Source organism: Adiantum capillus-veneris, chromosome 12, assembly GCF_014529385.1.
Source record: "Adiantum capillus-veneris isolate H3 chromosome 12, ASM1452938v2, whole genome shotgun sequence".
NCBI lineage: Eukaryota > Viridiplantae > Streptophyta > Polypodiopsida > Polypodiales > Pteridaceae > Adiantum > Adiantum capillus-veneris.
In genome coordinates this window covers 75,901,034-76,045,212 of record NC_140942.1, presented here as the reverse complement: position 1 = coordinate 76,045,212, position 144,179 = coordinate 75,901,034, and the positions used below count along the sequence as shown (strand labels likewise).

Genomic DNA, 144,179 nt, shown 5'->3' with positions numbered 1-144,179 from the left:
TACACGTGGAAAAGTATGCCTTGCCACGCGTATTTCCACGCGCATATCAACGGATATTCCGACGCATATATCGACGGGATGAAAGTACATCGGCCGTCGATATATACTGCGTCGATATCTTGATGTTATGTTGTAGAATTCTCTTTTCTAACTTCTTTTTGTGTGTTGTGTCAGACTCATGTGGTGCAGTTGTGTGTAGTTCTTTTACTCTCACCATAGAGTTGGCTTGCAGGTTATAAGCCACTTCGTGGTGTGTAGCCATCCGGCTTACTCCAAAAGTGTGTAGAAATAAGTCACTTTTCTCGTTATGTGCAGCCACTTGGCTCACTGCAAAGAAGGGTTTTAGGACAGACTTAGATTCTCACTCGTGTGGTGCAGTTGTCTATCTCTCACCACAGGGCTGAGTTTAGGGTTTAGTAGTCGACTCGTGGTGTGCAGTAGGCATGATGCTACACCTCTCACTCCAGAGTGGCATATAGGTTGCTCAATTTTAGATCAGCTCAAATTATCGTTTGTTTCACGTACACACAAGAGTTTATGTTTGTCAAACAAAGAGTGGAGAGATGCATAGTTTATGCCTTCTTCATCTTTGTGTAATGCACTAGTTACTCTTGTGTTTCAAACTCCAAAGACACGTCATTTTTCATCACTAGATGACTTGGTGTTGTCTTGGATGTAGATACATACAATATTTGGCCTGCATCTAAGATTGTTAAGTTGCATTGATGTTTGTGTTGTGAGTTCCACACACTTCATTAGAGATTGGATTAAGTCACATCATCATTCTTACGATATAGAAATATGAGGGATACGTTTATCTACCTAAGAGTGGAGAGATTCATACCTATACCCTCTTCATCTTAGCATGACACGCCTTGTATTTTCTTATCCATAGATACGCCACTTATTAGTAGATGACTTGGTGTTGTCTTGGATGTAAATATGTACGATGTTTGACCACAATCGGAGATTTGTAAATTGTCCAATGATGGTTGTGTTGTGCATTCACACACTTCATCAGGGATTAAATTGATTAAACTATCAATCAACATTACAACAACGTCCAGGACTTGTGTTGAGTGTACCTCACACCACGTGGATTATTCACATTCACTCTCCGATTGTTTACGTGTATTATGTAGCGCACATAACAGGGTTCAGTTCTTGTGATGAACGTACCTCACACTCCTGGCCTGTTCACCTCTCTCCATCTCTCTCTTTGTGTATTCTCCTCTCTGTTGTACAATATATGTATTGCAATCGTAATATATCATTGTTTGCTATGAATTAAGTCAAATTATGTATGAATTTTGGATTAACAAAGATGACATGAATTTGATATTTTTTCCTCTTCTCTGAGAATATTTATGTTATAGAATTATATCTTGCAGATATGGCGGATATTAAGCTGGCAAAACATCACCAAAAATTTGTCTTTGAAGTGATAATATGTCACTTTCATCGCATGTTAGAGCTTGAGCTTTGTCATTGCCTAAACCCCTCAGCTCCGGAACAGTATTACCAGTTCACAAAGGCTTTATCGAAGTCTGTCTTTGAGCAGCTTCAGCACGCACTTACGTCTCAGAATGCATTTGACATATCTTTAATGACCTCAGGTTCATTATCGAACATGGTCAAGCTGTCTATTGGACAGATTGCGAAGATTTTTCAGGATCTTAAAAAACCTAAAATAATTACTTTGCCAGGCATACACTATGAAAATCTCCAAGTGTTTACCACGTTGTTTTACCGCGTTTTGTCGAGAGAAGGTGCAAACTCAGGTAGAGAAAGAAGAGAGAGGAGGATGGGGGGTTTTTTTGTGTTTAAAATATTGCCGCGATAATTTTTGCGTTTATTACCGTCATTATTACTGCGTATATTACCACGTTTATTTCCAACTACAAAATTAGCGCCTAAACTTTCAAATTCTGGCTTAAACATCCCCCCCCCCCCCCTCTTTAAATTTTGGTGTTTCCCTCCTCTCAATAAAAATTAAAGAATATTGTATAAAATTTTCAAATTTGAAAAAGAAGAGAAAGAAAGAGAAAGAGAGAGAGAGAGAAAGGGGGGGGGGGGGCGATAATAAGATTACACTTGGTTACAGCTAAAATAATCACTATCAATTGATTAATATAATTGATCATGTTACCAAATCTAGAGAGAGGAAGAGGGGGGGAGAGAGATGAATGGATTACACAACCAAAAAATTTCATAACTGCAAAATGTTTATGAATCATCTTCCAAAAGGTCTCTACATGAGGTATCATCCAATTCTAATCCCATGGCTCCTAAATCAATAAAGAGTGAAATGGAATTGTCATCTGTGGATGCATTGGCTTCATCATCTTCGAGTTTGCCATCCTCCATCTCATCATCTTCATCATCATGACAATCATCCTCGCTAAGACTTGCTGCCTTCGGACTTGATTCATCGACCTCCCTCTCCTCTGTTTCGACCTCATCCAAGTCGGAGGTGGAAGAGGGTCAAAGATGGTCTCCACTTCATTAGTGGAAACAATGGTTCTCCCCCGAGGTGTTACGGGAATCACTAACCAAAGTTTTGGTTGGTGGATTGCTGGGATATAGATGACCTATAAAAGAGAAGCTCAAAGTGAGTAACATTGGTATAATTAATGCTACAAGCAAATAAGAATAAAAAAGGTACATGTCACTCACCTGCTCACAATTACACGGTAAAACTAAATTGTCATTCCTGCCAGTGTGATGCACACTAGAGTCCATCATGTAGAGGCCATTCTCATGTCGTCTAGACACATTTGCAAACCACTTGCACTCAAAGATGTGTTGGAATTAGGGTTGCAAGGAAACGCACACAACTTGGAGAAGACGAAAGAAGCTCAAGGCACACAATATAGAGTGTATTCCTTAGAATGCAATGCAAAGATAGATAGCCCTAGAGTGATGGGCATATATACAATGCATGGGGGAAAAAACCTCCTAAAGAGGGAAAAAATTCCCCGACGGTCCTAGTGTGTTCACACACATCACTACCACATGTATATGGTAACAAATCCCCCCTAGATTGATGCGATGAATGAGAGTTGGCACATGAGTAAAGGGAAGTGGATCATTCCACAAAGGGGAGTAAGCCCAAAGCTTTGTGGAAAGCTTCGAGCTTCTCACAAGACAATGCCTTTGTGAAAAGATCTGCAAGGTTGTCCTGTGTTGGCACATGAGCCAAGTTGATCTCTCTTGTTGAGAGCCTCTCCCTGACATAGTGGTAATGCACCTCAATGTGCTTTGTGCGAGCATGAAAAACTGGGTTCCTCGCAACTGCCGATGTGCTCTGACTGTCACTGTAGATAGTGTTGGCAATGTCCTGTCCAACACCCAAATCAGCCATAAGGCGTCTGAGCCATACACACTCAATCGTAGCTATGAAGACTGCCCTGTACTCAGCCTCACAACTAGAAGTGTCCATAGTAGGTTGCTTCTTGCTCACCATGATATACATGAACTACCAAGCATGAAACAAAAACCACTTGTGGACACTCTCGTGTCAAAACAACCAGCCTAATCTGAGTCTGAAAAAGCATGTAAGTCTGGCGGCAATGATTTCCCCTTGGGATAAAACAAGCCAAGATGTAAAGTGACACTAAGGTAGTAGAAAATCCTCTTGACAGCCTGCCAATGCTTAGACCCTGGGCTATGCATAAATTTTCTGACCTGTGAGACTGCAAATTGAATATCTAGCCTTGTGTTGCATACATAAATGAGGCATCCAACAGTAGTTTGGTAAAGAGTGACATCAGCAGGATCACCAGCGTCATGAAGACTCAATTTCAAACTTGTTTCCATGGGAGTGGCAATAGGTTTGCAATCCTCAGGTCCAAACTTACATAGTAATGTCTCTATGTAACTTTTTTGACATAAGGCAATACGACCATCACACTGCTTAAACTGTTTGCCCAAGTAATGATGCAATAGCCCCAAATCTTTCATCTTGAAAGTAGCATTCAAATCAGCCTTAATTTCAACAATATGTCTCTCATTTGGTCCAATGATCAGCAAATCATCTACATAAAGAACCACAATGAGAAGTACATCACCCTCACGCTTTACATACAATGTGCTTTCTGTTGGACTGTTGTGAAAGCCCTTGTTTGAACAAATGAGTGTCAGCTTTCTCATACCAAGCACAAGGAGATTGCTTCAACCCATACAAAGCCTTCTTACATCTGCACACTTTGTCCTCTTGTCCTTTCTTGACAAAACCGTGAGGCTGCATTACATAAACTTCATCAAATATGTCACCATTCAAGAAAGCAGTAACAATGTCCTATGCCTTTTTGTTGTGCATAGCCCTTTGCAACAAGTCGTGCCTTATGGCAATCAATCTCACCATCCGGCTTGCATTTCAACTTGTAAACCCACTTTGTACCAATGGCCTTTTTGCCAGGAGGCAAATCACATAAAGTCCATGTGTCATTTTCTATAAGTGCATCATATTGTGATTGCATGGCAGCCATCCAATTTTCTGAATTTTGTGCTTCATCAAAAGGCAGAGGTTCCTCAACATCATGTAAGCTAGACACAGCCAAAGCATAACAATCTGATGCATAAGATGCATGGCAAGAGCCTGAACGAGTACGACTAGACAAAGGTGCATCCAATTTATTGTCACGCAATGTATGCACCAGCCATTTTGGCATACCTCTAGCGTGCTCATTTTCAGCCCTTTCTTCATCAAGTACATCATGTACATCTGCATCAGTAATAGGCTGATCTGTAACATTTTCAGAAACCCCCATAGGCTATACATTTGCTTCATTGGAATTTACATTCAAACTTCCACCACTGAAAAGAGGCAACAAAGTGTCATAAATGTCATGTGAGCTTACATTACTGTCTCTAGTACATGACAGCAAGGGCTGAATTGAATCTTCCACAAATACTACATCCCGTGAAATCAGAATACACTTTGTTTGCGGATGATACAACCTGTAACCTTTGCTTTCAGCACTATAACCAACAAAAATACATTTGACAGCTTTATCATCCAATCTTTTGCGTTGTGTTTGTGGCACCAAAGCATATGCCAAACAGCCAATAACACGCATGTGCTCAATAGAAGGCTTTCTACCATGCCATGCTTCGTATGGAGTAATAGACTGCAAAGCTTTGATAGGACACCTGTTTAGTACATAAGTGGCACACATGATGGCCTCAAGCCAAAAAGAATGAGGCAAAGCTTGACTTTTGACCATACATCGTGCAATTTTCGTAAGTGACCTATTTTTCCTCTCAGCATTAACACCATTTTGCTGAGGTGTGTAAGGCACTGTATGTTGGTGTTTTATCCCACGACTAGCCAGAAATGCATTAAATTCATGATACATATACTCCCCCCTTCGATCGAAACGGAGGGTGCCCATAGTACATTCCGAGACATTTTTAGCCATAGCCAAAAATTGTTTGAAGCACATAAAAACTTCGAGCTTCGCTTTAAGCGGAAATACCCATGCATGCCTAGACTAATCATCAATGAAAGTCACAAAGTATAGGTAATTGCCCAAGGACGGAGTTTCCATGGGCCCACAAAGATCACTATGCATAAGATGCAACTTGCATGTGGCCCTAGCTGAACCATCCTTTGGAAACTTAGAACGTTGTATTCTACCTAGAATACAGCCTTCACAAACATGTTTGACAGGTGCTTCAAGAGACGGCAAAGAAGCTACCATATCAGATTTTTGCAAGCGCAACAAACTGGCAAAATTCAGATGACCAAAACGTGCATGCCAAAGTTTTGCTTCGAAATAGCCCTTGAATTTGCAACTGCATTTGCAAAATGTTTTCCACACTTGTCATACAAAGTGAGCTTATACAGCCCACGGCACAAAAGCCCAGATGCAACAATTTCATCACCAAAACTGAGATCATGAAATGTACATCTGTCATCCACAAATTTGACTACAAGTCCAAGTCTAGCAAGTGCAGATACAGACAAAAGATTCTTCTTGATCCCAGGTACATAAAGTGCATCAACAAGTGTGAAAGAACTGCCATTTGCAGCAGTAAGCACAATCTTTCCAACTCCTGAACCGGATAAGAGGCATTGTTGGCACAAGTGACTAAATTCCCATGAGGGACAGACTCGAGAGAGGTGAACAATTCACGATGTGAGGTAATGTGCTTTGTAGCACCACTGTCAAAATACCACACATGTGAATCTGCAGCACAACTGACATGCATGCATCATGGACAATAGGATTTTAAGTGCACTCTGCACTAAAAGCCCATTCTGCATCAACATCAGCAACTCAGTCTCCTTTCACAGAAGACTTAACATTGGCTGCATTCGTAGTGGAACCAGCATTTGCATTGGAACCACCCTCTTTCTTCTTAGCCTCTTTGGCCTTCAACTTAGGACACTGCTTGATCAAGCGATCATTAGCTTTACAATAATGGCAACACATCTTCTTTTTGCCCTTATCACCAGAATTTCTAGACAAATTGCTACCAACAGAAGCATTAGGAACAGAAGTTTTGCCACTCGCAGCAGAATCATAAGAAGTGGTTGCATTGCTATTACCACCCTTTCTTTGAGAAGCAATAAAAGCCTGTTCAATTTCACACTGCCTAGTCCTAGTTTTTTTAGAAAGTGACTCTTGCAACAACAATGTGCATAATGCATCAAACTTAACAACTTCAGGATTTCCTTGGGTCATAAGTCTCCAAGTACTAGCAAAAGTCTTGTAAGAATCTGGTAAGGCATCAAGAACAGTCTGCACAAGGGAACTATCTGAAATGACTTCACCTGTAGAAATAAATTGCTCATTGATATCCTTGACACAAGCAAGGAAAGTGTCCATATCATCTTCCTCATGCATAATCTTTGATTCCAGCTCTTTACGCAACAAGGCAATTCTAGCCTCATTGCGACTTGCATAAAAACCAGCCAAAATATCCCAAGCTTGTTTTGCAGATTTTGTTGAACGAACGTGAGGAACAATGGTGCACTTCACAGACAATCAATGCATGAGCCTATGCAGCCTTTACATCCCAACGAGATTGTTCTTCCGTAGGCAAAACAACTCTAATAGTAGCAATCCTTGCAGCAACACTTGCAACATCCTCAACATCACCTGCATCCTCAGAACCACGATGTACATTAATGCCCTGCACAATATTCCAGACGCCCTTTGACACAAGAACATGTTGCATCATATAAGCCCACATAGGGTAATTGTCCCCATCCAACCTGTCCTTAGCAGCAAACATCTTGAACACATCTGTGTTGTTGTTGTCAGCCATGGTAAATGTTGCACCTGATGTGAAAACTGCCCAAAAATAGGTGAAACAAAGCGGGAATAACACGTGCTATATAGCACAAACCGTAGAAGTTGTAAGGCACCTATTATGCAGAAAACGAAACTGACGAAATTCTGCACAAAATGACAAAATAGCATGTGAAGTACTGCCTGTAGTGGAAACGGAGGCCGAATGAGCCCGAATCAAAAATTTGAGTAGACTAAGCTCTACGAGCTTGCCCAAAATTTTGTCGACCTGTGAAGACTCGCCTAAGCTCACAGAAATCAGAGAAAGTGAGCAGGCGTGTGCTGGAGCTGTTGGCGACTGTGCCCGGGAGGATGCAACCTGCTCTGATACCAATTGTTGGAATTAGGGTTGCAAGGAAATGCACACAGCTTGGAGAAGACAAAGGAAGCTCAAGGCACACAACAGATAGTGTATTACTTAGTGTGCAATGGAAAGATAGATAGCCATAGAATGATGGGTGTATATACAATGCACGAGGGAAAAAACCTCCTAAAGAGGGAAAAACTGCCCCAGCGGTCCTAGTGTGTTCACACACATCACTAGCACATGTATATGGTAACAAGATGAAGGTGTGAAAGGTTCTAAAATTAACCTTTAGTATCCTTTCAATAATTCCCGAGTACCTGGCTTCATCACCATATGTGTCAAAGTTACCCATGATCGCACAATCCATGGTGGTTCTACGCTTGTCAATGTGTGGCGCGTACGAAAGTGACGACCCTTTGACCACATAGAGTTAAAGGAAAGGCACTACAAAATAGAAAAATATATTTTATCAAATACATATTAAAGGTAATTTCAAGAAAATTTACAATATGGTTTAGGTATATGAGTACTCTACCTTTGGTACCCAGCCTCGTGCATACTCCTATTCTTTGTTGGTGATGTCTTCTCTGCGTGCTTTTGCCTCGGTCATTCTCTCATGAATCCACTATGCACTAATGAGATCTTGGAAACATGCAAGGTGTCTAGGCACTGAAGGTGCCCTCCTTTTTCCATTTGCTTGTTTTCATGCTTCTCTCTCTTGCAACGCCTTGCCTTTGCCACTGTCCACAAGTCCACCCACTTGGTCATAATCTTTGCATTGAGGATACAAAAGTTATTGACCACTTGGGATAGATTCATATCCATGTTAAGTAGTTTCCCCTTTCCACTTGGCAAGTGTGAAGTCATCCTTGCATCTTCCTCGTCTGACCACATGCGAGGCATTGAAGGATCAACTTGTGCCAAATACTCTGATATGTAAACAAATGCCTCTTGAACGATCCACACTTTGGCCATACATGCCTCTAGTTGAGACCATAGCCGCACAAAGTCTTTGAGAGTCTTTAAAAACCTCTCTAAGAAGAACATCCATCGTGCGTGCACTACTCCACATATAGCGATCTCCTCCACCGCGTGAAGCAAGAGTTGAATTTGACTAAGAAGGACCGATCAAGGAAATGCATCTTCAATGGCACACACATTTTCTGTTGCAAGTGTTTGAGAAACAGGGATATAGCATCTATTTCGATTTCCTTGGAGCTCACAAATCTGCAAGAAAAGACACAAGGATACACTAAGTGCTAGTTGAAATTATTGTGTACATAAAAAAGGTGTAGTTGAGTGAAGTCTTGTTGTGTACCTTACTAGCTCTCCTAGTTTGAAAATAGCGTCCCTTACTTTCTTGTCCCGACACATACACATACTCACCGGCTGAATGAACTACAACGTAAATCAGGGGAAGGGAAAGTAAGTGAAAGTTATACACACAAACTATAGATAGAATAGGGAGTATGCAAATTACCTGAAGCATATTGTGCCAATCATGGGACTTCAACCCATGCAATTGAACGCTTCCACCCTTCTTCGCTTTTGTGAAAGCTCCCTTTAGCGACCTCATGTATCCTGTTGGTGTGCGAATAGAGGCAATGGTTACCCTTCACCTTGTCTAATTCTTCTTTGGCTAGCATCCATGGTGCTTTAGGAAGCACAATCTTTCCATTTGGGACACGACGTGGAGTAGCAGAGGTGGGGAGACATTTTAAAAGCCTCAAATCCTCCCTCGCACCCAAAGAGTCCTTCTTGCCAATAATGTGGTCCCATAGTGTTTGGGCTACATTCTTGAATATGGGATCCAAGAGGTGTTGTATTTTTAAGTCCTTCCAATATGGAAGCCTTAAAAATATGGAATACCTTGACATACCTTTTGGTGGAGGACACGGAGCCAGATTGTTGTTGTGGTGTTCTTCCCAAATGGTTGCCCAATCTGCCATCATGAGCTTTCGAGGGGTCTTCCCATTTGTTAGAGCCTTGTGCTTGTTATGTTCTTTGGGTAAGAAACGATGGTTGTTTTGATACATTACCTTGCTCAAGGAATCAGGCCTCTCCGTCACCAACGATGGCCCGCAAGTAGGACATGCATTGTGCCCCAATGTGTACAACCCTGCATACATATCATACCATTAAAGAGATGAGCAAACTAAAGGGAGAGAGGGAAAGATAGAGAGAGAGAGAGAGAGAGAGAGGAAAGGAGGTTCCAAAAATCTCCAAGCCCAGGATAGTAGTGCATAGTCCACATAAGGATTCCCCTCACATTGGCCTCTCTCCCCCCTTTGCAAGTGAAACATCGACAACAGGAATGCCTCTCCATAAGTCCTCCAATTCCTCAATGAGGGGCTCAAGGTAGACGTCAATATTGGACACTTTGTACTTCCCTGGCACAAGCAAGGAAAGAAGTATATTGCCCTTCTTGGTTGTCTCCCATGGTGGAATATTGTAGTTGACAATGACCACAGGCCAAGTGCTCCATGAAGTAGACATAGTGCCGAAGGGGTTGACACCATCACTTGCTAACCCAAGCCTCAAGTGTCAAGGCTCCAACCCAAACTCTGGCCATTGAGTTTCGATGTGCCTCCATGCAGGTGAATCAGCAGGGACACACATCATTCCACCATTTGAGCGGTGGTTGGCGTGCCATGCGAGAAGCTTCACAGTAGACCTGATTTTAAACATGTGTTGCATGCGAGAAATTAATGGAAAATGTCTCAATACCTTGGGGGGTAGGTGCGCCCGCTCACTCCGATCTTGTATTGTGCCTCCCCGCACATGGGACATGAGCTAGCATGTGCGTGTTCATTGCGGTATAGCATGCAATCGTTGACGCACACATGGATGCGCTCATACTCCATTCCAAGTGCAATGACATACGATCTAGCTCGTCGATGATCTGGAGGCATGTGGTGATCTTCTGGCAACATTTTTCCCATCAAACTACAACAATTGCAAACAAGCGTATTATCCCAATCATTGAGGAACCCTCAACTTCAAGCTATAATGAACATCACCGAATGAATGTGAATACACTAAGGTTCATGGCCAATGGTGAGGCTAGATGTCTAGAGGAACACCAATCGAAACCTCTATAGCAAAAAATGAAGACTTGTGCTTTATGCCAAGGCAACCATGACTTGGTGGATTTTGTCTAGTCAGGATACAAGGAGGTTTTTGCAATGAATGTGTTATTACGCACCTGTTTGCGGATTGTCCTAGAAACCTTGAGCATCAAGTTAAATCTATTAAATCAGTCCTAGAAACAATTGTGCTATTACGCACTTGTTTGCGGATTGTCCTAGAAACCGCAAGCATCAAGTTAAATCAGTGGGAGTTAACACATCATTGAGCTCCTTTGAACATGAGGAAAAGGTGCCAGTGAATGTTGTAACTCAGGAACACACTCTCAAATGAGCCAAAAATAAGAACGAAAGCGAGGACAAATCACAAGAAGGTGCGAGTCAGGTAAGCAAGAGCAAATGAAACTCTTGGAAATCTAGGAAAGCAAGGCGCAAAGCCCACATTCAATGGAAAAGGAGGCGGCTGATACTACAAATAAAATGTCAGAGGCAACCCTCTCCGCAAGAGAATCACTTGAGCTACAAAGCAAAACATCAAGCGTCTCAGTCCTTGTGGACAAGGTTTTTGAACCTTTAAATGCAATGCTTGAAGCATTCGAGGTGAGAGGCCAAACACAAGATGAAAGATGGAGGGCATATCCTGATCCTGCCCTTGAGAAACAAAGGTTGGAGATGTACATTCCCTTAATGAAAGTTTTCCTTTGATAGAGAAGTCATTTGTACACCCAACACAAGAGCCAATTCAAGGCAAGAATCTGGTTGAAGAACAACGCAACGTACAAGCTATGAGTGATGACGAGCTTGCCTAAAGAGGCACCACCGCTTATTGTTAGAAACAAAGATCTTGGAGACCCATTCATAGTGCCAGAAGTGAATGCACAATGGCTAGAAGAGCTATGGAATGAAGTTTGTGAGGCAAAGGACAAAACTCAGATGCTTGACTCTGCACCTTTTCATGAGTTCATGCAAGTGAACAGAACGTTGATGTGGAATTAGCGTCTAGATATGGTGATATGGATTCAAGAAGAGCTGAGAGCTCAAAAGCTGCCACGCTAAGGACCCTATCCTCATATCCAGGTGACTATGAAAATGCATCGATCATTAGCAAACTCCCCGCACAATGGAGAGCAATGCCACCTATACAAAATGCTAATAATGTTCAAGAACTGCTAGAGATGCCGGTCAAATGTAGTTTTAAACTAGCAGAACTCTTGAAGGTTAAACCAAAATTTTGGCATCAAGTGGGGAGAAGCTTCAAGGAAATGGAGATTGAATGTGATATCCCTTCTTTGGCAAAAGAAGTGGAATCCCAAGAAACAAAAAATATTAAACTAATTCCATAAACAAGGTGGGAGAGTACTGTGAAGGTGAAGATGGAAACACTTTGCTACCTGTTGAGTATAAAACCATGGCTATACTTGATAGCGGGGCAGGGGTAGCCATGGCAAAAAAGCAGAGATGGGAGAAATGGGATAAACCTGCCATCTGAAAAATGAAGTTGCAATTGTAAGATGGCTATATTTAGGAGCTGCTAGGATTGCTCAAACAAATTGTTGTGATCTTATGTGGCATAGAATATGAACATATCTTTGTCGTAGTAGATTTTAGCAAAAGATCTGCATATGACATCATCTTGGATCGGTCATTCATGCAAAAACTCAAACTGATCCAAGATTGGGGATATAACTACATCTACTTAAGGCAAGATGGAGCAATTACGCGTGTAAATTTGAGTAATCCTTCCTATAGGTATGTGGCCAAAACACTTGTGGAAGATTTCGAATGAGCGACCACTGTAGACTCAAAAATACCCACAAAGGTAGATGCAGATACACATCTTTGGATGTATGGAGCTATAGATCAGGGTAGTCTACATGAAGAAGATTGCGTTGTTAATTGTCCCATCATGGATGATGGGCACATACCTAAACCATTTCCTGAGCATGAATTTGAACCATTGGAATTGAGTCGAATTCTAGCTACTTTGGATGTATGCATGAATGAGGAAACTCCAACCAAATATTGCGATGAAAATGCAAATCATGATGATCAATTCTTTCCATGAGCCAAGTCAAACGCTTGAAGATGAAATTGAACATATTAGAACTCCAGGGTGTTCAATACTAGATTAAATTCAAGGCACATAAATGCCCGTTCTATGGATCTGATGATATATCCATACGTGATAAGGAGGAGAGCATTGAAATAGATGAGGAAATTATTTGCACGCATGAACCCCCTAAGAATAGTCATGGCAATGATGAGAGAAGTGGAAAATTTGTTGACGAAGCTGTTGAAACTGAAATGGTGCGAAAATTCTTGTTGACAAGAGATGGTGAGGAAAAGTTTTTTGACTTTCCAAATCAAAAGACATATATATCACAAGAAAAAACACAAGCAAAAACATGAGCAGAATGAGCCAACAAAACAAGAACAATCCAGATAAGAATCTCCTAATTTTGAGGATAAACCACACAACCTGATGACATCAACGTTGATGACTACATCAAGGATAAGATTTTGCGAAGGTACTCAGCAAAGAAGAACACTCCTGAGGATGATCGCATTTGCGACAATTCTTTGTAAAGCTACTCAAAAAATGGTCCCTAATACGAAGAGCCTTGGCTGATTTTGAGGTGAAGCATAATTTACATTGCCACTTCATATATCAACCGCATATATTATGAGCAAACTCCCACTCTTTGTCGGGGGCTTTTTTTCCTTTCCTGACTGCGTACCACTTGTGCTGAGATTTTGGTCCATTGATTGTATTAAAAACTAAAGGCACAAGAACTACATATTCATTTATAAAAACAATTCTCTAGTTTTCATTATATATCAAGACTAAAAACTTAGTTAAGAAAGCAATCAAATTTACACATTGTTCAATTTCCAATGCATGCTCTATCTGATATCATGCATTAAGAAAAACTATGAATTTTTCATTGCAATTATACACTTGAGGATTACTTTTACACACTCTACAATTTGCAAACAACAAAACACATTTAAAAACATCACAATGTCTATGTATGGTGGTTTATATTTCTTTATTTGTTCAATTATTTTCACATGCAACATGGAATAATCAACTTAGACATTAGAACGATAACAATTATTTGCAAAACACAAACAAAAGTAACAATATGTAATCATTTCAACCTTATGCACCAACAATCTTTCACAATACACAATGCACTCTCTATCTAACATTATGTATAAAACAAAACTATGAAATCTTTAATACAATTATACACTGCAAAACTAATTTTACCCAATCAAGAATTGTAGTCCCCTTATACATTTGATTGAATATATAAAAGCTAATTTCACCCAATTAAGGATTGTATCTCTCATACTGTGCAATGACAAACAATATACATAAATTAAAACCTATGATGGTGTGAAATGTAAGATTTTGAGGATCTTTATATACCCAGTACACTAGTACAGGGCATCCAATCCTTGACTAACAACTCATTTTTTAAATATGCTCATGTTTTGAAAGTCTAAGACTGAAACCAACTTCAATCCCTTTATGGACCAGTGGCTTCGTCGCAATGAACACGACTCTTAAGAGATTCAATTTTTTTGGCTCTATACCTTTGACTTAGGTCAAGGATTTTAATTTTGTAAGAAGTGGTTACCATATTAAGAATCACATTCAGCCCAAAAATAGGACATGTGACTCTATAACCTTAGGCCATTTCATAAGGCGAAAAATTTGTACTTGATGCTAGGATACACTCCCAAGGGATTTGCTTAGTCAAAATGCAAAAGATGACAGAGTTTTTGCTTTATACAAATTGGTCCGTCAGGGTTTTTTGATACAAAATTAAAAAAGCCCGATGGTCTTATCGGCTCAAGTGGTTTCTCTAGGTTACTAGGAGGGTTATGTTTATATTGAATGTAATTACGTGTTTTTCATTTGTAATCACTCAACGTTATTAACGTGTTCATGTGTTCATAATCATTTTAGTGAAATCTCTCCTCGGCATCTCTGATGGGCTTTGCTACAAATGTAATCTTCAAGAGGAATCTCTTGCTCGTTTGTTTATCAATTGTCCTCACAACTTTCACTTCACAAGGGAATTACAAATAGTCTATGAAGATGGCCTATTTTAGATTTCTTGAGAGTCTATTCAGCTAGGGAAATGTAAACACATGGTGTCCCTCATTGAACTTGTCTCGAAAGTGCATGCATCTAGCATGTAATGAAATGAGAGAAATAAGGCTCTCTTTGGAAGACCCCATAATTATAATCCCATCATCCAATTAAGGATCAACTTCCTATGCATCATGATGATCAAATCTCATATATAAAGTATGCCTCTTATTTAAGTACAGCCATTGAGATTTAAAAGTCTATATGTTAGCAAAAATGGATAAAGTATACTTTGGTTTTATACGAGTCTTCCAAATTGTATAGGATCCATGACACTATAAGAGGAAAACTCGAGAACTGCCACTATTGTCGCAAAATAACAAATAGAAGAAGAGAGAGAAAAAATTTCGTAGGCAGTAATATCATAGGCAATACTCGCAGCAATGGTATGGCAGCAACACATACGATAATAGATGTGGGTATATACCCATGCATATTACCGCGTATGTTTCCTCGTGTATTATCGCTATTATTACCACTCTTATTGCCACTACTATTACTGCTATCATTACTGCGATGCGCCTACTCAAAAATAAAGGTGCTCATTTAGGCCACCCAAAATTGGGTGGCCCAAATGAGCACCTTTATTTTTTACCTGCATAAAACATATAAAGCATCAAAATTTTTAAAGAAAACTAAACATAAAAAATTAAATAGTAGAGTTTACATAAACCTTACCTCGACAATTTGACATGCAAAAGACAAATAATTTAAACGATTATAAATAAGATGGAAATTTCAATTCATTTGCATATACATATGGTCATGGAGTTCCAGTTATACATATTGTGCCACATTGGGACTTTAACAGAGGACTACAAATATTTTTCTATATGTCCAAGTCCTCCTTTTCCTCCTCTTCATCCGTAGGTTCATAGGTTTGATCTCCCTGACTCTACATTAACCATTTTATTCAGACTTACCACATGTAGAGATCCGACAGTTGAGTCAAACTACTCGCGAGATATGTGATGGCTCTCCAACAACCATTACCAAGTATCAAATTTGGTGTGACGCTCTCGATACTTGACCATCTCTCTGGTTGGGCGACTTAGCGTGATATTTTTCTAAGTTAGCAACAACAAAAGAAATTCATAATCTAAAACCGTTTTTTAAGCAGTTCAGGGCCCAATTTACAAAAAAACTTACATATTTATCCTTCCAAGCTGCTTTGCCTCCCAAACCATAGTGTGTGGGAGTTTGTCTGGCTCGAGCGTAGTGTTGTCGTCTATAGGATGAGCCCATTACAGCTTGTTCGCCCTTTTCTTGCATGGCCCACTCCCACTTCGCATCTATCATGTTGCCTCTGTGATAGCTCCTGTCTAGATTTACATCCTGGTTGGCCGCTGCACACTGTCCACTCAATGGCTTGTTTTTCAAAAAAAAATGTAGCCCTCCAACCACTGTGTTGAAAAACGCTCATTTGGGGCATTCGGGAACCAAGCATGCAACTCTTCCTTGATGTAGCGTGCATGATTGGGCTGTTGGTCTTTGAAATTTTTTAAAAAATTATTATGCATTGAATCTAAAAGAATCTAAAGATGGTGTCAAAACGCCTTGCCTTGTGCATTATTAAAGTCCACTTATCCCCCATACTTTACTTTGTAGTAGCGTCCCTGAGTGTCGGGTGCGTCAGTATCCTCTTCCTCTGCATCTAGGGTGACACACTCTAAATAGGGGACTCTGTCCCCCCCACTACCAAAACAATCAAAGCCACAAGATCCCCCGCCGTTGTGCATCTCACGACGCTCACTACCCTAAGACAAACGTCCGAGTGCGCTACCAGGAGAAGTGCGTCGAGCATTTGTGGATTGTCGATGATGCTCGAGTGAAATAAGAGTGGAATGTAGTGGCATGGGACCCTGTGACAGAAGGGGAGAGGGGCCCTGTGATTGAAGGTGAGGCGATTGGTAAGAAGGGACCGTAGAAGGAGGTGTCGTCGGTGCCAGGCATTGGATGTAGGGAGTTCCTCCCTAGCTCCCACATGGTGTAGACTGTTGAAAGTGTAGGAGCCAAACAAACCCTACGTCGAACGGTGGTACTCGTCTCGCTAAGAGAGTGCACGTTGAAGGTCTAGATCTACCACCCAACGGAGGAACCTAGGTAGATGGATTGTCACCTCCGTATGTGTAGAAGGGCCAAACCTAAAAATAACAAAGAGAAACCTACACTCCATGCTCACAAAAAACTAGCTACCTACAAGCTTAATTTCAATGCTTGGATTGACCACCTCAAGACTCGGGTCCACTGGAGGCGACATCCTCTCTGGATGGGAGCCCATCTGGATGTGAACCAACCAAAAGAAGGATGTGATGGCTACTCCCCACTAGATGGTCTCGTATGACATCTACATTAAAGGTTGATAAGCATTACGACCTAGAATTATATATAATTTTTTTCCCTCTACATGCCTACATCCAATCCTCTCTACACCTAAACATACATGTACCTAAACCTTAACATACGAATTCATCTACCCCTTCCTATCTCTCTATATATCTACCCCTTTCTTGTATCTCTCTCTCTCTCTCTCTCTCTCTCTCTCTCTCTATATATATATATATATATATATATATATATATATATATATATATATACATATATATATATATATAATGGTAGAGATAGATAGAGATTAGAGATTCGATTAATACTTCAATGCACTCAAGTAACTACACCCGTGGTTTAGAATATTGTTTATTGCACAGAGTAGTGGAGTGGGTTAAATAGTGCTAAACTGGCACCAGCTCCTATCAAGCTTGCTAATAGTTCAATAATGATTAAGCAGTAGGCAAGTCCAAAAAGACTCCATTATTAAGACCATAGTTCTTGATGGTGTCCCCCAAACCCTGTAAATAGGCATGCCAACTGAGATAATAAATCCTAGTTCCACTTAACTTATTGCAATGAACAACTCCAACCTTTCATAGATTAGAGGAGTGCATCTCTTCTTAGTAGAGAAGAAAGTACCTAAGCTCTAATCACTAACTATGTATCTCTACACTCTACATTGTTGGTCACCACAACATGGACAGGAATAAAAACTATCTTCTTGACACCTCTGTAAGCCAAATGCATAGGCTTGTAGCTCATTGGCTCATGTCAAACCTAGCCAATCACAAGCTTAGGTCATTTCAAGCAATAGAGGTAGCCTTTAAACAAGTGTCCTCCTTTCCAAAGAGTTTTTGCCGTAATACATTGGCGTTGTAGAAAAGCTTCACTCACTTGGGAGTCAATTGAAGCATCATGTAGCAAGTGTAATGCATCTCATCTCCCAAACCACTTCTTTATGTCTTGCATCCATCCCGTGCTCAAGATCTTGCTTTTATGGTTCTTTTGAACTTTTTTACTTGTTTCCCATGCAATTGTAGGAAGTCGATGTGTGAGGGATCTTGAGCATCTTTATCATGTACTCCACAATCCTCTTCACAGTTGTAATTGTAGGAAGTCGATGTGTGAGGGGTCTTGACGCATCTTTATCATGTACTCCACAATCCTCTTCACAGTTGTAATTTCAAGGAAAGGCATTTAACATCTACCAAGGGGTAGGTTCCTTCCAAACTCTCACCCAGGGATTTGGATTGCTTGAAATTTTGGAGGATACCAGCAATTTACCCAAAGCACAGCAATATGTCACGCGACCTGGTCTCCAAAAGTTTGATGATCAATTTCAAAAATTGTTCATCCAAGTACAATTGCTCACCACTCAGGTGGAGCAAATTACGAAGTCGATCACCTCTTTTATCTCAAAGGATGCACAACCTACCCAAGGTAAAAAGGTCTCAGTCAAAGTGGCCAAGAGGAGACTTTCAGCTATAGATTTTAAGCGAGCAAAATTGTAAAAGTTATGCTTTAATTGCATGGACTAACATAAGAAAAAACATTGTCCCCATGAATTGGATTCGTAGAACTTTAACAGATGTTCTTAATAAGTTGTCAACTATCTTTTACATGCCATCAAGTAGATATCTGATCTCTCAATTATCTGTATAGGATGCAATAGAGTGATAGATTTTGCATATGTAGTTAAGAAATTGCAAATGCTACTTTTCTGCTTTGATTCTCTGAAGGGATTTGTACTACATCTATACAGTGAATCTCTTCATGCTATTTGGATTTCATTATTAACAATTTCCTTTATACCAATAGGATATGGTATACATGTTCTTTCGCGGGCAAGGCCCATTGAACAAGGGACATTTTCTTTAACACATTGCATGATAGGTTGACAGTTTGCAAATGCAAAATATAGCTAAGAGCACAATAATTTTGTGAAGTATTTGAGGTGAAGCAAGGCTTCAACTTTATAGATCTTGCTTAGAAGCTTCCAAAGTTTGGAATATGCTATCAGCATATGAACTTCGGGAACCTTGGCAACATGACTGAATACTTTTTCACTCACAATCTATATAAACGAGGCCATGAAGGTGTGCATGGTTTGTACAAGAGCTCTCTACTTCTGAGTATACATGGCTATGAGCCATCCTCAGGCAGGGGTTTACTTCTGAATTTCAGGACAATTTACCACAGTCAAGCAACAACTACTCTGTAGGATATATGTGAAGCAAGGATTCTAGTCCCATACCGAGGTATTGATCATTGTCGTGGGAACAAGAGTAGCTACAGATAGGGCTAGGGCATTGCAATAAGAGAATAAAATCTCAAAGTTTATGTTGGGTAACATTAAAATGGGATGTATCCATGCCAATACAAATTGTGGAAGGCACGTAGGGCATTGTTGTGACCATCCTTGAAGCCAATCATCATCACAGTGCATTAAACTGGCAATAATCTCCACATGCACGAGACTCGCACAATTTTTACAACAAGGTAAGATCACATTTATTTATAAAACTTTTCCTATTAATGTTGTTGCAGGGGTTACCTATAGTTGTTAACCATTTTCTTGATACCGGTTGATACAGGTATAGTGCTTGTGATTGTTGTATATCATTACAATGGCATGCATTTTAAATTATTGGCCATATGCACAAGGTTTAGCCAATACAGATGATGTGTTGGTGAGTAGCAAGTTGGCATGGCCTTGCTATCCAACAACTAATTCATGGGATGACATGAATACACTAGGAGAACCTCAAAGTAGGTTATCTCTTGTTTGAACACCCAATAAAATCTAGTATGACTACCTGCTTTGGGGTGTTGGGAATCTTTCTCTTCTGTTCATCAAGATCCAATTGCGAATAAGTTCCAACTTGGCAGGAGTCTGTTGTTTACTTTATAGCATTGACTGTGCCTATAGGAGTGGCATTTCTAGGTCTATGACCTAGATAGTGCCAAATCACTCCATGAGTATTGATGGTCATTGATTGATCTCTTCACAATTATACTTTCTAGGAATCCTCAATTTTTCGAGGGGTAGTGGACACGTTCAACTTCACAAGTTGAATACACTCATTATTGCATATGGTACATTATGTTGATTACTTTTAACTGCTAGTTTAAGAAGTTTTCATATAGAATCTAACCAAGGAGGTTAGTAATTGGACCATCTTCCCAATGGGTTTGGATTTCCACGACAACACCCACGGTTACCAGTTAAATATTTGTTACTTTTCACTAATTCTTTATTTAGTGTTTAATAGGTCACAAACATACTTAGTCTTTTCATATTGGATTTTTTGGTGATGTATGTTCCAGGTGTACCTTTCAGGTTTGAGTAGTGCACTTGACTATGTGTAAGTGGACATAAAGTTCAACCACCAGGTATGCATGTGATTTGATTTGATTTCATTATGAGTATGCTTTGATTGAGTTTTTCGAGTAGGATGTATATGCTAGAGTGCTTTCGTCCATTTTGCTCTTCAAATAAATGACAAGGTCATGTAGGAGCAAATAATTTTGGGATAGTAGTGTACCAGATACATTTTTGTACCTTGTAGGTATGCACCTACATGCTACTTTTCGTTTGACACATGTTATCACAAGGGATACAACATAGTCTAGGAACTCATAGAGTTCGATTTAGCCAATGTGGAACAAGACTAATGAGGGTCCCTCTCACTCATGTCACTGAGTGTTTATAGTTACCTCCACACACAAGTACATCTCGTACTTGAAGGATGTCATTTTTTTGGACATCCTTATATGAGACATATTCCACATGTGGAGAATATGAATCTTTATGACTGACATTGACGCTTGTTTTTCAATTACATGTCACGAGACAAAGTCCCCAGGTGCTAGTCAAATCCATTTATTAGACCATTTTGAGCATGTCGTATCAAGAACAATTTTAGTGGCCAGAAATTATCAGATACCTAGTAAGGCTTGTTAAGGTTACAAGTACGGTTAAACAAATTTAATGGATGATTGTTTACACATGTAGCAAAGCTATGTTTTGTAAATGAACAAGTTCTGTTGGTACCTACATGTGTTTGATTTTCACATTCTATTATGATCCAAATATGTTAGCACATCTTTCATGTGGGAAATATTTAATTCTTTCCCATTGGACTCTGAGTTATTTCTCTACTTTGGGGTTTGCTTATAATAACGACAAGCATATGATGACTGGTTCAGGTCTATTCATGTAGTGTATAGTTTTCAACCTAGATCACCAGTTATGGTGAGGTTGGAAAATGAGAAACTTCAGCAGACCAAGGAATTCCTCCAAGACCACATGCAGATGTTGACTATTGCTTAACAAGCATGAGATCAATACAAAAAGTATGCTAATGAGAAACGTCGGCAAGTTACCTTCATGGAAGGGGAGGAGATATTATATGTGTGTCAGGTCATTCAGGAAGTACTTTGAAGATTGGGTCAACACCTAAAATATCTCCGAGTTTTTGTAGGCCCTTAAAATACTCTAGTGAGTGGGAAGAATGGCTTACAAACTCTCATTATCTGTGCACTCTCGCATTCATTGGTATTTCATTTAAGTTATTTACATAAATGCTTGCATAGGGACAAAATGTCATCAATCGATAGATTTGGGTTGATCTCATTGGACCTCCAACCTAACCTCATGAACTTGAGCGTATTCTCAACTAATCTATGTCCACGTTATCATGTGTGCTGACCAGCATAAGTCAAGTAAAACGACAACCTAAAGAAGGTGCCACTTAGGAAAACATTAGTGTTTTTGCGAAGCAATCTCCCACTTTTGTTTTTGAGGACGAAAAAAACTCTCCAAGGGGGGAGTAATGTCAGGCCAAGGACCAAGATGGCTAGTATGGACGGCTCGGTAGTGCCTATATAAAGGCAATGGATGTATGGAGAGTGTAGGCTCAGACTTCTCTTGGTCTCACATCCAAGTTCCTGATATGCATGCATGGCATGCTAGTTGGATTCATTCCACCGAATCCTTGTTTATGCTTCCACTATAACATCAACTACTGTGTTCTAGAAGAATTGAGGTTGGTAGATTGGCTTATGATCGTTGTATATGTCTATAGCGGTGGGCACTTTATGCCATCGGCTCTATGCACAAGGTGCAACCAATATAGATAACGCTTTCTGTGGTAGCAAGTAGGCATGGCCTAGCTATCAAGCAACTAGTTCATGAGACAACATGAAAAGCCTAAGAGAGCCTCAAAGTAGGGAATCTCTTACTTGAACACCCAAGAAAATTCAGTATAACTATCTTCTTTGGGATGTTCAACATCTTTCTCTTCAATTCTTCTTTCACGATCCAATTGTGAATAAGATTCCAACTTGAGAAGATCTGTTGCTTACTTGCAACACTACTTGTGTAATATGAGACTAGGGGATGTCTGAACCTACCCATCCATTTCCTTTACATAGGCACCCCTGAGCCATTCAGACTGGCCTTCCTGGCCTCTGGCCCTTGGCTTGAAACATAAAAAGCCTTGCTATAGGCATTGTATGCAGACACATATGCGTGCACACATGTACGTACACACATGTAAAAAATTGATTGTGTGCTTTCAACTAGCCTCTTGCAATGAAGGATTATCAGCTTTAATGGAGGTTGTGGTTGACATCAAGTTTTAAAAGTCATAGTTGTGAAATTCTGAAATTCCTTGTGAAGTTTATTAGCCTCAACTATATCTTACACGGGCATGGAAGGGGATGGGATCTATGATGGGATGATTGAGCATCGTAAATCTCTAGCAAAGTAAAGTCAGGTGAGATATAATTGAGGGTCTACTAGAGGTTAGAGATCATTGCTTATATGGATATGAAAGATCACTACGCTGCCTTCCTCATTTGTAATGTGGTGATGGTGGATGCTTCATTGATGAGGAATTATGAAGGCTTTCACACTTGCTCAACAAATTTACACGTGGGATTACAAGTGCAATCAATGCCATTTGGTAAATCTTGAAAATTTAGAAGGTGGAATTGCACTAAACCAAAGTTTTTCTCTAGCATTGGTGAGGAGGTAAATAAAGGGAGAGAGAGGGATAGAGTCTATTGGATGTGCACCATTACTAGGCAAGCCTATTGATTTTTTTAGATTTTTTTTGTAGGAGATCGCACTTTCTTGAGTGAGGTGATACAATGGAGCGTCCGTGAGTGCTACCAAATTTTGCATAGCTGCACTCAAATGATCCATGACCCGAGATGGAGAATGAGTACTCAACCAACCAAGTTGGCTCCTTTGGACAGGAAGGCCTATTGATTTTATCACTTGTTTATACATTTACACATATAAATACTATGAATCGGCCATGGGTGAAATTTGTAGTCTTCCCAGCTAATCCTAGCTCTCCAAGGCTGCCAAAGAATACCTCTCCACAATTTTTTTTGCGAAGGAAGATTGGTGGTGGCAAAAGATGGTCTTCCTCCCAGGAAGGCTTGAATATTAAATTTGCGAAGGAAGACCTTAATTGATTAAGGTATTCCTAAAATATTTGGCTCTTTTATAAAAATAGAGGCACAACAAAGTTTGAACACTTTGAGCATAGAAGTTACTAGAGCTTTGAAAATGCAAGCTACATAGTTTGTAGCCTATGGTTTACTTTACAAATTTTATAGCATGTGCATGGAGAGCGCATGAGATTGCTTGACTGGTCGGACTTCGGAGATGAATATCCGAATATATATACTTGAGGGCCGGTGCTCACTACCCACAAGCGGCCCAATTTCTAAGCCTAAAGTGAAACCTACTCTTGGAAATTGTTTTAGAGAGATTTTTCTTTCCAGAAACCATTCTTTGCACATTCTATAAGCTCCTACATAGTGCTCTATAGATCACCCAATCCCCTTTACATTTTGATGGCTCTGCCTCCTTCCTCGCCTACACACTTGTGTTGAAGCTTAGGTCCTTGGAAGACCTCTCCAAGCTCAAAAGAAAGCTCAACCTTGGAGTCCGACCTTTTCTTGTAAGTGCATAACTCTACGATGTGCTAGTATTTAGAAATCATTGCTAGGTGGATTGTTTACAATTTTCTGTATAAATCCTTGCCTTTAGACAATGGCAAAAGCTCACTTTGCCACCAAAGCTATGGGAAGGCCCTAGAAGGATCCATGACAAAAGTCGACTGCATATGCGTTGGGAGTCAAAAGGAGGAACCTTATTCTAAATGATGAAGCTCCAAGTGCAAGTAGTGTCAAGAAGAAGGTGCATACATTCAAACCATCGATTGCATATGCCTTGGGAGTCAAAAGAAGGAACCTTATTCTAAATGATGAAGCTCCAAGTGCAAGTAGTGTCAAGAAGAAGGTGCATACATTCAAACCATCTTGGAAATCGATACATAAATGAACACGTCCATTTTTTGATGCAATGGTAGAGAGAGAGTCCGATGTATTTGGTGTGTGGAATTTGGCACAAATAATCTTGAAGCGAAAGAGGGCTCAACTACAATCCAACTACCTACTCTTGATAAGCACGCTTTGTCGGAACCACATAAGCTTGCGGCATAAAAAGCCATAAAGATTTCATGCCCATTGAGAAGCATGTAGAGCTTATAGTTGACAATGAGAAGCAGCGAATCATAAGTGTTATGCAAACAATGTACTTCATTGCAGTCAAAGAATTGCCATTATATTTCTTTAACTCGCAATGTAAATATTTGAGGTACATGTGCACACCAAGGATGCCTATAAACGATGAGTACTCTGCCTATACCAATAGGACCTTAGGCATGTAGTTTCTCAAAGTTATTGGGGAGAACTCAAGGAATGCATTCACAAGAGTCCATTTTTCTTGGTTTTAATTGATGGTAGTACCGACCTTACCTTCGACAAACACATGATTTTCTACATGACATACCTCAAAGAGGAGGGTGATGGACCTAGTGTTTGCAAGTTTGTGGGACTTCTTCCTTTGGAAGATGGAAAAGTACGAGCAAAGTTCTATGCTTTGATGAAATTGTTGAATGACATGGGTTTAGATCTCAACGAATTGATTGCATCTGCTTCAGATGGTGCATCTTGCATGCATGGTGTCAACAATGGTGTGTTGACTAAGTTAAGGCAGAAAGTTCCCCATGTGATTGGAGTGCATTGTGTGGCCCATCGTGAGGCACTTGTGGTTTTGTATGCTTGTGATAAATTTGTGGAGTTTTCATATATGGATGTGTTTGCTAATCAAGTGCATGCATGGGAGGGGAGATCCACACAATGCCCTCAAACTTTGGACAGGTTAATGAAGGCATTTAATCTCAAACCATTGGAAGGCTTATGATACATAGTGTGCATTGGCTACCTAGAGGCAAAGTTATGAAGAGGCTGGTGGAGATGATGCCCGATTTACTTAGTGACTTTAGACTCATGCCACATTGTATAGCATTGCAACAATGTTCCAAGTGCAATTTTTGATTCATTTTTTGGTAGATGTGCTATTTGAATTGAATGAACTTAGTAAGAAGGTTCAAAAGGATCATGTGGACATTTAGATGTTGCAAATACACTAGATGTTGTTGTTGAGCTCTTTAAAAAGTGATATTTAGGCGAGCCATCTGGTTATGGATCCAAAAATTATAAAGAGTTCATGGAAAATTGAAAGTTATGCAAATTAACTATGTGAGGGATAATGGTTGCGTAGAAGTTCATACTTTACATTTTTCTTCTTTCTGGTCAAAATCTTGTAATGGAAGCTCTCTAGATACTTGTATTATCCTTGCAAGGGCTTTTGTGCAAGAGCTTATAAATGGCATCAATGAGAGGTTTCAAGATCTTCCTCTTTTTAACCTTGCAAAATTGTTTGCTCCATGTAGTTAAGAGAGAGATGTTCGAAGGCTACTTGGAGCGTTTATGTACTCGGTTTGGTGTTGGAGAGAAGAAAATTGTGGATGCCACACAATGTAATTTGAGGTTGATCGGTTTTCTCTCTCGTTGTTTAAGTAAAATCAAAGCTATAAATTTCATGATGCACGGGGGAAATATTGTCATGGAGAAGTGGAGTGGGTTGAGTTGTACCCAGATCTTATTAAGCTTTGGCAAGCCTTGCTTGTAATACCTATTAGTCGTGCTTGTTGTGAGAGAGGGTTTTCAAAGCAAAATCATATTAAAGACAATGATTGTAGTAGTCTCACCTTGAAGACATTGGATGTGTTGATGCTTTTGTCTTTATCAACACCACATGAGATGGAAGATGTTGAGTGGGAAAAAACTTATGATATGTGGGTTGCTATGAATTTTAGAAGGTCTCAACCCTCGTGCGCTTGATCTTGCATTTAAAGTGAAGAATGCTCCTCATGATATTTGGTTTTGCTTAAATTTGAAATGTGGATTAATCTACATTTCGTATGAGTTTAGTGTTCAAAGCATTTGGATTGCTTGTCTACTTTTTATTTTCGTCAACATTTAGTTCTTTTCATATGATGTTTTGGGATACAATTGACCGTGCTTATCTAAAATCTTTAGTTTGAGGTTTAAACTGGTTATTTAAATTCGAAGAATAATAAGTAAGAGGGTATTTTATATTTTTGATATTTTCTTTAGTATTTATGCTTAGCTTTGTCTCAAAAATATTTTTGTGTTTCATTTTTATCATTGCGGATGTACGCAAGACAATGGTCCTGAGTGACGATTTTTGAGGGAGCATCCTTAGTTACATCACGTAGCACTCTTGAAGAGGGAACAACTACATAATAAGGTATGCTCTTTACATTCTGTATATTTTTGAATCTTTTACAATGGATCTTCCTACATCTTTATGTATGCAAAGTTATTTTAGTAAACTAGTTAGTACATATCGCTTTGATAACTATGGATTGTTGTTTAGGACCATACAAGTGGAAGGTTTTATGGGAAGCCATGCCGACTGGGGTGAAGGCTCTCACTAGGGGAATTGGTCCGGATAGATGCTCGTAATTCTGAACGGCTAGTGAAGGCCTCCCTCACCTTTTCAAGGAGTGCTTGAGTGACCTAGCAGGGAAGATTTGTAATGGGTTCAAAAGACCTACAAAATAGGATTCTTCAAGGAAGATCTCTTCTAGGTGTTTAAGAGCCAAGCATTGCTCATCGCAATGCAAATCGTGAGATTTTGTTACTTCAAACAACTTTGGAAGGCAAGGAATTGTCGGATCTTCAAGAAAACCATAGAAACACCTTATTCATTCCATATAACCAAAGAATAAGGGTTAGTAGTTAGTGATGGGACAACCAAATGCTTGTGACAAAAGGTTGAAGACCTACCTGACACGAACTTAAGGTAAACTTAAATTGTGTGTGTTAAACCTCTTTTTAATCCTTTTTATCGCCAATCTTGCTTGAAAGCTAGCTTACTTGATGACTTTCGACATAATTAGAATTGAAACAACGGTATACTTGCTAGCACTTTCGTTTCATACACTTCGTTCGATAGATGCTCTACGTCATCCTTCCACTTGAATATTGTTCAGTTGATAGGAGAGCCACCCAACGACAATGGATGAGTCCACACTTTTACCCATGCAAGTCAGTCATTGCAGTGCCCATGACCCTGTTCCACTCATAAGAGTTTATTTGTTTCCCAATGGCGATGATCACCCCCTACTTTCTTGAATTATCTCAGTGAACTTAGCTATGTATCTATGACTCTTTGAAGCTGCCATGGCTCATCATGAGCGTGACAGGAATTTGTAATGTTTTGATTATGCTAATATAATCTACTCACCATTGTGAGTTTTGAAAAAAAAAAGTACCATCACAAGTTGCCACAAACACTATCATTACATTTTCTACTTTTTAATGGGAAGACCCCATTAAATTTTAGGTTTTAATGTGAAGACCAAGCTTTATTTGAAAGCTTCCATAGGGAAGACCACTTTCGGGTTCGGTCTTCCCAAAAAAAAAACCAAGGGGGATTTTAACTCCTCGGGACCAAGTGACACGAACATGGGAGGATGGGATCTACGATGAGGCGATTGTGGACCATAGATCTTAACGACGACTTGAAAGTAATCCAAGGTGCCCTAGATTACTGGGTACCCTAAATTACTTTTGGTGTCATTGCCTTGCACACGTGTTTAAGTAAATTGGGAGCCGCATCCTTTAGAAACCATGCAAGGTGAAGTGGTTAGGACATGTGTCTCGCATGGGTGAGTCATATGTTCAAACCTCACGGTCGCATAATGGGGTACCTAGATTATTTTCGAAATGCGGATACTTTAGATTACTTTTTGTAATTGAGGATACAATAGATTACAAAAAGTAATTGAGGGTATCCGTTTTCCAGATCTACTGCCCACAATCTTTCAAATTTCAGCCTTGACTAGGTATGACATCACAGAGTCTCCTGCCCATGTCTGCGACACGCTCCTCCGCAAACCAAGAAGGGCTTTGGTCATCTCCGTCGCCACCACCGTCGTCATCAGTAGAAGAGTGGTTTCGGCAGCTCTCTGGAAATTTTCAAGAATCCATCACATCTATTCCTCAGTTTCACGAAGGCATTACCCTGAAGCCTCTCAAAGTTGAAGTCACCGAGCCTGGACGTTTTGTCTGTTCATTTCGCGTCCCCACCCACCTCACAGTATGCACTCCTAATCATGTTCTTCTGCCCTCTTTTTTCCCTTTTTGTGGCTCTTGGAAATGCGTACTCTATATTTCGTCGCAGTTGGAGTTTTGACGTTTCTGTAGCTCTCTTTACATTGCTTTGTGATCTTTTGAGGAGGGAGAGCACACAAATTTAACAAGACAAAACTCACAACAGACTGCCTGCATGTGGCTGCATGTGCGTACGTGTGTGTGAGAGAGAGAGAGAGAGAGAGAGAGAGAGAGAGAGAGAGGTACCAAGCATTGTCTGTGTATTCAATTGCCCTTAGAGGAACGGGTGCAACAAAAGAGAGAGAGAGAGAGAGAGAGAGAGAGAGAGAGAGAGAGAGTTTTAAGGGGAAAAGAGAGAAGCAATCACATTTATGAAAATCTGTATGCCATCTCGAATTGATGTGAAGTCTCCTTGAAAGGGGGAAAAATGATACTATTTGCCAAATCGCCTTGCTCCAAGTCCAAACTTCCAAGAGCTCTACAACTTCTTTCTGTAGAAGTCTTGAAGATCCCACTATGAATCTTTTCGAATAGTTATGGTAATTCATAAACTTTTCAATAGATTCATCCAATCTCTTTTTGAATCTTCCAAATCAAGTAGCTCACTACCTATACTTGTATTGTTAGGTGCAACGGAAGGGTTTAAGGATTTTCACTCAGATCTAGATGTTGTCAATTCCTCCTCCAAGGGCTTCCCTCTCTATGGCGAGAGAGGTCTATGCTATTGATTGTACAAATCTGGTACAATGGTCTAGATGCAATGGACTTGCCCACGATGTCGACGACAATGATGATGGCGACGAGACTGGCTAAAATCTGAAATCGCTAGAGATTGAATTTTGGAAATTTGCTATCTGCTGAATTTTGACTCTATGTCGGCGAGGACGGCGATGGCGACGACGATGCGCTGAAAACGTAGATGTTGAAATCTGCGAATAGCGGACTGAAACTGAAAACGTTGAAGTGCTTGGGCTGATTTGTCACCAGGAACTGCAAAACGCTAGGTAGTGCTGCAAACTGGAAATGCTAGGTGGCTGTAGCAAAAACACTATGTTGATTTGCAATCTGCAATCTGAAAACGCTAGCTGTTGCAGTCTGAAAACGCTGGGTGATCTGGGAACTCTACAAACGCCAGGACGGTCTTGATGACTGAAAACGCTAGGGAGTTCTGTCAATCTTGCTGAGAAGGTGCACTGCAAGTATAGGTACTTCTTCTGTCAGAAAGTGCTAGCGCTAGCTTTCTTATAAAATGCCTTACCCAGTTTCCCAACAAAGTTACTTATTAATACTAAGTGAAAAATGGCTAAAATAGGTAAATGGGTTCTGTGCACTGTAAAATGTTGATGATGGCTACTGACTATAATGTAGATGATCATGCTGTGTGCAACCGGAGGATATGCAACTACTCTAAGTGCTCGGACATGCACGGCTTGCGCACAGGCTCACAAAGGTGTCAGAACACTTCCTAAGCTGACTTGAATCCTTGACTTGAAGTAGCTTGTCCACATGCACATAGGGCTAGATATGCATGTGACATCCCCTCCTTTTTTAAAGTGAGGTGTTGGTACCGATCTGCATGGCTTCCTTGTAGGCTGCCAATAATTTGGGATAATCTTTGAAAAACTCTTCATCGACCCACACTGCCTCGTTGGTTCCTAGATCCTTGAACTTCAAAAAGTATTGTCTGACTTGCTTCTTTGAACCACGGCGAAACCGATGCATAGAAACAGGGGATGGGGGAACGCAGCCCTTATTTGCGGGGATGAGGCGAGGGACGGGATGCGTTTTCAGGACGGAAGGACATTCATCACGGGGGACGGGGCGGGACGTGTCTCGAGACGCACGTCCTCGGTGACAAATCCAGATGGGACGCGGACAGGTGACACATGGGTAGCTGTCACGTGACACATCAAACCCTATGTGTCCGTGGACAAGCTACAGCATGACCATGGATTCAATTCAATCAAGTCAGTCTAGAATAGAAAGTGATATGGCACTTTGTGAGTCTGTTCGCAGACCGTGCATGTTCAGACACTTAGAATAGATACATATCCTCTGGTTGCATACAGCATGATCATCAGATTTCCATCAGAACCTATCAGTAGCATTTTTACAATGCATAGACGTATTTTTGACAATTTCACTTATTATTTTTAAGTGACTTTTGTTGGAAACTAGGTAGGGTAATTTTGCTAAGTTTGTATATAAAGAAACCTAGCGCTAGCACTTTTTGGCAGAAGAGACAGCAAGAGCACCTTGCTCAACAGACACCTTCTCAGCAAGATCCCACAAGACAGCAGACCTAGCGTTTTCTTCATCAGCATTGACCTAGCGTTTTGCTCCCAGATCAGCCAGCGTTTTTGCATTGCAGCAGCTTGGCGACAGTACGACTTCAGGCCCTAGCGTTAGCGGATTCCCTCGCAGATAGTAGATCAACCCTAGCGTTAACAGACCAACAACGATAGCAGAATTCAGCCCTAGCGTTTTTGGAGCAGCAGGACATTCAGCGTTTTGCAATTCCATCGCGACAGATTCAACCCTAAACTCAGCGTTTTCAGTTTTCAGCAGTTAGACGTCGCAAAAGAAGTCCCGAACCTCGCAGATCTCACCTTTCCGCAACAATTCCTCGCTGCACGGTGGGATCCATCGAGTTTGCAGATTTAGCCTCGAAAACACAGATTTTAGCATCTGCGTTTTAGTGCGTCGTCGTCGCATCGTCGTCATCGACATCGTCATCGACATAGAGTCAGAATTCAGTAGATAAAGATTTGCAGATTTCAGCCCTTAGCATTTTTCAAATTTCAGCCCGTCTCATCGTCGTCCTCATCGTCGTTGACATCGTCGGCAAGTCCAAGCATTGTAGAGATTTGTGCAATCAATAGTAGACCGCTCTCGCCATAGAGAGTGGGGCCTTCGGAGGAGGGTTTGACAACATTCTGGTGTCGTATTCTTCTCTCTCTCTCTCTCTCTCTCAGTCTCAGCACCTTCATTTATAGTGTCGTTCACTTTGTTTGTGGTCATTTGCACTTTCTCACTAAAGGAACGGAATGCTCTCCCTTCCGTAAGTAAATGAAACCTTGAGCACAGTTCGGAGCACTCATCTTGAGCAAAGTTCAACATTCACTCCCGTTGCACCTTACATTGGTATTAGAGCTTTGGCAGTGTTCTATATCACTCAAGGAAAGAACCACATAATTTTTTTTGCTTGTTGCTGTCGCACGTAACCCAAGTTCACTTGGGCCTGTCGATTCCTAATCGTATTTTTGAAGAGTGACAGGAAACCCAAGAAAGAAGGGCTTGTCCGGCCTTCCTTTGTGCCTCTTTTCACTCATTGCGAGCGGACCGTGCACTTAGCGGCCGGCCAATCGACATGAGGTGGGAAAACGTAACCTTGGTGCGAGCGCAAGGCCGCCAAGGGGTGTGCCCGCGGAAAAGAGCAGAACTCGAGTGAAGAGAAGATCCTTCTCTAACACAGATTGCAAGCGAAAGAAGAACCGCAAGAACCTCAAGAACCCGAAGACCCCCAAGAACCCAAGACCCTCAAGAACCCAAGACCCTCAAGAACCCAAGACTTCAGTGGATGGTCATCACCCGAAGCGGAATGGATACTTCGCAAGAAGGTGGTGAGCATGGGAGTGGCGAAGAAGAGTTTTCCCCACCAGAAGGTTTTTCCGACCCTCCCCCTTCCCGATCTACGCAAAGGATTGCACTAACTCTTATGGAGGCTTTCGACAAGATGATGATGGACAGGGAGTTAGAACGCTAAGCAAGAAAAGTAGAAAGAATGGCAGCCATAGATCGTGAATCCGTAGAAAGAAGGGCAGCCATAGATCGTGAATACGAAGAAAGAATGGCAGCCATAGAGCGTGAGTACGAGCGCGAGAACAAAGAAAGAGAAGCAGAATTTTATCGCGAGAACAAAGAAAGACAAACAGAATTTGATCGCAAGAACAAAGCAAGACAAGCAATGAACAACCGACACATGAAAGAGATGTTGCGACTCTTTTCTCAAATGCAGGCACAGATGCAAGAGATTCGGGAAAAGGAGACTCTCTCAGTCTCTTCTTCTCCAAAGCAAGACACACAGGCTTTGCATGATAATGACAAGCATGATGAATTGCATGATAATGATGAGCATGATGATTTGTTTGATCAAGATGTGATTTCTGACAAGCATGATGATTTGCAGGAAGATGATGTGAATTAAGAAGGACGATGGTTTAGTTGATACTTTTTCTAGTGAAGCTAATCTCATTGCAGATTCAATCAATCAAGAAGAACCGATCTTGGTTTTTGAGTCGAGGTCCAAAGAACCCCCTCAGGAAGAACCAATCTTGGCTGTCGAGCCTAGGTCCAAAGAACGCCCTCAGGAAGAACCGATCTTGGCTCTCGAGCCTAGGTCCACAGAACCCCCACAGGAAATATTATGTGTTCGAATGATTAGTCAGTACGCATTGTTCGAGTGTTTCATTCGTGATGCTTTCCTGTATTTTAGTCACCGTCCTTATGTGATCCCTTTTCCTAGGCATGCCATATTGTACGTTGAGCATGATTCACTCATGAATGAGCACGGATGTATGCGGATGATTCATGAAAAGAAAAAAATGTTTGCATTCAAGGAATTCACACTCCATATCTCTTCCTTGGCATGACACAGTACCCGATAGAGCACAAGAAGGATTCAGCATCAAGCATGGGCATTTCCATTGTGATTTGCCACAGTTGATTGATTTAGATCAGAAACACAAGATTCGATCTCATTGTTTGCGTGTGTTTGATGAACGGGTTAACACTCTGTCTCTACGGTCATCTACATTGCATACACAGGCTCTACAGAGGAATAATATTTTTCTAGTCACTCTACATGGAATGTGTATGTTCATGTTTTTGTGTTGGAAGTGGTTTCAACAATTTTCAGCCTCGGAGATTCTTGAAGAAGCCAGACGCATGACTCTAGAAGAAGTTGAGGTATTGAAGGAGCCACAAAATACTGTCGCTTTCGGTGCGGCCCAAAGAAGCAAGTGTTGCAGACCTTTATGAAGTTCAAGTATCGCATGACCCACGCATCAGAGTGGGCTGGCGAAGAGTCCTTTCCAGGATTCCAGGCACTGTTGGCGACGCCATACAGTTCGGTACCAGTACCTCACTTTGAAAAGGAGGGGAGATGTCACGTGACACACCCAACCCTATGTGTCCGTGAACAAGCTACAGCATGACCAGGATTCAGTTCAGTCAAGTCAGTCTAGAATAGGAAGTTGATCTGGCACTTTTGTGAGTTTGTTCGCAGAGCACACAACATGATGATCATCAGAACCCAGCAGTAGCATTTTACAATGCATAGACCTATTTTCCTATTTTTGACAATTTTCACTTATTATTTTTAAGTGACTTTTGTCGGAATTTAGGTAGGGCAATTTTGCTAAGTTTGTATATATAAAAACCTAGCGCTAGCACTTTCTGACAGAAGAGGCAGCAGGAGCACCTTGCTCAACAGACACCTTCTCAGCAATACCCCACAAGACAGCAGACCTAGCGTTTTTTGCATCAGCATTGACCTAGCGTTTTGCTCCCAGATCAGCTAGTGTTTTTGCATTGCAGCAGCCTGACGACAATACGACCTCAGATCAGCCCTAGCGTTAGCAGATTCCCCCGTAGATAGCAGATCAGCCTTAGTGTTAGCAGATCAATAGCGAAGGCAGAATTCAACCTTAGCGTTTTTGGAGCAGCAGGACATTCAGCGTTTTGCAATTCCATCGCGACAGATTCAGCCCTAGAATCAACGTTTTCAGTTTTCAGCAGTCAGACATCGCAGAAGAAGTTTCGAACCTCGCAAATCTCACCTTTCCGCAACAGTTCCTCGCTGCACGGTGGGATCCATCGAAGTTTGCAGATTCAGCCCGGAAAACGCAGATTTCAACATTTGCCTTTTCAGCACGTCATCGTCGTCGCATCGTTGTCATTGATATAGAGTTAGAATTTAGCATATAAAGATTTGCAGATTTCAGCCCTTAGCATTTTTCAGATTTCAGCCCGTCTCTTCATTGTCCTCATCATTGTCGACATCGTCGGCAAGTCCAAGCATTGTAGAGATTTGTGTAATCAATAGTAGACTGCTCTCGCCATAGAGAGTGGGGCCTTCGGACAAGGGTTGGATAACATTCTGGTGTCGTATTCTCTCTATCCTTGAGTCTCAGCACCTTCATTCACAGTGTCGTTCACTTTGTTTGTGGTCATTTGCACTTTCTCACTAAAGGAACGGAAGGCCCTCCCTTTCGTAAGTAAAGGAAACTTTGAGCACAATTCGGAGCACTCATCTTGAGCAAAGTTCAACATTCACTTCCGTTGCACCTTACAGCAGCAGTGGGAAATTTGAATTTTGAAATTCAAACTTCATGAGGCCGTTTCATTTTGGGGGGGGGGGGGGGGCTTTCTATTTAAGAGCACCCAAGTCTCAAGTGGCTCAAAGCCTCAACTTCAAACCTCATACCCAAGCCTTGCAAGTGCCAAGTTGCCCTCCCCTCTTGAGTCTCCTTCTCCTCTCTCTCTCTCTCTCTCTCTCTCTCTCTCTCTCTCTCCCATCTATGCTCCTCTCCAAGTCAAAACTTTGGAGCCTTGAGGCTTGATTCCTTGAAGGCTCGAGCCTTGAAGCCTACCCCTCTTTCCTTCTCTTCGAGCTTTCTCTAATATCTATCATTTGTGGTATCTCAAGATGGATCCGAAGCTTCTCTAAGCCCTCCTCCTCCTTCCTCCGGCCCCGCCGCCACTTCTCAATCCCCTTCCTCCGCCGACTTCACATGAACATGGTGGAATAAGGTGATTGCTCCCAAGTGCGGTGTTGGAGGTGGAGGTAAGCCATGGAAGTGCCGTCGTGGTGGTTACGAGCATAATGGTTCCGTGAGGAAGGTTCACGTCCACTTCCTTCACGGAAAGGACATCAAGTTCAATTATGCCCGCAAACCAGCTCGGAAGAGAAGCAAAAGCTCCTGAACCTTGAGAAGAGTCTTGAGGATATCAAAGAAGCCAAGAAGAATTGCACCAAGCGTCGCACGGTGAATCCCAGGGAGATGGCCACGACGGCTTTCATCCAAGCATCGGTGGAATTGGAGCTGATCTCTTCAGATAGCTGATGCCAGTGTTAGAATTTAAGGCTACTAGTAAGTCGTCAGTTTAGTTAGTGAAACTGGAATAGAGAACGAAGACTGGACTGAAATAGTTATCTGAACTGAAATAGTATACTGAAATGAGAGACATATTGGACAACTGGAAAAGTGTTTGCAGTTTCAGATTCATAGTTCAGGGACAACCAGTACAAGGTGTAACGGGTTGAGGCTTAAATGTCACAACAGTAATGATTACAAGGTGAAGTTAAAGGCGAAGATATTGTAGCTCGGAAACACTTGAAAGCTAAAGCCAAAAGATAAGTGCTAGGCCAAGAGAACTAAGAAGCAAGAAGCCCGATTACAATGTAATGGGTCCTATTTATAGCCTTCTAGAAGTTACTGTAGTAACTGCCGTGGTAATTGCTGACGTGTGACTGATCCACTGTTCGGCTTGCTAGGAGACAGTTCCCGTCTGCTGGAACTGTCTTCGCCTTCTGTATCCTTTCCTTCTTTCTTGAATTTTGGTATAAGTCCAAAATTTTTGAAAAAAAATCCACCACCTGAATCTGAGTTGGTGTTAAGGAATCTTTCTGGGTTTCTGGTTTTGGCCCAAACCCTAAACCCTAAACTCGTCTGTCTGTTGACTGAGGTGGCCTATGTTCCTCATAATAGTGCTACTTCGGATTTGCTAGCTCTTCTGATATTGCTAGCTTTATACCATATTTCATGCTTGTTGAGTGCTTAACACCCTATAGTTGTAATTTCAAGGGCGCCGAGCTAAAGAAATTCTAGTGCCTTACTGGGAAAATCCACTGTCTGATTCTGAGATGGAATTACCCAATATCCTTCCACTGAACCCGCTTCCTCTTGCCCTTCTTTGGTGTTGGTGCCTCAGAAGTCCCAGTGCCAATATTGTCCTTCTGGATAATTCTGTAGATGGCCTCCTGCTCAAGCTGATCCCGCCTTTCAGTAGTCATCTCCAATTCATAAGGCGTGAGAGGATTATAGGTTTTGGTGTCAGGATCATACAGAGTGCGTCTACCCTTTGTCAGAGGGGTTCTGGCCAATTTATGACAATACGAAGCTGTGTGGATCCATCCTTCCGGAAGAGGCTGATTTTTTTAAATCCTGGCCTCAAAGAGGATCTCAACCATTTCTTTGTACTGTGGCTCCAGTCCTGGTTTAGCCGTAATATCCTTTTCAGGTTCCAACAACTGGATGCTACTGGGATGCGCAGGTAGTTGACACAACTCTTGATCATGGAAAGCGACTGATTTTCAATGTTGGATCGTTTATCTGGCGCCGACATATAGTCTTTGAAAGCGTTCCAGATTAGAAAGAAGAGCATCATCCTCCAGATACATCCTCGTAATAGGAGCTTGTTGATGTCTTAGCCTCTTGTTCAGTGTGATGAGCTGTAATGAATGTTGCTCATCACCCTTCAAAGTCTCAGTCACAGCTTTAGCTTTTCCTTTCACATTTGAACTGTGCTGTGACTGGTGTACTAGGGAGTCTTGAGTGTTACCTGGTTGCTGATCATCAGCCCCCTGGTCTCCCGACTGTTGATCCTTGCACTGGTCTGGCTGTTCTGTGTTGGGCTGACTGCCGCCTGTGGCAGGTGATCCACCAACACCAGACCCTGAAGGTGAAGATGGAGGAGTCATTATCATCATCATGTTTATCTGCTGGTTCGTCCTCCCTCTCTTCATCCTTCTCTTTTGCTTTCTTAGAATCCTCATCGAGGTTATTCTGCTTATCAATGTAGTCCAGAATAGCTTGATTTGCCAAAGCACTGTTATATTCAGAAAGCTTATCCTGTAAATCACTCTGCATAGTTTCCATAAGTGCCTTCAGATTATCCATATTGAAAATGGCGTTGCCTTCTGGATTCAGAATATCAGCCAAGTTATTGTATATGTATCTTTCTGTTAAAGAGGCTTTTAATGCAGTGTGGCTAGTCAGCAATGTGTTGAAATCAACCCTCTTCATCCTCAGCATAGTCTCAAATTTGTCAGAAACTCTCTCAGTCTTTGCCTTGTCTTCAGTTAACTGCCTATTCTCAAATTCAAGCTTTAACAGCTTACTTTCCATTGTCTGAATTGTCCTGGCTGATTGATTTTCAAGAACACTATGTTGCAAGGATTGTGCCTCTATATTCTGTTTCAACTTCTGAACTTGCTGCTCACTGATCCTCAGTTCTTCTTTTAACTTGTTCACTTCATGAGTGGACGTTGAGGCATCCATCATTTGTCCAAAGCATTGACAATTGTATTCTAGGATAATTGGATAAGCACTGAGCAACCATCCATTACTATCGTTGGGTCAGAGGCAACTGGCTCGTAAACTGTAACAGGGGCCATATATGGTAATGTGGTAGAGTCAGGTTTCTGTAGAACTAATCGTCCTGTGAGGAGGTGATTTTGTAGCTGTTGTAATCTGTCCTTTTTGGTTAAAGCTAAAGCCAATTCGCTGAAAGGGATACTGGTTGGACTAGCAGGTTCTGGACCTTTTCCTTTATCAGTATGAACTGCCAGTTTCTCAGCACTGGTTCTTTCTGGTTGGTCTTTTTCAGCAATCGTGTTTGCTGGATTTTGCTCTGCTTGTTGACTGGTCCCAACAGTAATCCGTGCTGGAGCTTGTTCTTCAGATGTTGCTAAAGTCTTAGCTACTGAAGTCTGGTCAGTTGAAAATTTTGCAGTAGGCAAAGTCTTAACCTGACTTTCTAATTGCTTCAAGAAAGCGCTGCTCTTGGCCAATGTAGTTTTTGGTTTCTTTGAACTACCAACTTCCACCTGTGTGGCCTTTCTCTTCTGTCCAGTGAGAGCCAACTGAGTACCTGGGGCTTCTTCATCTGAAGATAAGTCAACATTGTTAGTCGTTGGGATGGGTTTCTGACTCCAAGCCATCCGTACCTGGTCATGAGCATCAGGAGAAGTTGCCCAGTGAAGAAACTATTAGACATACCAGGCTTTAAAAACAGTGTGAGACTTTAACTCGGAAGTCATTTGGGCACATTATGAGACAAAATCTGACATAAGTTGATCGAAGCTGTGGCATCTAGTCTCTTTGCAAGCAACATAGCAAACAGTTTTTCTAAGACATATGTGGGATTATTTTTCAGACTCACAGCTTCAGCCACAAACCGGTAAGCAACGGGGATGTCCAGACCTGCTACTGGAACTCCTTGTGCACTTGCCTTGCATTTTTTCTTGGCCGCGTCATCTTCCTTAAGAGCTGCACTTATCTGTTCTGCAGTTGCAATGGTCGGCTTCGGCTCATTTGGTATCTTGAAAGCATGAGCAATGTCGCCCGAAATTGTTGACACTTTCCTATCATACAATAGCGCTGCCTTCATCAACATTGAAGGAATCGTTGCCTTCATCAACATTGAAGGAATCAAGAGCCTGCTTGATTATAGCCGTGTCAAACTCGATTCTTGTGGCTTGTACAACCACATGCAAATCCCACAGTCGCAGCAACGCTTCTGCTTGCTCGGTAAACACATACCAATGTATCTTACTATGGGGAATAAGTGGTAGAGAAGCTTTGATAGAGGTGATAAGTGCCAAAGTTTCGTCTATAGTGTCCTGCATCTTCTCCGACATTTTTCTTTTGCCCATACACGGTGAGGACGATGAATCTGTAGAAGAAGAAGACTTACTTGAATATTCAAATCCGTATCTAGGTGTGTTTGGTAAAGACAGACAACAATCGACGGATGCTTCGGATGAAGAAGTTTATGGTTGTGAAGAAGCTTCACAGCTTGGCGATGGCGAATGTGTAACAGCAGGCAGACGTCGTGCAGGAGGCTTATGAGGAAAAATGCATGCTCGCCCGCCGCCTTACTGTTATACGTGTTCGCGTCATAAAAGCTCCACTACTTACTGTTCCTAGAGTTCTGTGCACCGCCAATGACGTGGCATGCATGCATTGGCTAATACTCTCCATGTTCCTTGAAATGATATTACAGACAGTCCCACTAACCCTTTTTTCCATAAAAATTGATACTGGCTATGACACTTTACTGATTCTGCTATTGACATTGTTTTGTCGTGCTAAGACCTTTCTGACCCTTTGATTGGCTCTGGTACTGGTTGTACGTGGAAAAGGCTTAAAATAGCTGATTTTGAATTTTTCTGGCTTTAAGTTCCCAGAATACCAGTATCATTATCCCTGGAAGTCTCTTTGTCATTCGATTAATATAGCTTGACTTTGGCCCCATTATAAATATTTGGCAGCAGTAATCCAGATAAATCTTTCAACCTTACTATGCCATTGAAAAACACCCAATCGACTTCATATGGACCAGCCCAAGCTATCTTTAAGTTTGGTTTCTTAGGACCCAGTTTAGATTGATAGAGCAATACCAAATCTCCTTTGTGAAACTCCCTAACTTTGATTCGTCTATCATGCCTCCTCCTTTGCTGAACAATTTCCTGTTCCAGCATAGCCCTCTGTCTTAACTCATCCAACTCTGTTAGCTCCTCCAGTCTTTAAGATTGTGATTAAAATCCAATCCATACTCTAGTGCCATCCTGAGACTGGAATTACAAATTCCATAGGCACGACAACTTCAGAGCCATACACCATTCTAAATGGTGTTAGTCCAATGGTGAACTTATAAGCTGTCCTATATGCCCAGAGAGTAGTCTGGAGCTTCAGATCCCACTGGTGTGGCTCCTTCTGTACAATCTTAGTGAGAATAGTCTTGACAGTTTTGTTACTGCTCTCTGCTTGCCCATTGTACTTAGGATAATATGGTGTTGATTACCGATGCTTTACTAAGAGTATTTCCATTAGAATGTCCACAGTATCATTTATAAAGTGTGTTCTTTGATCAAACACAATCTCCACAGGACATCCATATCGACAGATAATATTTTCAAATAAGAATACAACAGTGGACTTCGCGGTGTTGTCGGGAAGAGCCTTAGCTTCCACCCATTTGGTGACATAACAAGTGGCTATCAATTTATACCGATTCTTGCTTGGAGTAATTTTCTTGAATGGACCCATGAAATCCATACCCCATTTCATAAATAGTCCTAGTGGCTAGAGTTAGAGAAGTCATATCTGCTGCTGTGGGTCTGCCCATCCTCTGGCATATATCACATGTTTTACAAAAGCTTCTAACATCAGATATTAAAGTTTGCCACCACAATCCAACCTGCAAAATCTTCTTGTAAGTAATATCAGTGGAGAAATGTCCTCCAGAATCCCCATCATGTGTCTCCAAAATAACTTGCATTCTCCCTTCCATAGGTACACATCTTCGAAGAACCCTATCTACTCCTAGTTTGTAAAGTAATCCGTCAATGATGGTGAACTTCAGACTCTTAATAATCAGAGCATTCTTTTGATTCTGAGTCCAGTTTTCTGGGAATCTCCTCTTAGAAAGGAACTGATATACATCATAAAACTCTGGATCAGTTGTTTCCTCAGCTGTCATTTGAAACAGTTCGGCATCCACTGGCTCATCTCTTAAGGATGCCTCAGAGTAGCCATCTGTACTCCTGGACAGGAAATCAATACCACAATGGGTTTTATCGGGCTTATGAAAAATGCGAAATTCAAATTCCATCAGGAACAGCGTCCATATTATCAGTCTGCCTTGAATAATGACTTTGTTGATAAAAAATAATAATGTCTGATGATCCACATAAAAATGAAATAGCTTGCCCAGCAACTAGTGTCGAAATTTAGTAGCACTAAAAACCATTCCTAGGGCTTCTCTTTCAGTAGTTTGTATATCCTTGTTGAGTTTGATTGAATCTCTGGCTGGCAAAATACACTAGATAATCAGTCTTCCCTTCTGGCTGAGCTAATATTACTCCCATCGCCAGTCCTGAAGCGCCTACATGTACATGAAAAATGACCTCCCAATTCGGTTGTCGAAGTATTGGCTTACTGATAATAGCATTCTTCAAACTCTGAAAGCTTTCCTCACATTCAACAGTCCAAATGAACTTGCTATTCATTGGAAACATGATCTTTAGATTTACACTTTGAACACCAGGTTTCCATTCTTCTAACTGGTTGTCTGGTCTGGCTGATTTCATCTGTCGGGCCATCTCATCAATTTCTGGATCAAGACCCTTTCTTGGCCTTGTCTTTGCTCTTTTCATCTGAGCTGCTTTCAGAGCTACTGAAGGTCTTATTGGGATCAGAATTCTCAGTGGAAGAACTGCTACTACTAGACCTCCTTTTCTTGTGACTCCTCTCCTTCTTTGTTTACTGTTCAAGCTTCAGGTCTCGCTGCACCAAATCATTGAGTTTCTTTGTTGGTACGGGCACGTCCTGTTCTCTAAGCTTTTCACTACGGAACCCATTTAAAAACCATGCTAGCAACCTCTTTTTTGATGTTGGCTCCTGCAGCTGCCTGGTTAGCTCCTTGATTTTCTCAACATAACTTCTGATTGATAATTTCCCTTGCTTTATCTTATCCAGTTCGCAGAGGATGTCCTCATCATCTCTGTTGTCTGAATATTCTAGTCTGAAAGCCTTGAGCAATTTGTTGTATGATTGTGAGTTGGCAAACTGGATAATGGTAGTACCATTTCCTTGTTGCATCCTTTAGTGTTTGAGGAAAGTATTCCCTCCAATCATCTTCATTAATATTCTTCAACTCAACATACTGTTCAAAAGCTTGGATATGAACATTTGGATCATCTTTCTTCCCACCTTTGAACACTGGGAAAGAAATTTTCAATGAAGAGGTATAATCATGCCGGTCAGCATCGTCTCTGCCTCTTCTGACCTTAGGAACTTGACTCCGTCTTGAAGACTTCTTGTAATGGTCTGTATCAGCATCCCAATCAATTTCTTCGTCAGTTTCAGTTTCAGTTTATGTCTCTTCTCTAGCTTTTCTACTGGAAATGTGACGACTACCCTTGCTGCCTTTGGCTCCAACATCCCTATGTGTGGTCCGAGAACTCCTGGCCTTGCGTTCTTCCTGCTCAGCCCTTCTCCTTCTTGACTGACTGGAGTGCTGAGAGTCCTTGGCCTCATTAGCATGACTGTGCTCCTCCTGAGCCTCAGTCTCAGTCACCGGGTCCTTCTTAGGATCAGAGTCTCTTTCTGATTCCTCAGGAACAGGGTCAACACGATGTGACTAACTAGAGTGCTGAGAGTCCTTGGCCTCATTAGCATGACTGTGCTCCTCCTGAGCCTCAGTCTCAGTCACCGGGTCCTTCTTAGGATCAGAGTCTCTTTCTGATTCCTCAGGAACAGGGTCAACACGATGTGACGGTTTACGACCACAACTGGTTTTGGGCGCCATCACTACAACGGAAAATTCTAACTGGGAGATAAGAGTTTTTTGGTCAACGAGCAAACAGCTCTAACCACCGTGATCGCCAAAATGGAATTGGAGCTGATCTTTTCAGATAGCTGATTCTAGTGTTAAAATTTAAGGCTACTGGTAAGTCGTTAGTTCAATTAGTGAAACTGGAATAGAGAACGGAGACTGGACTAAAATAGTTATATGAACTGAAATAGCATATTGAAATGAGAGACATATTGGACAACTGGAAAAGTGTTTGCAATTTCAGATTCATAGTTCAGGGACAACCAGTACAAGGTGTAACGGGTTGAAGCTCAAATAATTACAACAGTAATGATTACAAGGTGAAGTTAAAGGCGAAGAGATTGTAGCTCGGAAACACTTGAAAGCTAAGCCAAAAGATAAATGCTAAGCCAAGAGAACTAAGAAGTAAGAAGCCCGATTACAATGTAATGGGTCCTATTTATAGCCTTCCAAAAGTTACTGTAGTAACTGTCGCGATAATTATTTGTGACTGATCCACTGTTCGGCTTCCCAAGAGATAGTTCCCGCTTGTTGGAATTTGTCTTCGCCTTCTACAATCGGCATCCCCTTCTTCGGCATCATTTTGTGGATCAACCGGCACGACGGCACCGACAGCGACCGCCCACCTCCACTCTCTACCAACCCTTCATCGTCATCTTTCCCTCATTCTCATCCACCCAAGCGGCAACCAACTCTTGGAGATAGTTGGAAACCGGTCTTGATAGAGGAGGTATATGTCGCCGTAGCAAGATTTTTCTACCACGACCATATTGCTTTCAATGCAGCACGGTAAGCTCTATAGACTCTAACTTATAAGGCTTAAGCTTTAATCTTTAGTTTGTACAATGTTTATCATTCATGTACACTTTTTTTCTTTTGACACAAAAGATCTCCATATTTCAAAGAAATGGCACAGAAGATTGGAGAGTTTGGACCCAGATATATCCCTCCCTCTTCAAAGAGCTTGCGCACCACTCTTCTTGACAGGGAGAAAATCATGGTGGGCGGCATGTGCATCCACAAGGGCTTCATGGAAGAAGAATGGGGTATCCCTCATTGTGGATGGGTGGAGTGATACCCGTCGCCGGTCCATTCATGGCGTGGTGGCATATTCTCGGGGGAAGATGTATTCCATTGACTCCCATGATGCATCAGGGACCGGGAAGAGTGCGCAAGTACTTGCATCGGAGTGGGTGCTTACCATTGAGAAGGTGGGAAAGCATGATGTCATTGCCATCGTCACTGACGGAGAAAATAATAGTCGGAGAAAATAATAATCGTGCCACAGGAGCCATCATCGAATCCCTTTATCCAAAAACCATGGTCACATATTGCATGGCTCATTGCCTCAACAATCTTCTCAAAGATATAGGCGCTTTGGAATGGATTTCCCTCGTCATTGAGCATGCGAATTCAATGGTGGCTTTTGTCAATAATCATCAAAAGGTAACCATTAAGTGTTAACCAATCTGATTTCAATTCGAATCTAATTTCAATATGGAAGGCCAATTCTCGTTTTGATTGTTGAAACTTGATTTTTCTAAATAAGTGAGGGCTGAATTTTCAAAGAGGTCAAAGCTAGCTCTTCTCAAATACTCAGAGACTCGCTTCGCCTTCAACTTCATTATGCTCCATCGCTTGAGTTCATCTAGTGGGGCATTGAGGGGACTCTTCGTTAGTGATGAGTTCTTGGCAATGCCCGAGTCAAAAAGTGTCAACGGAGTGGCATGCCGAGCACGGGCCAACATGCCGGAATGGTGGGAGGAAGCAAAGACAATCTCCAAAATGGTGAAGCCTATCATCCACTGTCACAAAGTGATGACGTGGCTACCGACAACAGAAACCCTAATTTTCAAAAACCCTAATTTCTGGAAACCCTAACCCTAACTGCTGGCTGAAACCCTAAAATGGCTGGAAACCCTAAAAGCAGGCGGCCATGCCATGTGATAGCAGTGTACGGATTTTCGGAAATCACGGAGGTGGCTTTCCCTTTTCTAGGGACGCAACTTGCAGCTTTTTGCTACGCAAGAGAAAGTGGAGAGAGGGAGAGAGAGAATTTGCTTTATTTATTTTACACTCTTGAGAAAGAGAGAGAAACTGCCTTTGAACTGAAAGCTTTTGGGGCTCTGCTTTTGGGCATCCCTTGTAACATTTAAAGACACGGATTAGGGCTCACTTCTTAGAGCATCTAGACGTAGAGTCTGAGAGTGAAATCCTAACCGCTCTTTGTACTTTGACGATTTAATACAAAAAGAAATAGCGAAAGGGGCGCCAATCTTTGGGGCCAATATCTCTAGGCACAGAACTCCGCCGGGCCAGTGCAAATGTATTGTGATCTGTGAATTGTTTTGAAGTGGTTATTTGGTGCTGTCGCGATTGATTCTTGACTTGGAGTGTCCAAGTCTGTTACAGTGGTATCAGAGCACGGGCGATTTCTCTGCTACGGGAAATCTTATCCCTAAATTTTTTTTCCGCAGCACCTATGGCTTCACGCAAGGATCGGTCGACTCCCTCTGCATCTGGAGATGCGGGTAGGGATCACAACAAAGATTCCGACAGAGAGTATGGCCCGCCTTGGCCTACTCAGGCGGAGCAAAGAGAGATGAAGCGTCGTCAATTGATCAGCGATACAACAAAGATGATGCTCAATTTTGCGAAGGATCCGAAATTGGCAAAATATACGAGCGAGACTTCTTTTCAAGAAGTGCATGCGCAGTGGCAGAAAACCGCTACACCACTGCTGAAACCCGCTCTCAAGAAACCTTTTGATCACAAACAGTATTCAGAGAAGGAATTACAAGAGGTGCTTGATGCACGGATTGCTTAGCTTTATGCTACGCAAGAGAGAGCCAAAAAGCACGGCAAAAAGCAGAAGAAAAGCACTGACTTCTCGGGTTATTTGGGTCATCAGTCGACATTTGACAAAGCAAAGAAACAGAAGAAGCGTGTTCACTTTGAAGGAGTACCCAATTCTTCTTCTTCTTCTTCTTCTTCTTCTTCTTCTGACAATTCTTCTAGCTCTTCAGATTCGAGCGAAGAAGACAGAAAGGTAAAAAGCAAAGCAAGAAACAACGCTTCGGAAAGGGGAAGAAAAAGGCAAGGCTAAATCTCGCTCAGAGACTGACAATTCTACTGAGGACTCGTCTACTGACAGCTCAGATTCCGATGACGGAAACTTTTATGCGAACAAGAAGAATTTTTACAAAGCCAACGAGTTTGACTTTCTCAGAGATAAAAGCAAGAAAGTCTGAGAGTTTAAGGAAGGTGGCCACTCGATCAAGTTTGATACATTTTCAGGATACTCAGATGCTTCGAAGGCTTCGTCTTTTATACAGCAGTTTGACATCGCTTACACGGGATGACGCTACTCAGAGCACTCCAAGATTCGGAGAGCTGCCTCTTACTTTAAGGGGAATGCTCGCACTTGGTAGTCCACGCTTCTTTTAAACAAGACTGCGCCAGTTAAATGGCTGAAATTTAAGAAGCTTTTTATTTCTTCTTGGTTGATGCAAGAGTATGAACGAGATATACGAGCTGCTTGGAACCATCTTCGGATGACCAAGAAAGATACAATTAATGCTTACTGTGAGAGATTCTGGAGCTCTTTTCTACCCGCCTCTTCATTCAAGAAGATCTTGTTCAGAGAATAGATTGAGCGGTTCACCTTGGGTCTACCTATAGAGATCCTAGATCACTGCTTGGAGCAGAAGTCAACTTCTATTTAGGAGTTGATGAGTCATGCGAAGCGGGGCTTTGCCATTCACTCTGGCAGTCTTACCTACCCCATAGATGAGGCCATGACACAACGAGCCGAAGAGACTTCTGGGAATGAAAGTAGAAAGAAAAAGAGCAACTCAGAGAAAAAGAATGCACGACCCAAGCTTACTCCTCTGGAGCGAGCTCGATTCATCAAGGAGGGGAAGTGCTTTGGATGCGGGGAACATGGACATATCTCCGGGAAGTGCCCTTAAAAGGCACAAAAAGAACAGAATGATAAGGACGACGACAGGCCTGAGAGTTCGAGAGCAGCTGAGGAACGTGGACGAAAGGCAAGATGAAAACAGCACTGGTTCCAGATTGTGTGGGTACCGATCTCGACACCATGGACGAGAGTACAGAGAACTTTGCCGAGCTTGGGGCAAAGTGAAAGATCAAGAGGCCCCGATCTTCTTTGATGGAGGAGCCAAGGCAAACTTCATTTCACCGAAATTGGCGGCACGGCTCGAGATCACTCCCGATCGGATGGGAGTCAGGGACCACTTGCAGAGGCAGTTCTAGCGGCACCCGGCAGGGACGTAGCCATTACATCTGTCATTGGCAAACTTCGGTTGCATTGTCAGGGGTATTTGGGGCATGAGTTCTTCATAATGCCTTTGGAGTGTTGTGATGTTCTCTTAGGGATTCCTTGGTACCACAAGAACAACGCTGTGGTCGATTATCGGGAGAGAGAAGCGACTTTGACTACAGAAAAGGGCAGAACAATTGTACTTGATATTAAAAGGGCGAGTCTGTCCCTATTGTATCGACTTCGGCCATTTTAAATTTAATGAAATCCAGTCTGTTTGTTTACTCGATCTTTATGAAAGAATTGAGCGATAAGGATAGGACAAATATGTCTAAACTTGATAAAGAACGCCAAAATTTTCTCCACTCTCACATCGATTGCTTCTCAGAGGGCCTACCAAGCGAGTTACCACCTGCTCGTCCTGAAGATCATATCATTGATCTGATACCTGGAAGCACACCACCGAACCGGTTACCTTATCGTGTGAGCTGAGCACAGAATGAAGAGATTATGTACCAAGTGAAAGACCTCTTGGAAAAGGGTCTTGTCCAGCCTAGTACTTCACCGTATTGCTCTCCAGTGTTGTTGGTTTTGAAGGAAGACGGATCTTGGAGAATGTGCATTGATTATAGAGCTCTCAACAAAGTCACCATCAAGAACAGATTTCTGATTCCTAGGATCGATGATATACTCGACAGGTTACAGGGATCCTTGTGCTTTTAGCAGGATTGACCTGAAGAGTGGATATCATCAGATCCGAATCGCGTCGGGAGACGTCTACAAGACAGCCTTTCGGACTACTTTTGGCTTAACCAATGCTCCTGCGACATTTAACCGAATGATGGACATGATTTTTCGAGAGTACAGGCTATTTGTTGGCACTTTCTTTGACAACATCATTGTTTTCTCCAAGAATGAGGCAGAACATAGAGATCATCTGCTTCAGGTCTTTCAGGCATTACGAGATCACAAGTTAGTGATTAATGCAAAGAAAAGTGAATTTTTCCTACCAGAGATACACATTTTTGGGACACATTGTCTCAGCAGCAGGAGTGCAAATGGATCCGACCAAGATAGAGACTATACGTGATTGGCCCGATTTGAAGAATGTCCATGAAGTTAGAAGCTTCTTGGGACTGTGTTGTACTACAGGTGGTTCATACGAAAGTTTGCTGAGGTTGCTTCTCCTTTGCATATCTTAACACAGAAAGGAGTCCCTTTCTTGTGGGGATCCACAGAGGTGACTGCCTTTCAGACATTGAAAGAGAATTTGACTACAGGACAAGTTTTGACTTTGCCGGACTTGGAGAAGTCATTTGAAGTATATTGTGATGCTTGTGGTTGTAGTCTGGGTGCGGTCTTGATACAAGAAGGCCATGTCATTGCTTACGAGAGGCGATTGTTCTCTAGGCCGGAGATGGCAGCGGTTATCCATGCTCTTACTCAGTGGCGGCATTACCTACTCGGAGCGGATTTTATTGTCTTTACAGACCATCAGAGTTTGCGCTACTTCTTGTCACTGAAGCAGCTTTCGGAAAAGCAGATGCGGTGGGCGAACATCTTATCACAGTTTCACTTCCATATTGTCCATGTGCAGGGACAAAAGAATGTGGTGGCAGATGCTTTGTCTCGGAAGCGGTTGGTTTTGGCTATTTCCGCGATACATCATAGGAGCTTGCTTCGAGGATAGGGTCGATTAGTATGCCACATACAGATTTTGCAGATATTTTCACATGGATACGGGATGGGGAGACAGTAGCAGGATACTCCATTCGGGAAGGCTACTTGATGAGAAAAACCATGTTGTGCGTTACACAGCCGTTGAGGGAAAAGGTTATGACTGAATGCCGCTGTCCACCTTTTACAGGTCACCGAGGCATTGCTACCACCATGAAGGGGGTAGAGAGATACATCTTTTGGCCGAGACTCAAAAAGGATGTGGAAGAGTTTGTGCGCAGTTGCTTAGTATGCAAGAAGGTCAAGTTTGACAGGCATAAAGCATAGGGATTGTTACAGCCTTTACCGATACCCACCCGCCCCTGGGAAAGTATTGCAATGGATTTCATTTTTGATCTCCCGAGAACACAGAGTGGTCACGATGGTATCTGGACTGTTATTGACAGATTTAGCAAACAGGCTCATTTCATTCCAGTGAAGAAAACAGTCAAGCCGGATCACTTAGCGAGACTGTTTGTGGCCCACATCTTCAGATTACATGGCATGCCTGAGACAATTGTCTCCAACAGAGACCCTAGATTTACGAGTTTATTTTGAAGGCAATTTGGGAGAACATTGCCACGCGGTTGCAGTTCTCGTCATCGTTCCACCCGCAGACTGATGGGCAATCTGAGAATGCAAATTCAGTGGTTCTAGATTTATTGAAGTCTTTTATCTCTAATCAGAAGACTCAATGGGAAAAGTACTTACCTTTGGTGGAATTTGCCGACAATAACACGATACACTCTTTGACGGGGAAGGCGCCATTTGAGATTGTTGAAGGTGCTGTGAAGGTTCCACCCTTCCTAAACAAGAAAGATAAGATCTTTGAAGCGGATGAATACGCGAGATTTGGATACGGCTTTTGCCAAGGTTCGCGAGACTTTGCAGAAGTCTCGAGAACGATAGAAAAAAGCAGCGAATCGCTATCATCGCGACTTGAAATTGAAGGAGGATGATTGCGTGCTCTTACGTTGTGAGAAAGCACGCCTAAGAAAGAGAAAGGGAAAGGAGAGGCTTTTTCCAAAGCTTAGTATGCGATACTACGGACCTTTCCAGATCACTGAAAAGATAAATGATGTCTCCTTCCGATTGAAACTGCCAGATACTTGGAGGATTCACAATGCATTCCATGTGAGTCTCTTGAAACCTTTTAAGGGTGATGTGTCGGATGATGGGGAGCTTGATGAGCAACCCGAAGTGGAAGAAAACAAGGAGATCCTTGTTCCTGAACAGATTTTGGCACATAAGGATACGAAGAATAAAGGTAAAGTCTGAAGGCGGTTCTTGGTTAAGTTCAAGAACTATCCTGCATTGGATGCGAAGTGGATGGAGGAGGAGGACCTAGCAGATACTCCTCAGATTGTGAAACTTTACCTCAATGCTTTTGGTTTAGCATAGTCTATTCCAAACGAAACCCAGAACTCAGCTTGGCCGGAGATCTGGTGCAGTGGGATGCACAAGAGGGGAGTCACTCCGCTCCTTTGTCAACAGATGCCTTGATTTAGATACTAGAGTCATTGATGTCTCTTTGAGCTTCAGGGATACTGAAAGTTGGCAGTATTCTACTGTATGGCTTTAATGAAATGGAATTCTTGATTATGATACTGATTTTTTCTTGACTTCTTTTAAGTGCAGGAACTGATAGACAAAATGACTGCAGCATTTTGGTCTAATTGATCTCGAATAGACATGGTTGCAATAGGTGTTAGTCAATCGGACATCGATGAGGTCCTGATTAGACCTAGATGCGATTGCTAGCTACGTTGCCGATAAATCGTGGTCTAAGATCCGAATGAATGTTGAATGTCTTGTGATGTCCTGTGATGTCGTGTGATGTGACTGTCGATTTGGTACATGTGCTAGATGTGTGTTCCTAGTACGTAGGTACTAACAGTCAGTGTCTGCTAAGACGGTTTATGGCTTTTGTCGGTTTTGCAGGCGTAATTGTGGTCGATTACAATGCTTCCAAGAGAGGGGTATGTCACAAAGTGATGATGTGGCTACCGACAGCAAAAACCCTAATTTCTGCCAGAAACCCTAATTTCCTGCAAAGTCCTAATTTCTGCCAAAAACCCTAATTTCTGAAAACCCTAACCCTAACTGCTGGCTGAAACCCTAAATGGCTGGAAACCCTAAAAGCAGACGGCCATGCCACGTGGCAGCAGTGTACGGATTTTTGGAAATCACGGAGGTGGCTTTTCCCCTTTCTAGCGACGCAACTTGCAACTTTTTGCTACGCAAGAGAAAGTGGAGAGAGGGAGAGAGAGAATTTGCTTTATTTATTTTGCTCTCTTGAGAAAGAGAGAGAAACTGCTTTTGAACCGAAAGCTTTTGGGGCTCTGCTTTTGGGCATCCCCTTGTAACCTTTAAATACACGGATTAGGGCTCACTTTTCAGAGCATCTGGACGCAGAGTCTGAGAGTGAAACCCTAACCGCTCTTTGTACTTTGACATTGATTTAATACAAAAAGAAATACCGAAAGGGGCGCCAGTCTTTGGGGCCAATATCTCTAGGCACGGAACTCCGCCGGGCCAGTGCAAATCTATTGTGATCTACGAATTGTTTTGAAGTGGTTATTTGGTGCTGTCGCGATTGATTCTTGACTTGGAGTGTCCAAGTCTGTTACATCCACCTCCTGCGGGTGTTGGATTCCATGAAACCTTGCATCGGCAAGATATATGAGGCCATGGACACCATGATTGACTCTCCTGAAAACTTGTGACTGACCCCGATAGGTATTCATGTCGCACGAGTCACTTTTAAGTTTGCCCTATGCTTTACAAGTTTACTCTCTTGAGTTTGTAACTTTGTTTTGAATCTTGATAACGTAGGTGCGAGGAGATCCAAGAATTGTGAGTGTCAAGGTGGAATGCCTACCATTCTCTTCATGCAGCTGCTTATGTAGTGGATACATAATTCCAAGCATTGAACCAATGGAAGGACAAAGAGGTGATGAATGGTTGGCAAACCATCCTTGTGCACCTTGTGCCGGACCCAAAGGAAAGGACCGAGATTCGGAGGCAGCGATGATTTCGCGGAGTGGGCACTTGCAGAGGATGATCCTATCCCAGAGACACAGATTGATGCAGAGGGAGAGATTGAGACAACACCACTTAAGGATGATTTTTTGGATCAAATGGACTATGCAGAGCCAGTTGACATTCAGTCGGCACCATGGGCCAACATGTAGAGTCTAGAATCCCCAGTCTAGACCTCTTGAGTCTTTAGTCTTGACTCTTGACTCGAGTCCTTCCCTCTTTGACTTTCATTTATGCTAAAACTCTACTTATCCACTCTTCACTTGTACATCATTATGTTTTGCCCTTTGGCGAGGATGATTGATGCTTGAGCCTTGATCACCACACCAACGGTGTACCGTGTCGCGATACCGCACGCCCTTTGTTGTTATATTTTGGTATTATGTAATATGATTGCAAAACCCACTTTTTCTTTGCAATCTTGTGCTCTTAGTGTTCACTGTTGTCTCATTATGAAATTTGCAAAGAACTAGTGTTTTTTAAAGCGCGTCCCCTGTCGCGTCCCTCGTCCCCTGTTTTGCCACGTCCCCGTCCCCGGGACCCGCCACGTCCTCGAGACCCGTCTCCGTCCCCATGTGACTATGAACCGATGCAACAACACTTGCTCCGCCTCCATGACTTCAGCTTCATCGATGATCTCGGGCTGCTCTTCTTCGGAAATGTCCTTCGCAGTTGTTCCCTGAAACACTTTCAACCAAGAAACATGGAAAACGTCGTGCATTGATTATGAGTTAGGCAATTGCAAGTTCATAGAAACCTCATTTATCTTTTTAATGACATGAATTGGACGATACATTTTGAAAGACAACTTAGGACATTTCTTTCCAACTTGCTTAAGACGTTGCTTCATGATTCTCAAATAAACCCAATCCCCTTCCTTGATCAAAACATCTTGACGATGCTTGTTAGCGTGCCGTGAATAAGACTCCTGAGCCTTGCTTGGGTTTTCCAGGCACATACTCATTCAAACCTCCAAATTGCTCAAAAAATTGTGACCACCGTGCTTTGCGATCATTCCAATGTGCACTAGGCATATGTTGGAGCCACTTGAGGGCTTGGTGATTTGTGCGAACTGTGAACTCTTTACCATACAGAAAATGCTTCCAATGCTTAAGAGAGTGAATGACAGACAAAAGTTCTTTATCATAAACTGAATAGTTCTTTTCTACACTATCAAGCTTCCGACTAAGGAATGCATCTGGACGGCCATGTTGTTGAAGCAGAGCGCCTATGGCGACATTGCTCGCATCCATCCATACCTCAAAGGGATCATCCCAAGAGGCAAGGATAAGACACGGCGCTTCTGTCACCGCAACCATGAGAGCTGCGAAAGCCTCAATGGTTGCTTCGGCCAAATCTACGCGCTGTCGACGAGTCTTTATCCCTTTCATGAGTGTGGAGAAAAATTTTGGCGTTCTTTGTTCAGGTCAAAACATATTCGACCTTCATTTATCGTTTAGTTCTCTTCCCAAAAAAGTGAATAAAGAAACTGAAGTTCATCAACTACAATCTCTGAGCCCTTCTTTTGTCAAAGTCGTTTTCTCGGCCCGGTAGTCAACCACAGTGTTGTTCTTGTGGTACCAAGGGATTTCGAGTAGGACGTCACAATCTCCCAAGGAAATTACGTAGAAATCCCCGTGTCCTAAGCACCCCTTTCATTGCAAACGAAGTTTGCCAATGATCCGTGTAATGGCCACATCCCGTCCAAGTGCCACTTAAACTACCTCAGCCTGCGGGCGTAATATCAAATCGAGCCGCCAATTCCAAAAGAAGTTGGCCTTGGCTCCTTCATCAAAGAAAAAGAGGGCTTCCTGATCCTTCACTTTGCCCTAAAAGCGGCAAAGTTTGTACTTTCATTCATTGATTCTGTTCGGGCCCCACGCAATGTGGTACTAGTTCTGTTTTCGTTCGCCTTTCTGCCACATACCTTTGCTGTTCTAAAACTCTTTGGCCTATCTTCAATCTGTTCTTGCTGTGCCTTTGTGGGGCACTTTGCGGAGATATGCCCATGTTCTTCGCATCCAAAACATTTCCCCTCTTTGAGATAGATAACCCTTTCTCTAAGAGTGTCGGGGAGGTGTATCATGCTTTTCTTTGTTCTGGGAACTCTTTCTCTTTCTACATTCATTTTGAGAGGTCTATTGGGTTCTCTGAGTCAAGATCTCATCAGTGGAGTGTGATAGTGTATCGCAAAACCCCGACTCGCATGACCCATCAATTCTTGAATAGAATTCAACTTTTGTTCCAAGCAATAGTCTTGGATCTCTGTAGGAAAATCGCTCAATTTGTTCAACAAGACCTTCGTAGATAAAGAGGCTGGTATAAAAGAGTTTCAAAATCTGTCGCAATAAGCGTCCAAAGAATCTTTCTTAGTCATCCGAGGATGATTCCAAGCAGTTCGTATATCTTGTTCGTACTCCCGAGTCAGCCAAGAATAAAAAGCCTTTCAACCATTCAATCGGAGCTTCCTTTCTCAATAGAAGAGTGAACCACCATGTTCGAGTATCTTGCGAAGGATTCAAATCGAGTGTCCACTTTCTTTAAAATTCTTTTACTTTCTTGCTTTTATCTTCGAGGAAGTCATACTGGTTGGCTTTATAGAAATTCTTCTTCTTTGCATAAAATCTGTGATCGTGGGAGTCCGAACTATCCGAAGACGAGTCCTCTGTAGAACTGTCAGAAACTGGGTGAAACTTACTTTTTCTTGCCCTTTCCGAAGCTTGGCTTTTTTCTTCGCTTGTCCATGTCTTTTCTGCGAGTACAGGTTCTGCTTTTCTGCATTCGTCTGTCTTTTCGGCTTTACTCCCTACCTGAGAGGAGAAGCAATGGCCACACGCCATCTCGAGTAAATCGTATCAATTGGGCAATTCTTCAGGTGTATTACCAATCTCGGGTTCCTGGAGTACGTAATCAATCTGTTCACACGTATGCCAATTTGCAGTTGATGTTTGAACTCCTTTTCTTGCGATTTTTTTTGTGCCCAAAATCTTCATTCTTTTCTTCAGTTCCCGCGCCGCATCTTCAACCTTTCTTTGCCTTCCCATTGAGAAGTGTCATCTCTCTCAAATTCTTCACCAGAACCCATGTGTAATCTTGGATTTTTAATGGCTTTATGCCCTGTAAGACAGAGCGATGAAGATGGGAGCGCGCCGGATGCGTGATGTATGAAGGGTGGGAGTGGCTAATAAGTCCGAGGTCGGGACACGAGGATTCTTGCCCAAAAGCTGTGCGCGCTGTAAAAAGGGATCGGATTTTCGGTGGAAGAAGAATCTGTCTGCGCTATGGTACCATTGTAACAGACTTGGACAACACAACACAAATTCACTTCAAAACAGTTCACAAAGACTGATGCCGCTTTCAGTATTTCTTTGTGTATTAATCTGTGTTCCAAGTACAAGAGTGCGGGCAGGCGCTCACACTCAGACTCCGCGTCCAGATGCTCTGAGTTATGAGGCCCTGCCTGCTTATTTAAAGAATACAAGGGATACCAAAAGCAGAGCCCCAAAAGCTAAAAATCAAAAGCCTAAAAATAAAGCAAAGGTTCTTTCTCTCACAAGCTCTCTTGAGCCAAAAGAAAATAAAGCAAAAGCTTCTCTCTCTCAGTTCTTGCGTGGAAAAAAAACATCGCCCAAAAGCTGTCCCAAATTTCCGCAATCAACGCCGCTTTTTGCGGGCGTTCGTACTACTGCCACGTGGCAGGTTTTCTGCGAATGTCAGAACTACCGTACGGCCAGCCACGTCAGCTTTTCCAATCTTTTCCATTTCAGCCTGCTTTTCCTTGGGACTAAAGTGTGTGGGTGTACACTGGCTGCCACATCACCAATTTGTGACAAGAAATCTGAGTTTTTTCTCATTGAAGTTACTAACCTAGGTTATATCATTTCTGCAAAAGGCATCAAGCTAGATCCGGCGAAGGTGGAACAGGTACGTAATTGGGATTTGCCCAAAACTGCATAGCATATAGTTCGCACATAGAAAATTTTGCACGCATTGCCGGCCCCGAGAGGCGAGTTACCACCTGCTCGTCTTGAAGATCATACTATTGATCTGATACTTGGAAGCACACCACCAAACCGGCCACCTTATCGTGTGAGCCGAGCCCAGAATGAAGAAATTATGAACCAAGTGAAAGACCTCTTGGAAAAGGGTCTTGTCCAGCCTAGTACTTCACCGTATTGCTCTCCTGTGCTATTGGTTTTGAAGAAAGACGGATCTTGGAGAATGTGCATCGATTACAGTGCTCTCAACAAAATCACCATTAAGAACTGATTGCCGATTCCTAGAATCGATGGTATACTTGACCGACTTCAGGGATCCTCGTGCTTTAGCAAGATCGACTTGAAAAGTAGATATCATCAGATCCGATTCGCGCCGGGAAACGTCTGCAAGACTGTCTTTCGGACATTATTTGAGGTTTTGGTGATGCCTTTTGACTTAACCAATGCTCCTGTGACATTTAATCGGATGATGGACAATATTTTTTGAGAGTACAAGCTATTTGTTGGCACTTTCTTTGACGATATCATTGTTTTCTTCAAGGATGAGGTAGAACATAGTGATCATCTGCTTCAAGTCTTTCAGGCATTACGAGATCACAAGTTAGTGAGTAATGCAAAGAAAAGTGAATTTTTCTTACCAAATACACACTTTTTGGGACACATTGTGTCAGCAGCAGGAGTGCAGATGGATCCGGCCAAGATAGAGACTATCCCTGATTGGCTCGAGTTGAAGAATGTCCATGAAGTTAGAAGCTTCTTGGGATTGTGTTCGTACTATAGGCGGTTCATTCGAAAGTTTACAGAGGTTGCTTCCCCTTTGCATATCTTGAGTCTTGACACATAAAGGAGTCCCTTTCTTGTGGGGACCCACAGAGGTGACTGCCTTTCAGACATTGAAAGAGAAATTGACTAGGGACTAGTTTTGACTTTGCCGGACTTGCACAAGTCATTTGAAGTATATTGTGATGCTTGTGGTCGTAGTCTAGGTGCGGTCTTAATGCAAGAAGGCCATGTCATTGCTTACGAGAGCCAATTGTTCTCAAGGCCGGAATTTTTTTTCCGAGAAAAAGATCCTTCTATTAGTTACTGAAACTGCCCATAGGGCTACAACCACCTCTTCAAGAGAGGGCTACAACAACCATGGTGGGAGACTCTCCCAATGAAAAAACTAGCATATGTACAATGGGGCTAAATCAAGAAATGGGGGGAGGGGAAAGACACACATGTGGTCGGTAGTGCCATCGGAGTACACCCTGGACCATGGTGTAGAAAGGCCCAGGACGCTAGAGTCGAAGGAAAGCCTCTCTGCGGCCCTGCATGCGATCGGAGCTGCCATGTAGTCCCTCGAGCTGTCCTCTGAGAGTGTGGATCAGCTCTAGCCAAAAATCGCGAACAGTCTCTGCTGGTGGCACAGGGGAGCCTCAAAGATGCAGAAGCAATGGGCCCGCTAGATGAACCAGAGTGTCAGGCCACTGATGAGCTCCCAACACTCCTCTCTCTCACTGCACCACTCCTGTGGAGTAAGCTTTGTAGCAGGCTGGAGTGTAGGTCGCCCCTCTTGCATCACTATCATCCTGCTGGTGGTGGAAGATAGCTCAAACTGAAGTGCCGGACCCGTGAGGGTGGACCAAGCCGCTGCTCCCCAAGTGTACTGTCGAGCCGTGGAGAGAGCAGGCATAATCGAAGAACTCGAAGCCACACCTGTTGGGCCGAAGGATAGTCCCAAAGACAATGACGTTGACTCTCCACAAGATGGTCACAAGCGGCACATGCGGCCAAGAGACCACTATGCACTAGCCAGCTCCCAACTGTTGTAGCTCTGTGTGCGACCAGCCACTGAAACAAGGTGACTCGCCTCGGCTGTCTGGAGTCCCACAACCTCTCCCAAAAGGCTACCAAGAACTCAGCTGTGAAAGAACGGGACACCTGGGTGGTCTGCAGAAGAGAAGGGGTCCCTTGAGAGACACTCGCCAGGATCCCACTGTACTCGTGCCAGTGGACAGCACTCCCAAGCCCACAGTCTCCAGTGTCCAGTCTCAAGAGCTGGTGGGTCACGCTCGATGACACAAATCCTCCCTCAGATGCCCACTACTCTGATTCTCTGAAAACAGCACTTTGCCACCTGCGGGGCCTCTACTGCAACTCGCTGTAAGCGTCCCCCACCCTGAAGCTCGAAGAAAAGGGATGGAATAGTCTCTGAGCAGGCCCTGACTGAGATGAGAACCTCCAGTCGTGTGAAGGCTCCCATCCACCTGGGTGCTACTGGCTCGAGATGCGTAAGCCACTCAACTAGAACTGCCTCTGAGATGTCGTGGCACATGCTCTGCACCCCTCTCATGCCCTGTAGCTGGAAGCCATGCACCTCCTCTGACAAGCCTGTGAACTCTAACCAGTCACCTAAAGAGCGCATTGGACCCGTTGCCATGGGACCCCAGGAAACATGAGGCCAACTGCCAACCAAGTGGCCTCTCTGAGTGCTAACCATGGGGTTCCAGACAAGGGGCTTCCGTAGGCGCTCCTCCGTGCAAGTAGGCTGTCTCTGCTCCAAGCCTCGCCGCAAGAGCTCCCAAGATCGAAGCGAGCTCACAGCGAAGCGATCCTCCAGTCTCCTGGTCAAACCAACTCTGCGCATCTCTGTGAAGATCCATCTGGTCGAAGGTCGCCAAGGGCCTTTAGCCTGAGGCACCCTAGCACGAAGCCACTGTAGCAAGAACTCCTTCCAAGGCTCCTCACCTGGAAGAAGTCCTCTGACTATGAACTTCCCAAGAAGGGCTCTACTCTGTTGTGCTGGGTCAATGATCCCAAGCCCTCCCTGTGAACAAGGAAGAGTGATGACCTGCCAAGCCACCTTGGCTCGGGCTATCTGGGTGTCACGTCCTGACCAAAGGAAGTTCCTGATCAGCCTCTCTACCTGGCTGATACAAGAACTCGAGAAGATCCAGCAAGAAGTGATGTACCACATAGTCGCCAACAACACCTGGTTGGCCACTACTACTCTGCCAGCCAAAGAAAGTCGTGCCGAGCTCCATTGTAACAACTTCCTCCTGATAGACAGGAGGAGGGGAGCAATCTGCTACTCGGGAGACAAGTCCTTGGGGGAATCCACCTAAAACCCTCTCCTGGCGTCCAATCGGGCACAGGAGCACTACCAACCGAGAAAGCCACTGTCTTTCTCCAGTTGATCAGTGCGTCTGATGCACAACAGATGGTCTCCATAGCCTGCTCACACTTGTGAAGGTTGGCCTCTTGACCATCTAAGTACAAGGCTGAGTCGTCGGCAAACTCATCGTCCAATAGCTCATCTCCCCGAGTAGGGAGTGCTAAGCCCCGTAGACCAACCTGCTGCGACACCAAAAACCTGCTCATCGCCTCCGCATAGAACAGAAAGAGGAAGGGGGCAAGAGGACAGCCCTGTCTGACCAAACGTGTGACCATGAAGCGATCACCTCTGCCTCTTGCCAAAAGTACCTGACTGTGAGCCTGTCTGTACAAAGCTGACACCCCTCTGATCCAAGCATCTGAGAAGCCCATCCTGCATAGAGTGCCCTCTAGAAAGCCCCAAGTCAACTCTGTCGTATGCCTTCTCAAAATCGAGAAGAAGAATCACTAGGTCCTCACCACGGAGCCGTGCTAGGGCAGAAGCCTCCCAAAAAGTAAAGATGTTGTCAAGGATACTGCGTTCCTTGACAAAACCTGTATGAGTCCCATGTATAAGGCTCTCTAGAAGTGGCTGAATCCTCAAACTCGGACCCTTGGCTGAGTTGAGGATGGTGATGGTGCGCCACTGTCGAATCTCATCCAAGGAGCCACCCTTCTTGGGAATGAGGTAGATCAAGCCCTCACTCATGCTGTCAGGCATCACTCTTGTGTGCAAAATGTACTGAAAAGCACTACAGAGATTTGGGCCAAGCAGGTCCCAGTACTCTAAAAAAAAACTGGGAGTCAGCCCATCCTCACTGGGACAGCTACCACGGGGGAGGGCCCTACCCTCCTCAACAGATTGACCTTGGCATGCGAGTGCCGAGGTCCCACTGCGTCAAAGAAAGCACCAGTCACTCTGTCGCCCACCCGTGTCCATTGAGATGCCTGTCGGTGGAAAGCAAACTCATGATCCCTCTCCTCTGTGCTAACAAGCTCCTGTCGAGCCTGCTGTAGTTGCTCCTCTAACCAAGGATTGTCTGGATGCTGCTCCTACATCCTCTGTAACGAAGCAATGCCCCGTCTGAGACGCTGCTCCTCCTCTCTCGCTGCAACCCGGCGAGCCAAAGACTCATGGAGAAAGAAACGGCTAATCTGAGCTAGTCCTGAGGCCACTCTGTCAGCAGGAGAATCCTGCCTGTCCAAGCTCTTTGTCCAGAGAGCGGCTACTCGCTCTCTGAGTGCAGAGTCCAACAAGACCCTCTCTGGGATGCGAAGCATCGTGCTCCCTCTCCTCTGCCCGTCTGTCACTCTGAGGATCACTGGTGCATAGTCCGAGAAGGAGGTCCCTATTAGAATGCCAACTGTCCCTCCCAAGTCACTGAAATGGTCACTAGTGTAGAAGCGATCCATCCGCGATAGATTCACTCCTCCCACTCTGTGGTCCGAACGAGAGAAGGCAAGGCTGTCTGGGGGCCTCACAAAACTAGAGTGCTACCAAACATCCAAGACCCTCAGAGTCATACAAAACCTCTCCCAAGCTGCCAACTCAACTCCATGCACAGTAGCATGGCCACCACCAATCTTGTCAGAAGGGTCCTCCAACATGTTGAAGTCCCCTCCTATGCACCAGTGTTCTGCCTGCGGCAGAGACTCAACTATCTGTGACCAAAACTCTGCTCGAGCACTCGCCACATTGGGCGCATAGATGTTTAGGAAGCCCACTAGGCAACCCTGAACCTGCATAGTAATCCACTGAGCCTTGCCTGGCACAATAATCCCTCTGCCCACAATGGCCTGCTGCAAAGAGTCCGCAATAGTCATACATACCCCACCCTGGATGCCTCCAAGTCCAAAAGCAGCTGACCAAAAAAGTATCATATCGTCCACGCAAGAGCTGACCACAACGTCTAATGCGGCTCTCACACAGATGGTGCTCCTGAAGCATAAGGAGATCAATCTCTCCTCCCACAAGGCAGCGTTGAAGCTCCTGATGCAGTCGGCCCTGCTGACGCTGAAACTGGGGCCCACCTAGTCCCTGCACGTTCCATGAGACGATCCTCATGGGGAGCGAGAGAGAACAGATGCTGCCGTAGCAGCTAGACAGGCTATCTTCGAGGCTGGCTTGGATGGTGAGTAATCCGCATCCGAGCGTCCTCTAGATAGGCGTGACTGCAACGAGTGCCTGGCCCAAGCCCAAGCAGAGCAGGCCGTACGTAAAGCAACCTCCTCTGTCGAGGAGTCCTCATGAATGTGTACATAGCATAGCAAGCACTGTGTATCGGCAAAGAAGTAAACCACAATGTGTCTACATCCTGCTATATCTAGAGGTGTCATCGCAAACTTGGCCAATGGCCACAAAGTCTCAAGCATGTTTGTAACTCCTAGTTCTTCCATGTAGTGAGAGAACTCTAGGACCTGTGTGTGCAACCGTCCCAACACTGAGTCGAGAGTCCACTCAGTCTGGTCCCTGCCGCAAAGGGAAAAGGAGAAGCCAACTGCTGACTCCAAGGCCTCTGTCCCCCTAGCTGCAAGGAACAGAACATGGACCCTGAAGCAAGCTGCCTCATGGTCTGCTGAGGGGTCGCTGAGAAAACGAGTAAAGTCGTAGTCGAAGAAGTCCCATTGACGTCGGATGTAGCTGCTCGTTAGACCACGAGGGATAGCTGCAAGGGGGGACGTCTGTACGTGTAGAGGGGGTCGTAAGAAAGGCTGTCCCTCTCTCGCCAAGCGACTCATGGCAAAGGCGCTGCCAAGAGATCTCCTAGCAGCCGAAGAAGGCCTTGCCCCTTGGGTCGACTGTGGAACTGAAGCGGGAGGGGGGGGAGTAGGAGCAGGGAGGAGCGGTGGAGAAGAGGGGCGGGGGGGAGCGGCAGAGGTAGAGGGGCGGGGAGAAGAGGCGGCAGGGGGGAGGATGATGAGGAGGGGAGGAACTCTGGGGGGGAAGGAGCTGTCGAGGACCTCATCCTGCTCAAGAGGGGATCGAACCGGTTCCCTGCGGGAACCCACTGCTGCTGAGTAGGTGCTTGAGGACCACTCTGAGTGCCAGGCTATCGCTGTGGCCCTTGTCGTCGTCGACCACGGAATTGACAGCATAGATTTATGAGAAAGAGCTTTTCGCGGTTATCCATGCTCTTACTCAGTGGCGGCATTACCTATTCGGAGCGGATTTTACTGTCTTTACAGACCATTAGAGTTTACGCTACTTCTTGTCACAGAAGCAGCTATCGGGAAAGCAGATGCTGTGGGCGAACATCTTGTCACAGCTTCACTTCCAGATTGTCCATATTCAAGGACAGAAGAATTTGGTGGCAGATGCTTTGTCTCGGATGTCGTGGGATCTGGCTATTTCCGCAATTCACCATAGGAGCTTCGAGGATATGGTCGACCAGTATGCCACAGATACGGATTCTACAGACGTTTTCACACGGATACAGGATGGGGAGAGAGTAGCAGGATATTCCATTCGGGATGGCTACTTGATGAGGAAAACCATGTTGTGCGTTACATAGCCGTTGAGGGAAAAGGTTATGACCGAATGCCACTGTCCGCCTTTTACGTGTCATAGCGGCATTGCTACCACCATGAAAGGGGTAGAGAGATACTTCTTTTGGCCGAGACTCGAGAAGGATGTGGACGAGTTTGTGCGCAGTTGCTTGGTATGCCAGAAGGTCAAGTTTGACAAGCATAAAGCACAGGGATTGTTACAGCCTTTGCCCATACCCACCCGCCCTTGGGAAAGTATTGCAATGGATTTTATTTTTGATCTCCCGAGAACACAGAGTGGTCACGATGGTATCTGGACAAGCAGGCTCATTTCATTCTAGTGAAGAAAACAGTCAAGCCGGATCACTTAGCAAGACTGTTTGTGGCCCAATTTTCAGATTACATTGCATGCCTGAGACGATTGTCTCTGACAGGGATGCCAGATTTACGAGTTTGTTTTGGAAGGCAATTTGCGAGAACATTGGCACGCGCTTGCAGTTCTCATCTTCTTTCCACCCGCAGACTGACGGGCAATCTGAGATTGCCAATTTAGTGGTTTTAGATTTATTGAAGTCTTATATCTCGGATTAAAAAACTTAATGGGAAAAGTATCTACCTTTGGTGATACACTCTTCGACGGGAAAGGCGCCATTTGACATTATTGAAGGTGTTGCGAAGGTTCCACCTTTCCTAAGCACGAAGGGTAAGATTTTTGAAGCCGATGAGTACACACGCGACTTGGACACGCTTTTGCCAAGGTCCGCGAGGCTTTGCAGAAATCTCAAGAAAGACAAAAAAAGGCAGCGAATCACCATCGTCGCGATTTGATATTGAAGGAGGATGAACGTTTTGAGAAGGCACGCCTGCGAAAGAAGAAGGGAAAGGAGAGGCTTTTCTCCAAAGCTTAGTATGAGATTCTATGGACCTTTCCAGATCTCCAAAAAGATCAATTATGTCTCCTTCCGACTGAAACTGCTTGACACTTGAAGGATTCACAATGCATTTCATGTGAGTCTCTTGAAACCTTTTAAAGGAGATGTGCCTGAAGAAGGGGAGCCGGATGAGCAACCAGAATTGGAAGAAAACGAGGAGGTCCTTGTTCGTGAACAGATTTTGGCACATAAAGACAGAAAGATTAAGGGTAAAGTACGAAGGCGGTTCTTGGTTAAATTCAAGAATTATCCTGCATTGGATGCGAAGTGGATGGAGGAGGAGGACCTAGCAGATACTCCTCAGATTGTGAACCTTTACCTTGAAGCTTTTGGTTTAGCATAGTCTACTCCATATGGAACCTTGAATTCAGCTTGGCCGGAGATCTGGTGCACTGGGTTGCACAAGAGGGGCGTTACTCCGCTCCTTTGTCAACAGATGCCTTGATTTTTGAATACTAGAGTAACTGATGTCTCTTTGAGCTTCAGGGATACTAAGAGCTGACAGTATTCTGCTGTATGACTTTATGAAATGGAATCCCGGAATATGAAACTGATGTGTTCCTGACTTGTTTTTAAGTGCGAAATGACTGTAGCATTTTGGTCTGAATGATCTCGAATAGACATGGTTGCAATAGGTGTTAATCAGGCATCTATGAGGTCCTGAGTGGATCTAGATGCGATTGTTAACTGCATTGCCGATAAATCATGGTCTTAGATTCGAATGAATGTTGAATGTGATTTGTCATGTGATGTCTAGTGATGTGACTGTCCATTGGTACATGTGCTAGTTGTGTGTTCCTAGTGTGTCGGTACTAACAGTCAGTGTCTGCTAAGGCAGTTTATGGCCTCTGTCTGTTTTGCAGGCGTAATCGAGGGCGATTACAATGCTTTCAAGAGGGGGTAATGTCACAAATTGGTGACGTGGCAGCCAGTGTACACCTATACACTTTAGTCTCGGGGAAAAGTAGGCTAAAATGGAAAAGACTGGAAAAGCTGACGTAGCTGGCCGTACGGCAGTTCCGACATTTGCGGAAAACCTTCCACGTGGCATTAGTACAAACGCCCGCAAAAAGCGGCGCTGATTGTGGAAAATTGGGACAGCTTTTGGGCGACGTTTTTTCCCACGCAAGAACTGAGAGAGAGAAGCTTTTGCTTTATTTTTCTATTGGCTCAAGAGAGCTTGTAAGAGAAAGAGCCTTTGCTTTATTTTTAGGCTTTTGATTTTCAGCTTTTGGGGCTCTGCTTTTGGCATCCCTTGTATTCTTTAAATAAGCAGGCAAGGCCTCATAACTCAGAGCATCTGGATGCAGAGTCTGAGTGTGAGCGCCTGCCTACACTCTTGTACTTTGAACACAGATTAATACAAAAAGAAATACCGAACGCGGCGCCAGTCTTTGTGAACTGTTTTGTTGTCTTGTCCTAGTCTGTTACATTTCTTAGCTGCAATGTACAAGTGGCACTCATCCAAACGAGCTAATACCCTTTCGACATCCTTTTCATGTTGTTCCCACGATGCAAAAAAAATGAGAATATCATCAAGAAAGATGAACACACATACATTAACCATATCGCCAAAACAGCCTACCATGAGACGGTTAAATGTACCCACAACACTTGTCAATCCCAAAGGCATAACCACATACTTCCATTGCCCTCGCTCCGTGCGAAAAGAGGTCTTGTAGATGTCGCCTTTGAATACCCTTACCTGATGGTATCCACTTTTGAGATCGACCTTACTAAAAATCTTTGCCCCATTGAGCCTATCGAGAATATACTCAATGCGAGTCATCGGAAACTTGTTCTTGACGGTCATTTTGTTCAATGCCCTGTAATCAACACACAAACGAGACGAACCATCCTTCTTGCGGAAAAACAAAAGAGGAGCAACAAAAGGACTTACACTAGGACGTATGAATCCTCTGGCCACCAACTCCGTGAGTTGCCGCTCTGACTCGTCTTCCTAAGTCTTGTTCAAACGGTAGGGAGCCTTACTGACTGGCTGTGTCTCCTCTGTAAGTTCGATGTGATGGTCCTTTGGCCGCTCGGGTGGGAGATGGGGTGGAAGATCATCCTACAAAAAGAGATGCTTTAACTTGGTAAACAAAGCTGAATACCTGTCCGGAACCTGAATGCTCTGGGTAACTGGAGAGGCATAGATGTATGCCACTTGTGCTCCTCTTCTCCTGCACATAAGAAATGAGAGGCAAAGAATGCAGACCCTCCTCACTACGAATGATCATGGGAGAGTCACTTTTGGCATTTAGAGTGAGTATTGTTCGCCCAATCAATGAGAGGGTTATGCTCACGAAACCATCTAATGCGCAAAAGCATATCACATTTGAGAGAGGAGACACAACAAATTTTCTATCGAGCAGCTTAGTGAACCGTAAATAACACATCAAGGCACTCTTACGTAATGAGAGAGTCCATACTGGAAGCAAAGCCCGACACCTCGAGAGGAGATGTTTGACTAACCTCTAGGCGGACTCTCTCTACAAGAGAGGCACTTATCACATCATGCATATTGCCTGAAGCAAACAATTTGACAAAACACTGACTCTTCACATGACCATAACACTTAAAGAGAGACTCATCAATGTGTGTGTCAGAAACATGTGAAGATTCAGATTGGTTCATTAAAGTGCTTGTGGTAGCTGTTGGTGCTTTGGGTTCTTTACGTGGGGTTGTCTTAGGACAAGTCGCTTTAATGTGACCCTTTACGTGACATTGATTACAACAACCTTCCTTAGCATAAATGACTTGTTCTTTTGTTGTTATGTATCCTCCTATAATTCCTTTTGCGGCTTTTTCATCTAGGTTAGCTGAGGTTTAGCGTGTTTTAGCTTTGCCCTTAGATTCATTTTGTGAGTTCTTTTGTGAAGGATTAGAGGAAGATTGGCTAGAAGAGTTTGACTTCGAGGTGAGTACCTGTAGGACCAACTCTTGCATGTGTTGGTCTCTCTGTGCCTCACGCTCTAACTCCAAGGCCGCTCGTTTGTCTTCGGCCACAAAGCATGCTTGCTCGCGCTCACACTTCAAGGATAACCTTTCTTTCTTTGCGCTCGCGATCCAAGATTGCCTTTTTTTCCTCGGCCACCAAGTGCGCTTGCTCACGCTCGCGATCCAAGGCTCCCTTTCTTTCTTCGCGCATATATTGTGATGCTTGTGGTCGTAGTCTGGGTGCGGTCTTAATGCAAGAAGGCCATGTCATTGCCTACGAGAGTTCTCAAGACTGGAATTGACAGCACATATTTATGAAAAAGAGCTTTTGGCGGTTATCCATGCTCTTACTCAATGGCGGCATTACCTACTCGGAGCGGATTTTACTGTCTTTACAGACCATTAGAGTTTACGCTACTTCTTGTCACAGAAGCAGCTATTGGAAAAGCAGATGCGGTGGGCGAACATCTTGTCACAGTTTCACTTCCGGATTGTCCATGTGCAAGGACAGAAGAATTTGGTGGCAGATGCTTTGTCTCGGAAGACGTTGGTTCTGGCTATTTCCGCGATACATCATAGGAGCTTCGAGGATATGGTCGATCAGTATGCCATAGATATGGAGTTTGTAGCTATTTTCACACGGATAAGGGATGGGGAGACAATAGCGGGATATTCCATTCGGGATGGCTACTTGATGAGGAAAACCATGTTGTGTGTTACACAGCCGTTGAGGGAAAAGGTTATGACCGAATGCCATTGTCCACCTTTTACGGGTCATTGTGGCATTGCTACCACCTTGAAAGGGGTAGAGAGATACTTCTTTTGGCCGAGACTGAAGAAGGATGTGGACGAGTATGTGCGCAATTGCTTGGTATGCCAGAAGGTCAAGTTTGACAAGCATAAGACACAGGGATTGTTACAGCCTTTGCCCATACCCACCCGCCCCTAGGAAAGTATTGCAATGGAATTCATTTTTGATCTCCTGAGAACACAGAGTGGTCACGATGGTATCTGGACTGTTATTGACAGATTTAGCAAGCAGGCTCATTTCATTCCAATGAAGAAAGCAGTCAAGCCGGATCACTTAGCGAGACTCTTTGTGACCCAGATCTTCAGATTACATAGCATTCCCGGGACGATTGTCTCCGATAGGGACCCCAGATTCACGAGTTTGTTTTGGAAGGCAATTTGGGAGAACATTGACACGCGGTTGCAGTTTTCGTCATCTTTCCACCCGTAGACTGACGGGCAATCTGAGATTGCTAATTCAGTGGTACTAGATTTATTGAAGTCTTACATCTCGGGTCAGAAGACTCAATGGGAAAAGTACTTACCTTTGGTGGAATTTGCCTACTCTTTGACGTGGAAGGCGCTATTTGAGATTATTGAAGGTGCTCCGAAGGTTCCACCCTTCCTAAGCATGAAAGATCTTATTTTGAAGCCGATGAGTACACGTGCGACTTGGACACGGCTTTTGCCAAGGTCTGCGAGGCTTTGTAGAAATCTCAAGAAAGACAGAAAAAGGTAGCTGATTGTCATCGTCACAATTTGAAATTGAAGGAGAATGATTGTGTGCTCTTACGTTTTGAGAAGGCATGCCTGAGAAAGAAAAAGAGAAAGGAGAGGCTTTTTCCAAAGCTTAGTATGCGATACTACAAACCTTTCCAAACCTCCAAAAAGATCAATGATGTCTCCTTCCGACTGAGGCTGCCCGATACTTAGAGGATTCACAATGCATTTTACGTGAATCTCTAAAAGCCTTTTAAAGGTGATGCGCGTGAAGACGGGGAGCTTGATGAGCAACCCGAAGTGGAAGAAACGAGGAGATCCTTGCTCTAGAACAGATATTGGCACATAAGGACAGAAAGATTAAGGGTAAATTGAGAAGGTGGTTCTTGGTTAAATTCAAGAACTATCCTACATTGGATGCGAAGTGGATGTAGGAGGAGGACCTAGCAGATACTTCTCAGATTGTGAAACTTTACCTTGAAGCTTTTGGTTTAGCATAGTCTATTCCAAATGGATACCCAAATTCAGCTTGGCCGGATATCTGGTGCACTGGGTATGCACAAGAGGGGAATTACTCCACTCCTTGTCAACAGCTGCCTCGATTTTTGCATACTAGAGTCACCGATGTCTCTTTGAGCTTCAGGGATACTGAGAGCTGACAGTATTCTGCTGTATGACTTTATGAAATGGAATTCCGGAAAATATAAAACTGATTTGTTCTTGACTTGTTTAAGTGCAGGAACTGAAAGACGAAATGACTACAACATTTTGGTATGAATGATCTCGATAGACATGGTTGCAATAGGGATTAGTCAATCGGGCATCTATGAGGTCCTGAGTGGATCTTGATGCGATTGCTTATTGCATTGCCAATAAATCATGTTCTAAGATCCGAATGAATGTTGAATGTGATTTGTCATGTTATGTCCTGTGATGTCAAGTGATGTCCTGTGATGTCGTGTGATGTGACTGTCTATTGGTACATGTGCTAGATGTGCGTTCCTAGTGCGTCGGCACTAATAGTCAGTGTCTGCTAAGACAATTTATGACCTCTGTCTGTTTTGCAGGCGTAATCGAGGGCGATTACAATGCTTTCAAGAGGGGGGTATGTCACAAACTGGTGACGTGGCTGCCCAGTACACACACACACCCACCCTCCTGTTGAAAACAGCCTGTAGTGTACGGACTCCCGCTGAAATGCTGACGTGGCAAGCCCGCAAATTGCAACGGAAAACATGGAAAATTGCTGATGTGGCATGCTGTACGGAATTCCGCGTTTTGCGCTGGAGAAAAACAGCAGCTTAGTTCTACGCTAAAGCATGAGAGAAAAGCTTTAGATAAATTGCTTTAATTGTTAAGCAAGGCTGGAAGAGAAATTGCTTTATTTTAGAAGCTTTTGAAAGCTCTGCTTTATTTTTAAATGCTTTTAATTGGCAGCTTTTGGGGCTCTGCTTTTGGCATCCCTTGTAATCTCTTTATAAGTGTTGTTGGGCTCTCACTTCTCAAAGCATCTGGATGCAGAGTCTGAGAGTGAGTCCCAAACACTCAGTGTACTTTGTGCAACAGATTAATACAAAAAGAAATACTAAAAGGGCTGCCGGTCTTTGGGGGCAATATCTCTAGGCACGGAACTCCGTCGGGCCAGTGTCAAATCAAATTGTAAACTGTTTTGAAGTGAATTCATGTTGTGTCGTGGTAGATTCTTGACTTGGGGTGTCCAAGTCTGTTACACTGCGCTCCATTTTGAGCTGGCCTCCACCAACAGGATGATAGTGATCCAGGGGGGTCGACCTACACTTCAGCTGGCCACAGAGCTTACCCCCAAGGAGTGGTGTAGTGAGAGGAAGGTGTGTTGGGAGCTCGTCTGTGGCTTGACACTCTGGTTCATTTGGCGGGCCCACTGCTTCCACATCTTTGAGGCTCGCCCTGTCCCACCGGCAGAGACTGTTCATGATTTCTTGTTGGAGCTGATTGACACTGTGAGGGGTCAGTTTGAGAGACTCCAAGGCAACTCCGATCGCATGCAGGAGCGCAGAGAGGCTTTCTTGCGACTCTGGCACCCAGTGCCTTTCTTCACCATGGTCGAGGGTGTATTCAGATGACACTACCGTCCACCTGTGTGGCTCTTTCCTTCTTCCATCTCGTAATTTTGTCACAAGACAGGCACCACGTGCCAATAGAAAAGAACAGACTGAATAGACTTTTAGCACTTCAATAAAAACTGAAACTGAAAGAGAGAGAGTACACGCGACATGGAGTAGTGGAATTCTATCCCAGAGAGTATTGGCCCCAAACCTTGGAGCCCCTTTCGGTATTTCTTTATATTACTTGAACTCAATACAATGCCAGTACTCAGGCTCTGCACCTTCTCATCGAAGCGTGCTAGAGACCGAGCCTTCTGCACTTATTTAAAGGCCCTTGGCCTTGAAAAGCAGTTTACATGAAAAGCTTGAAACTAAAATGCAATTGGCCCAAAAGTTGGCATTGAAAATCAGCCAACGTAAATCACGAAAATTCGTACAGGCTGCTACACAGCATAGTCAGTGTGAAACTCTGAAATCCGTACAGACTGCAACGTCAGCAAGTCAACATAAAAAATACGGGCGTCCGTACAGCCTCCTGCCACGTTATCAGCTGAATACGCAAGTCCTCCTGTGCGTGTGGGTTGTGCTTTATTTATTCTCTTTTGATCACTTGGGCCCCATCGAATGGGGTCCCATAAGTTGGCGGTAACTTCTATAAGAATAGAACCACTCGGCGAAGATCTGTAAGTTGATGAGAACTTCAACTTCTTCTGTTGCTTCTAGGGTTTAGGCCCCTTGGCTGGGACCTGCAAGTTGGTTCCGTTCTTCAGTGGCTTTGACACGTCAGCAGTTTGTGACAGATTTAGCCCCATTGTACATATTTTGTTTTCTCATTGGGAGAGTCTTCCCTTGTTGTTGATGTTGCCCTCTCTAGTAGAGGTGGTTGTAGCCCTATGGACAATTTTATCAACTTATGGAAGGATCTTTTTCTCGAGAAAAAATGTACATGAAGTTCGAAGCTTTTTGGGTTTGTGATCTTATTATCGACTGTTCATTCGAAAGTTTGAGGAGATAGCTTCTCCATTGCACGTGTTGACTCACAAAGGAGTTCCTTTTTCTTGGAGACCGTCAAAAATTGCAGCCTTTCGAACTCTCAAGGAAAAGTTGACAACGGGTCCCGTGTTGGTTTTTCCAGACTCACAATAGCCCTTTGAGGTTTACCGTGATGCTTGTAGTCGTAGTTTGGGAGTAGTCTTGATGTAGGAGGGCCATGTTATAGCTTACGAGAGCAGGATGTTCTCACGTCCTACGAGTTGCACAGATTTATGAGAAAGAGATTTTGGCAGTTATTCATGCTCTTACACGATGGCGACATTTTCTGCTCGGAGCGGATTTTACTGTGTTCACCGATCGTCAGAGTTTGCACTACTTCTTATCTCAGAAGCAACTTTTGGAAAAGGAGATGCGGTGGGCTAATATTCTATCATAGTTTTACCTCCAGATTGTCCATGTTCAGGGACAAAAGAATTTGGTGGCAGACGCGTTGTCTCGCAAGCCATTGGTTTTGGCTATTTCTTATTCATCATAGAAGCTTTGCGGATATCATAGGTCAGTACGCCACGGATCTTGATTTTGCAAACATCTTTGGTCGATTATAGAGTGGGGAGACAGTTCCAAGCTATTCTATACGGGAAGCCTCTATGATTTAGAAAACGATATTGTGTGTTACACAACCGTTGAGGGAAAAGGTTATGACAAAGTGCCACTGCCCACCTTTCTTGAGTCACCGCGGCATAGACACCACCTTGAAGGGTGTGGAGTGTTACTTCTATTGGCCGAGGCTCAAAAAGGATGTGGACGAGTTTGTTCGCAGCTGTTTAGTATGCCAAAAGGTCTTCTACGGCCTCTACCCATACCTACCCGACCATGGGAAAGCATAGCAATGGACTTATTTTTTACTTACCCAAGACTCAGAGTGGGCATGATGGCATTTGGACGGTCATCGACAAATTTAGTAAGCAAGCTCACTTCATTCTGGTAAAGAAGACAGTTAGGCCCGATCATTTGGCGAAACTGTTTGTCTCGCAGATTTTTTGATTACATCGTATGTCTCACTCGATTGTTTCAGAAAGAGATCCCCAATTCATGAGTTTGTTTTGGAGGGCAAACATTGGCACACGGTTACAGTTCTCATTCTCATTCCACCCACAGACTGACGGGCAATCTGAGATAGCCAATCCAGTCGTTTTGGACTTATTGAAATCATATATTTTGGACCAAAAGGTTCAATGGGAAAAGGATTTGCCCTTGGTGGAGATTACCTACAACAACACTGTTCATACGTCTACGGGGAAGGCACGATATGAGGTAATCGAGGGTGCTGAGCAGGTTTCATCTTTTCTAAGAACCAAAAATAAGATTTTTGAAGCAGATCAGTACACTCGGGATTTGGTTATTGCTTTTGCTAAGGTGCGCGAGGCTGTTGAGAAGTCTCAAGCACGGCATAAGAAGACAACGAACAAGCATCGACGTGACTTGCAGTTGAAGGAGAATGATTGGGTGCGTTTACGGTTTGAGAAGGCACGCCTACAGAAACGAAAGGGTAAGGAGCGGCTTTTTTAAAAGCTAAGTATGTGATACTATGGCCCTTTCTAGATTAAAGAGAAGATCAATGATGTATCCTTCAAATTAAAGTTGCTGGATACTTGGAAGATTCACAATGCATTTCATCTGAGTCTGTTGAAACCTTTCATAGGTGAGGTGCCAGTGGACAAGGGAGCCTGAGGAGCAACTTGAAGTGGAAGAGACCAAGGAGATTCTCTGTTAGGTGTAGCGGAATGAATGTTTGCGCTTTGCTCAAGATGAGTGCTCCGAACTGTGCTCAAGGCTCCTTTTGTTCTTATGGAAGGTAGAGCCTTTCGTTCTTAATGAGAGCATGCTATGATCACAAACAAAGTGAATGGACATTGTGCGTGCAAGTGTATGAGACTGAGAGATAGAGAGAGAAGAGAGAGACACCAGAGACGTTGTAAAACCCTCCTCCGAAGGCCCCACTCTCGTCGGCGAGAGTGATCTACTTATGATTGCACAAACTGATACAAACGGTATGCATGAGACTGATGCAAGTCTAGGCTATGTCGGTGATGACGACGAGACCGACCTAAGGGCTGAAATCTGCAATCTTTTATCTGCTGTCCAAAAACGCTATGGGCTGAAATCTACAAATCTTCTATCTGCTGAATTCTGACTCTATGTCGATGACGACGGTACGACGACGCGCTGAAAACGCAGATGCTGAAAGCTGCGTTTTCCGGGCTAAAACTATAAACCTTGTGGAAACTGACCATGCGGTGAGGAATTGCTGCGGGAAGGTGAGATCTGCGAGGTTTGGGACTTGATCTGCGAGTGCTAAAGGCTGAAAACTGAAAACTGAAAACGCTGAGTCTATGGCTGATTCCGTCGCGAAGATTTGCAAAAACGCTGAGGGTGGTCTGCAAATAAAAAACGCTAGGGCTGAATTCTGGGGGTCTTTGACGCTGAAAATCAGCAGGTTTAGGGCTGAAAACTGAGGTTTCTTTAGGCTGAAACTGAGGTTCTTTAAGGCTGAATCTGCTACCCCTTTAGGGCTGATCTTGCTGCTCTTCTAATGCTGAAAATCGCTGCATGCTGAATCTGCAAAGGCTGAAATTGGGACCAAAAACGCTAGAGGCTGAAGTTCCCAAAAACGCTAGGGAAGCTGGTCCAAAAACGGTAGCTGTTGTACTTCTAAAACACTAGGTGCTGTGATTTGCTTGCGGGAGGATCTGATGCCAAAAACGCTAATGGAGGGAAGGTGTATGGCGATGGTTCTTGTTGAAAACGCTAGGCAATGGGGGGGAATCTGCTGCTTGGAGGAAAGGTCCACCAAGGCTTGGTCTTGCTGAGAAGTTGCATGCTGAGCTTGCCTCCTGTTGCCTCTTCTGCCATTTAGTGCTAGCTTTGGTTTGCTTATATATTTTCTTACCCAAATTGCCCTACCTACTTTTGTTGGAAAGTCACTTAAAGTAATAAGTGAAAAATGCCAAAAATAGGTAAAATAGGCTAAATGCATTGGAAAATTCCCCTGATGGATTCTTATGGGAATACTGATGATCATGCTGTGTGCAACCAGAGGATATGCATCTACACTAAGTGACTGGGCATGCACAGTCTACGAATAGACTCACAAAAGTGCCAGATCACCTCTAATCTAGACTGACTGGACTGAACTGAACCCTGATCATGTTGTAGCTTGTCCACGGACACTGAAACCGGCCTGTTCAATCCAAAAAGGGCGGTAGACTTTACTTCAAACCTTGATTTAGCTTTCACCCATTATTAGTCGTCTATTTTACCTGTACTTTCAAGACACAACAAAGGGGAGAGGGATACAGGCTGCTAGATTGCACCTGTATGAGTAGACCGACACAAGATTGGCCCCTAACTTAGGCGCCCCTTTCGGTATTTCTTTATTGTTCAAAAGAGGGAATAAACGCTGTGGTTCCCTACAAGCTGCCCCGCACAAACTCGGCTGAATTTCCACTGTTCCAGCCCGATTTCGGCAGCATAACTGTACTAGAACCCTTCACAGTCAGTATTCCCACGCATTGACTGACTTTCCCGACGCATACGGGCACTTTGCAAAACCTGGCGAGGATCTGCAGCACGCTGAATTCTCTGTTTTCAGCCCTGAAAATGTGCCAGATCACCTGTACAGCGGTCCCCTTGCGTCCCCGAACCTCCTGGGGGTATTAGGGTCCGTTTAGGGCCAAAACCCTAAACCTGCAAAAATACACAGCAGGCTGTAATTCACTGTTTCAGGCTCCGTTTCACGTGCCGGTCGCATCCGTAGCAAGCCCTCGAGCTCCCGCACCTGCAGGGCTACTTGCCCTTTGAATCGAACGAGATTTCTGGCGTGAAACCTCTCCGAATTCACGTGTACCTGCGGGGGGGGATTAGCCGCTAGCTAATCCAGTACCTGTGCAAGAGGCTCTTGCCTCGGCAATCGCGCATGAACCCACACAACTGTACATTGGTCAAATGAAGAGCCCACTAGAGGGGCATAACATACTGCCAAAGGGGAGAGAGAGGGCAATGCGTAGCGTGCAGGGCATCACTCCTGGCACCGCACTGTACATAGGAGGGAAAGCAAGCACTCCATAGCTCTTAACCTGTGACAAAATCTGAAAATGAGGCTCTCTCTCCTTCAAATTCAGCGCCACTTCTTGTTGCATGAGGCAAGTGCACCAGAAGGTGCCACTTGGCACATTTACAAGCATTTTCCCGTTTCGGGGTTGCCGCCTAAAAATATCCCAACCGGTTGCCCAGTTGACTTCACGGTAGAGTAAGAAAATGTTCCCCTTGTCATTCCGGAGGTAATGACGTCAACACATTTTCAGGTCCCAAAATAGCAGTTCCCTAAATTTTAGGAGATGTTGCCATTGTATCTTTCTAGGTCATCCGACCCTCTTTGTACACTGCGGCCACATCCAGAACTGAAATGTAGCCTCTGTACCAAAGGATTCCACTTTGGCTAGTCAATGACCCCACTTGGCTAACCATAGTCCTTGTCCAACCTTAGTGCTCTCTTGCTCTCAGGCCTGGACTCCCTCTGGACAGTTCCACACTAGCTATGCAATGCAGGGCAGTTAGATTTCCCGAGGGGTGTTTCCAAAAAGTGAAAGTAAATAGATAATAAGAAAGAAATCAACAAAAAGGATAGATAGTAGTCACACACTGGTGACATACCCCCCTCTTGAAATCTCAAACGTCCTCGTTTGCATCTATGTCGTTCATGCTCCTAGTCAACACTGATGTATTCAACACCTGTCGACACATGTACGACACATACATGCTCATTGTCAACCCTCGTGTATTCAACACCTTGTCGACTCATGTATTGCCTGCGTGTGAACCCTGTCCCAATGACATAGTGGTAGCTACGCACTCTGCCATTGCTTTGAGTCACTAACTTTCCAATGACAAAATGGTAGCTGCACATTTTGCCACTGTGTTATAGTACACGTTGGATCCCGTAACACTTTCGAGCATACCCAAACTGACAGTTTAAGAATGCAGTTACACATGTACTCTTCAATAGAAGCAATCACTGTATCCTTGACAAACTGACAAGAAATACTCACTTCTATAGCACTAACCAAACTTTTGGACATTCCATAAGAGCAATTGCCAAACTGACAATCTGTACAGCTCTAACATTCATGTAACAGGTATTTCATTTGAGCTCACTTTAAATACCATGTACATCATTTGTTTCAGAAGCCATTGTCACACTGACAATCCATGTAGCTTTGAAACTCAAGGGGTCAAGGTAGGTTGCAAACCGAAGGCTTCAAGGTAAAGTGATAACAGAGTTGGTGACTCTACAAGTTCACCTTCTTCCATCCACTTAGCATCCATTGGTGGATAGTTTCTGAACTTTACCAAGTAACGCCTAGCAACCTTGCCTTTCACTTTCCTTTCTTTGTGTGCCAAAATCTGTTCAGGGACCAAGATCTCGTCAAGTTCCTCGACTTCCGGCTGATCTTCAGCTGGCATATCTTCTGGCACATCACCCACATAGGGTCTGAGAAGACTCACATGAAATGCATTGTGAATCTTCCAACTGTCAGGCAATTTCAGCCTATATGCAACATCACTGATTATGTCGGACACTTGAAAAGGCCCATAGTAACGCATGTTGAGCTTTGGAAACAGTCTTTCCTTGCCCTTCATCTTCTTTAACCTTGCCTTTTCAAAGCGTAAAAGCACCCAATCACCAAGTGAATATACCACTTCACGACGGTGACGATCAGCTGCTTTCTTTTGCTTTGCCTGAGTCTTTTCTAAGGCCACTTTGACCTTCTTGTACATTTCATCCATGTCCTGAACATACTTATCTGCTTCAAATATCTTGTCCTTTGTATGCAGTATGGGAGGAACTTTCTTGCCACCTTCAACTATCTCAAAGGGTGCTTTGCCAGTTGATGAATGCACTGTATTATTGTATACATACTCCACCAATGGCAAATACTGCTCCCACTTTCCTTTATGCTCTGACACATAACACTTCAGCAGATCTAGGACAGTAGAATTTGCCTCTTCTGGCTGCCCATCTGTTTGAGGATGAAATGACGAAGAGAATTTGAGCGTGGTGCCCATATTCTCAAACAAACCTCTCCAGAACAAACTTGTCATGCGTGGATCACGGTCGCTAACAATCGACTATGGCATGCCATGATACTTGAAAATATTGCTCATAAACAAGCGTGCCATCTGATCTGGCTTTATCTTCTTCCTGACAAGAATAAAATGAGCCTGTTTGTTGAATTTGCAAATAATGGTCCAAATACCATCGTTTCCTGTCTGCGTTCTCGGAAGATCAAAGATAAAATCCATAGCAATACTTTCCCATGGTTTATCTGGAATAGGTAGTGGTTGCAATAACCCTGGTGCCTTTTGCCTGTCAAACTTGACCTTTTGGCAAATTAGTCATTCTCGCACAAAGGCATCCACATCCCTTCTCAATGTAGGCCAATAGAAGAATGTCTCAACCGCTTTAACTGTAGCATCGATACCACGATGCCCTGCATACGGTGGGACATGACTCTCTTCCATAACTTTGCGTCGCAATGGCTTTGTGACACACAATCTGCCATGCATCATCATGAATCCGTCTTTAAGAAGATAGTGTTCATGACGTTGTCCATCCATTAGTTGCTCGAAGACCCTTGCAAAATTTTCATCATTTGCATACTGTTCTCTCATATCATCAAGTTCATGATGATAAGGAATCGACACAGCTGAAATTTGTGGCTTCCTTGACAAGGCATCAGCCACAACGTTCTTCTTGCCTTCCACATGCACAATCTGAAAATGGAACATGGACAAGATATTTGCCCATCGCATATGCTTCTCAGATAACTTTGTTTGTGTCAAGAAGTATCGCAAGGTCTGATGATCCGTTTGGACAACGAAATCTGCACCTAGCAAGTAGTGTTTCCAACTTAAGAGCGCATGAATCACAGCCAGTAACTCTTTCTCATAGACCTGCATGGTCATCTCTGGCCCTTGCAAAATTCTGCTCTCATAGGCTACTACCCTGCCATCTTGCATTAGCACTGCACCAATGCTACTACCGCAGGCGTCACACTGGACCACAAATGACTTCCTAAGATCTAGCAACACAATGACTGGATCTGAAGTCATCTTTTCCTTTAAGAGATTAAAAGCTGAAATCTCTTTCTGTGTCCATCTAAAGGTGACTGCCTTCTTTTGAAGAGCATGTAAAGGTGAAGCAATCTCAACGAAATTTCGGATAAACCTTCTGTAATAGGAGCATAGTCCCAAAAAGCTTCGGACATCATGCACCGTCTTCAAATTTGGCCATGACTTGATCGCTTCAACTTTTGCAGGATCCATTCTGACACCATCCTTTGAGACAATGTGTCCCAGAAAGTGAATCTCTTCCAGAAAAAACTCACTTTTCTTTGCATTGATGAGCAACCTATGACTGCGTAGGTCTTTGAACACAATGGCCAAGTGATGCCTATGCTCCTCTTCATTCTTTGAGTAGACTATCATGTCATCAAAGAATGTACCAACAAACTGCTGGTGTGGATGGAAAATTCTGTCCATCATCCTATTGAACGTAGCAGGAGCATTTGTGAGACCAAAGGGCATCACTAAAAATTCGTAAAGGCCAAACGTCGTTCTAAAAGCAGTCTTGTGCACATCCTCTGATCTAATGCGGATCTGATGGTACCCACTCTTTAGATCTATCCTGCTAAACATAGCTGCTCCTTCTAATTTGTCCATAATATCATCAATTCTAGGTATAGGGAACCTATTCTTGATGGTATTCTTGTTCAGTGCACGGTAGTCGATGCACATACGCCATGAGCCATCCTTTTTCTGCACCAACAACACTGGAGAACAGAATGGAGATGAACTGGGCTGAATCAGCCCCTTTTCTAACAACTCCTATACTTGGCCCATTATCTCTTTCTGCTGAGCCGCACTAACCCTGTACAGAGGCTTATTTGGTGGGCTACTGCCTGGCACCAAATCTATCGCATGGTCCTCGGGTCTCTCTGGCGGTAATTGAGACGGTAATGAATCGGAAAAACAGTCACTGTACTGTTGTAAAAACATTGACCTTTCTTTATCTAGCACAGATAAATTTGATTCATCACAATCTGACACTTCACGTGCAAAAACCAAGTACGCAGAAAGATGCTTTTTCATTACAGAAGTAATAGCAGAAGCTGATACAGTAGGAATAGACTCCCCTTTAAGCTTTACATCCAGAATGTGAGTCTTTCCCCTGCTCTGTACAGTGATCTTTTTGTTGTAGGCATCCATGATTCCCTGTACACGAAATAACCAAGGAATACCTAGCAACACATCACATCCGTCCAGTGGCATGATGTAAAATTCTTCAGCATCTACATAGGACTGGATATGTAGACGCAACTTTCCAATGATGGGTGTCACAGCCTCTGTATGGCCAGGACATGCCAAACCTGCCTCTGCTGTATACCCCATCTCTTCAGGTCTGGCTCCCAACTTTGAAGCCAATTCTGGGGAAATAAAGTTGGCTTTGGCACCTGGATCAAAGAAGATAAGCAGTGTTTTATCCCTGACCTTTCCCCATGCTCTGCAAAGCTCACTTGCATCTGAATTCGGCTTGTCACCCACCATATCTGGCACTAGACCAGCCATGGGCTTCTTTCCTTTCTTGTCTTCCTTGTCATCAGAATTAGCTGGCCTTTTCTTTGTAGGATAATTGTAAGCAATGTGGCCAGGCTGCTCACATATAAAACATTTGTTCTTTGTGCTCAGGACCTTCTTTTGCTCTTCTGACTTGCGAGGAAAACGTCTTTTCCATTTCTTTGCTGGTCCTTTTTCTGATTCAGCCGTAGCTTTATCTTTCCCTGCGTTGGCTGACTCCTGAGTCCCTTTAGGAGCCTCATTGGGAACGTGCTTCTTGGCTGAATTTTTCTTGCCTGATCCTGCCTTGACGCCAGTGTTAAATTCACAATCTTCTCCCTTGAGCAAACCATTGCCAGTGTTTGCTACCTCGATGAGCTGCGTCAAAGTAGTGACTTTAGTCTTTGTACAGTACTTTCTCAATCCTTTAGGTAGGCCACAACAGTATTTTTCAATCTGTTCTGTCAATGGCACAAACCTATAGGAAGTTACTGGAAGTAGAGCTTTCCAAAACTTCTGATTGTAATCATCCAGATTTGTGCAAGTGGCAGCATTTAGCTGGTGCCATTCTGTCATGACATCTGCTTCAAAGTCATGAGATAACCATGTTGCTGCAAAAATCTGCTTAAAGTAAATCCATGTGGACGGAGCTTGCCCTTGAAGCAATAAAGTTGTCCACCATTGTCCTGCATTCCCTATCAAGAAAGTGGCTGCCTTGCGGACCTTTGAAGCCTCTGTAAAGTTTCCCCCTGCATAGGCCTTGTCAAACTGCTAGAGGAATGAGAGAGCCTTTTTCCTGTCATCAAACCCTGTAAAGGTCGTGAATGACACACCTTTGCCACCTTCTTTGTACGGAGTTGGCCTCTCCAGCGGCGTTAAATTGTCATATGGAAGTGACTGAAACATGGGAACACTATTAGGGTTCATCTGTGTTCCTTGGCCGCTATTAACTTGACCTGGAAATGCCATATTTGGCTGCTGATTTGTAATTCCAGCCATACCAAAATTTGCCTGTGGCATCCCGAATTGGCCCTGAGTGCTTTGAAACCCTGGTTGCATACCCATGACACTGTACATGGGGTTAGGCATCATCGTTTGAGCACCCCCAAACACTGTTCCTGGCGTGTAAAACTGATTTCCAGGTGCATGACCAGCCATGCTCTGGAATACGGATCCACCTCCAAAATAGCCAAGGTGTACTGAAGGTGGTGGGAAGACCTGTTGCATAGCCTGTAGGTTGCTTCCCTGCCCATTAGAACCAGCTATAGGTTGCTGAAAGGTGGCGGGCTGAACTGGTACAGCCTGAAAGACTGGCATCTCAGCCACCTGTTCTTGCACCTTAGGCATAGGTTGTGGAGACTGCATGTTCTCCGTCAAGTGTACAGGTGTTTCCATTGACTGTGCGGTATGAATCACATGTGCTCGAGCCTTAACAGGCTTTTGAATATGATCCAGTGACCCAACTTGCTGAGACGGAACAAGAGGTTGCAGAAAGGCTAAAAACCTCGGGTTCTGCATTACTTGTGTGAACATAGCCAGAGCAGTAGCTAACTGGGTCCTGAATATATCGTCATCTGTCTGTGGTGGTCTTGACGACTCACCCACTTCATGTGTCTGTTGACCCTGTGAAGAGGAAACCTCTTCAGTCACATCATCTGGTCTGTCAGCCATAATTGCAATTCCCTGTGTCTGGTCTATGATCCCCTGTGTCTTCAAGCCCAAAACTGACCAAGGCTCACTTCTATGGGAAAAAGTGATTTAATCCCGTCGATGGAACCATGAAACCGGCCTGTTCAATCCAAAAAGCGCGGTAGACTTTACTTCAAACCTTGATTTAGCTTTCACCCATTATTAGTCGTCTATTTTACCTGTACTTTCAAGACACAACAAAGGAGAGGGATACAGGCTGCTACATTGCACCTGTATGAGTAGACCGACACCAGATTGGCCCCTAACTTAGGCGCCCCTTTCGGTATTTCTTTATTGTTCAAAAGAGGGAATAAACGTTGTGGTTCCCTACAAGCTGCCCCGCATAAACTCGGCTGAATTTCCACTGTTCCAGCCCGATTTCGGCAGCATAACTGTACTAGAACCCTTCACAGTCAGTATTCCCACGCATTGACTGACTTTCCCGACGCATACGGGCACTTTGCAAAACCTGGCGAGGATCTGCAGCATGCTGAATTCTCTGTTTTCAGCCCTGAAAATGCGCCAGATCACCTGTACAGCGGTCCCCTTGCGTCCCCGAACCTCCTGGGGGTATTAGGGTCCGTTTAGGGCCAAAACCCTAAACCTGCAAAAATACACAGCAGGCTGTAATTCACTGTTTCGGGCTCCGTTTCACGTGCCGGTCGCATCCGTAGCAAGCCCTCGAGCTCCCGCACCTGTAGGGCTACTTGCCCTTTGAATCGGACGAGATTTCTGGCGTGAAACCTCTCCGAATTCACCTGTACCTGCGGGGGGGGATTAGCCGCTAGCTAATCCAGTACCTGTGCAAGAGGTTCTTGCCTCGGCAATCGCGCATGAACCCACACAACTGTACATTGGTCAAATGAAGAGCCCACTAGAGGGGCATAACATACTGCCAAAGGGGAGAGAGAGGGCAGTGCGTAGCGTGCAGGGCATCACTCCTGGCACCGCACTGTACATAGGAGGGAAAGCAAGCACTCCATAGCTCTTAACCTGTGACAAAATCTGAAAATGAGGCTCTCTCTCCTTCAAATTCAGCGCCACTTCTTGTTTCATGAGGCAAGTGCACCAGAAGGTGCCACTTGGCATATTTACAAGCATTTTCCCGTTTCGGGGTTGCCGCCTAAAAATATCCCAACCGGTTGCCCAGTTGACTTCACGGCAGAGTAAGAAAATGTTCCCCTTGTCATTCCGGAGGTAATGACGTCAACACATTTTCAGGTCCCAAAATAGCAGTTCCCTAAATTTTAGGAGATGCTGCCATTGTATCTTTCTAGGTCATCCGACCCTCTTTGTACACTGCGGCCACATCCAGAATTGAAATGTAGCCTCTGTACCAAAGGATTCCACTTTGGCTAGTCAATGACCCCACTTGGCTAACCATAGTCCTTGTCCAACCTTAGTGCTCTCTTGCCCTCAGGCCTGGACTCCCTCTGGACAGTTCCACACTAGCTATGCAATGCAGGGCAGTTAGATTTCCCGAGGGGTGTTTCCAAAAAGTGAAAGTAAATAAATTCAACAAAAAGGATAGATAGTAGTCACATGCTGGTGACAGACACATAGGGTTGGATGTGTCACGTGACATTCTCGTTCCAGAACAGATAATGGCTCACAAGGAAAGGAAAATAAAACGTAAAGTGATATGCCGGTATTTAGTCAAGTTTAAGAACTATCTGGCATTGGATGCAAAATGGATGGAGGAGGAGGGCCTGGCAGATATTCCTCATATTTTTGAACTACCGCACACTCCAAGGACTTGGCAAGCTTTCAAGAAAATTTTTGCACAAAGTTATATGCCTTTTGATATCTTCGTTCGGAGTGCAGCTTGTGGCAAAGTGGGATATTTTGAAATGCTTGCCATAAAAACCCTAGCTGATCACAACTTGTAATCTTTGGTCATCTTTCAATAGGTGTCTCTTCTCGAGTTGATAACCTTGGAGGCCGAGTGTGATTGCTATTACCGCTACAAGCACAATGTCTGTCCAAGAGCTCATGGACCATGCCACGATCAGCTACAACCTTATTTTGGTGTACATTTTAGGATGGAAAGCCAATCGTCTTTTCGAGCTCTGTTGATGTTGGGAATGCTTTTTCAGTTAGCTTATGCTGTTTTTTTTTTTTTTTGTTGAGAACCTATCTGGTGATCCTGTTTGAAATGGATGGTATCTATTTTAAACTTGTCTTGGTGCCGATTTGAATTGTTTGATTGTGGTTTTAATACTGGTTTCAATGTTTGGTGATTTACTCCAAGGAGGAGTATTGAAGAAAATTGATGTTTAAGAATGCTTGCACATACTCATGGCCCGGACCCCTGTGGTTATTTGCGGGGGGAGTATTGAATGTTTGAAAAGTGTTGTTTTTACTCATGGCTCGGACCCTTGTGGTTATTTACGGGGGGATTATTAAGAAGTCTGAGTAGTGGTACGACACAGGCTGCGATCTGGGGTGTGTTTGGTTGTAAAAGCCTCTATATCTCATGGCCCGGACTTTTTTAGGTTTTTTTGTGGGAGGGAGTCGTTGAATAGCTTATGGCTCGGACCTGGATGGTTATTTGCGGGGGGAGTGTTCATCGACGACTTTATGTTTCTATGTCTTGTAACATGCATATGTGAGCATTTGTGTTGCATTGTGATGTGCCAACCACTGAATATTTTTAATTGCGTGTGATTGCTTGGGTATGTAATCTTAGTGCCCTTGAGACATCCATTAGAGATTAGTGTAGTCTCGGTGTTGGGGGCGCTGACTTTTGTATTTGATGCCTTTATTCACAGAGTGACTTCCCGGAAGCTGTACTCCGTGGAGTATTTAATATAAAATTAAGTACCAAAAGGGTGCTAGACTTTGGGGCCAATGCTTTTGGGAGTGGAACTCCGGCACTCCGTGTCTCTCGTCTACTATGAGGTGTTTCTCTCTTTCAAGTTCGAGTGTTTGTTGTTTCAGATCAGTTCAGTGATTGTTGCAGTGATTTTACCTCCTTGCCAATGGCTTGCTGGTTAAAGACAGCTGTTCAATGTTGGGCAAAAGCCCACTACCTGCACCATCTGGACTCGTGGAACTGTGAAACCATAGAAGAGGGGTATCTATGGATGACGAAGATGAGAGATAAGAATCACTATCATCACCAAGAAATCTCTCGATGGAGATGATGAGGAAAAACCGGCGAGTACACAAAACTGGAGCTGCCAAGTAAGAGCTATCAATGCAGAAGACAGTCCACTTGATAAAGGTGTCTCGTGTAAATCAAAACTGTTGAAGCTAGTGTCAAGGAATCCATAAAGGAAATCTTAAGGCCCTTCTGAAAATGTCCAGCAGCGGAAGTCCTGGTAGAGACAGTAGAGCACCAATCCCAGCATAGATGCCGAAAACAAAAAAATGAACAAAGACAAAAAACAAGGAGAAAACCAAAACCAACCCAGAACAAGATGAGTCAAAGCCAAACTGTCAAGACAAGCTTCACAAACCCACCGACGCAAGTCAGATAAAACAAACCCACCCATGCACATGCGCCCAACCACATACACCATGTACCAAGGAAGAAGCACGTGAAAACAAGCAACAAACAACCAACCGAGGATAATAAAAAATGAAGATACAAACCAAATAATTGGAAACTAAAACAATTGAGAGGAAACACACTCCAGCCTGCGTCTAATGATGCGGGCAAGCAGAGGTTGATGTGGTCTGATCAGGTCGGCAGGTCACATCACTGAGAGCACACGACATTAGGCTTGGCCTCCTCCCTCTTGAATAACAGGTCTTGAGTTCAACTCTCCTCGTCGGATAGATCTTCAAGGTTTCCTGCGACGTTAAAATACTCTTCTTCTTCCTCTCTCTCTCTCTCTCTCTCTCTCTCTCTCTCTCTCTCTCTCTCTCTCTCTAGTGAGTTTTATTGGACATATATTATTATCGATTTTGTTGTCCCTTCTTGCTTTGTGACCAGAAATTTGGGGGGGGGGGGGAAGTAAGCTCCAAGATGCTCTAGGGCTTGGCCATATCCTTGTTTTTCCAGTTCCAAAACGAATGTCAGATCAAGGCTTAGGTAGATGGCTAGTAGTGCATAAGAGTTGGGATAGCTTTGGACCTTTGATTTAGAGCTTTTTCAGTATTTGTCTGTTTTCATAAACATGTTGATCCTTTGGCCCTTGGCAGAACTCATTGCAAGTGCTGCATCAGGGCGTCATTTCAAGTCTCGTCGATAATGTAGGGGCAGCTGCCTTGGTTACTGTGGATGGCAGGGTTCGGGTCTCTGTAGATTTGAACGTATCCTACACCTCCTCTGCTCATATAGATGTAAGTCATTTTATATGAAATTGATTGCCTTTTTTTTTGTGTCTATTTTGTAGTCTGTCAAGGTAACTTTAACGGCGGTGCTGATCAATCTCTCTAGTGATGACTTGCTGAAGAGTTTGTTTACTCTTGAGATTGGTTTGTTCAGGATGAAATTGAGGTTGATGCCATGGTCTCAAAATATACGACATCAATTGGAGTTGTGATTGTAAAGCTTACAAATAAAAGGACAGGTGAATTGGTTGCCGAAGGTCGGCACACAATGTATTTCCCTGCAAGCAAGCTATAAACCTTGACATGAAATATCGAGCTTCATAAATATAACACAGCCCTCCAGGAACCATTTGATATGAAAGCTCCTATCTGTGTTCAATAGAATTGTCAATTATCCAAAGAGTTTATGTTACAAATGATGGTTTTAAGTTGTTTTAAGAAAATCAGGTAGCTCAAATGACAAAACTGGTCCTTAGAGAAGGGAAATAGTCTTGATCATGCATAAAATATAGATGCAATAGAATTCACGTGGACAATTGAATAAATCTCAAGCTTGTTGTGATAAGAAATGGATAGCAATTCAATTTTAATTTTATGCAGAAGAACATTTCATTGGTATTTTTCTTGGGAATGAGATTTTGTTAGCCATTTAAAGGTTTCCAAATATTTCACAAATGTGACTCCTGCTTTACTTATAACCTTTTAATAGGCCAATCTGGTAGAGAATTGTTATTGGGCAGCTAAATACAGAGCTTCCTGTGCTCAACATTTACATCAGCATTTTGGTAACAAATTTGAGCAATGGTTGTTCCATTACTTCTTGATGGTGAGACATTGAATGACGTATCTCAATTCAAGTGGATAAACCTGACCTGGCGATAAATCTTGTGAGCAAACCTGTGATTGTGTAGATACTCATATTTGTATACAGTACAAAGAAATGGGAAACATGATTTTAATGGCAGTGTTACTCTCTTTTTGAACCCAAATTTAGCATATTATGAGCTGCAAAAGGAGGTGAAGGTAGAGCTCCACCGTGTTCTTTTTTCGACTTGTCAATTCATCTCCATACAATGCAAAACTCACATGTTAATTAAAAGTTGGCATTGTATGGGGCGTTTTGGTCTGTAGTAGAATTGCATGAATTTAAGTGAGGTGAATAAGTGGGATGGAAGGAAGAAGAATTTTAAGACAAATGGAATGAGGAGGCATAAGAGAGAATGGTGCCAGTGCATAACCTTTCAAGAGTTTGTCAAGGAGAAACAAAGTTAGGAGATTCAATAAAGATGTGACTGGAGGACTTGATAAAGCTGTGGAGAAGACATGAAGTCGTATCGGCTAGCTGTAAATGACATTGTTCATCTAGTGTGGATTAATGATTTGGCTACCAAACCGTAGTGCTTAATGACCCTCAAGGCCAATCAACTTTCAATTATAAGCTATGCAAGTTTCCATGCTCTCCCCTTTTTTATTGTCCATGCAAGAGCTTTTACGTCGCAACATTGCCGAATGCCAAGGAAGTTGAGAAGGAAAGAAGAAGATCTAGGAAGAGCTAAATGTCACGACATTTCCAAATGCCAAGGAAGTCCAGAAGGAAAGAACACGATCTAGGAGGAGCTAAATGGATTAGAACAGGATAAACAAAGTCCCAAGTTTCATAGTCTTTAGCAATCTTGTTTTTGCTTTTTCTCCCAAACAAAAATCCTAGGAGTCTTGTGAAATGTTATGATGGCCCATTGGTTGGCAACAGAAGGCTAACATTTGTGACTATAGAGGAGCATAGGTGCAACAAGGTGAAACAACCTCAAGATTATTATCACGAAGTGTCCTTTATCTCGAGGTTCTAGATTATAATGAAGGCATTGCTGGGAACAAATTTGTCCTATGAAAATATTAAGCAAACAACTTCCATGTACTAAATTTGTCAATTATATTCAATTTATGCAAGCAAAAAAAATTATAAACTGAAGAAGTAAATATATCTAACATTCTTAAGCAAGCAACACATCACATGTAATGGTACACATCGTTGTATGGGGCCTCATGTTGAGGGGAGTGTAGGTGAGCACTTATAAATACATGCAAAGAAGTACAAATAATAGTGGCTTCAACTCCATCGACTCTCTATGTATGAATATGTCATTAGTCACCATGAGGATAAGTACTTGTGATCTCTATGCAATATAGCCTTTGCTTACCATCCCGTCAAAATTAACATAGATTGTTGGTCCGTAAGATGGTCAATGTAAGTTCTTTTCACAATGGAAAAATCTTTCCTTTGCCCTAAAATAAGTTGTTCACACGTCTTGCAACCTACCATCTCTACATCCATTAGTAGGTATTGCCAAAGTAGAATGTGTTACCATATACATGTGGTAGTGATGTGTGTGAACACACTAGGACCATTGGGGCATTTTTTCCCTCTTAGGAGGTTTTTCCCCCCGTGCATTGTATATACACCCATCACTCTAGGGCTATCTATCTTTCAATTGCACACTAAGTAATACACTCTCTGTTGTGTGCCTTGAGCTTCCTTCGTCTTCTCCAAGCTGTGTGCGTTTCCCTGCAACCCTAGTTCCAACAATTGGTATCAAAGCAGGTCACGACCTCCTAGGTTTAGTCGCCAACGTCGCCAGAACACCCTTGTTTGTTTTCTCAGATTTCAACGAGCTTTGGCAAGCATCAACAGGTCAACAAAAAATTTGGGAACACTCGTAGAGGTTGGTCTGCTTAGAATTCCTTTTCGGGCTCATTTCCACCTCCGTTTCCACTACAGCCAGGTTTGCACAAGAAATTTTGTCATTTTGTGCAAATTTTTTGTCAGTGCCAATTACTGCATAACAGGTCCCATACACTCTACTGCGGGTTGTGCTATATAGCACGTGCTAGTCTCACTCAGTTTGTCCTCATTTCGGCAGTTTTCACATAGGTGCACGCATTTTCCATGGCTGACAACAACACAGATGTGTTCAAGATGTTTGTTGCTGAGGACAGATTGGATGGGGACAATTACTCTATGTGGGCTTACCTGATGCAACATGTTCTTGTATCAAAGGGAGTTTGAAACATTGTGCAGGGCATTGATGTACGTCACGGTACTGTGGATGCAAGCATGTTAAGGATGCTCCAGGTTTTGTTGCCAGGGTTGTTGTTGTTAAAGTTGTTTTGCCTACGACTGAGCAGGCTCGTTGGGATGTAAGAGATGCGCAGGCTCATGCATTGATTGCATTGTCTATAAAGCGCACTATCACTCCTCGCATCCGTTCAGCAAAATCTGCAAAACAGGCTTGGAATATTCTAGAAGGTCTTTATGCAAGCCGCAATGAGGCTAAAATTGCTTTGCTACGTATAGAGTTGGAATCGAAGATTATGTATGAGGAAGATGAAATGGACACTTTCCTTGCTGGTGTCAAGGATATTAATGAGCAACTAATTTCTGCGGGAGAAGTGATTTCTGACAGTTCACTTGTGTAGACTGTTCTTGATGCTTGCCAGATTCTTACCAGACTTTTGCTAGTACTTGGAGACTTATGACCCAAGGAAATCCTGAAGTTGTCAAGTTTGATGCATTATGCACATTGCTATTGCAAGAGTCGCTTTCCAAAAAAAACAGGACTAGGCAATGTGCAGTTGAACATGCTTTTATTGCAGCTCAACAAGGTGGGAACAACAATGTAACCACTTCTTATGGTCCTGCTGCGAGTGGCAAAACTTCCATTCCTAATGCTTCTACTGGCAGCACTTCGTCTGTAAATTCTGGTGATAAGGGCAAAAAGAAGATGCGTTGCCATTATTGTAAAGGTACTAGTGATCACCTGATCAAGCAGTGTCTGAAATTGAAGGCAAAAGAGGCTAAGAAGAAATTGGCTGGATCCACTACAGGGTCCAATACAAGTGTAGCAATTGTAGAGTCTTCTATCAAAGGAGATTGTGATGTTGATGTTGATGCAGCATGGGTATTTAGTGCAGAGTGCACTTGTGATCCTATTGTCCATGATGCATATCAGTTTTACTGCAGATTCACATGTAGTATTTTGCCAATGGTGCTACAAAGCACATTACCTTACATCATGATTTGTTTATCTCTATTGAGTCAGTCCCTCATGGGAATACGGTGACTTGTGCCAACAATGCCTCTTATCCTATTCAAGGAGTTGGAAAGATTGTGCTTACTGCTGCAAATGGCAGTTCTTTCATACTTGTTGATGCATTGTATATACCTGTGATAAAAAAGAACCTTTTGTCTGTATCTTCACTTGCTAGACTTGGTCTCGTAGTCAAATTTGTGGATGACAAATGTACAGTTCGTTTGGACATCTGAAGTTTGTCAGTTTCCTGCGTTTGCAGAAATCTGATATGGTTGCTTATTTGCCACCTCTTGAAGCACCTGTCAAACATGTTTGTGATGGGTGCATTTTGGGTAAAAAAGGATGGGTCAGTTCGTGCTACATGCAGATTGCAGCTTGTGCATAGTGATGTTTGTGGGTCTATGCAAACTGCGTCCTTGGAAAATTACATGTACTTTGTGACTTTCATTGATGACTACTTCAGGCATGCATGGGTATATCCGTTGAAAGCTAAGTCCGAAGTGTTTATGGCTTCAAGCAATTTCTTGCTATGGCTGAAAATGTCTCCATATATACTATGGGCACCCTCCGTTCTGATCGAGGGGGGGCGTAAATGTCTCAAGAATTTAATGCATTTCTGGCTAGTCATGGGATAAAACACCAATGTACATTGTCGTATACGCCTCACAAAATGGTGTTGCTGAGAGGAAAAGTAGGTCTCTTACGGAAATGGCACGATGTATGGTCAAGAGTCAAGCTTTACCACATTCGATCTGCTGTCATGTGTGCCACTTATGTACTCAACAGGTGTCCTAGGAAAGCGTTGCAGTCTATGACTCCATATGAAGGATGGCATGATAGAAAGCCATCTATTGAGCACATGCGTGTTTTGGTTGTTTGGCTTATGGTTTAGTGCCATAAGCACAGCGCAAAAAATTGGATGATAAGGCTGTCAAATGTATTTTTGTTGGTTCTATATAGTGCTGAAAGCAAAGATTACAGGTTGTACCATCACAAACAAAGCGTATTTTGGTCTCACGTGATGTTGTGTTTGTGGAATATTCTGTTCAGCCTTTGTTGTCATGTACTAGAGATAGTAATGTAAGCTCACAGGACATTTATGACAGATTATTGCCTCTTTTCAGTGGTGGAATTGTAAATTCAAATGAGGAAAATGTACAGTCTATGGGGGTTTCTAAAAATGTTACAAATCAACCTATTACTGATGCAGATGTACATGATGTACTTGATGAGGAAAGGGTTGAAAATGAGCAGGCTAGAGGTATGCCAAAATGGCTGGTGCACACTTTGCGTGACTGTAAATTGGATACACCTTTGTCTAGTCATATTCATTCAGGTTCTTGCCATGCCTCTTATGCATCAGATTGTTATGCTTTGGTTGTGTCTAACTTATGTGATAAAGAGGAACTCCTGTCTTTGGATGAAGCACATAATTCAAAAAATTGGATGGCTGCCATGCAATCAGAATATGATACACTTATAGAAAATGACACATGGACTTTATGTGATTTGACTCCTGGCAAAAAGGCCATTGGTACAAAGTGGGTTTACAAGTTGAAACGCAAGCCGGATGGTGAGGTTGATCACCGTAAAGCTCGACTTGTTGCAAAAGGCTATTCACAACATAAAGGCATAGATTATGAGAAAATTTTACTCCCACTTGTCATAGGACTACTATTTGTTTTCTATGTGCATTGGCAGCTCATTTTGGCTGGGATGTACATCAATTGGATATTGTTACTGCTTTCTTGAATGGTGACATTTTTTAGGAAGTCTATGTAACGCAGCCTCACGGTTTTGTCAAGAAAGGACAAGAGGAAAAAGTGTGCAAATCTAAGAAGGCTTTGTATGGATTGAAGCAATCTCCTCATGCTTGGTATGAGAAAGTTGACACTAATTGGTCAAACGAGGCTTTTGTAATAGTCCAACAGAAAGCACATTGTATGTCAAGCGTGAGGGCGATGTACTTTTCATTGTTGTTCTTTATGTGGATGATTTGCTGATCACTGGTCCCAATGAGGCACATATTGCTGAATTTAAGGCTGACTTGAATGCTACTTTCAAGATGAAAGATTTGGGGTTGTTGCATCATTACTTGGGGATACAGTTTAAGCAGTGTGATGGTGGTATTGCCTTGTGTCAGAAAAGTTACATAGAGACATTGCTATGTAAGTTTGGACTTGAGGATTGCAAACCTATTGCCACTCCCATGGAAACAAGTTTGAAGTTGAGTCTACATGTGATCCTGTTGATGTCACTCGCTATTGGCTGCCTCATGTATGTATGCAACACGAGGCCAGATATTCAGTTTGTAGTCTCACAGGTAAGCAGATTTATGCATAGCCCAGGGTCGAAGCATTGGCAAGCATTCAAGAGGATTTTACTTGAGTGGCACTTTGCATCTTGGCTTGTTTTATCCCAAGGGGAGATCATTGCTGCCAGATTTTACATGCTTTTTTAGACTCAAATTGGGCTGGTTGTTATGGCATGCGAGTGTCCATAAGTGGTTTTTGTTTCATGCTTGGCAATTCATGTATTTCATGGTTGAGCAAGAAGCAACCTACTGTGGCCACTTCCAGCTGTGAGGCTGAGTACAGGGTAGTCTTCACAGCTATGGTTGAGTGTGTATGTCTCAGACGCCTGATGGTTGATTTGGGTGTTGGACAATACATTGCCAACATCATCTATTGCTGCCAGATTTTACATGCTTTTTAAGACTCAAATTGGGCTGGTTGTTATGGCATGCGAGTATCCATAAGTGGTTTTTGTTTCATGCTTGGCAATTCATGTATTTCATGGTTGAGCAAGAAGCAACCTATTGTGGCCACTTCCAGCTGTGAGGCTGAGAACAGGGTAGTCTTCACAGCTATGGTTGAGTGTGTATGTCTCAGACGCCTTATGGTTGATTTGGGTGTTGGACAATACATTGCCAACATCATCTACACTGACAGTCAGAGCGCATTGATAGTTGCGAGGAACCCAGTCTTTCATGCTCGCACAAAGCACATTGAGGTGCATTACCACTATGTGAGGGAGAGGCTCTCAGTAGGAGAGATCAACTTGGCTTGTGTGCCAACACAAGACAACCTTGCAGATCTTTTCACAAAGGCATTGTCTCGTGAGAATTTTGAATCTTTCCTCAAAGCTTTGGGCTTGCTCTCCTTTGTGAACTGATCCTGTCCTCAGGACATGGCACTTCTCTTTACTCTTCGTGCCAGCCCTCGTTCACCGCATCACTCCCAGGGGGGATTTGTTACCATATACATGTGGTAGTGACATGTGTGAACACACTAGGACTGTCAGGGCGTTTTTTTCCTCTTAAGGAGTTTTTTCCCCCCGTGCATTGTATATATGCCCATCACTCTAGGGCTATCTATCTTTCCATTGCACACTAAGTAATACACTCTCTATTGTGTGCCTTGAGCTTCCTTCGTCTTCTCCAAGCTGTGTGTGTTTCCCTACAACCCTAATTCCAACAACATGTAGGTAACATGATGTGATACTAGATATGGGGGGAGGGGAGAAGAATAAAAAGGATAGGATATTGTCTAAAAATAAGCACTAAAAAGGAATACCAACTCCATTGGATAGATTTATAGTAGTATGAGCCATGCCTTGAATTATGGAACCCAGGTATGCTTGCATCAACAAGGCATTACCTTCATCATATTTGAGATGTTAGATATAATATTGTGGAAAGAGCACACAAGTGATCACTTAAAAATGCCTCAAATTTTCTTCATGTGAACTTTTTAGCCAATACCTGGAAGATGACACCAAGGTGTTGAACATTAACTTTGCTTCAATGAAACCATGCAATTGGTGAGCTCTGACATGTCCTTGGAAACAAGTCTTTAACCTAGTATTTGACTTGTAACTACTATTCGACCCCTTTGTGGAGGATCCTTAGTATAAGCTCAAACGAGAGGCGATGGCTAATGATAGCTATGGCTTGAAATGTGAAGATGGTGTTGTTCGACTTGCAAGACCTAAATGAAGTCCAAGGTGGTCACAATATTGTGGCCAATAAAGGAATGATGAGCCATGCATGCTTGATTGAGTTATTCATTTTAGTTAGTAGGAGAATAGTGAGGCATGCAAACAAAAGAAAGTACTTGTGGATGGCTTTAAGGATTTTTTCAAGACCTTGCAAATTGCAACTCTAATGGTTTTGTTGATTGAAACTTGATGACTTTTAGTTGTAGACAATTATTAGAAATCTTACTAAGTGCCAACTTCAAATGCAATCTAGTTTGTGTGTGTAATATGATTATGCTTGAATACTGAAGAATTGTTACATGCTAACGGTTCCTGTATCATAAAAGAGAGTGGTTTACATTTTCCTAGAGAGCACATATGTTCATCTTTAGTGTATTCATTGAGGAATCATACGTCCCACACAAATACATATCTCATGCACTATCGCTCACTAACCTGATCTCATTCTTTGTTATTGATAATATATAACAATAAGGAGCTCACACATAGTGTGAGAAGCAACTCCACCAAAACCTCTCTCTCTCTCTCTCTCTCTCTCTCTCTCTCTCTCTCTCTCTCTCTCTCTCTCTCTCTCTCTCTCTCTCTCTAACCCTAATGTATCATTCCATGTATCCCTTTCGCATTGCGTACTCGTCAATAATTGGTGTTAGAACCGGAGTGAATGCCTTGCATCGTTGCAATGTCATGGTGGAGTACAGAGGCCGCGAAGTTTCTAGCTTTGTTTTGCATTAGAGATATGATTGAGTAAAAAGGTGATTTTGGGCTGGGTTCCATATGTCCTCACCAGAAACGTTGTGTTCTACAACTTTCATGTCGGATATTTTTCAAATTCCGTACTAATTTTGTTGCACATTTGATAGACTGCCTGCAAGTCATGGATAGACAGTTACATATTTTGACATATATGTTTTCAACTATAAAAACAACCCATTTTAATATGCTTGTTTCCACATGTTTGATTGAATTTTTGTGTTCTACGACTTTGCAAAAGGAAATTCTATACGGTTTGGCAGATATCAATTGACAGATTGAAGGGTGTTCTGGAAGTTGTGGATGCTTTTGTGAAGAGTTGTTGGAAGTGGGATGCTTATTGCATACTTCGCTTGCTCAATGTTTGGTTGGTTTGTTCAAGGATTTTGAGCATACATGACAGAATTTTATGTGTGGCTCGTGAAGAAAGCATACACGCTCGAATTATATTTATCAAGTAGATTTATGGTTGATAGGGCATCTTACGATTTTATGCTTGCTTATACGCATTGTTGATTATATTGATGCAAGGTCTTATGGATACTACCTATGAATACATTTGTGGAGCCATCTTGGCTAGTACAAAAGTCCTGACCATTTCTGAGACTTGGTCTGAAAGATAGTCATTTTTGAGACTTGACTATAGTTGTGTCATCGCTTAGACTTTTTTGAGGGTCATACGTGAGGTTTTTTGAAGCTAAACACTGGGGACCAGGTTACCCAATGCAAGGTGGATTAGGTCGCTGTAGTTTCCCTTATCATAGCCTCGCCATAGGACATGTAAATGGACATAGGTGCTCGACATATGTGTTCATGATTTGTATGCATTGAGAGATGTTGTGATTCTTGACTCTCTTTGCTGAGATACTAGTAGATACTGCCTCTTATGACATTTGGGATTTGAGATTCATTCCTCGTACAAGGGAACTTTTGAGATTCATTCCTCGTACAGGAGAACTTTTGCCATAATTCTCCCATGAATTTCATGATTGTGATTGTTCAAACATCTCTTTATCTTGCCATTCATTCTCTTTAGTTTCTATTCGGTTTGTTGATTGGAATTTTACTCAACTTATAGTTGAAACTCAATTTGGTCAAAGATTATTCTTGCCATTTAGTGGCATTATGGCTTCTTCTTCTTTGGATGGTGCTTTGTTTAACGTTGAAAACTTGATGGAAATAACTTTTCTTATTGAACGAAGTTTTGGTTCAAAAGAAGCAGGTTAAAGCCCATAAAGTTTCAAGGTGTCAAACTCAAGAACATGGATGTGGAAGAATGGGAAGAGCTAGATAAGTTAGCTATGGCTAACAAGCAAAATGGTATTGGTTTTGATGGAATATTTTCACTAGTTGTGAAGATGACCACTCTTCTCTTAGTGTTTGTATTGGTAGCCATTGAGGATTTGAAACTTCTTCAAATGGATGTCAAAACGGCATTCTTACATGGCGATCTTCATAAAGACGTTTACATGCAACAACCACAAGGGTGTGTTATTAAAGGCAAAGAAAAGATGGCCTGCAAACTTAGAAAGGCTCTATATGGGACAAAACAAGGATCCCATCACTAATGGTATCATAAGTTTAATGCTTATATGAGGTCTCAAGGTTTCAAAAGGAGTGACAAAGATCATTGCCTCTACACTAAAAAGGCTATTGATGGTAGTCTTTTGATATTGATCTTGCATTTAGACGACATGCTTATCACCAAGAAAAGTACTAGCGAGAGAGATGCATTAAAATCAAATTTGCACAAGAACTTTGATATGAAGGATTGGGGAGAAGCCAATCACTTTCTTGGCATGAGGATTGTGAGAGATAGGAGCAATAAAATGCTTTACTTATCTTAGGCTGAGTACACTTCCAAGTTACTTTCGACGTTTTAATATGGAGAGGGTGAAGGTATCCAATAGCTTGTTACCTTCATGTGTAAAACTTAGCCAAATTAATTGCCTTAAATCAGAGGAGGAAGGCTAAAATGGCCAAGGTCCCTTATATATATTTGATGTTGGTAGCTTGATGTATGCCATCATTGCTACGCATCCAAACGTTGCATTTGTAGCCAAAGTAGTCAGAAGATACATGCGTTGGGAGGTAGTGAAAGGAGTGATGATATATTTGAGTAGTACAAAGGACAAATGCTTATACTTTGGAAACAAGGAGGCATGTGTAAAAGGATACAAGGATGTTGATTATTTAAGGAATTTCGACAATAGAAGGTCCACTAATGGCTATGTTTTCACATTTACTAGAGGTGAAATATCATGGAGATCTCATTTGTAAGATTGCATTGCTTAGTCAATCACTGAGGTAGAATATGTGGCCGTCTCTAAATCTTGCAAAGAAGCTATTTAGTTTGCTTTTCTAGAGTGGGATATTTGGGCATGAATGATGAGATTCCAATATTGCATTGTGAAAGTCAAAGTGTTATTCAAAAAGCACGAAACCCTGTGTTTCATGCGAAGACAAATCACATTGAGATCATTTGAGAGATGCTTGAGGACAAGTGCATCCAACTTGTCAAGGTGCACACACGACAACCCTGTTGACCATCTAATGAAGAGTTTCCCTCCTAAGCACTTTGCATATTGTCATGATTTGATGGGCATTGGGTAGAGCCACCATACTCTACTTACCCTTTTCCCCGCTTATTGGCACATTGGCCTTTAATTGGGACGGTGGTGGGGATAAAGGCCATTAGGCCAATACCATCACATATTAACCACTCACTAATCCTTATCTCAATTTTTTGTTATTGATAATATAAGACAATAAGGAGGTCATATATAGTGTGAGAAGTAGCTCCACCAAAACCTCTCTCTCTCTCTCTCTCTCTCTCTCTCTCTCTCTCTCTCTCTCTCAACCCTCGCATTACTTCCGTATTACGCACTCATCAACATGGAGTAAACTAAAATTAGGATCAAAGAAATTACTTCTTTTAATTTATCACTCGCGCATGCGTGTGTGAGTATGTGTGTGTGTGTGTGTGTTTAGGGGGAGGGGGGAACACATTGAGACAAAATGTGTGTGTGTGTGTGTGTGTGTGTGTGTGTGTGTGTGTGTGTGTGTGTGTGTGTGTGAGAGAGAGAGAGAGAGAGAGAGAGAGAGAGAGAGAGAGCGCGCAAAGCTATTTGCTTGAGCTTAATTGTACAACTTTTTATCTTTTTATATTTTGTCTTTTCTCTTTCTTAGTGTAAAAAGTAGGACATTAATTTTTTCCTACATAGTTGTGTATCTATCGAGCCAAGAGAAACAATGTGATGCTACATGATTAGAAAAAATTGAAGTGTACAAAGTCGATCATGTAGTTAGATGAGTCTAGTTGACTTGTTGATATAGGTGTGCCCTCTACAAAGGCGCCACAAACAAGCTCAAAAGATTATTAATCTTTTAAACTTTTATTTATTAGGATGTGGTCACAGAAAGCACAGTTATCAATTACATATAACTAGCACACCCATGCCAAAATCGATGTAGTTGGCAAAAGACTTGCATAATTACATAAAAGAGGAGTACCTAATGCATGTGTGACTATGTATGAGGCACAATTATTCTATAAAATCATTAATTATTATGCTTAGCATGGCCATTGCCTTACAAAAGGCCTCTTTCAATCAAGCATTCTATTGATTCCATGATAGCATCTTCAATGGGTTTAAGGTTAATCCCAAGGCTCTCTAGTTTACGGATTGACACTTTGAAGACAGGAGCTGATGGTAAGGGCTTATCTACAAAACTGAGCAAGAACCTTTGATTAGACTAAGTCACAGGCCCCACTTAAAACATGTAAAGTTATTGCATGCAAAATCCTACGCTTTCACTAAAATGGAAAAAATGTATTTGTTACACACATTAAAAAACACCATTAAACATTTTCAACTAAGCGATTTATTGTTTCTTAAAAACTGCAAATGCAGCAAGCTAATGTAAAAAAAAAGTATGCTTTCACAATTATTAGGAGTTGCATATGTATGGCGGGCCTTGAAGCTCATAGATTTACTAAACTTTTTGAGATGAAAGGGTAATGCTCTCTCTCTCTCTCTCTCTCTCTCTCTCTCTCTCTCTCTCTCTCTCTCTCTCACACACACACACACACACACATACGCACGCACGCACACACACATATCTGGTCTTGAGTTCAAGGCTCATCATATAGATCTTTGAGGTCTCTTGGGATTGGTCCTTCAACGTTAAAATCTCTCTATATGTCTTCTTCTTCTCTCTTTCTCTCTCTCTCTCTCTCTCTCTCTCTCTCTTTTGTCTTATACCTCTAGGGTACACCCTTTTCCAACCCCATCATCTATGCTAGAAGAAAGTCTCTTGCATTTGTCCTACGGACCCATAAGAAACCTCCTGACGTACGAGCCTCTGATTGGGATGCCCTCCTAGCACAAATCCAAGTGTTACAAGAGGAGAACCTCCTCCTTCGACAACGCCTAGATATAGTTGAAGCACGTCTCGCGAACCTCGCTGAAGCCGAGATGGAGGCAAAGGACTTAAATACCATTCAAGCACAAGTTCAAGAGATCACCGCAAGTCTTCCATCCCATATCCAAGCTCATGTCAACATGGAGATACATGAGTTCAAACGTTGAGATGTTGAATCCCTCAATCTTCGGATTGGCAGACTCCCTCAAGAGTGATACATAGCAGGTAATTTCCACGCTTCAGTATGTCAGCTTGCTAGTTTAATGCCAACAGTCAAGTGGGATACAATGCTCGACACATCACAGGTTCAGCCCATAGCCTCACATGTCACCAAAAATGGTGGCTCTCATGGAATCATACCAATTAAGTCCAAAGTAGCCCGTGATACTATGTTGTATCAATCAAAGAATCTCAAGGACATCGAGTTTTGGTTTGCAGAGGACTTGACTCATATGCAACTCCGATGTAAGAGAGAAGAGCTTACCAAGATTCAAGCCAGAGCACTGGAAAATGGGTAGTCTATTGTGGAAGATGCGCAATCGTTGAGGAATTTCGGTCCACCAAGGCAGCCCCCCATGATACCACATAATTGGTAGTTTTTATTTTGCTTGTAAAAATGGAGTTAGACACTGCCACTAAGTTCTTCCAGGAGATGGCTAGTGGAAAGACCTCTCCATTCTAGGTTGTGGACACCACCCTCTCTCATGTAAAGAGGAGACACTTTCCACCCTCCCCTTCTAGAGAGGAGGAACGGTTTTGTATGCGTCTTTGGTCCCACGGGTCATATGGACAATAATGAATCTCTCTCTCTCTCTCTCTCTCTCTCTCTCTCTCTCTCTCTCTCTCTCTCACGCGTTTTTACCCTTGCAGTAATACTATGTCTATGCTTCATCTACCAAAGATTATCTATGCTTCATCTACCAAAGATTAAATCTTCTATTTAAAGATGACATGTCCAAAACTTAGGATCCTTGATCATGTGCTACTTTCAATTTATTTTACCAACTAAACTCACACTAGATCGTTTCTTTATCTCCCTTCCTTAGCCTGTCAAAAATTCCTTATATTTTATCATTAGCTTAGCATGGTAAAATATGCTTTGTTTTGTTGCAATGAGACAACCCCCCGCCCCCTCGTTCTCACAGAATATCACATTTTATGATGTGGGATTCTTTTATAACTAACGAGAGAAGCTATTGTCATTGAGCAACAAAACGATTCTTTAATATCCTCACATATGCAATTGTGTCACTCAATTCTTGTTAGCCACTGAAACCACTTGTAGCATCGACCGCAAAACATGTGCACTATGATGTTTCCAACCAAGTATTCCCATTTTATGATAGTACTATGTGCAATATCCATGGAATTAGGACCACCCTAAGAAAAATGTTTTCCCCTATGACTTCTATATACATTCATGATCCTCTTTGTACATTCACACAATGACATGATTCTTAGCATGTTATGCTATCTTTCTCCTTCAAGATTTGTCCACATTCTTGCAACCCTAAGCCTAATAGAGATATCAAACTAGGAAATCGGCTTTGCCAACTCTCTCTGTCACAATATTTAGTTCAAATTATTTTGATGTGAGAAATTGCAAGTCAACATATACTGTGTGTAAGTTATAGAGCTTAGTATCACCAAACTTTCATTTAACCTCATGATCCCTCCATTTCTTCTAGGAATGGGGATTGTCTTATATAGAACAGGGTGGTTGAGTGCATTTTTTCTTGGCCATGGTTAAAAACATTTCTTAAAACATACATATTGGCTATTGAATATAGCTTGCATGGGACTAACAACCCATTTTGGACAAAAAAGATGCATCGTGTATTGATTGTAACACCTTATGATTTTTTTATATGGAACTATTGTACACCCTTATGGTCGAGCATCGAAAAATTTAAAAAAGAAAACATTGAACATGGTACATGTTCTAGTTCCACTGCAGTTGCGGTTGATATTAAGTATACAACATAGCTTATATTCGTGTGGCACAACCTATCGCTGAGTAGACTTTTTGGCACATTAGAAATCCATATGCTCATGCATTGATTGCAAACGTTAGTATAATTGTATGACAGAGGAGGACAGTAGAGCCCCCTATTTAAATCCCTTTTCATGACATAGAGAGGGTGTGAATTGGAGAAAGCAAAAGTAGGGATTGATCATCCCAAAATCATTTCTATGAATGCGAGGGTTCAAGAAGAGCAAGCAAATCGATTCTCTTGATCATATTCTCTATAATGGTTACTCAAATTTGATGCTAGAGATTTTTCTTCCCAAAAGTGACATCTATGGATGCTAGGGTGGTTGTTAGAGCTGGTGAATAACAGTAGTTGACTCTCTTGAACATATTCTTTGTAATGGTTTTCCGAATGTCCTATACATGTAAACTGGCCACAATACCCACAAATTGGTCTACTCATTTTTTGAAAAGTTTAATTTCTCTTGCATGATCTAATCTAATTAAGATAAAAAGAACGTGCTTGAGTTCAAACCTCGGGGCAGCCCAATAGCTTACCTTTGTAAAACAGGCTTTGGTAGTTGATAGTGTTTGAGTAAAATCTCTAGCAGTGTCGGGGAATCCATAACTTCTCGTGCGCATAAGTAGCGCCCACTAGCCAATGGTGTCTCGAAAGCTAAGATATGGGCCTCTGCTACATCTCTCACATCCACCCACGCATGAGCAACATTCTGCAGAAATGACCGTTTCCCTACATTGCACACAATGGTATGCCGACATTTCCTTCTGCAATGTAGTAGTGTATATGCTTGTGTGTGTGTGTGTGTGTGTGTGTGTGTGAGAGAGAGAGAGAGAGAGAGAGAGAGATGAATCATAGGCATGTTGTTGTCAAACCTGTTAAGATTTCCATGACAAGCTTTGATGCTGTGTCTAGATTTGGTTGTAGACATCGTCCAGCTATCATTCCTGGGACAATAGTTACAAGGTCAATACCCTTCTCCTTTGCAAAGCACAATGCTGCTTCCTCTGCTAACAGCTTGGACAACCCATACCAAAACTGCACATGTGGAAACAAATAATAAGGTCGTTCTGTGTGTACAATTCACGAAGTTTGGCCGCAAGAATATAAGATATTGGCATGCTGTATAAACGATCTACTGTTAATAGGTTCTTATGCTGAAATGGTAGCCATTTTGTGCCTGTGCATGCGCACGCATGGTTTCTGTCAAATTTTGCTTAGTCAGTCAAAAGCTAGGATGATGGATCCGTGGAAGACAGCAAGTTGAGATCATAGGGAGATTAGAGATTACGCGTTTTGCTCTCCAGTGGCTTTGATCACTCCATGTGCTCTCATAAACAGTTGGCGTCTCTTGGTTGTTTGTAATGCTTGAAACAACTGCTGCCATGGAAGATGTAAGAAGGACTCTTCTCACAGACTTTGACATTGCACATGCACGGAGCACATTTAGGGTCCCCTTCACTGCTGGCTTGATTAGTTCTTCCTGAATAACAGAACAAGCATTACTTTCCGTTAAAAAGCATGCAAAGATGACAATCTATTGTGCTACATTGTGAACAAACTTTCAGCAGTTTAGAGAAAATTAGGAGACAATCTTCATGTAGCAGCCTTTTCTTCGGTACTTGAGATTAAGAAGAATGTGTTTCATTGTGAGGCATGTGCAACACATGGCTGGACGATTGGATTATTCACCAAACTAGTGATGAGATGCAATTAGGGTTACAAACAAGTGAGAAGTGCCTTAGAATGTCTTTTTCTATATCACATGTATGTGTACATACACACATGTATACATTTACAAATAGGAATCGAGACATTTATGACGACTCCTATACCTCTGTATATGTGTATGTACACATCTGTGCAAATTCTGTCATCTTGTTCTCTTTAGTAGGCTTTTAAAGTACAATGTAATACATGTGAGGATCTCAAGATTGCATTGGTGCAAGATTGGATTGAGAAGGTCATGCAGTTGCCTTCAAGATGTAGAGTACATTTTTCAAGTGATGAAAAGAACAAGACAATTATATACGCTTTCTCTATTTTGAGGCATTGTCTCTTTGGAACAGACTTTGTTATTAAAATATTCCATCCAATTCTCGAGGAAGTCTATCAGAGTGCAGATGCATTAGGAAAAATTCCTATCTATGTTACAATTCCAGAATTAACATGCTCTTGGAAACAAGATAGCAGTGGCAGATGCTATCTTGCAAAGACCTCAGGTGCCATCAAAGTGATAACATGGCAGCTAACCAGGAGGTTGATAATTTTGCAATACGCAAGGAGACAAGCTGATGACATCACCGTCATACGGCAGATGCGGACATGGTAAATCGTATGCATATCCATACCCTGTGCTAGCATGGCACTCTAGTTGTAACTTGTAAGTTGTACCGTCATGTCTTGTTGGGGGTGCCTATTTTAGAGGCCATCGCCTCTCCAAGGGAACTACACCTCTCGTCTTTTGCAGGTGATCTGTTAGAGAAGAGAACAATTGTACTACCTTGCTTCAACATGAGATGTGAGGACTGCCTACTTTAGGGGTCAACGCATCTCAAAGGGAACCATGATTCGCGCCTTTTGTAGGTGTTCTCTAGTGAGGTGTTTACAATTAAAGAGTTGTTTCAAGTATGTGTAAACATTACTTGTCTATCTTTGAAGAGCCAATCGGATTCAATGATATTAGAGTTCAATGAGTTATTTTGTTGTGTACAATTCGATCTAAGACTACTCCAATATGGCTACGAAACTCTAGGAGACTATAGGCAAGGACCATTTGGCATGAGGACAAATCTGGACCCTATAAATTTGATTCTGAGAGGTACACAAATTGTGATCCATCTTTTCACAGGTCACGAACATAAACAATCTAACAACACCTCCTATCAAAAGATTAGCATTTAAACTTGAAAATATAACTACTGTAACAGACTTGGACACTCCAAGTCAAGAATCAATTATGACAGCACCAAATAACCACTTCAAAACAATTCACAGATCACAATAGATTTACACTGGCCCGGTGGAGTTCCGTGCCTAGAGATATTGGCCCCAAAGACTGGCGCTCCTTTCGGTATTTCTTTATGTATTAAAATCAACGTCAGAGTACAAAGAGAGGTTAGGGTTTCACTCTCAGACTCTGCGTCCAGATGCTTTGAGAAGTGAGGCCCTCACCCCATATTTAAATGTTACAAGGGATGCCCAAAAGCAGAGCCCCAAAAGCTTGAAAGCAAAAGCAAATTCTCTCTCTCTCAATGAGAGTTAAAATAAAGCAATTCAACTCTCTTTCTCTCATCCAAAATCCTTGCGTAGCAAAAAGCTACGATTTGCGTCGCTCATTTATAAATTATTTAAATTTAAAAAAAATCTTCCACCTTTGCGATTTCCGGAAATTAGGGTTTCTGACAAAAATTAGGGTTAGCGGGAATTTTAGGGTTTCTTGCAAAAATTAGGGTTTCTGCTGTCCGTAGCCACGTCATCACTTTGTGACATACTCCCCTCTTGAAAGGATTGTAATCGACCGCGATTACGCCTGCAAAATCGACAAAAGCCATAAACCGTCTTAGCAGGCACTGACTGTTAGTACCTACGTACTAGGAACACACATCTAGCACATGTACAAAATCGACAGTCACATCTCACGACATCACAGGACATCACATGACATTCAACATTCATTCGGATCTTAGACCGTGATTTATCGGCAATGTAGCTAGCAATCACATCTAGGTCCAATCGGGACCTCATCAATGTCCGATTGACTAACCCCTATTGCAACCATGTCTATTCGAGATCAATCAGACCAAAATGCTGCAGTCATTTCGTCTATCAGTTCCTGCACTCAAAATAAGTCAAGAACAAATCAGTATCATTATTAAGAATTCCATTTCATAAAGTCATCCAGCAGAATACTGTCAGCCCTCAGTATCCCAAAAGCTCAAAGAGACATCGGTGACTTTAGTATCAAAATCAAGGCATCTGTTTCGAGATACCCTCATCTAGCAGAAATTTTAGTTCTGATCCGAGATACAAGACTTCAATAAATCTAAAACCACTGAATTGGCAAATCTCAGATTGCCCATCGGTCTGTAAGTGAAACGATGACGAGAACTGCAACCGCGTGCCAATGTTCTCCCAAATTGCCTTCCAAAACAAACTCATAAATCTAGGGTCTCTGTCGGAGACAATCGTCTCAGACGTGCCATGTAATCGAAAAATCTTCGTGATCATTCTGTGTTCTCGGGAGATCAAAAATAAAATCCATTTCAATATTTTCCCAGGGGCGGGTGGGTATGGGTAAAGGCTATAACAATTCTTATGCCTTATGTCTGTCAAACTTGACCTTCTGGCATACTGCACACAAACTCTTCCACATCCTTTTTGAGTCTCGGCCAAAAGAAGTATCTCTCTACCCCTTCATGGTGGTAGCAATGCCGCGGTGACCCGTAAAAGGTGGACAGTGGCATTCAGTCATAACCTTTTCCCGCAACGGCTGTGTAACGCACAACGTAGTCTTTCTCATCAAGTAGCCTTCCCGAAGGGAGTATCCAGCTATTGTCTCCCCATCCAATATCCATGTGAAAATATCTGCATAATTTGTATCTGTGGCATATTGATCGACCATATCCTCGAAGCTCCTATGATGTATCGCGGAAATAGCCAGAGCCAACGGCTTCCGAGACAAAGCATTTGCCACCACATTCTTTTGTCCCTACACATGGACAATCTGGAAGTGAAACTGTGACAAGATGTTCACCCACCGCATCTGCTTTTTCGAAAGTTGCTTCTGTGGCAGAAGTAGCGCTAACTCTAATGGTCTCAAAAGACAGTAAAATCCGCTCCGAGTAGGTAATCCCGCCACTGAGTAAGAGCATGGATAACCACCAAAAGCTCGTTCTCATAAATCTGTGTTATCATCTCCGGCCTAGAGAACAATCGGCTCTCGTAAGCAATGACATGGCCTTCTTGCATCAAGATCGCACCCAGACTACGACCATAAGCATCACAAAATACTTCAAATGACTTCTGCAAGTCCGGCAAAGTCAAATCTACTCCTGTAGTCAATTCTCTCTCAATGTCTGAAAGGCAGTCACCTCTGTGGATCCCCACGAGAAAGGGACTCCTTTCTGTATCAAGATATGCAAAGGGGAAGCAACCTCTGCAAACTTTCGAATGAACCGTATGTAGTACGAACACAGTCCCAAGAAGCTTTCAACTTCATGGACATTCTTCAAATCGAGCCAATCATGGATAGTGTCTATCTTGGCCGGATCCATTTGCACTCCTATTGCTGAGACAAAGTGTCCCAAAAAAAATGTATCTCTATGATCTCTGTGTTCTGCTTCATTCTTGGAGAAAACAATGATATCATCAAAGAAAGTGCCAACAAATAGCCTGTACTCTTGAAAAATCATGTCCATCATCCGGTTAAATGTCGCAAGAGCATTGGTTAAGCCAAAAGGCATCACCAAAAACTCAAATAACCAAAAAGTCGTCCGAAAGGCTGTCTTGTAGACGTCTCCCAACGCGATTCGGATCTGATGATATCCACTCTTCAACTCAATCCTGCTAAAGCACGAGGATCCCTGTAACCTGTCGAGTATATCATCGATCCTAGGAATCGGAAATCTGTTCTTGATGGTGATTTTGTTGAGAGCGCTATAATCGATGCACATTCTCCAAGATCCGTCTTTCTTCAAATCCAACAACAGGGAGAGCAATACGATGAAGTACTATGCTGGACAAGACCCTTTTCCAAGAGGTCTTTCACAGGGTCCATAATCTTTTCATTCTATACTCGGCTCACACGGTCGGTGGCCGGTTCGGTGGTGTGCTTCCAGGTATCAAGTCAATGGTCTGATCTTCAGGCCCTCTGAAAAACAATCAACATGAGTGTGGAGAAAAATCTTGGCGTTTTTTTGATCAGGTCAAAACATATTCAACCTTTGTCCATCGTTCAGTTCTCTCCCAAAAGAATGAGTAAAGAAACTGAAGTTCATCAAGTACAATTCTCTAAGCCCTTCATTTATCAAAGTCGCTTTCTCGGCTTGGTAGTCAACCACGGCGTAGTTCTTATGGTACAAGGGATCCTGAGTAGAACGTCACTCGCGTGCCCTAAACACCCCTGTCATTGCAAACGAAGTTTGCCAATGCTCGGTGTAATGGCAACATCCCATCCGGGTGCCAGTAGAACTACCTCCGCTTGTGGCGTCAGTCTGTCTGGCGTAATTCCAAATCGAGCCGCCAATTCCAAGTGAAAAGAAGTTGGTCTTGGCTCCTTCAAAAGAGCTTCTTGAGGGTTAACTTTGCCCCAAAAGCGGCAAAGTTTGTACTTTCATTCATTAGATTCGGTGCAGGTCCCACGACATGTGATATCAGTTCTGCTTTTCTATCTGCCTTTTTTGCCACGTTCCTCAGCTGCTCTCGACTCTCAGGCATGTCGTCCTCTTTATCATTCTGTTCTTTCTATGCCTTTTTAGGGCACTTCGCGGAGATATGTCCCTGTTCCCCGCATCCAAAGCACTTCCCCTCTTTGATGAATCGAGCTCGCTCCTGAGGAGTAAGCTTGGATCGTGCATCCTTTTTCTCTGGGTTGCTCTTTTTCTTTCTACTTTCATTCCCAGAAGTCTGTTCGGCTTGTTGTGTCGTGTTCTCATCTGTGAGGTAAGTCAGACTGCCAGAGTGAATGGCAAAGCCCCGCTTCGCATGACTCATCAACTCCTGAATGGAAGTTGACTTCTGTTCCAAGCAGTGATCTCGGATCTCTGTAGGTAGACCCAAGGTAAACCGCTCGATCTGTTCTCTGAACGAGATCTTCTTGAATGAAGAGGCGGGTAGAAAAGAGCTCCAGAATCTTTCACAATAAGCATTGATTGTATCTTTCTTGGTCATCCGAAGATGGTTCCAAGCAGCTCGTATATCTCGTTCATATTCTTGCGTCAACCAAGAAGAAATAAAAAGCTTTTTAAATTTCAGCCATTTACCTGGCGTAGTCTTGTTTAAAAGAAGCGTGGACCACCAAGTACGAGCATTCCCCTTAAAGTAAGAGGCAGCTCTTTGAATCTGAGTGCTCTGAATAGCGTCCTCCCGCGAAAGCGATGTCAAACTGCTGTATAAAAGAGAAAGCCTTCGAAGCATCTGAGTATCCTGAAAAAGTATCAAACTTGATCGAGTGGCCACCTTCCTTAAACTCTCGGACTTTCTTGCTTTTATCTTCGAGAAAGTCATATTGGTTGGCTTTGTAAAAATTCTTCTTGTTCGCATAAAAGTTTCCGTCATCCGAATCTGAGCTGTCTGTAGACGAGTCCTCGGTAGAACTGTCAATCTCTGGGCAAAATTTAGCCTTCTTTGCCTTTTTCTTGCCCTTTCCGAAACTTTGTTTCTTGCTTCGCTTTTTACCTTTTCTGTCTTTTTCGCTCGAATCTGAAGAGCTAGAAGAACTGTCAAAAAAAGAAGAAGAAGAACTGGATACTCCTTCAAATCGAACACGCTTCTTCTGTTTCTTTGCCTTATCAAAAGTTGACTGACGACCCAAATATCTCGGAAAGTCAGTGCTTTTCTTCTTCTTTTTGCCGTGCTTTTTGGCTTTCTTTTGCGCGTCAAAAAGCTGGGCAATCCGTGCATCAACCACCTCTTCTAATTCCTTCTTTGAATATTTCTTGTGAGCAGAAGGTTTCTTGAGAGTGGGTGTAGTGGTTTTCTGCCACTGCTCATGCACTTCCTGAAAAGAAGTCTCGCTCATATATTTTGCAAATTTTGGGTCCTTCGCAAAATTGAGCATCATCTTCGTTGCATCGCCGATCAACTGGCGACGCTCCATCTCTCGCCGCTCCGCCTGAGTAGGTCGAGGCGGGCCATACTCTGCCGGAATCTTCGTTGTGATCCCTACCCGCATCTCCAGATGCAGAGGGAGTCGACTGATCATTGCGTGAAGCCATAGGTGCCGCGGAAAAAAAAATTGGGGATCGGATTTCCCGTAGAAGAGAAATCGGCCGTGCTCTGATACCACTGTAACAGACTTGGACACTCGAAGTCAAGAATCAATCGTGACAGCACCAAATAACCACTTCAAAACAATTCACAGATCACAATAGATTTACACTGGCCCGGCGGAGTTCCGTGCCTAGAGATATTGGCCCCAAAGATTGGCGCCCCTTTCGGTATTTCTTTATGTATTAAAATCAATGTAAGAGTACAAAGAGCGGTTAGGGTTTCACTCTCAGACTCTGCATCCAAATGCTCTGAGAAGTGAGGCCCTCATCGCATATTTAAATGTTACAAGGGATGCCAAAAAGCAGAGCCCCAAAAGTTGAAAGCAAAAGCAAATTCTCTCTCTCTCTCAATGAGAGTTAAAATAAAGCAATTCAACTCTCTTTCTCTCATCCAAAATCCTTGCGTAGCAAAAAGCTAGGATTTGCGTCACTCTTTTTTTTTTTTTTTTTAAATCTTCCACCTCCGCGATTTCCAGAAATTAGGGTTTGCAGGAATTTTTGGGTTTCTGGGTTTCTGTTGTCCGTAGCCACGTCATCACTTTGTGCAACTAAAGCAAATTAAGGCTCACACAACGTAGACACGAATCTCCACCAAATTGACAATGGATATACTCAAAAGAAAGAGCAAGAGGAGAGAAACACAATGAATGGAACGGAACTTGATTGCAGCAGGAGGGCACCACGTGCCAACTGAAAAGAACAACGGAAGAGACTCTTAGCACTTGTCACAAAGTGATGATGTGGCAGGACCACGGCAGACATGGTAGACAGTACGGATGATGACGTGGCAAACAATACGGATTTTTGAAATTTGCGCTGACATGCTAACGTGGCAGACGGTACGAATTTTCGCATTTTGTGTTGACAGGTGTTGACGTGGCAGCCTGTACGGATTTTTGTAAATTACGCCGAGTGCTTTTCTCGCAGATTTTTGGAACAAGTTGCTTTTGGGACTTTTTGCTTTTGAGATTATAGCTTTTGGAGCTCTGCTTTTGGCAACCCTTGTAAGAATAAAAGAACCCTAAGGGCCTCACTTCTCAGAGCATCTAGACGCAGAGTCTGAGAGCAAAGGTTCTTGACGGGAGTTGTACTTTGCTCAAGATTTAATAAAATAAAGAAATATCGAAAGGGCGCCAGGTTTTGGGACCAATACCTCTGGGCACGGAACTACGCCGAGCCGTGTCGTCTCGAACTGAACTGTGATTTAAAGTTGTGAATTATTTTCAGTGAATCTCTCTCTCGTGTCGCGACAGATTCTAGACTTGGGGTGCCCAAGCCTGTTGCAGTGGTATCAGAGCATCAGGCATGTGCTTTTCTCAAAGCATACCGGTCCTATCAAAGAGCAAACAAGGCACTTGGGCAATTGTTATTGAAGGATCTTCGTACCCTGACCCCGGAGTTATCAACCACTCCCACCCTTCGTACATCGCACATCGGGCGCACTCCCATCTTCGTCGCTCTGTCTTACAGGGCATAAAACCATGGATTACATATGGATTCAGACGACTCCATCTGTTATCTCCAAAGCGGGAGGCGGTACGGAAAATTCAAGTGGATTAGCAGGGAATGAGTTCGGGCCACCTCGGCCTTCACAGTATGAACTCATGGAGATGCATCGTCAACAGGACGTTGACGAGTGCGCAAAGCAAATGCTTCAGTTTGCCAAGCAGAAAGCCATTAAGTCGCCAATAAAAACCTGCAATCAAGAAACCTCCTATCCCAAGGATGTTTACTAAAGATGAACTCGAGGACATTGTTGAAAAGCGAGTAAACCAACTATTTGGGTCAAAGGAGAAGCAGTTGAAGAAATGTAACAAGGGAGTTGACTTCCCTGGTTACTTGGGCCAAAAATCCTCTTTTGAGAAAGCAAGAAAACAGAAGAAGCGTGTACGCTTCAAAGCATTATCCAGTTTGTCCTCATCTTTTTGTGATAGCTCAAATAACTCATCCTTTTCTGACTCGAGTGATGAGGACAGAAAGGGCAAGAAACGACGAACAGACTAAAAAGAAGCACTTTTAGAGTAATCAATATGATTTTCTCGACGACAAGGGCAAGAAGGCCAAGGAATTCTAAGGTGGAAAAGCGGTAAAGTTCGAAACCTTTTCAAGGTTTTGAGATGCTCCTAAAGCCTTGGCCTTTATCCAACAATTTGATATAGCATTTTTTGGAGGCCTCTATACAGAGCACTCCAAAATCAGACGAGCACCATCCTTTTTGAAAGGCAATGCACGAACATGGTGGTCCACTCTCTTGTTAAGGAAACAAGCACCGACAAAGTTGCTGAAATTCAAGAAACTTTTTATTTCTTCATGGCTAGTGAGATGTAAGAACCGACTAGAACCATATTCGAATGATCAGGGGTGACACTTTGGATGATTACTGCGAAAGATTTTGGGATACTTTCCTTCCGACCTCTTCTCTCAAGAAGATCAGTTTTAAGGAACAGATTGAGAAGTTTTGTTGTGGATTCCCCAAAGAAATTCGAGACTATTGTCTTGAGAAGAAGTCAGTCCATTCAACAATTGATGGGACATGCTAAGCGGAGATTCGCTATGCATTCGGGTAACTTGAATTACTAGATGAACCTTCGATAGTCAAGACAGAAACAAACGACAAATAGATACACGAACTCTACTAATTGAAGACCAGAAAGATGAATATTTCAAAGCAGGGAAGTGTTTTGAATGTGGAGAACAAGGACATATCGCTGCATAGTGCCCCAACAAGGCACAAGAATCAGGATGACTAACAAAATGGAAATGCAGTGGGACGAGGAGATACTTGTCCAACAGAGATTTTCATTAGAACTTTATGGAGGAATTAACATTATTTTGCTGTATGAATTTATGACATAAGACTTTTTGGAAGAAGATCTTGAATTTTTGGATGAAATCAATGTTGTATGCAAAAGACCTGTTATTTGTGAGCAAATAACACGATTATGAATGAGATGATGATGATGGCTTTGGACAGTGATAGCTCTTGAATGAACCTGAACTGAAAGAGAACGAGGAGATACTCGTTCCGGAACGATATTGACTTTCCAAGACAGGAAAGAGAAAGGTAAAGTGAACGATGGATCTTAAGAACCATCTGGCATTGAATGCGAAATGAATGGAGGAAGACCTAGCAGATACTCCTGGTGTCACAAGACGGACACCACGTGCCAATAAAAAAGAACAGACTGAACAGACTTTTAGCACTTCAATAACAACTGAACTGAAAGAGAGACGACACGCAACACGGAGTGGCGGAATTCCACTCCAGAGTGTATTGGCCCCAAACCTTGGCGTCCCATTCGATATTTCTTTATATTACTTGAACTAAGTACAATGCCGGTACTCGCGCTCTGCACCTTCTCACTGAAGCGTGCCAAAGAATGAGCCCTCTACACATATTTGGAGGCCCTTGGCCTATGAAATGCACTTTACATAAAAAGCCTTTAAACTCAAAAGCAACTAGTCCAAAAATCTAGCATTGGAAATCAGCCACGGAAATCCATACAGACTGCCACGTCATCACTGTCAGCATGCACGCAGAAATCCGTACAGATTTGCCACGTCAACATGTCAGCGCAAAACCCGGAATTCCATACAATTCTACCACATCAGCATGTCAACGCAAAACCCAGAATTCCGTACAAGATGACACATCATCAATCAGTGTGAATTGCGGGATTTTGTACATCTATTGCTTCTGCTTCTTCACTTAGGGTTTAGACCCCTCGGCCGGGATCTGCAAGTCGGCTCCGTTCTTCAGTGGCTTGACACGTCAGCAATTTGTGACATCCCCCCTTCATGAAAGAGAGTAATCGTCCGCAATTACAGTATATCTGCAAAACAACTCAAGTTAGCTCAAAAATTTCCGAGGGACAATGAGTTTGCTCTTTTTTCTGTTAAGGAGTTGGCTTCTCCTTTCAACACTTTTGATCAAGGAGTTGGCTTCTCCTTTCATCCATATCGGAACTCTTGATATTCCGGCGTAGTAAAATTAGCCATCACACCCAGACCGCACTGATCTTCCATGGGTGTCTTGATCCATTAAAATTACATACCCAGGCAATCTGAACCAATTAGAAATATTCAGTGGTTGGCACATCACAATGCAACACAAATGCTCACATATGCATGTTACAGACACAAGAAACAGCGTCGTTGAGTACTTCCCCAAGACAACCAGTCTACAGTATGAAGCTACTCAACGACTATCTCGTCACTTTCTCCGCAAATAACCTAAAAAGGTCCGCCGTGAGCTCAGAGGACTGTACAACCAAACGCTCCCTAGACCGCAACCAGTGTCGCTTGGAGATTCAAGCATACAACCAAACGCTCCCCAGACATCTCGTCTGCGTTGTTCGGAGGTTTTTTAACATACAACAGAACGCTCCCCAGACATCGGCCTGCGTCATTCCGAGGTTTTCAAACATACAACGAAACGCTCCCCTGACATCGGCATGCTTCGTTTTGAGGTTCAAACAATACCAAAAATGTATTTCTCACTTCTCCACCCAGGAGTACAATCACCAATCAATGAAATCAGTATTAAAACCAGAGTCAAACAATTCAAATCGGCACCAAGACAGGTTCAAAAAAAAACCATCCATTTCAAACAAGTTCTCAAACAGATTCTCAGACAAAATTCAAACTTTAGTCGAGCTCGAAAAGTCGACTGACTTTCCATCCTGAAACCTGCACCAAAAATTAGGGTTAGGTTCCTTCCATAAGGTCGTAGCCGACCGCAGCATGATCCACAAACTCTTGAATAGTCGAAACAAGCCTCGATAAGCAATGTTCCTGTGGTAGTGATGGTAGTCCCAAGACCTGGCAGTCACACTGGACCTCCAAAGTTTTTAGCTCAAAAAGAGACACCTACTAAGAGATGTCGAGAAATTTCAAGTTATAATCTTTCTACGGTTTCCATGGCAAGCATTTCAAGATACCCCACTTTGCCAGAAGTTACACTCCGAAGGAAGATGTCAAAAACCATATATCTTCCGGCAAAAAAATTCTTGAAAGCTTGCCAAGTCCTTGGAGTGTGCGGCTTGGTAGCTATAGACTTCCACCACTGCATGGTACATCTTTATGGCTTATGCCCTGTAAGACATGAGCGGTGAAGTGTCACAAAACGGGAGCGTACACGAGCACTTAGAAAATCTGAAAATTATAATTCTTTGAAAACTTGAGAGAAGGGAGAAGATCGACACAGTATTGGGGACCAGAAGATGGGCTGGTCCCCCCCCCCCGTTAAGAGTATTCTTTTATTCAGGGAGAATTCTTATACAAGCACGAGAACCCGAGGAAACCCCTCCGTTCTGTAATCTTAGACCCGAAGGTCGTGCTTTCCCGTAAAGGGCTTGGGCTCAAGGCCGTTCCTTCCCGTAAGGGACTTAGGCGCAAAGCCGTACTTTCCCATAAGGGACTCAGGCGTGAAGCCGTACTTCCCGTGAAGGGCCTTCCCGCGAGACTAGAGATTCTTGCAAAACAAACCACACTAAGCAACAATTCTCAATGCGTATCAACACCTTATACATGTCGCTCCTTGCTCGGAGAATCGACCTCCGTACTCAGTCGTCACGCGAGCACTTGCAAATTCCGTCGCCAGTCTCTGCTCCAGAATCCCAGCGCTTGCACTTCCTGCTGCTTCTGGCTCCCCCAAACTAAAACGCTGGCTACCCTTTTATAGGGTCTGACACCCAGCAGGAATAGGGGTCCAAAAGCAGAGCTTGGCGCTCCTAGAGAGAGGAGAGAGAAAATCGCGTTTTCTAGAGAGAGAGAGAGAGAGAGAGAGAGAGAGAGAGAGAGAGAGAGAGATCGCAATTCAGCCCCCTGCCTTAGTTTTAGCGCTGGCTTTTTTTATTAAGAGCCTTGCTTGCTTTATTTTATTAATAAAGGGGCCGGTCACTTTATAAAATAAAGTGTGAACCTGTTCAAACTTTAAAACTCACTCGGTTAGTGAAAACAATGCTACACGGACACATTCCAGGCGTCCCGAGGTGCAGGACACGACACAGATGCAATGCAGACACAGACTCCTCGCGGGAAAACATCTGTCCTCCCACGACTGTTCCTGCTTTTCGTAAAAAGCTTCATTGAACCCATCTTTATTCTTGTGCTTGCCTTCTTACGCGTACTTTCTTACTCAGTTCGGATTTCCTCCTTAGCCTACGGGTTGCCCCCTTACTGATGCACCCGTCACCCATCATGTGACGCATCAGGGGCACTCGTAACCCGGCCCTTTCCACCGAACTTACGGAAACTCCTTCGCGATGTTTACCGTCACCAATCAAATGACACATCAGAATTGTCCGTTCTTGATAGCGGTTCCTGTAGCTACAATCTTTTAACAGTTCTTAGTGCGCATAATAAAATATCATAAAAAGAGATTAATCATTAAAAATAAGAAAATAGTCCAATTAGCAACATGAAGAAGGGAGCGCGCCCGATGCGCAATGAAGTAAGGGTGGGAGTGACTAATAAGTCCGGTGTTGGGACCCGAGGATACTTCGAATAAAATTCCAGTAGACTTTTGGAAGCGTCGGTTTGCTCTGTCTGCTCTTTTGTAGGACCAATATGCTTTTAGAAAAGCACACGCCTGAAGCTCTGATACCACTATCACAAAATGGGTACATAGAAAAGAATAGACTGAACAGACTTTTAGCACTTCAATAACAACTGAACCACGACACACGACATGGAGTGGCGGAATTCCACTCCAGACAATATTGGCCCCAAACCTTGACACCCCCTTCGGTATTTCCTTATATTACTCGAACTCAGTACAATGCCAATACTCGCGCTCTGCATCTTCTCACTGAAGCGTACCAAAGAATGAGCCCTCTGCACATATTTAAAGGCCCTTGGCCTATGAAAAGCAGTTTACATGAAAAGCCTTTAAACTCAAAAATAACTGGTCCAAAAAACTGGCGTTGGAAATCAGCCACCGTAAATCACGAAAATCTGTACAAGCTGCCAATCCAACGTGTGGAGGGGGGCTCCATGGGCCATCCGTATGTGGGACCCGTGCTCGAATCCAGTGAAGCAACAATTCCTTCCAGGGCTATCACGTGCGCACTTCACTTACGCTACGTGGACATGCTTCTGCTACAGTCTAGCATGAGTCATTAGCTTAGAACCTACTACCTAGCTTGGCACCTTTGTGAGCCTCTAGAAGGACGTGCATGTCCAAGCCGGTCATAGTTGCATACCCTCTCTTGCATAGGACAACATTTCAGCATGTAGGAAATTTGCCGCGTGAACCACCTCTTAGCACCTTATTTTTTAATAAAAGATTTTCAGCCTATTCCTCACTTGGTCGCAGGGGCATCGGTGTGCGTGCTCGACCCAGCCTGTGCCTCCTATATAAGGAGGCTTTGGGCGCTAGCACTTGGCAAAAGGGGCAACAGTAGCAAAGGAACTTGCAGACTTGGAATTGTAGGCCAGCACCTAGCGTTTTCAGCCCTTTCTCACCAACGTTTTCACCCAGCATGACCAGCGTTTTTCAGCCAGTATGATCAGCGTTTTCATCCATGAACGCCAGCAAATTCTAGACGTCATTGTCCTCGACGATAGCTTTCAGCCCTAGCCTCGTCATTGGTTGCAGTTCCTAGCATCGCTAGCAGTACCGGTAGTCAGTCATAGCGTCGTCGTCACCGTCATCAACACAATACCCCAACACCTAGTACCCCTTGTGCCTTGACTTGGCATAAGGATCCACACACCCATCAGTACCTCGTTGTTGACATCATCGTCATCGACATAGACCCATCAGTACCTTGTCGTTCACATCATCGTCAGCAACAAAGAGCCATCAGTACCTCGTCATCGACATCATTATCGTCAACATAGACTCCATTAGTACCTCGTCGTCGACATAGACTCCAGCAATACATCGTCGTCGTCGTCGACAGAGAACCCATCAGTACCCCTTGGTACCTGTCAGTACCTCCGTACCCCGCAGTACCCATCAATACCCAGTAGTACCCAATATCAGAAGCATCAGTACCAGTACCCAGCGTCAGTGGCATCAATACCCATTAGAAACAGCATCTCAGTATTTAGCATCATTGTATGAGCATTGTGTAAGAATAAAGAAAGTACTTGGCAACAGAGCAAGGGGGCCCTTGAGGGTTTGGGACCAGCTTCGGTGTCGTCTCTTTTCTCTCTCTCTTGTGTCTCTCTCTTTCTTTCAGTTCAATTCAGTTCTTTCAAGAGAAGTAAAGTGTCCCTTGTTTTGTGCGGAGTACTAGATCTAAGCTAAATCCTTAACACTTTCGCTGCACCTGACAAGGGCTCTTTCCCTAGAAGGGCTCTACTTTGCCGTGTTGGGTCGATAATCGCCAACCCTCCTCGAGAGCAAGGTAAAGAGATGACATACCAGGAGACCTTGGCCCAAGCCTTGCGAGTCTCGCCCTAACCACGAGAAGTTCCTAATCAGCCGCTCCAAATGTCACTAGGCCCAAAAATAGCTGACCAAAATGTCCCATATCTGCCTTGCAGAACGTGTCCACATCGCCGAATGCGGCTCTCACAACGATGATGCTCTTGTAGGATAATAATATCAATAGGTCCACCCACAAGGCATCTCTGGAGCTCCCGTCTCAAACGACATCAATGGCGTACAAACTGTGGTCCTCCAAGACCCTAGTTATTCCATGAGACCATCCTCATGGGGTCAGTGAGAGAAGATAGATGATGCTACAGCAGCTAGGTAAGCAATCTTCGAGGCCGGTTTGGTTGGGAAATAATCCGCATCCAATGCCACCCCGAGACAAAAGAGATCGCATCACATGCCCCACAAAGATCCAAGATGCCTGTAGAGCTCTCTAAGCCACATCCTCTACCCAAAAGTCCTATACATAGCAAGAGGAGAACTGCACGTGCAAAAAAGTGAACAATAATATGTGCAACCTATGGCATCGGGCAAAGTCACTATGAACTTGGCCAAATGCTAGAGGGTCTGCACCAAATCAGTGATCGCAAGGTCCCCCGTATGATGGGAGGACTCAAGGGCCTGAGTTTGGAGCAAATCAAGTAAGGGGAGATACTCCCGCCTCAGGCTTGGGAAACAAGCTGAGATAGGAAGATTTGGCGCCTCCTCAAGCACATCTGAAGTCAGGACGAAGTCGTGGTGCCACTATCTGAAGCAAGCTCGAGCAGCCCGTTTGTCGAGTAGGCTCATCAAGATCACTTTGGCTGCCCTTTCTAGAGACGTAAACTCTATTTGGTAGTAACCTCTCCCAAGAATCTGCACATCTATGGAGCCGGGAGGGGGGGTTTGTGTGGCAAAGCAAAGCAGGGAGAGGGCGGACGGGCTACGCGAGAAGGGGCACGGGGAGGTAACGTGAACCGGAGGGGGGGGGGGGGGGGGGGGGGGGGGGGCAAATAGGATCAGAAGGGGGAGGGGTGCGCGATGGCGAGGTCCGAGGAGCAACAGTGAGCGTATTTGTTCCTAGCACCCATGGCATTGTTGGGGTTAAGCCCAGCTTGACGAGTATGAGCATATGGGGAAAGCCCCTAGCCTACTAGGATTGAATAGATCATGATTTGGTCCAATGGGAAGGAAGCGCAACTTCACTAGCCAATAGATTCAACTAATCTCATCCCCTCTGGCGGCATGCACCATACCTCACCTTTGAAGCCTCGCCTCTGTTGATGGCACCTCTATTCAAATCCCCTCTTAGAATGTGGCATTGCAAGAACTGCAACCGCTGCTCTTCTTGCGCCCAAGCCACCATCTCCATCTCTTATGCAGAAATAGACCCACCTTGGCCGTTTGCACCGGCCAAAGAGCTGCTATTGCTTCTAGGAATGCCAGTGGAAGGGTCGCCGATCCCCAGAGCATTCATGCCCGCTACCCGTAAAACTTTGAGAATCGCTGCCTTGTGTCTCGCCTTTTTGAGGTGCATATGTGTCATTGCGATGGAGATTAGCCCGTAAAACTTTGAGAATCGCTGCCTTGTGTCTCGCCTTTTTGAGGTGCATGTGTGTCATTGCGATGGAGATTAGAAGCAGAATCAGACCATATTCCAAGCTGTAGCACCTTGCTCATCAACAAAGGCAATCAGGAGGGTACCTGTAACAAACTTGGACACCCCAAGTCAAGATTCTACCGAGACATAGCAGAGATTCACTTCAAAATAGTTCACATAAGACGACACAGCCCAACGTAGTTCCGTGCCAAGAAGTATTGGCCCCAAATTCCATCTCTTGAAGGTCGTACTCAGTAGGCCGAGGTGGCCCGTACTCTTCCTCTGTATATTAGGTTGAATCTTCTTCGTGATCTCCTCCCGCATCAGCAGATGCAGAAGAAGTCGACTGATTCTTTTCAGAATCCATAAGTGTCGCGACAAAAGGATCGGATTTCCCGGTAGAAGAGAAATCGGCCGCGCTCTGATACCACTGTAACAAACTTGGACACCCCAAGTCAAGATTCTACCGCAACACAACAGAGATTCACTTCAAAACAATTCACAAAAGACGACACGGCTCGACGTAGTTCCGTGCCAAGAAGTATTGGCCCCAAAGACTGGCGCCCCTTTCGGTATTTCTTTTTATATTAATCTGTGTGCAAAGTACAAGAGAGTCTGCGAGTACTCACTCTCAGACTCTGCGTCCAGATGCTCTGAGGAGTGAGTCCCAAAGGACTTATTTACTCTTACAAGGGATGCCCAAAAGCAGAGCCCCAAAAGTTAAACTCAAAAGCTTTCAAAAATAAAGCAAATTGTCCCCAAAAGCTTTCAACACTAATTCAGCCAGCCAAAAACAGCAATGTAATTTCCGAAAATCTGTACGACATGTCAACGCTTTTTACGGAACGTCTGTACAATGCCACGTCAGCATGTCAGTGGATTTTGCGGAGATCAGTACAACTCAAAAGCTTTCAAAAATAAAGCAAATTGTCCCCAAAAGCTTTCAACACTAATTCAGCCAGCCAACAGCAGCAATGTAATTTCCGAAAATCTGTACGACATGTCAGCGCTTTTACGGAACATCCGTACAATGCCACGTCAGCATGTCAGTGGATTTTGCGGAGATCTGTACGACTGTCACGATTGTGACTATGTTGCAGTATTACATCTCTTCCTAGTTGCAGATACGCGAAGTGCCATGCCAAGGAGGACCTCTGCGCTTGGATGGTCACACCCCTTCGCCCAAAAGACATACCTCTTCGCCAAAAGCCACACTCCTTTGACGACTGGTCACACCCCTTCGCTCTACGGGTGCGACTCTTCGCCCAATGGTTGCAGCTCTTCGCCGAAAGGATGTGTCTTTATGTCTAAAGTCATGTCTCTTCACCAAGAGACGTGTCTTTTCATTTGTGTCTATTCGTCTCCTATATAAGGAGCCCTTGTATCACACACATTCAATCAATCAAACACAGAGTCTTCTAAGTCTTGTTCTAAGTTCAGTTTCAGTTTCTTAAGTCTTAATCATGAGTTTAAGTACTTAATTAAGGATTAGCGACTAGAATCCTTACAACGACACTGCCACGTCAGCCTGTCGGCACTTTTCACGGGAGTCTACCAGCAATGTGTGTGTGTCGGGGGGCCTGCCACGTCACCAGTTTGTGACAGCACCGTCCTCGCGGGTCCATGGCCCTTTCTTAATGGAATCGCTTGCAAAAGAATTATTCCCCCAATGGATGCTACTCACTTCCTCCCTAATTCTTTTCTCTCTGAAGCCCCCCTCTCTTCTCTTGTGCTTGCTACAATCGCTTCCTCTTCCCCTGCAGACTTTCATGCTTCAAGCAGGTGACAACTGTCCCAACTGAGCCCGCCACCACACGCAACTCAGCAATGGTTCCGTGGTCATCGACTTAACAAAAATATGGAAGTGCCCCAAGGCATTCAAAACTTAAGGGTGGGATCCCGTGTTGTTTTGCTTCAAGCATGGCTAAAGCCTCCTTCCCGTGGTCAAGCTCTCTTAAGGCAAAGAACCCTCCTCACCACCTTGGCTCGGGCCCAAGAACCTCTTCATATAGTGCAATGCGAGAGATCTCTTGCCAAGATTTTTTTTCAAGCACATTAAGTTTCGCCCACAAAACAATGTATGTCCAAATTGTGCATCCTTCAAGTTGGCACATAATATGTATGCAATACATGTGCATGAAGGCACTTGTACACACAAGCATGGGTTTAGACATTGTTGACAAAGGACTGGTAACACCGCCCATTCATGTATGCGCACACAAGACACAACACATGGATGCAATACATGTGCATGAAGAAAGTTGTACACACAGGCATGGGTTTAGACATTGCTGACAAAAGACTAATAAGACCGCCCATTCATGTATGCGCACACAAGACACATCAGATGGAATGTATGTGTGCTTCTGCTTGTTAGCTATGAAGCTTGCACTCTCGACCAATCGGACCGATAAACATCAAGAACAAGACCATGAAGACGAAGACGAAGACGAAGAAGACCCAATGATGATGAAGCATGAAGATCGATCCACTGCACGCCATCAACAACACATGGAATGTATGTGTGCTTCCGCCCATCGGCTATGAAGCTTGCACTCTCGACCAATCAAACCGATAAACATCAAGAACAAGACCATCAAGACGAAGACGAAGACGAAGAAGACCCAATGATGATGAAGCATGAAGGTCGATTTGTTGCACGACATCAACAACATACAGATGAATGAATGATATAAATTTGTATTACTTACAGAACTACCTTGTAAACCTAGCATAGGAGATTAAAAACACCTTTTGAATCATGGTAATGAATCTATGTAGAACCACCACGATTAATCAATGTTTTACATGCCTTGATGTGTTAGTAGTATCCTAAGAGTACACTACCCACAATAACCACAACCCATGAGCCATGAGCATTATATCATTCGTAAAACTCCCCAAGTTTGGTTTAAGGGGGCGTTTGTTGGGGTTAAGCCCAACTTGACGAGTATGAGCATATGGGATTTCCCCTAGCCTACTAGGATTGGATAGATAATGATTGGGTCAAATGGAAGGAATCGCAACTTCACTAGCCAATAGATTGAAGTTTTTAAACGTATATAGGAGGCTCATTGTAATTTGCAGCGGAAGTGATTGATGGTGAATGCTTAGGATGAGTGCTCATTGAAATACTCAAGGTTTCTTTTATGTGAGAGATGTGTAATAGACTAGAGAGAGAAGAGAGAATGATACTATGAGAGAGAGAGAGGACTAACACCAGATGGGGTTCCAAACCCCCCACCAAGCCCCCCCCCCCCTCTCTATCGCTAGAGAGGTATTTGCTTTAGATTGCACAAATGCTGATACAATGGTCCTAGATGTTGATAAAAAAGAGCAATGTAAGGGGCCCTAGGGTCCTGGGAAGGCACGAAACCGGCTGCGGGAAAATACCCAAGGCAGGCAAGAGCCTACATGGCAATGGAACAAAGCTAAAACCCGAGCTAAACATGACTACACACATCCCGACATGAGAAAACAACCTCACACTGGCTGGGCAAAGCCACAAAACAGCCCTCACTCTCTAACACTTGTCCCTGGGAGATACTAGGACCGTAACTCTAACATGCACGTAGGTAATAATATTCAGGAGTATGTAGTAGCAGGTCGCGTGGAAATACATCCAAGACTTTTTGGTAAATAAGCAAAGAGCAGAGTTGAAAAGGAGAGAGAACTTCGTGTAGGAGGAAGAGCTTGTGGTGACGAGATAATCACACTCCCCATTGGCGGCGGGTTTAAATAAAGAGGCAGGGAAGGCTAACCGCCCTTGAAGGTGAACCGCCTCAAGCGGCGGAATTTCCCAGTGAGCTTACCTCTCAGATTTGCCAGTAATTGGGGAGTTTTCAGGTTTTTAGGCTAGAGCTTGAGAGACATGTTGGAGCTTTTGAAGCTCGCGTCATAACAAGGGAATTTTGGAGGCTGGGCGGTGAGAAACTTAACGCCCTGCCGCGTGAGCTCAATCAGCACGCATCTGCCGCCGAAGGGCCTGGGCCCTGCCCATGTGCATTGAAGCCTCCACTGCACGGCCCACTGTGTGCCTGTCTGTAGGCTGCCGCCCAGCCAGCTGCCTATGCGTCCTGCCGCTTAGGGTGGTCCAAATGGACACAGCTGCTGCGCGAGTGTCTGCTGCTTGCCGTGCTGCAGTGGCAATGGGCAGGGAGCAGGGAGCATGCTGCCTTGCATTACGGGCACTGGGCAATGAGTATGCTGTATAGGCAAGCAACAGGAGCAGCAAATCATGCAAATTATGCTGGAACATGGTCAGTTTGAACCTACAATCTGCGGACAGCATATGCACAACTACTCCTGAAGAGAAGCTATGTGCACTTGGTGCAAAGCAGCTGCATAGGACAGCCTTGTTCACATCATGTGTTTGCAACGTGTGCCAGAGAATTAGGTAGGTCAAGGAATCCTACTACTCAGGTATTGAAGCAAGATGACAAGCAATCCAATCTGTGATTATGTGCGTGAAAACCTTCAATTCCATGTAATTCCTGCAACATATACCCCATAATGAGAAAGGCCTTTCACCAGATGTGCATACAGAGGAACCGTTATATCCTTGGAGTGGCCAGCCCCATAAGGAGTCCTCATGCCACGTGGGCACATGACTGCGAAGAGGCGAAAACCAAAGACACACCTTGCATCCATGTGACGACAGCTAGCATCAACGTCCACACACGACAATCCATGTGCCTAAAACATGAAAGACTTAACGATGGACTCACACCATCAGCTTGCATGTGCCCCCTCTCTTGCTAGTAGCACCCATACCATCCTATGCAAGAGGGTAGAGAGCGTGTCAGGCTACACCATCACGACCGTAAAAGCTCTAATGGTTTTTTGCACGTTGCCATGTCGTATGTAGGAGCAGGAAGAAGCTCTAATACCAATGTTAGTCCCTCATTACATTCATCCACTCACGCATAGACGAGCATGGAGAGCGGACATCAGGCTCACCTCCCAGCCATAAAGCCAATACGGGATCACCCCGGAGCGTGGGAGCCAATGTTAGTCCCTCATTACATTCATCCACTCACGCATAGACGAGCATGGAGAGCAGACATCAGGCTCACCTCCCAGCCATAAAGCCACAGCCAACGAGCTTGCCTCTACCACAAGGGCTCGTCTCCCATACCACCAGTCCCACACCGCTACGGGTGTGCGGGTAGAGCGGCCAAGGACTTAGAGTCTAAGTGTGATGATCACATAAGATAGCTCACAATGAGCCCGAGGTCCTATTTATAGGATTCCTTAAACCACCCTAACCATAGGGCTAGGCTGCAACATTATCCATTGTACCAGTCACCATGTCATCATGATATATGCAATCTCTATCTTTGCTCTTGGGTCAAGTCTATGGACTGTGCATTGTGACACGTCACACATATACAAACTTTTAAACTGCATTGAATCAGCTATGATTCAGAACAGGCACAATCCAAAAGTTGTAAGGGCTATTTGCTACATCGAAACAAAGAAAGTTGTGGGTGAAGTACCTCTGGATTAATAGTTACCATGTTGACTGGTGAAGCTGTATGAAAGACCCCCTCACAATTCTCCACAATGGTGTCAAAACACCCTTCATCCAGAAGATCTGCTTTGAAAAGTTCCAGCCTCTCTCTTCCGTGTGCCAGACTGAATAAGTGTGCCGTCTTTGTGAAGTCGTCTGCGACATAAATTATTCAATTGATTGTCAGCTATATACACCTCAGTTTAAAACCTTTTGTCTTTGATTGATTATATTGGTTGCAAAATCAAGGAAATCATAGTTACCTCCAGGATTAGGCAAAATGAATATTGACCCAGTTTGTTTATAAGGACATATATAGGTTTCTCTCACTCTCTCTCCCTCTCATACGCACACTTTTCTTTTGTAATCTTTGGGATTAATTTACAAGTGGGAAACCTTAAGGCGAGGAAAACCCACAGAAAAGACCATATATAAAAGAAGCGTTCATCAGCAAAAAGCTAAAAGCATTCATATGAAAGTTGATGCATGTCTGAAGTGATATCACCAACTTCCCAGGCAAAACGTAAAGATAGCCTGAGGGAAAGCTTGAAAAACTGAAAGGGATCTGCATCAGCACGAGACCAGTCACCACACACAAACGAATGTGTGCACACAGTGTATCCTGGATTCATCGAGCTGTACATGTATATATTTGATTTATTGGCACTGCCTTTCGAGAGAAAGGGCATACTTTTCTCAAACCGTGCCATGTGGGTGGAAAGAAATAGGAGGCCTCTCTCTCTCTCTCTCTCTCTCTCTCTCTCTCTCTCTCTCTCTCTCTCTGTGCGTCCATCGAAAGGCAGTGCCATCGTCTGCCTCGGCAGACGCCTTGTTCATTTACGGGTCTTTTGTAAAGTTATAGTGAAGTTGTCCAATGCATATGCGCATACCAGGATCACGCACAGTAGCCCGGACGTGATAGCCACGCTCGAGCAGAAGCTTGATCAACCAAGAAGCTAAAAATCCAGAACCTCCAGTCACACAGACGTGCACCATCTGCCTGCACATCTTGTTCAGAATAGAGAACCTTGTTTTTAGCAATTCTTAATAACAGCACATGCATGTTTTGGAGCATCTGATAGACATTACCAACCCTGCACTACAGAAGGAAAGGAATGTGCTCGCAGGAAAATCCAAAGCTGAGACTCCTCTTTCCTCTGCGTGCGTGTGGGGATAAGTTTGAATGGTTTGAGCTCGAGACGCGTTGTATGTCTGTGTGTGTGTGTGTGTGTGTGTGTGAGAGGGAGGGCTTGAACTCGTCAACTGTTCTGTTATTATTTTTATTTTGTTACATTAGCCTACTGTGCCCTTTTATAAGCAAAATCATTTGTTCAGACTGAAAGGACCACATATTCTCATCAAAGAGACCACGATTTGGATCTGAGGACACCTTTTGATCCTTCTTGTGCCGTCAATGTCGGGGCCGGAGGCTTGAGATCTCCACGGTCTAACCCGTTGGCATTCTTGAGCAAAATGTGGTGTTGCAACAAGCTAATGCCCGACACATTAGCAGCCCGAACGGATTGTGCAACCTCCATTCACAAGATGTCAAGTCAGCCAAGGGAACCAACTGAGCAGTTGACACATCAACATATGTACTTTAATAATTGTCGAGCGATTGCATGTAGGCCTTGCACGGCTATGGCTTTGTGTGCAATATGTCGTGATAGGCCCTTGCTTGCGACCCTCGTGTACATTTTGTGCATGGTGATCCGCCCACCGGCTCTTGATGGTCAAGGGCGCTTATTGTCCTTTCTCATAATCAATGCTCCATACCTTCGTCGATTACCTTGATTCTTAGGAAAAGATAATAAGCATCCTTTCCCTGCTAGATACCCAATAAGAATGCATGCTAGTTGGAAACAACCCAAGCCACCTATCGGGGCCCTTTGTTGTAAACAATTATCCAAACCTCTAAAGAGTGTTATGGTGTTCAGCCACATGGACTTAATTAAGCACTCCCATCACGAAAGATTCAAGAAACAAAGGAAAAGGTCACATTTGAAGGGTCATGGGGTGACCTTGTCCATGAGGCTAGGTTTCACAAGATGTAATATGCCCCCCCCCCAAAAAAAAAAAAACAGAAAAAAGGAAGCATATAAAATATATGTGTATTGGACTGTGAATTTTTTAAACCCCAAATATTATTTATAAACAACAAGCTCTTGAAGTAGTACTTACATGATGAAGTTGGGAGTTTTCATCATGAAAGTAAAAGGAATGGTTTTGTTGACTTGAATAAAGACATTTAATGCATAATAAGTTTCGATGCAATTGTAAATGCTTGATATGATTAAAGTTTCTCCTTACTACCTTCCTTGCGTTGATGTTTTAATAAAAGCACTACAAGAGGCTAAATGTTTTGTGCCTAAATGAAATATAATCTAAATCTCAATCTAATAAAGGAGCTTGGAGCAAATTACACTGTAAGTAAATGCCACACATATTGTTAGGTATGTCAAGCCCGTGGGCACTGTCCCCTAGAGCATGCAAGCTAGCTTCAGTGAGAGCTCAAGTTTTGCATGGTCATTTGTGGCTTTATATACAATGTAAGGCTTTTACACAAGATGCAATAATAAAAAAAACAGTAGCGTGAGTTTCTCTTTTGCAAAGCTATACCGAGTTTCTCTCTCTCCTCTCTCGCTCTTGTTTTCTGCTTCATCTCATCCATGCCATGGCACTACTCTGGCATCACCCGCCTTAGCTGCCCCAACAACTGGTATTAGAGCCACCGGTTTCGTTTTAGGGAGACTTGTAGAGAGAAGGAGATCGTGAAGAAGGTAGCCCAAGGGGGTGTGCTGAATCAGCCCAGGGCCAGACGTTTTCTTACGACAGGTGGGCATTGCAGAACGCTGCAGCATATTATAAGGCTACTCCTAGCTTACCGGCAACATTGCTTATGAGAACGTGCTGCAAGAGCTAAGAGCTGAACCGCTTTGACAAATTGCAGCAATACAAGGTCGGAAAAGCGAAGCGCAGGTGAATTTTCAACACATCACCTTCTGCTAAAAACCCTGCCATAGCTTGTTGTGAGCTTCCTTACAGTCGGTGCTACTGTCTGCGCTTTTGCTTCATTACAGAATCTTGTTTTTTTGTTTTAATTTTCACACTGCCTTCAACGTCCACCTTACTTTGATCCCTTGACTTTAATTAAATGCCCATTCACACCCACACGATTCATCATCATCAACAAGTCTTGTTCGATTGTGAGCTTAAACATAAGATTTTTCTAAAATTCTACTTTCAACAAAAGTCTTTGATTACTGAGCACTTGGCACACCCATATCACACTTATTGGTTTGCTTTTGGTCTTCATCAATTGTGACATTGGCTTTGAGGAAAAATTATCTACAAATTCAATCATCATGTCAAAGCTCGATAAATTCAATGGATTTGGTCTTCATACACGACATATACATATCAAGGTCTTCTTGATGCGGAGAAATTTATGGAGTACTCTCAGATTCTTTTCAAACAAGAAATCCAAATTTTCCAATCACAAGAAGATCGTCAATCCACATATGCACATTGAATCAAGATATTTTTGACCAATTGAAGCTGGCAATGAAGCTCGTGAAGACTATATTCACTATTTGCTTCAGGCACTCGATACATCAACAAATGCTACACGAGTATCTGCTTCAAGACTCCACTACAAGATTTCACAAACCTATTTTTGCCAATTTAGTGTCATAGATTTGTCATCATTTTTCTATTGTCATGTCAAAAATTTGTACGGGTTATAGACACTGCCACACATAAGTGGTAAGACCTCCCAAATTACCAGTTTTTTTTTTCTTTGCTCAAGTCCTATTTTGTCCTACTTCTCATAGGTTACTAGGTACACCTTAAACCCAAGGTTTGGCAGTGAACCAAAAACTCCATTTTTGGTAGCTACATATTTGACCTACACCCTATCTGTTCAAGGGGGGGTTACTAATCTAGCATCAGGTTATGGATACACTAGAAATCCTTGGTTGTGAGAAAACCTAAAACTCACGGTTGACGAGTACACCAAAAAATTGAGGTATCATGAGTTGCTTCTCCAGTTCGGGCTTGAGGGGGGGATTGTTAGGTATGTCGAGCACGTGGGCATCGTCCCCTAGAGCATGCAAGCTAGCTTCAGTTAGAGCTCAAGTTTTGCATGGTCATTTATGGCTTTATATACAATGTAAGGCTTTTACAACCTCTTATTTGTGAGTAGTCAGTGATAAACAAATTGGGATACCTCCTTAACATATTGATGTAGGACCTCTTCTCCTCACAAGTAAGATCTTTTGCAAGCATCTTTTCAAATCCTTCTTCAAGGTGGTGGCATATTTCATCCCCTTGTGTGTGATTGTCGTTTGGATTTTCTTCTACAAAAACATATTGGGTGTTGGCGTTAAATAAAATTCCCATTACCTCCAAAGAAGACTCCTCTTCACTGGTTGATGCTTCCTCATCACTTGAGTAAGGACTCTCCTCCTCGATCTCTTCATCTACCATGGTTTCATAGTTGATATCTAGTTGCTTTCCTTCTCGCCAATCATACACCACATCAGAGGCATGCAAAGAATCAATTTGGCTTAATCGACTAGTAACAGATTTGGGAATCAAAGAAGAGATGCCTGTGTTATATTGTGATAGTCAAAGTGCTATACAATTGGCTCGCAATCCAGTTTATCACTCAAAGACAAAGCATGTGGATGTGAAGTATCATTTCATCAGGGAAATGCTCGAGGATAAGCAACTTCAGCTTGTCAAAGTTCACACTACAGAAAATCCTGCTGATCTACTTACAAAAGGACTTCCCTCAGAGAGCTTTGCGCATTTTCGCAAGCAGTTAGGTGTAGGGTAGTACATCACTTCTCTACATCTCTTGTATATTAGCTTGTATAGTAGATTCTCTCACACTTAAAGTACCACATTGGACTTTAAGTGGGAGGTTGTTGGGGTATAAAGCCCAATGTGGTCGCCCAGGTAAGTGGGCGGGCCGCCAGGTATGTACACATATTCTTTTGTAAAAACCTAATAAGAACTCACTATGCTCTACACATTACAGTAGAGCGAGTTCACCATATCGTCGTGCTCTTCTTCTCGCACTCTCTCCCCTCTCTCGCTCTCGTTTTTTTGCTGCATCTCATCCATGCCATGGCACTACTCCGGCATCACCCGCCTTAGCTGGCCCAACACATACTTGATCTTTCTTGCTCCCTACTCATCACCTTGCGTGATGGCCTTGTTAGCATGTGCTCAAATGAACTGGGGAGATTATAAGAGGATAAGAATAGTGCTAAGGCAATTTTGCTTCAATCTCAATTGAGTAAAAGGATCTTGGAACATGCATTCAAACTACTATGGTGTTAGTAAAAAGGGTATGGCACTATTGTTAGACTAAAATTAGCATGTGATTTAAGGTATTAATGTGTAAAACCTATTGATAATCGCTATGAAATCACAACAATGCATGGTTTTTCGGTCATGAACAAGGGTAAGAAGGCAAGTGGAGTGAGCTAGAAGAAGAGTGACTCATTTGTTTGCAGTTGTAACAACAGAGACAAGACGACCCTAAAAAAAACACAAAAACACTGCATAATAGAGAGGAAACTAACAAATGTGCAAACATGGAGCGTAATCCACCAAAAGGCACAACCACAAAGGGATAGAGGGTGAGAGAGCAACAGGGAGTGTGGTATGCACACCCCTAGACCAGAGTGTTGTGCATGCATGCTCCATGCATGTGGGAGAGAAGATGGGAGATAGAGGAGAAATGAGTAGAGCAACAGGAGTACTAGGATAAAGGCTACCCCCCCCCTATATGGACTTCTCAATAAATGGATGTTAGTCTATTTATGAAAGCGTACACCGTCCAATTCCCTGAACATACAAGCATGCATGTCGATTGCATGGGTAGGAGTCGGCACCCTAGTCTGTAAGTCAAAGCTCGAAAAAGGATGCATGAAAAACTCGCATAATCAAGTCAAAGCTCTTTGTGGTGAGTTTTTGCATGGAATAGATATCGGCACTATCCAAGCTCTAATGGAATAACTTCATGCAACAAAAAAAGATAACTTTGCATAGGAGACCAGAAAGTGTTTCTTTTCATATATTATGTTGGTGTTCCTTATGTCACCTTAATGTATGTGTCTCCTACTCTACAGCTTGTGTAGTCTTGCTTCATGCGTGTGCGTTTGCATGTGGTAGAGCGAACATACCATGCTACCATTGCCTTTGTGATGACTATGTATTCATGTTTTGAGTGGTCATGTAGGACTGCAAGAGATTAGTGGAAGTCCCGTGACTACTCCCTCTGTCGTGAGGTTTGGGAGATTAATCAAGAGTTGCCATGTTGTTCAGTGATGCGAACGGCCCACAAAATGCCCTCTGTGTGTGTGTGTGTGTGTGTGTGTGTGTGTGTGTGTGTGTGTGTGTGTGTGTGTGTGTGTGAGTGTTGGTGTTGCCTCAAGGCCCCCACAAAGTGCTTAAATGCATGATTATTTGACTGCTTGATTACTATTATGTGTGTCTACGTGTGTGGTTAGCTTGTTTGGATCGACCTTCTATTGCTTTGTAGGCGAACTGTTGAGCAAGTTCCACTACTAGCTTAATAATCAAGTGAGTGAGTAACACCACAAGCATTGAATACCATCTCTAGCCATGCACATATTTATGGCAATTTGTGTGCAATGAAGAGAAAATGATATGGGAAGAAAAGTTGGTGTTGTAAGGGGGGAAACGAGTGCCCACCAAACTCAATTCACTGGACTAGTGATACTATCATTGGTTTATTTAGTAGTAAAACAAACATTCACACATAATAGGTGCAAAATTAGCACCGTTGGACTTATATATGTGTTAAATTTGCATCGAAACAAAAAGCAAGAGGGCAATGAAAGGAGCATCACCGGATAACAAGTTGTTCGAGAGGGGGCCAAGAACGCACCAAGCCTTCTTGGCAAGTTGTTCAAAAGGGGCCCAAGAAGGCATCAAGCCTTTGGCTGTGAGAGGTATTGTGCTAAACAAGCTGAAACAGAGACAAGTGAAGCAACATATATAGATTCCAAGTAGATTTGATTGATTGTATTAGGTTTAAGTGAAAAGGAAATTACTCTCGATTGATGTAGCTCTAGACCAAACCTACAACCCCTTAGACGTTAAACAATGTGTGCTCAATCACCATTATAGCACATACTTGGACAAAACCAGGATTGATTTTCCAAATTGTAGAAACAATCTATAATCCTTCCTTGCACTTCCTTGTACCATAGTTGTCCTATAGTTCTAGCTAAAACCCCAACAATCCATACTCGTACAACTTTGAACTATGAGAATTAGTGATGAGAAGACGTCAATGCCTCCTCGTAAGCCCAAAATTTGTCTCGTCTGATATACGAAGACTTATGATGATGTGGGTTTTCTAGCCAAGGGAAAGAGTAGGAAGATCAAGCAAAAATTGGAGCGAAGTATATTCAAGTATGCAGATGTAGCTTTTGTGTCAACACCACTACAACGTGAAGAAGTGAGAATAAATGGTTTGGATAGAGGGATACAAGAAGCAAGTGGTTATGGTTGGAAATCAATAGAGATAATGCTTGTACCTAGCCAGTTTTGACAAATTCAATGATTGATTCAACGAGGCATGTTCAAGATATAACCTAAGTTTGATACTCATCTTAAGTTAAAGCTATCAATGAGGCAGAGCCTGTTCGAGTTGTAAATGAAGAAGAGATTACCAAAGTTAAATCAGATGTCTTTTGTGAAGCCAAACAACAAGTGGTTTCATCTGATGGTGGTAATCTCATCAATAAGGAATCTTGCTTAGAGGAGAAATCAAATATGGTTGAAGACGAGGTGGAAGTAGATAGTGAAGACCATCATGTCGTAGAAGAGATCAAACCCAACTTGCAATCGATGAAACAATTTGAAGCAGTAGATGTGAAACATAAAGAACAAGAAGATGTAAAGCAGCTTGTTTTACCTAAACCTATGCATGCAATGGGAGTAGATAGCAAAAGGGTAGAAACGATTAATGTAGAATACAAGGAAGCATATGATGAACATGCTCTAGTAGAAGAGGATTCTCTCGAAGGTAGTGACCAGTTTGTAGAGGAATCATTGCCATTTTAAGACACTAGAGGGGTGGGCAAGGCTGACGCTGAGGTGATTGATGGTTCTTTGTAGCCAGTTAATGTTTGTGGTGAGTTGGAGCTAGTGTTATTGAAGGATGAAGGATGAAGCTCGGGATGGTCAATCTTTTTTGCATTAAGAAGGAGGAGATAAGGTGATCTTCAACAAGCTGGTAAAGGAGGCATGTGCTAACTTGTTGATGGACATGGTGCTTAAAGTTGTTTTGAAATGGTTGGTGGATATATCACAAAGCATTTCAGAGGTGGTTCCTTGTTCATAGGATTTTGAAGAGCATGTTTGGGTTGTGAATTTGTAATAAGGGGAATCTTGACATGCTCCAAGAATGGTTACATATGGGCTTTGACAAGTGGAGAGGCTTTGTTGGAATGCATAAATGGACTATAAATCCTTGTAAATTAGAAGCAAGAAGATTGCATATGCATATGTTAATGGTGGATAGGATTCAAAAATGTTATTTTTTATCCACGCATGTGCTCTTGTTGCTTATGGAACACAAATGGTCATCCTTTTGATTCAGAGAAGAGTGGGTTATGCTTTATATACATATGTAGATAGAAAATAATAGGTTTTTTCTTGTTTGGATGCAATTTCCACAAAAGTAGTTTTTTAGTTGAATATAAATACTCAACATACAGGGTGGCAATGCTAGTACAACAAATTTGTGTTCACTCCAAAACGGCTCGTATATAGATAGGTGGATTTTACAGCAAGCTTGATTTACTTTATGTTGCATGAAAGGGTAGTTTATGGTCAAATAAGAGGCTTGATGGGAACGTGTACATAAACCAGCAAGCTTGAACAAAGAATATAATAAGATGGGCGGGCGCCCGGCGACCACGCGGCCTGAAACTTAACAATCTCCCACTTGAAGACCAATGTGGCCCAAGTGGCTAAAGAATGTAGAGGCTACTATGTACAAATGTACAAAACACGAAGCATGACTCAAGCTTCACCCTACGCTCATCATCTCCATGCAATGTGCAAACCGCTCTGTGGCTAAGCTCTTCATGAGAGCATCCGCTGGGCTTTCATCTGTGTGAACTTTGGCTAACTCAATGCATTTGCTAGCCAAAATATCCGGTACCACATGATACTTGACCTTTATGTGTTTTGACTTGGAGTGAAACACGGGGTTCTTTGCTGACACAATTTCACTCTAATTATCGCAATATAGTACTAGTGTATGTTGTATACCAAAGTCTCCCACTAGACGAGATAACCACACAGCTTCCTTACTAGAACTAGAAACTGCAACATACTCTGCCTCAGTGGTGGAAGACGAAGTAAAATTCTGGATACATGATGTCCAAAAAATTGCCGCTCTAGCAAACAAGAAGACGTAACCAAATGTGGATTGCCTAGTGTCTACACAATCGCATAATCCAAATCAATGTATCCAACTATGGATGCATCACTATTTCCAAAGCGTAAGCACTTGCTAGCTGAGCCCTTGATGTATCTCAAGATGTGCTTCACTGCTTCCCAATGCTTTCTGCTTGGATTTGCCATAAACCTGTTGACCACTCCCACTGCATATGCAATGTTTGGCCGTGTGTTAACCATGGCAAACATAAGACTACCAACTGCCAAAGAATACGGCACCTTTGTCGTCTCTTCCTTTTCATCATCCGATTTGTAAGCACTTTTGGCACATGTGAGAATGCCTCACGCCCAAATACACGTAACATGTCATAATTGGGCTCTTTGTCCGTACACATCTCCTGTGTAACCTTGTACTTTAGTGGTGTACTAGGTGACCAATTGATCAAGTAAGCAGCCATCATAACAACTTCTCCCCAAAATTCTTGAGGTAAAGTTTTCCATAGACGACATAGAAGTGACACGTTCTTGAATGGTTCTATTCATCCTCTCAGCCACACTGTTTTGAGTGGGTGTGTAAGGCATGGTAAATTGTCTTCTAATTCCTCTTTTACTGCTCGGAGGAGATGTACTCGCCTCCATTGTCATTGTGCAAAGGCTTTCTACCTGATTGGTTCTCTACCAATGCTAAGAACTTTTGAAAGACACTAAAGACGTCGCTCTTTCGCTTCAAGAGATAAACCCATGCCTTTCTAGTAGAGTCGTCTATGAATGTCAGGAAGTATAACGCTCCCCCTAGACACTTGACTAGCATAGGTCCCCACAAGTCTCTATGAACGAGATCTAGAGGACTCCCTAACTCCTTATCCAAAGGCGTTGATGTCAACCTAGTCTGTTTGCCATGGATACAATGCTCACATAAAGAGAAGTTAGAGTAATCTAACACATGGATATAACCAGAACGCTGCAAGACTTTCATTCCCTTTTGACTCATATGTCCTAGTCGGTTATGCCACAACTCTGAAGACAACAGCTTGCCTACACAAATAGAATTCTCTTTCATAGAAGAGACATAAAGTGAGTACAACGAGCCAGACTTTTGGACTTTAAGCATGACCAGATTTCCCTTCTTGATAATCTAAGAACCATGAGCAAATATGGTAGTGCATATATCAAGCTCACGAGAATTGCCTAGCTTCATTGTGCCATGTGTGGTAGTGTATGTAGAAAACCACTCCTTGTGAGAAGTCACGTGAAAGATAGCACTTGAGTCCACAATCCAATTCTGCACATAACACTTGTCAGGAGCTAAGAATGCATCATGACTCAAATCCGATGTGAAAATCAACACATCATTTGACACTTCAGAAACTTTTCAATGGCTGGAGCCTCAACCACATTAATTTCTTCAATCTTCACACTACTTTTAGGCTTGTCAGACTTCGCTTTCTCTAATTCCTTATCACGCTGCATTGTGCGGAAATATTTTTTCAAGTGTCCCTTTTTATGGCAGTAGTAACACTCAACATTTTGTATGTCTTTGCCACGACTCTTGCTATGACCTTGCATGCGATCTTGAGAATGATTGTAGCTACGACCACGGTGCCTTTGCTTGTCATGATTGCCACTAGCCACATACGCATCACCATGCCCACTCACATCAAAAGATTGGCGTCAAATCTCCTCAGTGAGCAACACACTAGCAACATCATTGAAAACTAGCTTGCCATTAGGCGCAGAATTGCTTATGTTTGTGTTGAAGGTATCCCATGACGATGGTAGCGAACATAGCAAGAAAGTGATCTTCATTTCATCATCGAAATTGAGACCTTTTGAAGTAAGATGAGAATACACGAGAGAGATCTTGTGGCTTTCACTAGGAGCAACCAATGGTCCGACATACAAGTAAATGCATTCATCCCTCTACTCAAGAAGAGCATAAAATACTCTGTAGGAAGTGGAGTTATACACCAACAAAGAATGTTGGTTGGCATGGTGGGATGTAAGAGTCTCACATTGGGGAGGAAGGTTTGTTAAACATGATGAGATGGGAATGTTGGAGTTTGTTCCTACCAAAAATCTCTCATAGACGAAGCATGCGTGCATCCATTGGTTACAAAGACCATATGAGTTTCTATGAAGCAGTTGGTGTAGACATGACAATGGATATTTTGCAAAATATGAGATACAATGCTTATTTGAAAGGCGTGCATACGTCACATGGCCTGGGACTAAAAGATTTAGCACAAAGGTTTCTCAATCAACGATCAATTGCTTCTGCTTCAAAAATTGTTGCTTGACTTAAGTAAATCTTTAATGCATGAAATGGGATTAGATAGCCCCAAGATGAACAAAGAAACTGAGAAAAGTGTTTTAAAAAAAACGTTCATTGCTTGTTGATGCTGATGTGATACTTGATGATGACGGCCACATACCTGAATTTGTTATTGTCATCGACCTGCTATTCGCACTAGCTTACCAGCATCTTCAACTCTACAAGGTGGACAGATATGGCAAGAGTCTTGCATTCCAAGAAATATGTGGGCAATACGGAGGACTGCACCACAACAAAGAGTGACATGCTTTGGGTTGGTTGGAAGTGAAGGACAGAAGTGTGGTGGGTATATCAATGATGGATCAATAAAAACTAGAATTGGAGTCCCAACCCCATGCTTTTGGGGGCGCCGAAAGTATCCATCATCTAATAATAACCTGCAAGAATTACTGAAGGATTTGTGTGGTTTTCTAACACAAGCACAATGCACACGTGGAAAACCCACGACATGATTGTTTGTCCACCTGGTCCAGTGCATGGGATGTGGGTAGTGGATGAAGGCACAAACTTGTTGTAGGATGAAGTTAAACAGCTGCAAGAGAATGGATTTGTTTCTGAAGAGAAAGTACGTGCTGCACAAGGTACGGATGGGTCCCATAATGCACAAAGAGTTCCAAGCGCATTTCGTCCAATATATAGATATGGTAAGGTTGTGAAGTGGAGAGGAAATTTGACAAAAGATTTTCAAAGCCAAATGGAGTTGGACAGAAGCATGGAAGCACAATTAGTTAAAGAAATGGTTGTGGTGTGCAAGGAGACACATGTTTTTTATGTCAACACAGAGGTTTAACTTTGAAAAGGGTCACATACTCTGTGGCTATTTTAGATTTCCCAAGATGTACATGTGAGGACTTCCAGAAGAGAGAGGCAAAAAGGCTTAATTATACTCCTTGTAAGCATATGTACTTCATCTTCTTGCAAGTTATGGGTCTTGATTGCCACGCACATGAGTTCATACACCAAGGTTCTCTCACAAAGGTGGAATTATTTCAGGCTTTGGGTGGTGTAAGGCAAGTTGTAGTTGCATAGTTTACGTATTGCCCCTTCACACACTTCCAAGAAGCTCTATTGGTTTCAAATTTTGTTCACCTTCTTAGACTTCTCTTGATTTAAGCTTACAGAGCTTTATGTCTAGACTTGAATAAATTTTTGATGGCGTTGTTATTGTGTGTTCTCTAGTTCTTAATTTAGTTAAGAAACCATTGTAACCTTGAGAAGTAATATTAGTATCATAATGTTTATGTCACGTAGTCTTGAGTGCTTATTGTGTTTTTTTAGTTCCTTCATTGATTTGAAAGTAAGTCAAGTCTTTTTGTTGTCTCTTTAGTTAATTTGAATTTTGACATTGAGTAGATAGCAGTTTATGTTTGCAAAGATGTAGGAATCTATACCTAATTGATATTTGACAATGATGTTGTTGTGTTTTGTCCAACTCCTTGCGTATCTTAATTCATTTGAACATTATTTTGGTCTTCTCTATATTTTTTTTGAATGTTATTGTGAGCATAGATAGTCTCTATCTACAAAGATGTAGGATTTTCAACCAATTGATTCTTGACATTGCTATTGACATTACCTTTTTGCTTCGTAGGTGAGTAAATCTCGAAGATATTATAAGGTTTTCTATAGTGACCATGGAAATATTTTGAGTCATTTTTTGAGTTTGACTCTGATTCATTAGAGCACAAATCAATTCTTTTATGTTTATTGGTTATCTTACTCGCTCAGTTTTCCTATTTCTTGAGAAATGTTGCTCGAAATTCACCAGATTTAGGTGTGATTAATTATTGGTTAGAGCTTCAAAAATTTCTAGATGTGGTGTCCCTCAACTTATCTAAAGGGCTCATAGGTAGCAAGTGCATCATGGAAACACGATTTATGTGGCAAGTGCCCATGGATGTGGTGTTTACAGCTTAGTACGAGCTTGGTAATTATTGAGTAATCAAACACTAGCACCTTAGGTAAGGAAAACTCATCTTAAGAGGGCATATTTTCAAGGAGGTGTGCAAGTCATCCATATCAGAGGAGATCCTATGTAAGTGTGTGTGTGTGTGTGTGTGTGTGGCCTCCCCCCATCCCAGAGGAGAGATCCACTCGGTGGAGGATGGTCCACCAAGTGGACCAATCCCCCACGAGTTGCAACCAATTATGGTTAGAAGTTGTAAAGATTTTCTAGAAAAGATCGTGTTTCTTGCACATAGAGTTTCAATGACTATACACCAACATATGTTATGTGTTGAAAGGGGTTTGATATGAGAATTGTTTGATAAAAGGGTCCTCCTAGGAAGAGAATATGGTAAAATGAAATAGACGTACTTGGATTCTCATGCTTCTAGTGATATATCAAGGTACACCCTTCTTTGTAAGGTAGAATGTCTCTTGTTCATCATTCCAGCCTAGCAAAGTCGGGAACAACACGGGAAGCTTATTTGAAGTTTCATTGTATTCCATATTGTCCAAAACTCTCAGCAACGCTAAAGCCACATCCTTTAGTGTTTCATTCGCCTTTTCAAATTCATTTCCACCCAACCTTACTAGGGCAGCTTCATAAATAAGCTTCTTATAGATAACTGATACAGTGTTGGCAGCTTTATCGAGTCCGACTATAAACCAATCACAAGTCAGCTCATGGAATTCTTGCATAATGTTTGGAGTGACCCAAGTAGTATCCAAGCTGAGCCATTTTTCTGGTAAAAGACTAGCCTTTTAAAAAAAGACCATCTTAAGTTTTTCAACAAGATCCTATTGGAGCTTTAAGGCCAAGTCAGCCAGACAGTCTAGTAGTGCGGACAGTGCCATTCTAGGATTTAGAGGCTCTACACGTATGTGATTCAAACCCATTTCAAGTAAATCTTGAAGAGAAGAAATCTTAATAATAGTTAGACGGTTTGTCGTACAGACATGTACACCAAGTTTACCAAAATCCTTGCACTATGCGGTAAATTTTTTGCATTTACACCTTACAATAGGTTCATGTCTCAGAAATTCATTTGAGTACACAAAACACTTAATAGGGTCAAAATATTTCCAACCAAACACAACATTTTCAGTTACAAAATGATTATCATATGTCAAATCAAAGCATTCAAAAAACTTTGATTTTGGTGAAATGAAATACAAAATTCTATTGGTGAAATGACAATGAATGAAATTTGCACTACAATCCCCAGTTTTGCTTGATAGAAAGCGCCTCTCGATCTCATTGACTGCTACCTGCACAATCACATGTCCAAAAGATGTTTAATAGGCAATCCCCGACCCCTTCCTCTTGTAAAGCTTCTAGAATTTCCTCTTCCAAAACTGGAGTCAGTAGACGAAGAGGGGGTAAGAAAGGAAGTAATTGTGGAGTCTGGAGTTAGAAGTGTGTTGGGTCTTTTTTGAGAAGGGGACTCATCATCTTCAAAGTTAGGCTTCAGAAGACCTAGAATAGTTTTAATCCCTTTGTAAGAACCATAAGTGGTAAGGAGCATCCGTGGTTCATTTGCCCCGAGCTCTTTGAGCATGTCAACCATCAACGCACAAAATTTTATGAAGGCAATTTGTGCCAAAACCAATTCCTTGGCTTGCCCACCTAACCAAGAGCAGATGGAGAGTAAGATGAAAGGATGTAGACTTTTTTGAAAATATAGATTCCAGATTGTTGATTGCATACCAAACTGCATGGTTGAACCATATAATGCTAGATTCACATGACGCTTTCGATCAAGAAATCTGCAAGCGCACTTGAGACATGGTCTATAAATATTCCAGATTGATTTTGCATAATAATCAACATTGTTTTTACTAAATTCCATGATACCTTTGGTTCTCACATACATACATGCATTAGAGTTACACTTCTTGGAATCCAGAAAATACATGTTGAACGGAGATTTAATTAGCTCTCCTTTGTCCAAACATTGCACTCCTTTGAGCATCTTTAGTCGAGAATCCTCCATAGTAGCAGCTAGTAGATTTGCCAAAAAAGCCCGTCTCTATTGAGGTAGGGGCCAAAAAACCTTTATTAGGGAGTAACCAAAGTTTGTGCTCCACCCCTAAAGATTCAACCTCCACTGGTCGTATAGGTAGAAATGGGAAGATTCTCGAAACCTTAGGTACCAATTCCAAAAGAAAATTCTCACTAAGAGAATAAATCTTTCTGAAATTCTTTAATAGCTTCCGCAACAGCAGCATCCCTACAGACAAGATTGTTGGTAGGTAGGAGAATCATAATAGTTGGGGGCGTGACAAAACTCGGTTGAGCCCACACTGCTTTCTGAGAAGGTTAGCAAGTTCAACACCATCCGAAGAGAACCTAGCCAAGTCCTCTTTATGAGCTTTTAGCAATAATGTCGGTAATACCTAAGACACCCTTCTTATTGTTTCTAACCAAAACAACCAAAGTTTTGACCCATTTGTCAAAGGAGACTGTGTGAATCAAGGAGGTAATAGGATTACTAGACGAGGCCACAATGAGAGGAGATGCTTCCGCATCTTGTATGCATCTAAGAACCAAAAGTGAAGCTCGTGAAAGGATCCATTGGAAAATCCAGTCCTTGATACAAGGAAATTGCATGAAGGAGGCATAGTTAGATATGTCCCATAAATTTGAAAGGAAATATTATAAAAGACAGAATCTAAAAAACAAACTATAAAGATAGAGTGTAGTGTAATATTTTGATAGTAGCCTCAGTCTTTAACCGGTCAGAAAACATTCATAATGATCGTGTGAGGCTAACCCCTATTAGCTCAGACTGATTGTATTACTAGAGCAACCTGACCTAGCGTAATATTGGGATCCTGGTCCTGATCAAGTGGTAGGACTGGATCTATGTGCAAGTTGTGTGTGTTTTAGTTATTTACTCATATTACCCACAGATGAACATATACATGTTCAAAGACCAAGGTACCCAGATAAATGCAAGGTTTATTGTACAAAACAAACTTAGATAACATGATTTTGTACAAATGAATGTCATCAAGTTGGTACAAGTCACCATCCCAAAAGGTAGAAATTCCTTCACAAATTTTGAACCAGCAGCCAATCTTTCAAACAGTAAAGCAACCAAAAAGCTAAACCAAAGAGAGTAGCCCTCACCTGCACCCATAGAAATAACATAACATTTTGTTAGCATTGGATCTGTATGCAGGTGATGCACGGGCATCCTAGTTGTTATCCATGTCACAAAGCTACAACTTTTTTTGCAAGTAAAACTTATCATTGAAAGAGAAACCTTAAGAGACTTTGGTAGCCAATTACAACATCATAAAACCTTCAACAACCTACAAATTGCCAATGATTTTCATTAGACGGAATTTACGTTAAGGATCTTTTGTTGGGGTATAAAGCCCAATGTGGTCGCCCAGGTAAGTGGGCGGGCCGCCAGGTATGTACACATATTCTTTTGTAAAAAAAACCTAATAAGAACTCACTATGCTCTACACATTACAGTAGAGCGAGTTCACCATATCGTCGTGCTCTTCTTCTCGCACTCTCTCTCGCGTCGCACTTCCGCTCGTACTCCTTCAACTGGTATCAGAGCTCAGATCGAGGCTCAGGGCAGCACTGCAGGAGGCTAGAGTCACCAGCTCAGATTGGAGTGAGATTCAACAGGCGAAGACACGGCCCCAAATCCTGTGGGAGAGCCCGATCTGCTCAGAATTTCATTCTAAGGTCATCTCGGTCACCGTTCGGCTTTGACAAAGGTCTGCGCAGGCCATTTTCGACTACGTGGTCTCGGCGGGTGCAGATCCGACTTCTGCAAATTTGGGGTTTTTCAACCTACGACTGCAGGTGCTGAGGATATCGACACTCCCAGAGTGTTGATTTGTGGCTATCTACACATCGAAGGACGGCTCACAGTTCTTGGAAGCGTGCCACATACGACACGGGCGCATCTACACACAGACTATAGGCGACATCCACTAGTTCATCAGGTAGCTTGTGTTCACTGCTTGATATTCCAGATTTCATCCTGACATTGCAGGTACCTCCACATGGGATGTATTGTCAGAGATGATGTATGTCTGTTGAGGGTTTGCTGGCTATGAGTCACGCAGCAAACAACCGCCGTAGCGGTTACAGCATACAGTGGGAAATTTGTGGATGTATGACTTTGTGGGAAGTCTATATACTGTCAGATTTACTGCAGCCTTTGTTGAGGGTCGAGTGAGGTTTTATTGAGCTGGGGGATTCTCGAATGTTGAGATCCTTTCGGTGATACAGGTCTTGGAGCGATCCCTCGAGCACCCTTAGATAGGCAGCTAGGATGTATTGACTGTGAGTTAGACAGTTGGGATTGCATCTTTGCTTTACTGCCGTTGAGGCATTGTCACAGTCTATGCTTACAGGACAGTGACAAGACAGTGAGAGACAGTACAGGTGCAGGACAGGTTTACCCGCAACTTACAGTGTCAGAGAGACAGTGTTTTTTGAGCTGTTTTTTGGTCTGTTTTTTGAGTACACCAGAGCCATTTTACAAAGGAGACTCTGCCAAAATTTATGCAGAATCTGAAGCTTTCTTGGTTCATTTGACAGGTTGATATTGGTTCAGAGGTCAGTTTACAGGGGAAACTCTGCCGAATTTTTCCCAGGAAAGTAAACCACTGTGAAGCGTAGCTATGGCTGGATCACAGGACACTACTCTTTACAATATCAAGAAGCTGGATGGAACCAATTTCCCATTGTGGAAGAAGCAGATTTGTCACGTGTTGGTACAAAAGAAGCAGATAAAACCTATAAAGCTCAAGGGGATAAAACCAGAAGATATGGACGAAGATGAATGGAACGAAATGGATGAATTGGCACTTTCTACCATTATGCTGACTTTGGCAGAAAGAGTTACTTCAATGTAGCAGACGAGATGTTGGCTTATCAAGCATGGTTAAAGCTGAGTGATCTTTATGAGAAGCAGAGTGCAGCTTCACAGGTATACTGGCTTAAGAAGCTTGTTGACTTGAAGATGAAAGAAGGGACACCTATGTCCAATCATCTAAATGAATTCAACACAATCTACAGTCAGTTGTCAGCTCAAGGGGTCAAATTTGATGAACCTGTTAGAGCTATCTTCCTGTTGATCACATTGCCGGAAAGTTGGGACACTTTTCGCACAGCTTTGAGTAATTTTGCACCTCCAGATGGTTTGAACATAGCAGGTGTAGAAGGAAGTCTGCTTACTGAAGAAACCAATAGAAAGACAATGGACAAAGGCAAAGGAACAGCCTTAGTTGTCAGGGGAAGGACCAAAGAAAAGTACAAAGGTGGAAAGAGGAATCAGTCTAGTAGCAAGTCCCGCAGTGCTAAAGGCAAGAGTGACATAGAATGCTACCATTGTGGCAAGAAGGGTCACATGAAAAGAGACTGCAGAGAATGGAAAGCAGAAAAAGGCAAAGAGAAACCTGAAGACCATGGTGAGAAGAACAAGTCCTCAGTGAAGATTCAAGAAATAAATGTGACAAACACTGTTGCAGAGGATGACAGTCTAGTGTCAGGAGACATCTACTTCTTGAAGAATACAATGGACTGAGCTCTTCTTACAGCATCTGATGGAAATGCAATGAGTGACTCGATTATAGACTCAGGGGCATCACTTCATGTGTCTCCAAACAAGGAGTGGTTTACCTCTTATGTGACCACTAAAGATCATGTTTGGCTAGGCAATGGGCAGACATGTGAGATCTTAGGTGTTGGAGATGTTCAATTGAAGTTTCAGAATGTCTCTTCTTTCACGCTAAAGAATGTGAGACATGTTTCCG

At 43.0% G+C, this 144,179-nt stretch overlaps 2 protein-coding genes across 7 annotated transcripts; one reads left to right on the top strand and one right to left on the bottom strand.

Moving 5' to 3' along the window:
• The first annotated feature begins 28,449 nt into the window (after window positions 1-28,449).
• LOC147445974 (uncharacterized) lies at window positions 28,450-86,554 on the top strand. Its single transcript, XM_086526142.1, has 3 exons — window positions 28,450-28,747; window positions 85,805-85,945; window positions 86,091-86,554. The coding sequence occupies exons 1-3, from the start codon at window positions 28,496-28,498 to the stop codon at window positions 86,229-86,231; spliced, it is 534 nt and encodes a 177-aa protein (XP_086382268.1). The 5' UTR covers window positions 28,450-28,495; the 3' UTR covers window positions 86,232-86,554.
• Window positions 86,555-98,034: 11,480 nt separating this feature from the next.
• On the bottom strand, window positions 98,035-125,910 carry LOC147445973 (phenylacetaldehyde reductase-like). 6 transcript variants are annotated; one of them, XM_086525300.1, is made up of 7 exons: window positions 125,750-125,881; window positions 125,551-125,660; window positions 124,647-124,816; window positions 102,481-102,672; window positions 102,065-102,227; window positions 101,729-101,921; window positions 98,035-98,506 (listed from the first exon to the last, which is right to left on the bottom strand). In XM_086525300.1, exons 2-7 carry the CDS (start codon window positions 125,654-125,656, stop codon window positions 98,365-98,367), a joined length of 966 nt encoding a protein of 321 aa, XP_086381426.1. In that variant the 5' UTR covers window positions 125,657-125,660; window positions 125,750-125,881; the 3' UTR covers window positions 98,035-98,364. The 6 variants fall into 6 exon arrangements, with proteins under 6 accessions (XP_086381426.1, XP_086381424.1, XP_086381425.1 ...); XM_086525298.1 differs by having other exon boundaries at window positions 125,551-125,668; window positions 125,754-125,881; XM_086525299.1 differs by having other exon boundaries at window positions 125,551-125,668; window positions 125,750-125,858.
• Window positions 125,911-144,179: the final 18,269 nt, after the last annotated feature.

Coding starts and splice junctions, on each gene's coding strand:
- LOC147445974 (XM_086526142.1), top strand. CDS start 28,496: ATGACATCACAGAGTCTCCTGCCCATGTCTGCGACACGCTCCTCCGCA. Junction 28,748..85,804: donor GCGTCCCCACCCACCTCACA/GTATGCACTCCT, acceptor GGCCCTTGGCAG/AACTCATTGCAAGTGCTGCA. Junction 85,946..86,090: donor CCTCCTCTGCTCATATAGAT/GTAAGTCATTTT, acceptor TGGTTTGTTCAG/GATGAAATTGAGGTTGATGC.
- LOC147445973 (XM_086525298.1), bottom strand. CDS start 125,668: ATGTGCAGGCAGATGGTGCACGTCTGTGTGACTGGAGGTTCTGGATTT. Junction 124,817..125,550: donor GGCTACTGTGCGTGATCCTG/GTATGCGCATAT, acceptor TTTATGTCGCAG/ACGACTTCACAAAGACGGCA. Junction 102,673..124,646: donor TGGTAACTATTAATCCAGAG/GTACTTCACCCA, acceptor TCTGTTATTCAG/GAAGAACTAATCAAGCCAGC.